The sequence below is a fragment of the Ornithodoros turicata genome, chromosome 5, assembly GCF_037126465.1.
Source record: "Ornithodoros turicata isolate Travis chromosome 5, ASM3712646v1, whole genome shotgun sequence".
Lineage (NCBI taxonomy): Eukaryota > Metazoa > Arthropoda > Arachnida > Ixodida > Argasidae > Ornithodoros > Ornithodoros turicata.
In genome coordinates this window covers 48,664,857-48,809,035 of record NC_088205.1, presented here as the reverse complement: position 1 = coordinate 48,809,035, position 144,179 = coordinate 48,664,857, and the positions used below count along the sequence as shown (strand labels likewise).

Sequence of the window (144,179 nt, the reverse complement as noted above, 5' to 3'; positions counted from 1 at the left end):
TCTGCCTCCCTCACTGATCAGTGGTACGGTACCTATCGAGTAAGCGCGCAGCTAACTCCGGTCACTTACAGGCTCGAGCGTTGCAGTGACAACGAGGAAACGGAACCCGTCCACGTACACGACCTCAGGCTTTTCGTCAGCGCATCCCGGCCAACGGCAGGTGGAAGGAAGATCCCGATCCAGCATCGCGAGGCCGCCCTTCTTTGAGTCCACTCAGGTCTGGTCATCAATCCCCTGAAGAGACTACTGCCCAGGGCGGGGTTCCCGGGATTACTCATTCTAACCTTCGCCCACGTAAGCAACCGAGGTGACGTTTTTCGTTTTCTGTGTGTGCAGGCCACGTCCGAGGCCACGGCCGCTACTGGTCCGACAATCCAGGCTCCACGTCATCACGTAGCAACCTTGACCGCCCCGGTAGGCAACATTAACGTTGGATATGTTTCGCGTCGGCGCTGGCGGGACCAGGCGCGCCAGCTTCGCTCCGACTCCGCCACCCGAACCCTTTCCGGAGCCACACCATGGAAGACATCTACCCGGACGAACCACCAGCACTTCTCACACCTGACGAAGTTGCCCAGCTCTGCCTCCCTTTATGGCGTACCTCAGATCTCTCCAGACACCCACCGCGCAAGGGCCCTCCACGCAAGTGGGGTCCAGCAGCAGGCTTCCTCACAAGCTTCACTCGATTTACGAGCAGCGGTGGCTCTTATTCCACGGCTCCACCACCATCCTCATCACCATCTTCTCATTTTCCCCCAATAGCAATGGGGTAGCATTCTGCTCATTGAGCGGAAGTCATCCCCATATCATCGTCATCATGTATTTCTCTTTCTCTCTCTCTCTCTCTCCACGGCTCCAACCTCGATTTCTGGCTCAGCCCTCCTCCCAGGGCAGTTCCCCTCTGGTCAGGCCCTCTCCCCCTCGAGGTCGGTCTCCCATGAAGGTGGGGAAGATATGGGAGCGCGCTTATCCGAAAAGGCGCCGAGGGGGAAGGTACCCTCTCCCACAGTAGAGATAAAAGCCGGGAGTGCCGGCAACAAGGCGAGATGCGAAGAAGCCAGGGACGTGACAGCACAACAACGAGACAGGATCAACCGATATAAAAAAATAAAGCTTCACATTGCTATTTCTTGGTTGTGTCCGTGTTCTTTGTAAGGTGTAAGACGGGACGGCAGGAAACCCTGGTGGTGTTAGTGGAGGGGAATCCCACAACTGTAATTTCTATTTGCGCCACTGTAGTGCTCCATGCAGTGCATAAGTGCGGGAAGTTGAACTATGGTGGAGTACAGTCATAGACCTGTAAAAATTAATTTTCCAAAGTAATTGAATTACGATTACAATTACATGTTCACAAAAGTAATTAAATTACAGTTACAATTGCTCATTTTCTATTGTAATTCAATTACGATTACAATTACTGAAAAAGTAATTGAATTATAGTGAATTACATTCACAAAGTTGACTGCAATTGGCAAACGACGTGCAAACTTCAAGATTTTATATACACATTTATTCTTCTGAAAGATGGTGGTAGTTGTGCTTGTGGTAGAAAAACAAGTTAGAGAAGTCTTACATAAGGACAAGTCTCTTGCCATGTTAAAGTAACACCGAACATCACAATCAAAAGGCTTTCTTTCTTCAGGTATGTGAACAAAGTGCAGATCATGAGTGCAACTTGTAACGTCCATTGGCTTTCAAGAGTAAGGTATTCTCAAAGTTCTTGTCTGAAAGGCTGCCACGTCTCCTTGCCATAACAAGACCACCGACTGAAAACAGATGCTCCACTGGTGCACTGCTGGGCTGCCCAACATTGTACTTCATGAACACCTCGAGCACACAAGGAAGATCTTTCAAGCACTCTAACGACTCTGAAGTGCGGGTCGATATCCACAATTCGTACTCCTTTTCCCATGGCGCAAGAGTTTTTCTCCTTCCACATTCAAACGTAAAAAATCTGTACCGAAAAATGTACCGATCTGAATCGAGTCTTTGGGTAATCACTGCGAAAAAAAGAAAAAACGGTGTGGAACTGACATAAACTTTAAACCAGGGTGTCGAACCGAACCCGAACCGAAAACCGTACCCGAACCGTTATTTTTGCCGGAACCGAACCCGAACCCGAACCGAAATTTTCATGACACTGTTGAACCCGAACCGGATCAGAACCGTAAAAAATAATAGCGGTAACCGGTTCGCAACAGAACGGTTCGGACATAAAAGAAGTCAGCATAAGAGTTCCTCTCTATCCCCGAACGAAGACACATTGGTATCATCATCACGCGCCTATATCATAAATTTCAGAAATGTTCACCTAGCAGTCAGACGACGACGTATAGTAAGTATACTTTCAGCGTCTTTTTAACATGTTGAAGCGCAGTTGTCCTTGTGAGTGACGCGGCTAGCGCGCCACGCACGCGGTGCGGCGTCTACTCTTCAGAGACCAGGTGCCATGCGGACGAATGAAACACGAATGGAGTAGGCCAGTTATATAGCTCTACAGGACGAATATGTGATCAAATAAGCGCCCAAGATTTCCCTTTACACGTGAGCAGTTAAGTCAGAAACATGAGAAGTGGAGAAGGAGCGTACGCAGAACGGTGCCTGTTTGATTGGTCGTGCTTTGAAAAGTAAATGTGGTTCTGCTTATTGGTAGCGCAGTTGTGTCGTCGTGACACATTGCCGTTGTGTTGTGGATTAACAAGTACACTGCTGTGAGCTCGGACAGAGTAAGGCTTGCAGGCTTATTTTCGACATGCTTCAGTACGGTTTCAGATCGATTCACGCTGCGAAGGCAGTTTGTCGGCAAGTACTGTCGTCTATGTTACGCTGTCCATCTTATTAGGCTTCCTTTAAGTGTATCTTGCTGGCACTGTGCGTGTGAAAAAATATATTTTGGGAACAGAAAGTAGCAGGACTACACCGCTTCAACAGCGTGAACTCTAGTTGCAATAAGCGTTCATCCATTTCTCATTTCTCTCACTAAAGGGCTACCTCACCGCTAGAGACGTCAATGCAGACAACAGCAGTAAGCTATTAGCCACGCATTTCCTGATAAAAGCAGTTTTATGGAACATATATAACGGAAGCGTTGAACCGGTTCGCGAACCGGTTCGATTTCTGGCCTGGCCGAACCGGAACTGAACCGGAACGAAATCAAAACAACGCGAACCCGAACCCGAACCGAACCCGTATTTTTTGCGGTTCGACACCCTGCTTTAAACATTGGGCCTCCCAGATAGTGTTCAAAGCATAGATTGAGAAGTTACCCGTCAAAAAGAACTCGTTACAAGTTAAGTTACCGTGTGCAAAATGTAACTAAGTTAATAACGAAGTTCTTCGGCCTGAAATGTAACTCGCAGTTACTGAGTTACTTAAAAAAAGAACGAGTTACTTCCAAGTTACTTCGGACACAAAATAGCATTACGCAGGTGCAGCGCGCGCGAGCAGTTGAGTTAGACCTTGAGTTGGCTGCGGAGGAGTGCAACACGCTTAGATCGTTTTCGTTTATGTCCAACAACCCAACCTCTCCTTGTTTGTAAACAAATGACGTCATAGTGTTCGACAGCGCCACAAATTTGGTAGAATTGAGCTACGCTCGAAGCTAGAGGTGAAGGTCGCGCCCGAAAGTCACGGTCTTGACGGGATTACGATATGGTCCCTTAAAAGGACGCGACCATCGGCCCAGCTTTTCTTTCAATGGGAGGCAGCGAACAAGTGCCCGTTCGTGGAACCCCCCAGCCCTCTCCTTTCTTTTTTTCTTAATAAACATATCCCCCCCCCTTCCGATTTGTTTCAGTTTCAGTCTGTCTACCAATGTCATGATGACGTTTCTCTGGTAGAGGTCTATTCGAACGCTTTGCATCTTACTCCCTGTGGGCGCACAATGGTTCAGCTTCATTTCAATCGTAGCGGTTCATACTTCCTGAATAAAATACTGTCATTGATTGAATATCACGTTTTATGGCAAAAAAATGCCATGAAGGAACCGGAGAGAAAGCAAGAAAATATGTGGACGTGAGTGAAAAGCGAGTTAAAAGTAACTTGGAACTTAACTTAAGTTACCTTGGCAAAGTTACCTGAAAAAGGAACGAGTTCCTCTGAAAGTTACGACGGTGCAAAAGTACCGAGTTAAGTTACAAGATACCAAAAAAAAAAGGAACATAGTTACAGTAACGAGTTACCTCGAACTCTGGTTCAAAGTAATTCCGAAAGTAATTCAAAATGCGTTACGCGTTACTTGTAAAAGTCCGTTTTTAGCGACACAAATATAAGGACACACGGTTAGACACTGAATAGGAAAGAACAGGACCTGTTCTTTGCGACCTGTTCTTTCCTATTCAGTGTCTAACCGTGTGTCCTTATATTTGTGTCGCTAAAAATGGACTTTTACAAGTAACGCGTAACGCATTTTGAATTACTTTCGAAATTACTTTGAACCAGAGTTCGAGGTAACTCGTTACTGTAACTAAGTTCCTTTTTTTGGTAACTTGTAACTTAACTCGGTACTTTTGCACCGTGGTAACTTTCAGAGGAACAGGTCGCAAAGAAGAGGTCCTGTTCTTTCCTATTCAGTGTCTAACCATGTGTCCTTATATTTGTGTCGCTAAAAATGGGGTTGTACCAACCGGCCCTACTCTTTCTGTTACTTGTAAAAGTAATTCAATTACAGTTACAATTACATAAAACCTAATGTAATTCCATGAGTAATTAATTACTAAGAAAATAATTAATTACAGTAATTCAATTACTTGTAATTAATTACTTTACAGGTCTGAGTACAGACGGAAATTCTTATATCCGTGTTTGTATTTGCAGATCACTGCAATGGAGATCCCCGAAACTTCAAAGCGAGGTGAATGCTTGGTTTACGAAGGACATCGGTACACTAAGCAGAAGCCCTTAAAAGCAGGTCTTCGATGGCACTGCGTCGAAAGAACCCGCCATAGCCTCAGCTGATGGCATAAGAATTTCCGTGCATCATATCCGTCAAACTGTAGCAAGATCAACGTCTGGAAGGCACGTGATAAAATGAAGGAACTGTCTTTAACTTCGGTTCAGGCCCCAGCAGCAGTTACTGCACAGTGCACAGATGGACTCACCAGAGAGGAAAAAGGTATGCTGAAAAGCGAAAACAGCTTGAAGCGATGTACGTCTGCAACGCTCGTCGCGGATCCCCCTGTGCCAGCAAATATTACTGATCTTGTTGTAGAGGCGCCGGGGACTATGGCAGCAGAACCTTCACAGAAACGGTTCCTCTTCTATGACAATCGGACTGCAAGCACCCTGAGATTGCTCATTTTGGCTCATCTGAAGGTATGAGGCTTTTGGCCAGGAGCACTCTGTGGTTTATGGACAGTAACTTCGAGCTTGCGCCTACTGGGCTTCAGCAGGTGTATTTTATACTTGCTTCTTTGGGTACCGGTTGTTTTTGCTCTCATGGACACCAAGACTAGGCAGAGCTACGGAGAGCTGCTGAGTGCAGTCATCAACGAGTGTGATCTTTGGTCCTTACTCCAGCGTGTGCGGCCTGGAACGCCTGTGGAGTCCCTGCTCCGATTACACTGGTGGTACCAGAACAATGGATGATTTCTTAACCGCCGTCGCGCATATCATACGTTTTTAGGCACAGCGCCTTTGCCATATGCATGACGGCTTCCATAACGATTTTCATTAGACAGTTATCTTTCGATTCTTATTCATTTTTCTTTAGGCGGATCTCTTTTGCGATCTCTCTAAACAGTATACACAATACCCCCTCCCCCACGTACCGGCTGTTCAGTAGCATCGCATCTCACTCCTAAATCGCGTGTCCTTGCACCGCACTCCTCACGGGACATTTCCTCCGGGGACATTTCTTCCGGAAACATTATTCCTGGGGATATTTCCACCCGGGAATATTTTTTCCGGATCCCGGCGTGTTAACCGCATAGTAAGCGATCGCCAGCCCAAGTTCGCGTTATGCGGTAACGCAAATCGTTGACTTGGCTATTTTACGTGGAGCTGCTGTAGCTGTTTGATATCTGAGGCGGCAGCGGATATTCCGCTTGCCTAAGGGTGCCATTGCGTGTATGAGCAGAATTCTCTGACGTATTTCGACTTCCTAAGGACGACGTATTTGCGTTGTGCGACGAATATTTTGGTACTCTAAGCAAGACAACTGCAGGACGAACAGCGTTGTCAGTGAAAGCGAATGTACGTTGATTAGACTTTCTATTATACCATATATCAACCTGCTCAGGATACATTAAACACTAAACACATAGCATAACCGTCACCTACATCGAGCTTCGTTGAAAATAACAATGCAATAATAGCGATGCCCAAAAAGACCTTTGGAACGTTACAAAATAAATAACAGCAGTGACAACTATGAGTGAGCGAAGAAAAAAAAATTTTTAGATCCTATCCTGTTGCGTACTGAATAAAAGGCAGCACTGTCATGGCTTTTTAAGTCCTCATGGTGCTCAGAATCTATGCAACAGTCAGCTACCAAAGAAGCTGTTTGGACAAGAGCTCACTATAGCCATCGTGCAGTCCTCTGTTAATGACTGCATAAGAAGTATCAGCGCCATACGTAACGTGCTCCTGTGATGCTACTGCAGTTTTCCACAATCCACTGAAATGGCTACCAGGGTGTATTGGTACTATGGACTGCTCATCTTGACTGTTTCATTTTGACTAATATCTCAAAATGACATGAAAAGCCTATTTTTCTAACAAAAATGCACCATCAGATTGATTGCAAGTGATGTCAGCCTGCAGACATATCTACGAGCCTTTGTATTGTTGAGGCACAAAACTACCTATAACTATCTTCTGAAGTCGTATCTCCCTGTGGTGTCACAAAACAGCATTCTAAACTTACCGTTACTTCATCTACATCATACTGAGAACAGACAAGCACTCCACTGGAAAGTTCACGTTATCCATGTACGAATTACATTAATCTACCTCTAGCTTACAAGATTTCAGTGTTTGTTAATGAATACATAAAAAACGGGAATCCTTTCAGTTAACATTTCACGTTTTTCTGTGAGAGCCATGTTTGTCAGTTAAAGTTTGACTACATATTCCTGCGTATTGTCTTCTTGTGTCCTGAAACAATAGTATTCGTGTTATTACTTTGCTTTGTTCGCATTTATCCTATGTACTATCATAAAGTAATTTTCTTTGTCTCTATGCACATATTTATTTATATATCATTGTCAGGGGCATTTGAACTGAGTACTCATGAGGACGTGCCCTTGCGGGATCCAGTATTACGTACCACCATATTGCAAATAAGGATGAACTGAATTGAATTATTGCTCCCTCTGATCCAGCCTACACGGAGTTGTGTACATGAAGAGGAAACGGTACCGCTCCTTGGATATGCAAGTGATAAGTGTCTGTATCCTCCTCTCATGGCATGTTGCTAAGGGAATGCATCCATGTTTTCACACATCATAATTACAGTCATACATGTCTATTAGGGCTGTCATGGGAATGTGGGGCCTGTTCAATTCGTAACTTAAAAGGGCAGTATGTAATCATTCTCTTTGTGTTCCAGATTATGTCTGCCTTGATTACCCGTTGGTGCATAAAAGGGCCGTTTCTTACGTGTAGTTTCGGTTTCGTATTCCTTGATTGCTCTGTTTTAGCTGGCAACTTTGACAGCCTGTTTCTAACCACTTCTGGTTGAGATGCGCTTTTTGTGTGTGTCTTTGCCAAGCACATCTTTGCCAGTGTTACGGGACTGACAACTTCCCGTAAACCTGACTGAGATAACGCGAGACGATTCTTCAGTGTACACTGGTGTACATGTTGCTTGAATAATGCCGAAGAAGACGGTGAAAAGCGTGCTGGTTCGGCAGTGGACGAGAGACTCGAACTGCTATTCGGTGCTCGGCGAAACCGTATTTTGTCTACCATGTGGAAAGCAGGTGAGAAAACAATATTTCACTGCATTAAAAGTCAGTGAAAGTTGTAAACGGTAGAGTATTCGGCTTGTGTAGCGACGGTACCTTTGCATGCTGTCTTGTGGCAGCTACATATTTCCTGCTTTCCTGTACTTAGCAATTTCACGGCTGGTTCGTGAAATTGAAGTTATAGTTTAGCTTAGGTTCCTGTGCAACCTAGGTTCGTTCACACTTGTAAGGAGCAAATTTGGTCAGGTTAGGTTCGGCTCTAGGGCACTGCGGGCGTTGCCAAGTTCATCCACCTGTGATTTAGAAGATATCGAGGTTTAAAAACTGTCATAGAGTCAAATTTCAGGTCGAAATTGCAGGGGGGGGGGGGGGGGGGGCTTTCGCTTTTCCGTTGCTTTTTGTTTGTTCTTAAGCCTGGTGCCCCCCAGGTGTACAATGCCTTTCTTCCCCTTGATATTTATGGGTATGCATTCTGTAATACTCGATCCAAGTACTATCCTAGGAATTACACACAGTCAAGTAATTTGACATCGGGCGAAATTTCACCGACTATTGCCTTTCACTTGAAACTACTTGTCACTTGTTGTGCTGACACGTACCCGTAAACGGTACATAAAAATATTGCATGTAAAAACAAAGCAGTGTGTACCTTTTGCACAGGTTCAGTGCGAAAAGAAGTACCATCATGCACAGCGCGAGAAAACAGCATCTCACCAGTCAAATGCTCAACGCAATGAGCCGCCAACTTCACGCCAATCGTTTTTACCAGAAAGCATCGGCAAAAAGAGCACATTCTATGCAGACTTGTGCACGGCATTGGTGGCCGCAAACATTCCTTGGGGCTAAGGTCAAGTCTCCAATGAATTCCTGGAAAAGTACTGTAAAGAGAAAGTGCCATCTGAGTCTACCCTCCACAAGAACTACCTACAACCCTTGTACGAGGAAACGTTAACCAAAATCAGGGAAGACCTTGGTGACACGTGCATTTGGATATCTGTAGATGAAACTACAGATGTGACCGGGAGGCTAATTGCTCATTTCGTTGTTGGAAAGCTAAGTCCACGTGAGGGGGGGGGGGTATATGTTTATTCACACAAAGGAGATGTCAGCCAGGCAAGTGCTGGCTTGCTACTCCTTAAAAAAAGAAAGAGAGAAAAGAGGAAAAAACAGGTGCGGGAGAAGCCGCGATGGGAACGATGTGCTGCGGGCGATGAGGCTTGCCCCCTGTGCTTCAGAGGGTGGTCATCATTTCTGTGGCCTTGAGGTACTCGAAGAGTGCCTTGGTAACATCCCATTGCCCAGGGCGCGGGACAGGCCCGAGGAGTGTAGCGAGCGAGAGGGGGTGCTGGCCCAAGGCTTGGAGGCGTCGGGCGAGGGCGGCACGGGGCGCCGAGAACGTCGGGCACGTTAGCAGGAGGTGGGCTACGTCAGCGATGGCGCCGCAGGCATCGCAGTTTGCGTTGCCGCGTCTGCCCATCTTGTGCAGGAGTGACGGAGTGTAGGCGACGTTAAGGCGGAGGCGATGAAGGAGGGTTTCCTCGGCCCTGGTAAGGTGTTGGGAGGGGAAAAGTTGCATCGCGGGGTCGATGGCTCGAAGAAATGTGTTGCATCAAATAGCGTCTGCAATGAAGTGGCGGGTTTCAGAGGCAGACCATCGACGAATTTTAAGGTGGCAAGCTGATGCCGTCAGTGGTAGGTTTGCGATGGGGCTGTCCACGTGAGGAAACAAAACCTTTCTTGGTGTGTTCAAAGCCCTTGGACAGAACGAACGCTGAGGCCGTGGTATACTTTGTGAACTGTTCGTGGAAGTTACTATATCCATCTGGTGTGGAAGACAACATGGTCTTGCTTCTCTATACAGATGCTGCAGCATATATACACAAAGCGGCGTCACTTCTTCAAGGGACTATCGCATCCGTCTCGGTTGATTCCGAAAATATAGCGCCGTTTTACTCGTCGTTAATCGCCAACAATTACACAAAAAGTCCGACACGAAGAAGTGGAGTAGTTTCTGTGCAGTTTGATGGAAAATATAGCCTTAGCAGACGACGGACGTCGAGGGTTTTCTGGAATTCCCTCTCCGCAAACGTCACGCAGCCGAGGAGCGCTGTCGGGGAGCGGCTGTCGAGAGGTCGTCTGCCTGGGAAACCGCGTAGAGCCTAGCTGTGATCATGTCGGACGTCGAAAGCGAAAGTGGTCCCTCATCGCTGCTGGATGAATTCAGTGAAGACAGCTGGGACGACGTGGTGTCAGACGATGATCCGTATTCAACGGACCCACTTCCGCATCATCCTGCGATCAACAGAGATGTAGTTGTTCGCGATGACGACGACTTTCGGTAAGTCAGATTATCACATTGTACGCATCGCACCCACTGCAATTACGCTTTCAACCGATTGTTGGACTGGTACTTCAAAAACGACAGGTGCTTGTGCGGCCTCTGCAGTCTGGAGCAACCTGACAAATACTTGTGCTGCACCTCAGTCAGCCAGGTTGCATCTCTGTGTGACAGTGCTGGAGTGCAGAGCATCACCGAGCAGTCTCTTCCCTGAGTTCTGTCTGCTGAGGGAAGTGCTGGTGGTGAATGCACCCCAGTACTGCCGCTACGACTATCTGCTGCGGCTGTTGGATCCGACAGACAACAGGTATATCGTTTCCTAAGGCGCGGCGGGTACGGTAATAGTCCCTTACAACAATGACCGCTGTATTTTTACCGATATAAGTGGGAGTCTCATCTTTTAATGCAATCTTCTATAGATATGTTGGAATACACTAGGATATTTGCAATTTTCTTTTGGTTACTGTACGTGTGATACATTTTATGTATGTGGGTTGGTCATCCTTCTTTGCTGCATTATCACTGGAATTAATTGGCCTTGTCTTCACATAGGTGTCTAAGATTTCCAGCTTATTGTATATTTGCCAGTTGGGTCTAGGGCTACCTCGGCCCTAGAAATAGGCAACAAATCCCAGGCTGCGCTGTGCGGGCAATTCGAAGAGACCACCCATCGCCTTCATACCAAGGGTTTCTTTCTTAAGAATGGTATGTTTTCAGTATACATATATGCATCCGCGCCAGACACTGTGAACATAAAAGGAGTAGGCGAGCTAGCTGCTGTTGACCTGATATTGTTGCCGTGAGTGTGCATTGCTGTACATTTATCACACTGTAAGGTTTCAAATCCACATACCTCTCTTCCTTTTTTTTAAACATCTAATTCATTAAGCTCATGCTTATAAAAAGACCATGTACCTTTTGTCGAGTGTGATCAAAATCGAGAGCCACAAGCTGACAGAGTCGAAAGCAGTACATGCACCACACATACAAAAATGTCCAGGAAAGCATGAATATCAATTCTTTACGTGTTTTTGTTTTAATATTTCTTTTGCGTAACAAAATGTTACAGTGGTATTTAATATCTATGCGCAGATGGTGATGATACTGTTGTTCATATATTTCAGTAGACTCCACACTGCTTGTCTTCTCGGAACTGCCCATGCGCTGGAAAGAAAAAAAAAATGTTAACTTGGTTATAATAAAATATAGTTTTGCAATTCAACATATCCATAAGACTTCTTTTCGTACAATAGGTACTGCTTAAAGGGGCTGCCGCATACGACACTGCAGTGAAATTTTTTCTACATTGTTCGCTGACAGTCACGTCTAACCTAATACGCGTAGTTGTGGCAGTTTTTGGTAAAGCGTGTGCAAGAGTGGACGACGGATATTAGAGTATTTCAAAATTCCCTCTCTGAAAAATTGAGCAAACGTCACACACACAAGGCTCATAGCTGCTGAGAGAGTGACAAATTTGTCTAATTCAGCTGTTTATGGAAGTGAATTTTGTCCAAGTTGACTGTTAAGCGATGACTAACATACACACATGGATGCGATAGTCCCTTTAATGATTTTAGTTATGCAGTTATCAAAATGAGTTTAAGAATTAATATTGTCACGAAGCGAAATGGGTCGGCGAGTCGGCGAATAGACAGCGAACGGTTTATTAGACTACTTGGTAGCAAAACACAAGAGTGATAGCTCTCTGAACACAACTGAGTCCAAAGAATGAATGCTCCAGCGTGAAGCGCACAAAGTCACGCCGAAAAGTCTAGAAACAGCACGTGCGTTTGCCAGAGAGCAGGCGATGTGTCTGGAAGCTTCTTCGTTTTCTTCAGCATGCGCCGGGATGAGATGTACCGTTTCGTGCCTGCCCTGGAAGTTTCTCGATGGTGATTCGTGGCATTGCCCCCTCCGTAGACGTGGCATCGTCTCGATGCCAGTCGGCACAGTTCCCTTAGAAGTCGGCCCAGGACGCACATTTCCCCAGGGCGTGAGTCGTGACGTTGCCCACATACGTGAGGCCGACAACGGCAAGCCCTATCACCACCACCACCACCATCGTCTCGATCACTGATCTCTATGTATAAAGGCTGGATCGCGCATGGGAGAGGGGCTCGTGGGGGAGAGGCGTGCCTTCGCGCCGCCATGTTGGTGGGCCCTAAAGTGCTGTGTGTGCCCATAGAAAACAATGGGAGGCAACAGAGATTGTGAGTATTTATTGCGCTACAGGCGTTGATCATTGTTTGTCGTCACGCGATTTTGTAAGGTGCCAGTATACTGATGTATCCTAACAGTGTTTCACAGGTGTCCTGCCATTCGATTCTTAATTACGTTATGTTTTGCATTCCGAAACTAGACCGTCACTGCAGTGCAGCGCTGGGGATTGTACTACAGCACGTTTCACAGCCCATATTTCAGTAAGGTGCGATGTCAGTTCCACAACAACCATGCATAATCTCTCATACTGGGATCTGGGCAAAAATTGTTTCCGAAATAGCGGTAACGAAAACATTTTTCTACTGTCATGGGACAAAGGAAATGGTCCCATAGAATCGCAGGCTATATAGTACCTTTGTTTTAGAGACGTGTTTACGTTTGGAATGAGTTATCAACCATTGCAACAGAGAGTCGTTTTTGCAGCAGCGCAACCCAAATAATTAGTTAGGATACGTCAGTTGGGTTAGGTTGGGCTACTTAGAAAGAGGTAACATTTTCTTGAATGTGACGAACACATAAGTCGATAACGACAACACAAGACCGTTTGAAGCTCAAGCAAATGTTACCTCTTTCTCTGCAGACAACAGCTTGCTTACACCATGCGAGCTTGTTCATGATACGGATGTTACTTTGGTTACGTCAGGAGGTTTGGCTGTTTATGTCAGTTTAGTTGGGTTAGGTCAGGTTAGGCGACACCAATTAGCAGTGTACCAGGGCATAGGCTGCACTGGGAGACCCCAGCATCAGACCATGCAAGAAACTAATAGCCTGGAATATATATCGATGTGTCACTTCTTACACACGTCTGATTTCCTGCAACGAGATGTCCTACTCCTGAAAAATTCAGTTGTCCGTAAAACGTAGCGCATGACTTTTGGAACTCATAAAAGCCCCAGTACATGGACACCGGCAAGTGCAACCAACTTGTCATTGTGTCTGCCTTCTCATTGTCCTCTCACCGTTTTCTTTTCTTTTTTTATTTTATTTTAGCATGAGTCACCACACGCTTAATCCTAAACCACTTAAGGCACCAGAAATTGTCCCCTAAGGCATGGGACAATTTTTTCTACCCGTGCAAGCTGGAACAATTATTTCTGGCCCTGTTTTTCGCTACATCCCCACAGAATAAGTTGCTCACACGTTGCTCACGACAATGCACTTGATTGCAGTGGGCACCAGCCCAGTGGCACAACGATGTGGGCAGCCACACTTGGTAGGCACGTGACAAATAACAATCCTTTGATATGACACAGCAAGACAGTCCCGCAATGTGATCTTGGCTTTCCTTGTGCCACAAAATTTCAAATGCAGTGCTAGAAACCACGCACATGAAACATGAGGTAAACATTATTCTTAGAGCCCAAGGTTTTCGGGAAATATTTGGGGGGGGGGGTAAAAATTTGGGAAATGAATGTGTGCTCGAAATTAATATGAATTCAGATGAAAAAAACTTCCAAACAGCTAAATTGGGGATGGGGGGAATTGGGCTCTATTACTGTAACGAACTGCGCACTGTTTGGTACAAACTGTGATGTAATTGCGTTTACTGCCGAACAAGCTGGTGTGCATTGCTATAGACATTTCAGTAAGGGCAATTTGCTGGGTAAAAGTCAGACTTCACCCTTAAGAGGCAACTTTCAATTAAGGGGAACATTAGAATGAATCCCTAAACTTTGGGCTCTGATTTATTTTGCAGAAAGAGGTAGTATAGTGGTGAAGAGGGTTAACACTAGTTTATTAACAGTTGTCCCTCTTGAAAGTATTTACTACAGGAAAGTAACATGGTACAATTAACGAAGATTGACACAAATGTGCCATATGTATACGAGGTGCTTCATAAAGGTCCTCCGGCTGAATAATTCATAAACAAGGTGGTGCTATCAAAAAGCTTTCATTTCACTGATCATTCCTGAGGTGTTGGCCAAGAACTCAGCAGTGGGAGAGTCATTTGCATGCTCTCATTGATTGAATAAAGCTCGTTTTAAACTTTTAGGCTTGTTAACTTTCTACTGTGGATGCCTTCAGCAATTCTGTTTTATTGATTTGAACCTTCAGCAAAAACTGTTCCAGACAAAGAAACACAGCATTTATATTTTAATGATTTCTAGTTAATTGGTTTCGGCGTACATATTTCTTGGACGGAGCAGTGTATCGATGCGCTCTTACACTTAGCTATGAGGCCGCCAAAGAAAGCTTTCTGATAGCATCACCTGTTTATGAATTATTCTGCTGGGGGACCGTAGTGAAACAGCAGCTACACCTGGGCTCTGACTTTCTGTGCCAGTACAAAATTTCAGAAAATCACCTTAAGAAAATGCAGAACAAGGCATATGCCAGCTAAAATTGTGTATAAGTAAAACTAAAAAGTAAGATAATCTCTTGTACTTATTGAATATGAAAATTGGAATCACTTAGGAAGTGAACGTGAGTAGTCACTGATTGTTAAAAACTATAATTCTTGACAACCTCTTACGCAGACGTGGCCTTGCAGTCACCTTCTCCGTGTACTGTTTGGCAATGTGATAAAGTCTTATCTTCCCATAACAGTCTGCAACGTGTTTTGCAAGGCGAATGACATGGTTTTCGTCTGGACTGCACTCAAACATGTGCTGGCTCAAAGTAGAAAAAATGTCCAGTCTTGCAGACGTCTTGCAGTCTTGTGAGAAGCTGCCCAAGCTGAGCATTGGATGCCAAGGTTCCTTCAGCATTTGACGAACACGTTTTTCTGTTGTTTTACAAATGGCGATGACACTCTGAGACGCACTAATCAGACCACCTCGAGACTTTCGACGAAGAAGAGCACTGTGTAGAGTTCTGTCTGTGAGAGCGTCGATGCAGTCAGCACAGGAGATCTTCCTTGTCACCATCTTGACAACGTACCCCGCGATGTACCCCACAACATCTTCAACAAAGGCTGACAGTTGCTCTGTATCAGGTACATCTGCGTAGTCGTGGTCTTCAACGCATTCACTCTGTGCAGTACCAAAATAGCGGGATGCATGAATGTCAAGTTCGTCAAGGGAAGTAGCTCCTGCTGCTGCTGTCACAGTCAGTATGCGTGTGGAGTCTTGGGCGATACAATTACCTCGTGCTGTAGGCTCGATTTCATGGTGAACAAGGAGCCTCTTGTATGCAGCCATGAAGTGTCCTGCCGTCGGGTTGTTGCACCACCCACCTTTACCCCTCAACGCACAAAAGAAAAGTTCGAGGTGGTCTTGAGAGAGTTTGTATGTGAGCAGGTACCTTAAGAGTGCATTATCTCCTGAAAGAAGATGGCTGCATAGGCTTTGAATGCTTGCCATGTTGATGAGGAATCCAAGGAAGCCTGTTTTTCGTGGGGATTCTAATATTGGCTTTCCAGATGCATCTTTCAGGTTGCCAATATACGCAGTCATCTCGTTGAAGAATGGAATCCAAAGGTGGCGGGTTGGATAACGGATGGGTGCTTTGAAGTTCTTTGCCAGGGAATTGCGGGAGTTCATGATGTCGAACAGACGATCGAACTTCCTGAGGAATTCCACTGTTGCCTCACATCCATGAAACATTGGATTGTTTATGTCCCTGTCACAGAACTCCAGAGCATCCACCACACTTGAGCTGAGTGTCTGAGCTGCCAAATTCACCTTCATCTTCTGACTTCCCCAGTCAATGTGGGCAGCCTTGAGCTTGTTTCCAGCATGAAGCCCTTCCGATTGCTGCAGATTTTGGAGGGATACGAGGTAGGCCCACTTTATTGTGCCTCCATTGCTGTCTTTCAGGGTCCCCATTGTTGCCAGGGCATTACGAATCAGCTTCAGCATGTGGCAAGCATCGAGGATTACATGAACTCTCCAGGAAGAATCAGAAGGGTGCTGAAACCATGGCCTGATGTCGGGGCTTCTCATGTTTGCACCAAGGTCTTGAAACATGGTGAGGTTAGAGCCCAGGCCGTCACTCACAATTGCAGCTATCAGAATTCCAATGTCATGTAGCTTTTGAAGGCAGAGGCTACAAGGTTTGCCTTTTCCTCCCCACTTAGGCTGTTGATCAGAAAGTATGCACATGGCACTTTCCAGTTACTGTCCAAAGCAACCACAAGGAATACAAGAGCTTGTGTAGCTGGTTCCTGGCTGTCGCCATCAATGCCAGTACCTAGGTTTATGAAGCCATTAAAGGACTGTCCTGTGAACTGAATCTGCTTCTTTATGCTCATTTCATCGAGCATGAGTGAACATACGACACGTTTAGATAACTTCCGCTGCTCTTCTACTCTTACTTTCAAGGCATCAAAGGCTTCGTGTGTAAATCCTGGCTCACCATAGATTGCACTGTACCATGACCTGATTGTTGCATGGTGCGGAAGTGCCAAATTGAATGTCTTTCTCACATACTCGTACGCCTTCGTGGAGTAGAACTGCAGTGTGAGAGCAAAACTACGTAGGGATGGGGGTACTGCTCCCTGCTGTTCTTCCCATGTTTGTTGTGTATAGTACGTAGCACCAAACCCAACTGCACGCCTGAAAGGGAGCCACGGAGAATGTCGCTGCACTGCTTTGAAACCAGTGACTTTTTCTGGAGGTCTTCAATCACACTTTCTGCAGTTACCACCTTTTTCTTTAGTCTCAAATTCTTCTGGTGGGTATGCTTCACTTTTTTGCTTGCACCTTCTAGTGCCTCAACTGCGACGTTCACCTTCAGTTTTAATGTACAAGGACTTTCCTGCACTACGTATGTATGGTCAGCTGCAAGACTACATGAGGCTTGTGACACTTCTGATAACGGACCTGGTGTGCCCCAAGATGGTCCTGGCTGTGACGTGCTACCGATGGTATCCTGCTCTACTTTATGTCTAGTGGCAGGGGGCTTTCTTGGTTGTGCATTTTGTGTAACAAAGATGTAACGAAATATGCATTCGTCAATAAGTTCCAAGATGTTATGTTTGAAGAACACAGACAATAAACGGTTTTAAGTTCAGCAGTTATTTATTGTCATTATGCATTTTGAAGGTACAGGGAATGTGCAAGGAGACAATACTTTTATTTCAAAAATGATGACGTATGGGGGCGCTATGCAAAACTACTGAATCCAATTTGACATTGGAATGAGTAATGACGCGCAAACACCACCCTTTTATTTATCTATGTATGCTGATCTCTGTATAGTGGGCTCTCATTAATGTAAGCTCTGATAATTCACACTTGTGGGCAGTTTATTTTGTCTGATTACTTAAGTGTCCTGCAAAAGGGGATCAAACTACTGTAGCTCAAACAAGTTCAAAATTTTGGGTTGGCAGGCTATGTGTCCAGTGTATTAAAAATTCGAACGGCACTTGTGCTAATTTCACGCTTTTCATTCCTTTATAAGATATGACTACTTTGAAGGAATGGCTACCACAAATCTGCTTCCGTAAAACAAACCTTTCAGTAGGTCGCACTCTGACAGCCTCTGCTGTTGCAAATTTCCAGAATGTGAAATCTTCAAAACTGTGTCATTTTTTAAGATGTTTACAGTTTTGCAAGCAGTTGAGATGCTGAGAGGACACTCCCATTGCAGCTAAAATGATTACAGAGCGTTTCAGGGGTCCAAAAGGAAACTTGTGGCAGCATAAAGGTAACCAACAGCAGATGTAAGCAACGTGGGTCACTAATTTGTACCAGACAAATGTGCTCCCATGACCTAATTCTTCCTTGCGGCCCATGTTTAGATGTGTATGTGTAGTAATCAACACAATAATCACCAGTCCCCTGCTGGTTTGAATTACTGAGAGTCTTCTGTACATATGTGGTTCACATCTATGACAGTTAATGCAGAGCAATCACACACTATCCAGAATAGCTTAAAAAATTTTGATGTGATGCATAAGCTTTTACTTTTTGGAGGTGCTGTGGAAAATCAAACTTTGTTGGTACTGCGTCGGTCTTAAGGCGCACTGTCTGCCCAGTCCGGTCAAAGCAGTCTTCCTCAAAATGCCTGCTGCAGATCACCGAGGTCTTTGATGGTGTCCAGTCTTTTCTGCGCAGGTTCTGCACCCATTTTTTGAGTATGACAGGGCGGCTATGAGGAAACCTGTATCAAGAGATCACGTCTTATATACTGTCACAAATAACATTGCATGCAACCAATTATTAATGGAGTTATTGCAAGAAGCTGACAACAAAGGTCAGACACAAAAGAGCTAGATGACGCACCCCAGTGACATTATCGCAACGGAGACATTCTTTGTCAGTTCATAATCACAGATGTAATAGCGATAGAGGGACAAAGGACGAGACAAAGGCAAATAAAAGTCTTTGGTTGGCAATACACTGCTGTGTTCGTCTCGTCCTTTGTCCCTTTCGTCGTCTCCTCGCATTGGGGTTTTCTATCGATTTAAAATGAATCACCAACCCGTCCGGGTTTCAACTTTGTTTCAGGATCACAGTTGTCTCACGACGTAAAGCCCCACATCCCTTGCTACGACTTAACACTAAAACAGTAAACAACGCAAACACATAAAGGATGAGACTTTCCTCGCGAAGCTGATTCAAAAAGATGACTGCCTACTTCCTTGGGTAGAGAACACCGTGTACCGGGCTAGCAATGCACGCAGTTTAGCGCTCGAGTGCCGCACATACACGGATGACACCACTGTACAGTAACATGTTCCTTGTAACATATTATGACCTCAAACTATCATTGACGCCGGGTAAAATACCAGGGCGTTCGCTTGAGCCTCGAAAGAGCCATCTAACAACTTGCACCAAGTGCTGGTTTCGTGCAAAAAAACTGTTCGAAATCGTCAAAGAAATGTACAGAATGAACGTCAATTTATTCCTTAATAACGAATGACTCACGTGTGAAAAGTTGTGCCCTCTCCGTTGCCCGTACGGCTGGTGCAGCCGTAACTACAACAAGCCGGCATGATCGCCCGCGGGAACTGTTGTGGGTACAGTAAGATGGCGGCCGGTTTCTTCACGCTCGCGCTCCCTATCCGCGATCCAGCCTTTTACAATCGAGATCAGTGGTCTCGATGCCGTTTCTTCCCCTTCTTTTTTTTTTTTTTTTTGTCATGGTGTCTCCTTCCAGCTAGTCTTCAGCGCTACCTGCTGTAGTACGGCTTGAGTCGAACGACGTGAACTATTTCAGTCCTCGGGGGTCGTCGAGAGGGAACGCTGCCCTCAGGTACCACTTCGTAATCCAGGTCTCCAATGCGTCGAAGTATTTTGTAGGGGCCGAAGTACCGCTTGAGTAACTTCTCGCTCAGGCCTCGTCGTCGAATCGGCGTCCAAGCCCATACCAAGTCGCCTGGACTGAAGCGTACGTCTCGTCGGCGCAAATTGTATCTTCTTTCATCGACGCGTTGTTGCTGACCAATGCGTAGTCTGGCCAGCTGGCGGGCTTCTTCTGCTCGCTGTGTGAAGTCCAGAGCGTCGTTTTCCACATCACTGGGTTCGTGGGGCAGCATGGCGTCCAGCTTAGTCGATGCGTCATGGCCGTGTGCAAGGCGGAACGGTGTGAATCCCGTTGTTTCCTGGACAGCCCTGTTATAGGCGAACGTGACGTAAGGCAGTATTTCGTCCCATGTCTTGTGCTCGACGTCGACGCACATCGAAATCATGTCGGCAAGGGTTTTGTTTTGGCGTTCGGTGAGCCCGTTCGTCTGCGGATGGTACGCCGTGTCCTCCAGTGAGCGGTGTGGCTGAGTCGAAGGATTTCTTGTGTTAGCCTGCTTGTAAATGCCGTTCCCCTATCTGTGATTAAGGCGGTCAGAGCTCCGTGCCGTAGTACGGTGTTCTCGATGAAGAACTTCGCCACTTCTGTTGCTGTGCCCTGTGGAAGTGCCTTAGTCTCAGCATAGCGTGTCAGGTAGTCGGTGGCGACGATTATCCAACGATTTTCGGAAGACGAACGTGGGAAGGGCCCGAGTAGATCCATCCCAATCTGCTCGAACCGCGCCGACGGCGGTGCGATTGGCTGAAGGTACCCAGAAGGTCGTACCGGAGGCGTTTTTCGTCGTTGGCATTCCCGGTACGTCCTTACGTAGTGGTGTACGGTCTTGGCCAGTTTTGGCCAGTAGTACTTTTCCCTTATACGGGCCAGTGTCTGGCTGTATCCCAAATGACCTGATGACGGTTCGTCGTGGCAGGATTCAAGAATCTCGATGCGCATGTCCCCAGGCACAACGAGAAGCCACGTAGCGCCTTGTGGTGCGTGGTTTTCTTTGTAGAGGACACCATTACGTAGGGAAAAACTTGGGAGTGATCTTCTGAAGATGGGAGGAACATTGTCGGCGCGGCCCTGCAGATAGTCGACGAGTGTCTTCAATTCGGGGTCGTTGTACTGCTTGGTAGACATGGTAGTCGCACTCATTCAGGTGTTGTGGCTCCGGGCGAAAATTTGTGACCAGGAGTTCGAATATTCCGTTTCTTATGGGCACAATTCCTCTTGCTATCCCAATTCCTCGTTCGATGAGAACTTGCGTGTTGCCTTCAGCCAACAAACAGCCAGTCAGTGCTCTGTCGCGCGTAGCGGTCACAAGGACTGACGACAAGGGAGGAAGGTTGAGGTGGTGAGTCGTCACGGCGGTTACGTCCGTGTTTGCGCGCTTCTCCGGGGTTATTCGTGCCCACCACTTGTCTCCTGCTGTTTCCGGCGTTTTAAAAGAGAGAACTCCGCATTTGTGAAGTCGATGATTGCTTCGTTTTCAACTAGAAAGTCCATTCCGAGTATTACATCCCGTGGGCAGTTCGGCAAGACGGCAAAGCTGACGACGTACTGGATGTCACGCACTTGTATGACTGCCGTGCATCGGCCAGTCGGTGTTACGACGTGTCCACCAGCGGTGCCGATGTCAGGCTCATCCCACTTCGTTTGCACCTTGCGAAGCTTCCTAGCCAACCTACCACTTATAACAGAGTCCTCGGCTCCGGTATCGATTAACGCAATCATCTCATGGCCGTCGATGAGTATTTTCATGTTATTGGTAATTTTTCGAGCGTCGTGTTGGCGCTGCGTTGCTGTTCGTCGAGTTGGAGGAATTGTAACTTGTCGGTCCGCAGCTTCACCTCCCGGAGCTGCAGTCTTCAGTTTTCCCGGTTAGGGCTGCGCCACACAGGTCGTCTTGCCGGTGACGGTGAACGTGCTCTTCCTGGCGACCTGCTGCGGTGGGGGACGCTCGGGGACAGGTCGCGTCGCGAGCCAGCAGAAGCATTCTGCTGCCGTAGATAGTCTTCAATTGCGGCGGGGCGACTACCGCGCTGGGGACGGGGGGCGTCGGGTGAAAAACCGGGAAGGCCAAGGCGTCGGTAGGGACATCGGCGATAGACGTGGTTGGCCTCTCCGAAGTGGTAGCAGAGCGGTCTGAAGTCGGGAGTCCGCCAAACGTCCGTTTTGCGAAACGGCTGAGAGTGTAGCGGGACGCTCGGAGTAGGTTGGACAGGCCGAGGAGGCGCCCAACGGTTTCCGTAGTACGACGGACGAGTAGGTGGCACCTGTCTCAGAGCGGCGGCGTAGGTTTGTCTCGGTACTTGGGCGTCGGGGTTGGCGGTTGACGATGTCTGGATTGCCTGCTGAACCTCATCCTTGATGATCGCACCGATCGAAGACAAAGGGTCTTGAGCCCTCTCAGGACAGAGGAGAGCTCGTACTTCTTCGTGTACCACCTCTCGAATCAGCTGTCTGAGCGATCCGACGTCGAGGCCAGCGGTCGTGGAGAAAGCCTCGTAGCCCTGGTGTCGTTGGTCGACGGTAGCGCGAGAGAGCAGGGTCTTCTCAATGCGGACGGCTTCGTCCAGAAAAGCGTCGGTCGTGGCGGGTGGATCCCGGGACAGGGCGCGAAAAATTTCTTCTTTTACGCCCCTCATGAGTCGCTGAACCTTCTTCTCCTCGGATGCTTTGGGGTCAGCTCGCCGGAAGAGCCGCAACACATCTTCGACGAAGCCTGTAACGCTTTCGTTTGGCAGCTGAATCCGTCTCTGGAGCAGATGTTCAGCGCGTTCAGATCGTTGTTGAAAAGCGAACGCCTCGCGGAGTTCGCTTTTGAAGACGTCCAAGGACGTGAGCGAAGTCTCCCGGTTCTCGAACCATGTCTTCGCGGTGCCTTCCAGGGAGAAATAGATGATGACGAGCTTCTGCTCGTCACTCCAGTTGCTGAATTTGGCGATCCGCTCGTAGTGGTCGACCCAATCGTCCACGTCGTCGTAATACTCCCCACTGAATGTCTTCTGCGACCGTGCAGGGGCTATGGGCGTGGCAACAGGTTGCGCCACTTGGGTACTGGTCTCCGCAGTCATCTTCTTCTTGCGTTTAGGGGGTTATAATGGACCGAATTCTGCAGGCAGACCAAGCTGTCTTCTGCTTTGTCGCAGTTGGTCTTCCAGGCCGTTGGACAAAGGCCAACACCTCCACCAGAAATATGTCACGAAGCGAAATGGGTCGGCGAGTCGTCGAATAAACAGCGAACGGTTTATTAGACTACTTGGTAGCAAAACACAAGAGTGATAGCTCTCTGAACACAACTGAGTCCAAAGAATGAATGCTCCAGCTTGGAGCGCACAAGCATTTAAGCGTTGCGCCGAAAAGTCTAGAAACAGCACGTGCGTTTGCCAGAGAGCAGGCGATGTGTCTGGAAGCTTCTTGCTTTTTCTTCAGCATGCGCCGGGATGAGATGTACCGTTTCGTGCCTGCCCTGGAAGTTCCTCGATGGTGATTCGTGGCAATATGCAATGTCATATGTGGTGGGTTAATCTACAAGCAACACTTGTCTTTGCGTAAAGCATTGGATGGCCCTGAAAAGGGTCGTTTCTTGTGATGTCATATGGCAAGGTGGCTAGTTGTCCGTGGTCCTCAGCCGTTGTGGACATGATCTACTTTCCCTTCTGGAACCTACATGTAAAATCCAGAATAGAGTTAAGTCATGAGGAGAAAGCAGGTTGGGTGCAACTTGGAAGAACCAATATTTTGCGTACCGTGTTTGGTGTTGTTCCACAGCTGGCCTAAAGGGCGGATCCCATAACAAGCGACACAAACGATGGCTGCGCCCCCTGTCCAGCGACAGGAAAGCTCTGTCGCGGCTTCAAAATTGCGTATCCGCTCGAAGTAGATATTTGTAGCGTGTCGCTGCACAGTGTTGCCTGCCGCTCGGCTGTTTCCGCTGGATTTGACGGCGTGGAGAAGGATGGAGAAAGTGAGAAAGGGCAATGAGCGAGGAGGGTGGTGGAGGAAAGATGGAACTTTCTGAACTTTCTCCCGCGCATCATGGGCGCTGTGGACGGTGTTTCCTCCCAAGCTTCGCAACCAGAGAGGGATTCCGTGGATGACAGGAAGTTTTTTATAAACCTTGTCTTCCGACGGGAACCCCTCTGGGACAAGGGGCATCGGGAACATAAAAACCGCAATGTTATCAAAGCACTTTGGGAAGAGGTGAAGAGATTTCTGCAACTGCCTGCATAGAGCACTGCATGATACAGTGTACAGCAACCAGCATCCAGTGTAATATCCCTCCCTTGCGAGTCTGGAGCTATATCATTTGAAATGCTGTGTTGTCCGATAACGATCATCGAGTGTAAGCTGCTACTGAATAAAAATCTGCTCTCTACTGATCGCCTATGTATAGAAAAACGCACTATGAGAGTGCAAAAATAACCTAAATTTCTCGTCCCACTTTGTAGTTGTAATACAGGGATCCACTCAGCGGTGGTGCCTGCAAGGTGATATGCTTGCCGTCAACTGCACCCACACAGTTGGGAAATTGCCATCTGCTGGCAAACCCTTCTGCAGCAGATTCCCAAGTGGACCGTGTGGGCTCCTAAACGAATGAAAAAGTGCCGTGTACGGTTGACTATTCAAAAATGTGTAGGACAACCAAATAATTAAAGTTAATCATGTGACACATTTTTGTGGGCTGTCATGTATGATGCTCTACAGTGTGACTTGTGACTTACACGCATGTAAATGGGCTGCAGAACATCCCATAGGGCATCGCGTGTCTCCAGAGTGATTCGTCTTGCAGTCGTAAACCCCACGCGAAAGAGGAAGGCAATGCTCTTGATGCTGTCCCCAGTCGCGAGGTACCTGTGGATTTGAATAATTTGTGACTTTCTCCCTTACAAGCATATAATGCGAAGCTTCCACACTAGAATAAGTTAAGACCTGGACCATACCTAACTCTGACTGCAAGCCTCCCTTCTGGAGAAATGGCTCGTCGACCCCAGGGATTCTTTGTGAGCTTCTCTCTGACGAGACCCAGAAGGTACTCGAAACGACAAGGTGACATGCCGAGGAAAGCGTAGTGCAGGTCCGAATCCCTGGACTGCATACGCCTCACCTATCAATCAGGAAAACGTTTGTCACTTCACTTGACAGTATCTTCTAACGACACTGCCGATAAATGCGAACCATTGTGTAGTAAGCACCCTGCGTCCCTCGTCGAGTCCAATCGTCGCGTACCCACCATCGACGTGGGAACGGCTCACATGCCATCCTCCACAAGAGAAGGTACATCATTAGCCTAATAAGAAGCTGTCTTCTCCGTAGCAACATTATTTGCATGCGACGAAGCAAGGTTCTTGTGTAGTTCGGCATTCCAAAAGTGCGGTTCGAATCGAGCGCAAATAAAGCGGGAAAGAAAAAAATATGGAGGAAGAGAGAGAGGGCGCGGCGAACGATCACCGTGCCACTATGTACGAAAACGGCATAACAAAATACAATATTGTAGCATTGTACATTTGTATCGATGTTCCGGAGCATAATTATGTTTCGAATCACATTTTGTGACATACAGTAAAGTCACATTAAGTCAAACGCCGGTTAAGAACAAAATTAGGCTTAAGTCGAACTCCCACGATGTCCCGTGCACGGCCTGTATTCCCGTAAAGTAAATAATATCTGCTTTAGTCGAAATCGTTTTAACCGAACAAATGTTTCGTCCCAGGCGACATTTTTCATCTGTTTAAGTCGAATTTCACTTCGGAACGGTGAACACCACCTTACTCGACTATGGATCGCCATGATCGGCCAAGTTCTTCAAGCCAGCCAACACAATCCAAGTCCGCCTGATCGAGAGTCGACGGGATCGAGGCTTGCGTGATTCCAAAACTAGCGCGAGACGCTGTGCGCGGGCTAGGCTGTTCGGCGCCGTAGACGCTAGATGAGGACGCAATCAAGAACAGTGTGGACTGTGCGCGCACTGTTAAGTTTTGTGCGACATATCATTGTCGACGCTGAGGCAACGTAAGTTGAAGACTCTCACGCTTGCAAAAAAGCGCGAGCTGAGAGCAGTGGTTGAAGCCGGCACAAAATCGAAGGGAGAGATTGCAGCGGACTTCCGGATTCCAAAAAGCGCGTTATCCACAATTTTGGCGAAGAAGTCGAAGATTTCGTTAAGTGCCAACAGTTTAGGGGCCAATTTTTATCAGAATTTGGCAGTTCTTTGATACGTCAAAATGCTGCTGAAGTCAAACTAACTGGTCTGGTTGGTGGGTGTTTGAGTTAATGAGATTTTACTGTATTCGGTCACTTTGATGTAAAATAAGCGAGAAGAAGTTGTTTGTCACTTGTCGCTGTCGCCGGCCAAATGATCGACCACCGGGAGGATTGGGAGCCGCGACAGCGACAGATTCTGTAGCGTGTCGCTTGTCGCGTTTTATGGGATCCGCCCTTAAAAGTTGGCTTCTCGCCATATGTTGCTGAACGAACTGGCCGAGTTTCTGCAGCTGCTGACAGCGTTTGGTGTTCTCGAATGCGAGTCAGAACCTCTGCAATCAGCGTTGACGCATAATCTGTTGATGGATAAGCATAAGTTGACCACAAATGTGTTAGGTGTTGTGTGAACTTGATAGATGGGAAAAGTAGTGGTTTAATAGTGGGTGTTTATATTTATGTTATAAAGAAATTTTTATTAAAAATCCATGGGAGCAGCACAGATATCACTTTTCCAATTGAGTTATACAGCCAGGCGGACATCCTTTGGAAGGGGGTATATGTGACCTTTTGGCAAAAGAAAGCAGAACGGGAGAAAATCCACGTTGAAAGCCATTCTATCTTCTAAAAATCCTGAAAAGTATGACATGAAATATATATTGCTGAATTTTGGTATGCAGATGATCAGATACTGAAAAAGCACGCCTCAAGAACCATCTACTGCAAGAGAAGTGGTTTATTTAGCCAGTAGATCAGCACCTACTCTAATGATTTCCATAACTTCAAATTACGTGGCGCTCTGACATGAAGTGAGCGGTGTGCTTCCTGCATTCCCCGTCGGCGTGGTTTCAGCTCATTTTCATATCAATATTCAAGGATGGATATTTTAAGGCACATGTGTATTTTAGGATTTCTTAGACTTGGAATAGCTCTGAACAAGGATAGCCTCATCCTGCTTGCTTGCTTTTGTCTGAAATCACCTAATTAAGAAATTTTAAGTGATCAGGCAAAAATGAGTTCTATATGTGCTGTTCTCATAGCTTTTCAATAAAAAAAATCTGTAAAGGATAAAGCACCCTACAACTAGCACTATCTTCAAACTAGCCACAAAAACTACATGCATGTATTGACACAGAACATGATGCACGCAGTAGTGAAAATATACCATAGGTAGCATTTTCTTTGAGGGGTACGGCCACCCACGTCTTTTTCAGCTTGGATGGCTTCAATCGGAACAGCTTGGAGCCCTCTCTTTCCACTTGCGCACGGCCAGCATTCTCATTGTAATAGAGTATTGCCAACTGTGTCCTAAAAGCCAGTTATGTAATGTAGATGGTACAAGTTCTGTATGTGTAACATTGTTGAAGAAGGTTTAATACCTGGCCACCATCCCTTCGTCAGAAAATAGAGAGGATTTCGTAACAAAGTGGTTCAGGACACTGTGGTATGCCTCCAGGCTTTATGTCTGTTGTTTTGAAGAAAGCATAGGGACATCCCTGAGCAGTGCGGGTGCTGTCAGGATATCCCTGACCTCTCTGTAGGTCTCACTATCTGTAATTGTAAATGATAAGCTTGATTCTAGCTCTGTCAACAAAGTTAACATACCTACTACTCCATCTTGAGAAAGCGTGAGCAACCGAGAACAGAAAAAAACAGACACAACAAGACAGTTGTGTAGTGCTTGCTTTCCCTTGTCACTCGCTGCTCATGCTTCCTGACGGTGGAATTCATCCACCAGCTCGACCGCTTATTATATAAACTTACCTATAAGCCCGATGCTTGGAGATGCAAACACGACATGGCATACAACTAGGGCTGTGCGAATACTCGGATTTTCGAATACGAGTCGAATAGCTCGTGCTATTCGGTTGCTATTATCATCCGAAATTTACTACTAGTAACTTTCGAATAATTTTCGAATAGTTTTCGAATACTTATCAAGTATTTCATGGCGTGGAGTACAGAGTGAACGCAGTGGAGGCTTACTTTTAGGGACGCTAATACCCTTCACTATCGGGGCGGGCACTACACGCGTGCCATAGCCAGAAACAAAACGCAGCACACGCGCAACACAGAAGCACAAACACGCTGACCACTGACAGACGCACGACGATTTGAAAGACAGTCCACTTTGTGCGCACTTGCGTTTGGCCTGGCTTTGGGCTTTGCTTGTTTCGGTCGTCTCAGCCTTGGCTAGATGCTAGACTTGACTAGGCTTGGCTGCGCTCCAGTTGTTGGCGAGGGAGACACAAGCAAGGAACGCAACCCACAACCACGTGCTCTACGTGCACGCGCCCCTTTCTCTGCAACTTTTCTTCTCTCCAAAGTTCAAAGCACGTGACGCATGTGATGCGATGTGATGACAAGATCGAAAGTGCGTTCGGCGAGTCGATCGTAGCACGACAATGGACGCAAGCGTGCAGAACCCAAGTGAGGACGCAGATGAAGACGAAGGAGATCGCAAGAGAGAAAACCGAAGCGCTGTGTGAGAATACTTTCAACGGCCGTTTCCGCTACATGTAAGAGGTGTTCTCCACCCATCCATGAAACACCCACGTGGACTACGAGCAGTCTTGTGAACCATCTCAAGCGTGTTGCTCTACGAAGAGCTCCAGAAGCGGACTGGGCTCGCTTGCACGAAACAATCCTCGGTACGGTCCTCAATGCTCACCTTCCTCAAGCATTTCGTTCCTCAACTGAGGAATTTATGGGTTGCAGCAGAAAGTGGCTTGCACGAACGCTTTGAGAGATGTCCTAATTTGAGTGGACCGTTGCTAGGAACTTCCGGCAGGCTGTTATTGGCGAAACGGCCTCCATAAGCTCCTCCTCGAAAAACACTGCGTCATTTCGCGTTTAGACCAACCAGCGATCGCTCTGAGCGGCACTGTCGTCTGCTTCTGGCATCGCCCCATAGGATTTTGCAAATCCACAAGAGCGAGCGATTGTTCCACTCCGATGATTTTCACTCTAATACACGTAATTGTACTTTTTGTAAATAAATGAACCTCACATTACCCACTGTCTCTTCCGTGTGTCCCAGAGTTCAGGAGAAAGTCATTCCAAACGGGTAAGTAGCAAGACGACGATAAATCCAGAGACACGGAACAGAAAAAAGACAACACGACACGTTCTCAACGCAATCTTGCTTTATTATATACATTGGTTTTATATTGGGTTCCGTTTCATTTGCAATAGAAGTGACATAAAGACATTCATACAGTCCTACATCGCAATCAACCTGTACGAGGAGCATGACCTCCACCACTGGAGTTATCAAATGTAGCAAGAACAACTTCATGCAGTAGATGAGACAATTAAATGTAGAACGACGAACACAGCACCACACGACAGGCCGTTGCTTCGTGAACGTTGATGATGTCACCCGCTGTGATGAAAAGTTTCCAGTAGCCAGGAACTGCAGTGTCAGCAGCATTTGTAGCGACGACGGGAGGGACTGGCTCCGGCGGGTCGCAGGCTCGATGTCGGGAGCAACCGAGGGATGTTATGAAAAGTATTCCATCCCTCGTAAACTGGAACCGCCGTTGCAGCTCACCTTCATCTAGATATATAGTCAAAATGATTTTGACGGTCTCTGTAGACTCGCGGCCGCGACAATGAGAGCGCAAGCCGATGACGACGTCGCAGCCTCAACGCGATCCATGTTAGTGCTAGCGTAAAAGACGGTAGAAACAGCGGTGAGAGAGCTAGTAGCTTCCTCAGCCCTTTCGGCGCCACCGTCCTACCTTCCTCGTGGCTACGATCCTCAACTTGTTTCGTGCAAGCCACTTTTCCGTTTGAGGACATCACAGAGGAAGGAAAGTGCCGAGGAGCGTCCCGGAGTGTCCTCAAAGTGTTTCGTGCAAGCGGGCCCTGAAGCCAAGAAAACTGAACAGCGAAGAGTTGACTCTTTTCTGAGAAAAGAACAGCTACCACGGTGTCGGAAAGACACACTGGACATGAAAATCGCACGCATGATCGCCTTGGACTTCCAACCATACAGCATCGTCCAAGATCGCGGGTTCGAAGAGTTGTTAGCTGACGCAGTGCCTCATTATGAGCCTCCTTCGCGAACAACGCTTTCGCGGACACTGATTCCAAGGCTGTACCATGAGACAAGGAGTAAGATTCAAGCAGAACTGGATGCTGCTCCTGGAGATGGAGTTGAGTCGATGTCGTTTACTTCCGACATGTAGACGTCGCAGGCCAACGACAGTTACATAAGCCTCACATGTCATTTCACCGACACGAACTTCACTGTCGAGAGGCACAACAGTGAGCGCCTAGTGGACTGCTTTACTGGAGCTGAGTGGGGACTAGCTGCGGACTACGTCCAGGTTCTAAAACCTCTTGCTGAGGCCACAACTGAGGCAGAAGGTGAGAAGTACCCAATACTGTCTTGTGAGGTCCCTACCCTCTACTGCATCATACAATCTCTAGAACAACCTGCAGTACTAAAATGACTGCCGACGGCTGCACTTTTGCTGCCAATGTTGAGAAGAGCCTAAGAACTCGCTTTCCAGACAACGACATGAACAGGGATGCGTGTGAGGCCATGCTTTGTGACCCAAGATATAAATCGGTGGTGTTCCATGAGGACTCTGCTCGAGAGGAGTGGCTCAAGTCAGTTGTCTTGGAGGAAATGAGCCAACATGTTGCCACAAATATGGAACATGAGGGTGGGGGGCACGGAAACTGCAGCAGCATGCTCTTTGTGGTCAGCCTTGGACAGGGTGGTTGAAACACGACACAACAAGTTTGATCCATCCAACGAATTTCATTTATACAGTACTGAAGGTGCGGTAACTAGAGGCAGCGACCCGTTCAAGTGGTGGAATGAGGTAGGCCAGCACAAATTTCCCATTCTAGGGAAACTAGCACGCAAGTATGTTGGTATACCAGCCACCTCGGCCTTAAGTGAAAGAGCATTATTTGTGGCAGGAAACGTCGCAATGCCACGAAGAGCATCTTTGCTCCATAGTCACGTTCAACAGCTCGCATTCCTTCACAATAACTTGTGATTGTGAACAGTCTCTATTGCAACCTGCTGCGAGCTGGGCAGAATTCCAGCCTGTTTTGTGAACTATGTTTGTGCTGATATTTCCTAATTACGAACATTAAATATTAAATAAACAAGAGGTGCATGTAAATCACTTCTGTACATTCCTATTCGAAAGTATTCGGAATTTATTCGAAAATATTCGAATTCCTAATCTCACTACTCGTATTCGATTCGCAATAGATTTCAACTATTAGAAAGCTATTCGCAATCCAAATTTTGATACTCGCACATACAACTGAAGCCCTACATACAACTGAACCCGTGGGTGTAAGAAGGGGATAAATCAACTTGTCCCCTTTTTAGTATTTTTGTTGCTATGTCGACGTACTAGTACATGCATGCCAAAGAAAATTTAGGACCATAGTGCTATTTATTGAACCTCTACAGGATTGCAAGCAATGAAAAATGCATGTGTGTCAGTGGGATGAACAGTGAAATAAGGCTCCTTTCCTACACACGCATAAAAATGGTGTAGCTTAAATTTTGATACAATGCGGAAATTAACTTCAGCTTCCACCAAAAAATCGCACACGTCCTCCATGTTTGTTTGGGGGCGAGCGTCCCTCAGGGAGCGTACGGGACTACGTACAGGGAGCTCGCAAGCTCACTTGGCTGGCACGCTAAAATAGGGGCTTTATGGCACTCTCCTTTAGGGCGCCCCTTGCGGATACGAGCGCTTTGGGAAACGAAATTCTCCTCCGTCAGATCTAGCGCTAACATGGGAGCCCTAAGGATTGGTTGGGAATATGGCCCTCAGAATTTTCACGCATATTTTGCACGTTCACGCTTGTATAAGGAGTTGTTGCTACATTTATTATCATATTTGATACTCTCAAGCATGGTATCGAACCGAACCGTTATTTTTGCCGGAACCGAACCCTAACTGAAATTTTCATGAGTGTTGAACACGAACCGGAGCAGTACCGGAAAAAATAATAGTGATCACCCGTTGGCAACAAAACGGTTCGGAAAGAAGTCAGCAGAAGGGTTCAAGCGCTTCTCACTCCCCGAACCAGGACACACTGGTCTCCACTCTCTATATCATGAGTTTCGTAAATTTTCATCTAGCAGTCAAACGAGGACATATAATAAGTACGCTTTCACCGGGATTTTTAACACGTTGAAGCACAGTTGTCCCTGTGAGCTGCATCTCGCGCACGGGCTGCGGCGCCACGCGGACGCTTGTCAAACGCTTGGTTTTCAAGCAAACGACGCGGCCGTCATTTGATATCAACTGCTGTATTTTCTGAAAGGTGATTGGCCTGCCATAGTCCACTGAATGAAGCAGAAATGGAGTAGGCCAGTTGTGTAGGTCAATAAGACGAATGTGTGATTAAGCAAGCGCCCAACCATTTCCCTCTACACGTGAGCAGTAAAAAATAAACAAGTCAGAAACATGAGAAGTGGAGAAGGAGCATACGCAGAAAAGTGTCTGAGCGTTTCGTGGCGGTTTGAAAAATAAATGTAGCCGTGCTGACTGGTAGTGCAGTTGTGTTGTGACACATCGCCTTTGTGTTGTGCATTAACTGGTGCACTGCTGTGAGGTCGGACAGAGCAAGGCTGGCAGACTTATTTTCGACATGCTTCATTACGGTTTCAGATCGGTGCCGGCTCAGCACCGTCGTGTATGTAAAATGCTGTCCAGCTTATTTGGCTTCCTTTAAGTGTATCTTGCTGGCACTGTGCGTGTGAAAAAAGCGATTTTGGGAACAGACAAGAGGAGGACTACACCACTTCATCAGCGTGGACGCTGTACGCAAGTGTTAATCTACTTCTTTCTCACGCTAAAGGGAGTGCCTTGCCACTAAAAACGGCAATGCAGACAGCAGCAGTAAGCTATTAGCCACGCATTTCTTAATAAAAGCAGTTTTATGGGAGATCTAAAACAGAAGCGTGGAACCGGTTCGGGGCTGCGAACCGGTTCGGTTTTTGGCGCGGCATAACCGGAACTGAACCGGAACGAAATTCAAGCAACGCGAACCCGAAACGAACTCGTATTGCCAATATTGGGCCAGTATTGGACCAGTATTGCCAATATTGGGCCAAGATATTGTGCTGCTTGGGTTTGTGGTTCGACACCCTGCTCTTAAGTAGATGTATGAATTGTGTTAGTACAAAGATATGAAGCAGACGACTATTCACAGCTGTTGGAAAGTTCACGTGCGTGGCGTCTAATATACGCCGTTGTATACACACCACAAGGTACAACAAACATGACGGATATCCTGACATCGTTCGTTCACAACCTTCGTGACACCATATGATCGCGCAACCGCCACCTACCTTGGCAGATCACCCCCGAGTAAACCAATATCCAGGAGACGTACCAAATTGGTCTCAAACGTCGTTGATGTCACACAAGTCCTGCAGACGTTTACTGGATGTCCAAAAATTTACATCCCATTCGTCCCTCATACAACAGGGAACACCTCAACATATTGTTAGGCAGAAAGCCGAGACAGGTGTAGGAGGGAGCCGGAGAGGATGGAAGCCGAGACAAGAATGAATTGGGCGCGGTCTCGCGCGATGGTCAGAGCGATGAGGATGATTCCGATCGGTGATCTTCCTCACAGCTTCTTCCCGGCGGAGTAGGAGCCAGCCTGGCGACGGGAGGTGTGGGTGGAATATAGCGCTTCAAGAGGGCGACGTGAACTGTTTCCGCAGAGCGGCAGCGACGGTCGGTGGGTCGATCAACAGGGTCGACAACGTAGGATACGTCGGAGAGGCGTCGGGGAATAGTGTAGGGCCCGAGGTATCGGGATATCAGCTTCTCACAGAGGCCACGTGACCGCACGGGCGTCCACAGCCAAACCAGGTCTCCAGGCACATAGCTGACATGCCGGTGGACCTGGTCGTAGCGTATCTTGGAGGTTGCTTGGGTGTCAAAAGTTCGGTAGCGAGCCATCTGTCGACATTCTTTCGAGCGGGACGCGGCTTCTGCAAGGATGGGGTCATCTGCAGTCACAGGAATAAACGGGGAGATCGCGTCAAGCGTGGAGGAGGGGTCACGGCCATAGACAAGTCGAAATGGGCTGAAGCGTGTAGTTGATTGGACAGCAGTGTTGTAGGCGAATGTTACAAATGGCAGAAGGGAGTCCCAGTTTTTGTGATCGGCTGATATATAGTAGGACAGCATGTCGGCCAAGGTATGGTTAAACCGTTCGGTGAGCCCGTTGGTTCGTGGTGGTAACTGGATGTCGGGGTGTGGGTAACAGAGCAGGCTGCGAGGACATCTCGGAGAAGCTTCGCGGGGAAGGGACGCCCACGGTCTCTGACCAATGATCGACGCGCCCCATGACGGAGCAGGATGTTGGCAACGAAGAATTTTGCTATTTCTTCGGACGATCCAGTGGGGAGTGAAGCCGTCTCGACATAGCGTGTGAGAGGATCAATTGCCACAATTACCCATCGATTGTTGCGTGGAGTAAGGGGCAGAGGGCCGAAAAGGTCGATGCCGACGCGTTCGAACGGCGCAGCGGGCGGTGGTATGGGGTGGAGCTCGCCGGATCGGGGTGGAGGAGACGGCTTCCGCCGCTGGCACGATTGGCGTGAGTTGACGTAATTCAGAACAGATGTGTATAGACCGGGCCAGAAATACCGGTGACGCACTCGTTCGTGGGTTTTGAAGAAGCCTAGGTGACCAGCGGTGGGGTCATCGTGCGAAGCACGAAAAATGTCGCGCGGGTGTGCGGCGGGGACCGCAAGAAGGAGCGGGTGGCCGGTGGGCGAGTAGTTGTGCTCGTAAAGAAGGCCATTCTGCACTGTAAACTGCTGAGCCTTCCGAGCGACCTTCCGGTTGGTGGTCAGGTGGGTACCCTCGATGTGATGAATTAGTTCGGCGTAGCCTGGTTCCTGAAGTTGAGCTTCGCGAAAGGCAAGGGAGTCTATGGCTGAGAGAGCGCTAGGACGTCTCCTGTGTAGCCAGGCCGGTGGTGGGAAGGATCATCTGGAAGGGGACAGCGGGACAGTCCATCAGCGTCGGAATGTTTTCTTCCTGATGTGTATTTTACAACGAACTCGTATTCTTGGAGTCGAAGTGCCCAACGTCCAAGTCGTCCACACGGGTCCTTTAACGTCGAGAGCCAGCACAAGGCGTGGTGATCTGTGACAATGGTGAAAGGTTTCCCGTACAGATACGGGCGGAATTTGGTGACTGCCCTGACAACCGCCAAGCATTCTTTGTGCGTGGTGGAATAATTCTGCTCAGCTGATGTTAACGAACGGCTGGCGAAAGCGACAGCTGACTCCATCGGAACATGAGGATATCGCTGAGCCAAGACTGCGCCAATACCATGTCCACTTGCGTCAGTATGGATCTCAATAGGCAGGTTGAGGTCGAAGTGACTGAGGACGAGCGCCGTAGTCAAGGCGGTTTTGAGGTTTAGGAAAGCCGCATTGCATTCAGGACTCCAAGCAAAAGCGGTATTATTCAGGAGCAGAGAGGTAAGGGGAGCGGCGATGTCACAAAAGTGGCGAATAAAACGGCGAAAATATGAGCACAGCAAAAGGAAGCTGCGTAGTTCATTGATGTTGGAGGGCGTGGGAAAATCGGAGACAGCACGAATTTTGTCCGGATCAGGGGAGATGCCGTCCTGGGAAACGAGATGGCCAAGTATCTCGATTTGCCGATATCCGAAATGACACTTCTTACGGTTTAGCTGGAGTCCGGCGGACGCGATTCAGTCGAAGACCGCGGAAAGACGGGTGATGTGTTCACCCATGTTTGAGGAGTAGATTATAATGTCGTCAAGGTAACATAGGCAAATGTTCCATCGAAACACGCGCAAGACTGAATCCATCATTCGCTCGAATGTGGCCGGGGCATTACATAATCCAAAAGGCATAACAAGGAATTCGTAGAGCCCATCAGGTGTTGTAAAGGCAGTTTTCTCGATGTCGTCTTCGGCCATGGGAAGCCAATACCCGGATCGAAGGTCGAGGGACGAGAAGTAGTGGGCACCTTGGAGGCAGTCCAGCGCGTCGTCGATACGGGGCATCGGATATACGTCACGGCGGGTTATTTTGTTTAGCCGCAGGTAGTCGAAGCAGAATCGAGTGCTGCCGTCCTTTTTAGTCACCAAAACAACAGGCGAGGCCCAAGGGCTGCTGGATGGGCGGATGATCTTCTTCGAGAGCATTTCTTGAACTTCTTTTTCTATGACGCGACGCTCCGGATGTGAAACGCGGTAAGGACGCTGGTGTAGGGGACGGGAAGTGCCTGTGTCGCTGTTGTGCTGAACACTCTTTGCCACCCCCAGAGGAGATTTGTTCAGATCGAAAAGCGAGGCGTTGGCAACTAGCCAAGAGATGTCGCCGTCCGAAACAGGCAGGGTGGCAGTGTCTCCTGAGTCATCAGTCAGAACGGCGATGATATTGCCTTGGGGCAAAGGGTCATACGTAGCCAAGACGAAGCCAGAGGGAAGAATGGCTTAGTGACGGGGTAGTCGACGAAGCCCTCGTGGGCACGGGAAAGTGAATGGGGCGACATCCTTTCCTCGCCAAGGAAGTGTAGCTGGGTGGTCTTGGCAGGGATGATGACATTTTCGAGGATTGATAATGCGAGAGCTGGCACACCAGATTCTTCTGAGTGGTAGTTAGGCAAGGCGGACAAAAGCAGGTCGAGACGGATGCAGGTAATGACAGCAGAGTTCGCACTCGAAAAGTTCCAACCGATGACGACATCATAGCAACACGACACAAGCACCAGGAAGTCGATCGGATAACATGTATCTGCGAATGTGAGACGACAGGTACAACGTGCGACGGGCACAACTGTGTGCCCGCAGCACCCACGAGAAGTTTTCCTCGGTAAGGCGTAGTGACTTTGCGCAACCTTTTGCATAAATCCAGAGTTATGACAGATGACGTGGCGCCGGTATCAATTAAAGCAAGAACAGGATGTCCGTCTAACATGATTGTAATGGCGTTGTGGGATGAACATGTAGGAACTTCGGGCTCGGAAAGCGTTGCAGTCTGGCCTCCTCCTCCTGCTGCTACGGGTCGAAGAGCCCCAGTTGGGGGACCGTCCCCGGATGGGAGAGACGGAGCTCGTCTAGGAGCGGGTGGAGACGAGCCGCGACTGTAGCGGCTATCTGTGGGAGGATATCCCGCGCAATCGTTGACGCGACGTTGCGCCCCTATCTGTGCGGGAGGGAGTCCGAAATAAGGGCCAAAAGAGTAAGGGAATCGAGACGCACCCCCACCAAGATGTTAGGCAGAAAGCCGACACAGGAGGGGTTTTTGATAGCAGCCGGAGAGGATGGAAGCCGAGACCAGAATGACTTGGGCGCGGTCTCGCGCGATGGTCAGAGCGATGGGGATGATTGCGATCGGTGATCTTCCTCACAATATATACAACCCTATATGGACAATCCCAGTCGAAAAAAAAAGACAGAAAAAGATGACGAACAACAAGGCTGTCGTATATTGGGACCTTGTCTCTGTTGTAGATGCTTGTCGTGTGTCGTTCTGACGTCTGTTGTACACGTCTGTCGCATGTCGTTCTGTCTGGCGTGCTTTGTTGTGTCGTACGTTTCATGTCGTATTGTTGTGTTGTGCACAAGTAGATTTTGCTGTTTGCAAAATGCTGCTCTCTCAGTCAGTAACAGTTGTTAAGAAGCTGTTGTTTTGCACCGCACAAGCTGCTGTAAGCAGCTTGTGCGGTATTGTGTACAAACCTGACACTTTTATAAATTGGGGCCTGATCGCACGACGTTTCATCACCTGTTGCCACTGGCATTCAAGACGAATGCTGATCTCTGAGAAAAGGTTCATGACCAGAGAGAGTCAGTCTCTTCGGTATGAAAATAGGAAGACATATACTTCATACATAGGTTATCCCTCACCTTGTATTTTTGCATGCAATTATGTATACATAGTTCACAACTGTTAAAGAATGTAGAGAGGTGGGTCAAGGTCCACTTGGAAGAAGTAACAGCAAAAATATAAAACACTGAAGCTTTCCTTTAATGGTTACAAGCTCTCATGCAGTGGACTGCATTTCGTCAGGTACAAAAACAACAGCATTGGAGTTACAAATATATATACACTCGGATGGCACACGTGGACACACGAAAAGGGAGAGGGCAAGGACATAAATTACCAGAGGGATGACAAATACGAGTAAGTACGTAAAAGGGAGTAAGGAGCCATAGTCAGAGCGGTCCGATGGGTTGTGGGTGGAGGTGATGAGGTCAGTAGGGAGGCGAAGCGGGGTCCCAAAGACGAGTTCAGCGGGAGAGCAGCCCAGATCTGGCTTCAGACACGCCCGTAAGTGGAGCAAGATGAGGGGGAGGGCGTGAAACCTCTTGTCAGGATTGCGGAGGGCGCGAAAACTGTTCTTCAGGCGCCAGTGAAAGCACTCGACAAGGCCATTAGCGCAAGGGCGGTATGCAGTGGTTCGGGTGCGTCTGGATACGAGAAGACGGCAGAGCTCGTGGAATAGGCAGGATTCAAACTGTGCTCACGGTCCGTGACTACTTGGTCTGGGGCTCCATATCTTGAAATCCACGTACTCATGAGGGCAGAGGCAACGGTTTCAGCACGGATGTCTGCAACAGGAACAGCCTCGGGTCACCTCGTGAAACGATCGATGATGGTTCGGGTGTATCGAAACCCGGATGAGTGGGGTAGGGGACCTACCATGTCAATGTGGAGAACTTGAAACCTTCGGTCGGGTGGTAGAAACTTCCCTCGTGGGGAGCGCGTGTGGCGGACCACCTTGGTGCGTTGGCAGGTAGCGCATTGCAATGTCCACATACGAATGTCGCTAGCCATGCACGGCCAAACATAGCGGTCCGAGATCAGACGCCTGGTGGCGCGGATTCCGGGATGGGAGACGTCGTGTAAAGCGCGAAAGGCGAGGTGGTGAAGGCTGGGTGGAAGGTAAGGCCCTGGGGAATCGGTTGAGACGTCGCAAACAATCATGGAAGTGGCGCCGGGGAGAGCTGCTTCTGTCAATTGCAGCGACGTTTGATGAGGCGTGCAGAGGGACTTGAGGTCGCCGTCGTGGCGCTGCTCGTGCGCAAGGTGCTCCAAGGTAAATATGAGTTGTGGAAATGCGGAGATACGGCTGAATGTGTCCGCAGGGAGGTTGTTTTTGCCGCTTATGTGCTCGATGGTTGCCTGGATCTCCGCGAGGAAAGACAGCTGGCGTATCTCGCGTAGCGAGTGGTGCTGGCCAGCAGCCCGGAATGCGTGGACCGAGGGCTTGTGGTCCGTGAACAGTATGAATGGGCGACCCTCCAGGAAATAGCGAAAGTGCCTGGCGGGGGCGAACGCTGGAAAGCGCTAGCGACCAAAGGCACTGTATCGTTGTTGAGTGGGCGTGAGCTTCACCGAAAAGAAGGCGAGGGGCTGCCATTGACTGTCGAAGAACTATTGAAGAACGGCCCCGGTAGCCGATCCTGACGCGTCGACAACCAGGGACGTGGGAGCATCATGGCGCGGGTATAGACCAGCATAACAGCGTCTGCAAGAGCTTCCTTGGCTCCGAGAAAGGCTTCCTCCGCGTCTTCTGACCAAACGACACTAGTAGATCCGGGGCCTTCTGGGGTGTACGAAGGAGGGCTTTAAGGGGGGCGAGCAGAGACGCACAGTTCGGAATAAAACGCCGGTAGAAGTTTAGCAGGCCGAGGTAGCGGCTGAGCTGGTGAAGAGTGGTTGGTCTCGGGAAGTCTCGCACTACCTTGACTTTTGATGGTAATGAGTTGATATCGTGGCGGTCAAGGAGGTGTCCCAGAAATTCCAAGGGATCTACCCCGAACGGGCATTTTTGGACGTTGATGGTGATGCCGTATTCTTCCAATCGAGCGAACAACTGTCGCAGGTGGAGGCGATGTTGGTCGGGGCTCGTGCTGGCAACCAGGAGGTCGTTCATGTAGCAAACACGAACGGAAGGCCCCTGACGACAGAATCAATAAATTCGTTGAAATGTTTGAGCTGCGTTCTTGAGGCCGAAGGGCATTCGAACGAACTCAAATAGCCCAAATGGAGTTGTCACAACTGTCTTGTGAACATCTTCGGGAGCCATAGGAATTTGGTGGTAGGCCTTTGTTAAGTCTATTTTGGAGAAGAGGGTAGCACCTTGGAGATTTACGGCGAAGTCTTGAATGTTGGGCAGAGGGTAGCGATTGGGTAGCGTGGAAAGGTGAGCGCGCGATAGACACCATATGGTCGCCAGTCCCCGGTCTTCTTGGGGACCATATGCAGTGGTGACGACCAGTTGCTCGAGGATGGTCTCACCACCCCAATGTCCATCATGTGCTGGAATTCTGCCTTGGCAATTACTAGTTTCTCACGGGCTAAACGGCGGAAACGAGACGAGACTTGTTGGCCGGAGGTGATGATGCGATGGACTACATCGTGCTTTACGGGCTTGGACCAGTCGGTGGGCTGTGTGAGGGGACCGGAAATCCTTCAGGAGGTCGGCATAAGGGGACTCGAGTGCGGAGAGAGACTCGGATTGAAAGAAGGGGGCCGAGTGAGCAGTAATGCCGTGCACCGCGAGGGAGGTAGTCGAGTCGACGAGACGGCGCCGGGCGAGGTCCACTAAGAGGCCAAAGTGCTCCAAAAAGTCCGTGCCGAGGATGGGCTGGCTGACGGAGGCGATGGTGAAGAGCCATTTGAACTGCCGCCGGAGGCCGAGATCGATGGTAAGAGATTTTTGTCCGAACACCGGGATGCCCGTGTTGTTCACCGCAGTCAGGAACCAGATGGGGTTCGGATGACGCTGGGCAGCCGTTGCGGGAAGAACGCTGACTGCGGCACCGGTGTCGACAAGCATCTTCAGTTTCGAGTTCCGGTCCGTCATGTAAAACAGGCGACTGGGTGAGGGCTTGGGGGTGTCGCCTGTCGCCGCCAACGACGCCCCGCGCCGTTTTCCGGCCACTGGCACGGTGGAGTGCACTTGCGTGCAGAGGCACCGAAGTTGTAGTGGTACCAGCAATACGGGCAGTCAGCGGGCAGGTCAGACGGGCGCCTCGAGTTAGGGGATGGCGAGCGGGAGCGGCGAGGGCTCCTAAATCGAAGGCCGAAAGTTCGCTGAGCAGACGAGGTGCGAGGGCGAGGATCTTGTGAAACTCCGCATGTGAGACGTTCTTCGATGAGGTGACGCAGCTCTTGAACTTCCTCGCGAAGCTTCGTAACAGAATCCTTTCCCGAGGGTGGAGCTTCCTGCACCACAGGGACGTCAACTTGTCGACCTCTGGTAATTTATGTCCTTTACCCTCTCCCTTTTCGTATCTTCACGTGTGCCATCCGAGTGTATATGTATTTGTAACTCCAATGCTGTTGTTTTTGTACCTGACGAAATGTAGTCCACTGCACGAGAGCTTGCAACCATTAAAGGAAAGCTTCAGTGTTTTATATTTTTGCGGTTACTTCTTCCAAGTGGACCTTGACCCAACCCTCTACATTCTTTAACAGTTGTGAACTATGTACTATACATAATTGCATACAAAAATACAAGATGAGGGAGAACCTATGTATGAAGTATATGTCTTCCTATTTTTATACCGAAGGGGCTGACTCTCTCTAGTCATGAACTCTTTCTCAGAGATCAGCATTCGTCTTGGATGCCAGTGGCAACAGGTGACGAAACGTCGTGCGATCAGGCCCCAATTTATAAAAGTGTCAGGTTTTTACACAATACCGCACAAGCTGCTGTAAGCAGTGTTCGGCAGTGGGTTACTTGTAATCGGTTATCAAGAAATTATTTCTTAAATCAATGCTTTCAGTTTGAATAGTTTGCATGTGGTACCTGCCTCTGAAATTGTATGGGGGAACAGGAAGTTCTAAGGTAAAAAGGTTGCTGCACTTTACGTTTAGTTACTTCAATTTTCATATTTCTCTTAAAGTAAGTGCATGTATACTGCAACAGCTTAGTCCCTTTAGAATGTCCTGTTTCTTCTCTATATATAATCAGAGTGAACTCTCATCGCCTTTCACTACACTACGCCAACTTGTATTCAAATGGACCTTTTTCACATCGGCCTAGGCGCATGCGCATGACCTTGAGACGCGGAGAGGGTTATTGCTGTCTTCGCTAGATGGCGCGGTATGGGGACGACAGACATGGGGACCAGTGGGGAGACCGCACGAACGGCGCGAGCTCGTTGGTCCCACTCCGGACCGCTTTTGGTGCTTTGTACTACCCACGTGGATTTGCTTTGGCGAGCGCCGAGCGTGTTTCGCTGGAGAGCCGCTTGGATACGACGCGTTTCTGAAAAAGGTCCATTGATGCTGCTTACAAGTAACTTCATTCCCCAGGACTGCTCACAACATCATATAGACTGTGTACAAAACGTAAATGACTCTAGCATAACTTTTAAAAGGCAAAGTTGAACCTGCTTGCACGATGTCCCACATACGTCCATATATCCTAAAAAAGACGTTCCGGAGATATTCAGTGTGAAGCCCGACTAATGGCTTACATTTTGGAATTCAATGATGATATTCGCCATATTCCGGGTGAAGACAACTCCGCAGTGGATCATCGCAGTGGATCGCAGTCATGTATGGACATTGCGGATTTTTCACCTCACCCACCACATATTTCTAGCTGACATCGTCGCCATTGCAGTGGCACACGAGAGGGACGAGGCACTGTGGGCCCCCCCAAACGGTAGCCTCTCATTCCGCCAGTGTTCCATTCCTTGATCCTTCCGGCGTACCATTTTCGACGCCCTGCACAACATGGTCCACCCTGCCATACGAGCGACTCAGAAGTCAATTCAAACTGGCTATATTTGGACCGCCATGAACCGGGCTGTTCGGAACTGGCCATGGTCCTGCTTGGCATGTCAGCGCGCAAAAGTGCACTGCCACACCTTTCACGCCCCTGTTGGCCAGTTCCTTCCAAGCTTGACGCACGCTTCGACAAAATCCACACAGACCTCGTTGGCCCTGCTCAGGGCAAGCGCCTACACTGATCGGTTTACAAGATGGCCGTCATCACAGCAGAGACAGTTGCGTCCAACCCTGCGACAGGATGGATATCTCGCTTTGCGGGTACCCTCGACCATTACCACCAATCAAGGACGACAATTCACCTACAATACACCTCTTCAGATAATCTTCTTCACATCTTCTATGCAAGCAGCACATTCGGACCTCTTATCTAGACTGGCCTCGCTCTATATTTCCGAACGTCTCTTTCCCCAATTCGGACCTCTCACCAGACACTGTTCCACAGCCCAGACATGCCCTCCACCACTCGTGTCTTCGTTTCACCTGACGCATCCCGACGTACGCTCCATCCCCGTTAAGACGGCCCCCTTTCTTGTCTTTCACCACGCTGCCAAGCTGCCATACCCACATCCCTCACGGACCCAACAATGTGCCTCTGGACCGACCTAAGGCGGACTCGTGTGATTTAGTTACGTTCGCTTTCGGCGAGGGATGGCGGCACCATCGCAAAACTGTTTTCTTTGTTTTGCTTCCCTCCTGCGAGGGAAGTGATGTAATCAACACCAGCGTGCCGAACATGCTAGCAAACGACAAAACCATTATTTTCATATGCAGGGATCTGGAAAACTGCAGTAAGTTTGTCAAATTTGTTGCTTGCAATCAGTTCCTAAACTGTTACTCTAAGGAATAACATCATTTTGGCCCAGATATCGTGGCCGTGTATGCCGAGAGAAGCGATTTTGTTGCATCTCCTATAGACTCCCATGTATTGAAAATTTGACAAAACTTTAATATGCCGAAAATCAGTGGATCGCTTCAGACCTTCAAAAATGTCATTCCCTAGATAAACTTAAGAGGAACATGCCAGTATCTGTTCTGTGTAGAAACTTAGCGAGGTTTACGAGAACCCTGTGAACAAAATTCTCTATATACTTTCTTAAGAAGTGCGTATACCGTTACGACTGGATGCCATATTTCAACAACTCGCTATCGGTTGTCACGACTCGACGCCATGTTGGAACGATATTTCATCGGACGAGGCAGCATCCATGGATCCATCCAGCTGTGGGATAATAGCCCTAATCCCCATTGAGGAAAAGACATAGGCCGTCCAAGAACAATACCCAAGAAGAAGAAAGCCAGGGAAGAAAGGCGCCGGACTCTGCGTCCCGTGGGAACTGCTCCCCTTTAGGTGGAGCAAGGCCAGTTATGGAGTACGTGTCAAGGATGACCCCGTTGTCAAACCTTTATAAGCGATGGGCGCCATTGCCCATGGCTCTCATTCCCACTCTGACCATGTCACTGTAAATAAAGTTGTACAGTATGTGCTTCCCTCGCTGTGTCCCACCTTCGGCCCGCTACCACGCCGACATCAACACACCTGAGTCGCAACAGTACGCCTTAAAGGGACGGTCTCGTACCCCGTGCCCCTCTCATAAAGTGTACCATTTGATTGCCCTTTGTTGAAAATGGAGTACTGCGAATTTACCCGACAAAGCACGTCACGGTTATTAAATAACCGAATTAAATAGATAAATATTGCAGAGCATGCCGCGATCTGTGCTGGCAACAATAAGAACGGCCACGCCGCACTGCGGGAAAGTCCGTGATAGGATACAGAAATCGTCTGCTTTTGCACGCGCTAGTGCAGCGGCGTGAGCAGACGACCTTCAGACGTTACTGGGGACCGCAGCAACTCTCATACATTTTCTTTCAGTTCTCAGGCAAAAAACGCACATTCTAAGAAGTGGCCCACATGGTGGTTTAGAACAACTATATTAATCTTCAGAGAAAAGTTTAAAGTAGCAGGACAACCCCACACACAATCAGAAATTTGAAGTCGCCGGCCATGGGCGCGCGCGGTCACATCACAGCTCCGACCAAAAATATATTACGCGCGCTTCCATTACACTCGCCGTTGCACACCGATCATGTTTCGAAATATGACTACACGAAGAACGACGCCCTGACAGCGCTTATGATGGACGCCTCCGGTATTTCCGTGGGCGCGGTCCTTCTGCAGAAGGTCAGCGACTCCTGGTGTCCCATTGGTTTCTTCTCCAAGGCCTTAAAGCCGGCCGAGAAGAAATATAGCACATTAGGCCGAGAGCTCCTGTCGTCATACCTTGCTGTACGTCACTTTCGCCATTTCCTCGAGGGTCGAGCTTTCGCTATCCTGACTGACCACAAGACCCTCGTCCATGCTTTTCGGTCTGCCAGCAGCCCCTACTCCCCTTGGGAAATCCGCCACTTGTCCTTCTTCGCCGAGATGTGCACCGACATCCAGCACTTCAAATGCACACAAAACGGTCCTGCCGACACTCTCAGTCGCGTCGCGTCCTTATCAGCCGTCACCAACTCTGTGTCCCACTCTGCAATTGCTTCTGCTCAGTTGGCTGATGACGAGCTCGCAAAACTGCGCCACAGCCCCACTACCTCACTCAAGCTCGAAGATGTCGCAGTGCCGGATTCTTCCGTCACCCTCTGTTGCGACATCTCGACCTTCCAGCCAAGGCCATTCGTGCCTGTGTTGCTCCGGCAGGCTGTTTTCGACTCCTTGCACAGTTTGGCGCATCGTGGCGTACATCCCACCCAGAAGATCATTGCCGACCGAACGTCTGGCCTCGCACGAACACTGACATTCGTGCCAGGGTTGCTGCCTGCCTTCCGTGTCAGCGGCAAGATTCAGCGCCATACTGTCGCTCCCCTCGAGCCTTTCAACCTCCCACGCGCCCGGTTCGACACCGTTCAACTTGACATCGTCGGCCCCCTTCCACCATCCTCTGGCCACCGATACATCCTCACGGCCGTCGACCACTATACACGTTGGCCCGAAGCGACCCCCATGCCTGACTCGTCCGCCGAAACCGTTGCAAGGACCTTCCTGTCCTCTTGGATCCCACGGTTCGGTGTCCCATCCCAAGTCACCACCGACCGAGGCGCCCAGTTTCAGAGCCGTCTTTTCCACGCCCTGGCTACAACACTTAGCACATCCCGGGTCCGCACTACATCCTACCACCCCGCTTCCAGTGGCCTTGTCGAGCGCCTCCACTGCCACCTCAAGACCGCTCTCATGACATATGAAGACAGGGTGCACTGGGTTGACCACCTCCCTTTAGTCCTCCTTGGCCTCCGCACCGCCCTCAAACCCGACTTGAGCTGCAGCGCTGTTCGCTGCAGTGCCCAGCGGCTCCCTGCGGACTTCCTCGTGCTTTGCCGCCATGATGTGCCCCCAACTGATTATCTCCGGGGCCTTCCCGACTTCTTTGCCCGCCTGCGCCCTGTTCCTACGTGCGCCAACCCCTCCCGCGCGCCCTATGTTCCGCAGCAGCTAGAGTCCATTTCCCATGTTTTCCTCCAGACGGACGCCGTGAAGAAGTCTCTCGCATTGCCCTACACCGGCCCTCATCCCGTCATCAGCTGCGCTGGCAAGAATTTCTGCATCTCCATCAACAGCAAAGAAGACATTGTCAGCGTGGACCGGTTGAAGCCCGCTGCCATCGAGAACCTTACCTCCTTTGACTACGGACCCTCCGGTTTCCACCTCCTCACTCACACCGAAATCCAAGCACGTCACTTGGTTGGACAGCCCTCTGCTGTCTCTAGTGTGTGTGTGTGTGGGGGGGGGGGGGGCTATGTGGCGCCAGGCCTCGTGTCATCGTCATCGAGGCGCGCTACGCGAGCTGGTATGTTCCGTGCAAATCAGTTCGGCTACCATCAGCAGTTGGATCATCGGTTCTGGCCGAATAAGCACGTTTCTTTTGAGTTCCCGTCTATTTTCTGAGTCATGAATTCAACCCAGGGTGCTTCTCCAGGTTACAATTACCATGACAACGGCGACGTACCCGCAGTGCGACGTCATGCGTGACGTTGCATGAGAGTGAAGCGTCGTCTGCTATTACGGCACGTTTCGACAAATTCCTAAAAACGACTTGGTTATTCCGAATGAAACTTTGACGGTTGTATGTGTACAGTACTTGTGAAGTTTTGGCTGTTTCGGAATCGCCCCTGCTGTTACGAGACCGCCCCTTTAAGCTGGCCTATCTTACACCCTACGACGACCCTGCCACTCCCACAACACTCTATCTGTTTCGAATCCTCCACGGCTCCCTGTGCCTGTACAGTACGTGTGATTCAAGAAGTAACTCGTTCAACCTTCCACTACGCCTCACCACCGATGCGCATCCTCCACTGTCGCCTACAGCAGAGAGGGGGAGCCGTTGTAGCAGCAGGACCATCATCGACAGCACCTGCTCAGCGCATACCCACGAGTGTGGGTACAATCACCGGGAGAGACACCAAGCACCTGAACCAAGAACCGATCCAAGAATAGGGACCAAAAGGGAGGACCAAGCGTCACGAACTCGCCGGAGATGCTGATATTCCATAAATGCTCGAAAAATGTGGTTTCATTATTATTTTTAGTAGTTCTTCAAATAGGCGGAGAGTTTTCAATCTGCCGGAGGGGGCCCGGGCACAACGCCCCTCCCCCTTTTTCATACACAGAGCTCAGGCAGGGCATCGGGAATTCAGTGTTGTTACGTTGTGAGGCAAATTTTCACAGGATTTTCATCGTCACTCGCATGAAACACGCGATTCTTAGGATACGACCCGAAACGTTCAGCTTGAGTGTCAGCTGGGTAGACTTTCCGGAGAGGGCATGCCCCCCCCCCCCCGGGAAAGTTCCGGGGGGGCTCAGGCCCCCAAGCCCCCCCCCCCCCCCCTACGCAGTCGGCGCCTATGGTTCTTCATTACTACTTCTGAAGGAGCGGCTTCTGTCTGTTCGGTGGTCAAAGGCGCTCAAGCCTATCTAATTGCAGACCATGTCGAGCGCTTCCAAGAGAGGATTATGAGCAATTTCTGGTCAGGAAATTGCCTGGAGGGTTGTAGCCTGAAGCAGACTCGTCAAGCTGTCCATCAGGCGTTGCCATGCAAATTATTTTTGCTATGTCGTGTACTGAAACTGCGCAGCGAAAGCTACAAAAGCAGTCCGTGAAAGCAGCCGCGGATATGATCCTTGTGCTTGAGCTAGGTAGGAGTCGCATGGCAGGGGAATAGCCTACGTCACAACGATCCTTCATTCTCCAATACGCTCTTTCCAAGAGTGGAGGATTTTCTGAAGGTGTGCGGAACAGAGGCCAAGTGCACACGCTGCAGATCACCTGCCCAGTTGTTCTCTCGCAGGGGCTTGTTTTTATTTGTTTGTTCATTTATCAAATGCAACAAGAAAGAAAAAAGCTTTGGGCGAGGGGTCACCTCAGTGCTCTTTCAAGGTCTATGAATCATATCAGATGCAGCAGGTACTGACGAGATGGCAACAGAGTGGAGTCATGTTAACCAAAAGGGCATTGTAACACAGTCACGCTTTTATAATGCTGTCACAGATAATGTTTCGATAATTCTGCGATTATAATTTTTCTTTCATAGCAGTGCTGTGAACTGTTTATTACAATCACATGCCAAACTGGTACTTTAATATCTACAAAACTCACTGTAGGGATTATCACTCCAGGAACTTAGGTGAAACTTCCAGACACTGATCCCAGAATGTTTGACAATCTGTGTCAGATAACTTCCTTCGGTATTTTTTCTCGGTAACCATTACACAGTAGACCCTCGCTATAACGCAGTCATCGGGACCAGAAAAAAAAATCGATATAAGCGGTATTTTCATAAAAGCGGGAGCACCATAAATACAGTGTAATCTGACCAAAATTTCGTCGAAATTGCGTTGAAGCACATAAGAACAAGTAATTTCAAGAAAACAGTGAGAAGAGCAGTCTTACAAACCTTTATTGTGGAGAGAAAAAGTCCGTAATCTCATATTGCCTGGCGATCTTGCTGGGTCGCAGCAGCGAGTCTTCCAGTTTCTTACGGCACTGCATAAGTCATCACTACCGCATTCGACTTTGTTGCGCAAAAAACGGAGTATATTACGGGTTTCCGCCATCGACATGGGGGTGGTCCATGCTCCAACTCTTCGTTTTGACTTTTCGCACCCAACACAATGTCGTGTGGCAGCAACAATAGACACGTCCGCATCTTTTTTTTTTAAATTCCGTGTTAGTCCGCGAAGCAACTGTGGCTATGAGCGGCGTACAGACGTGGACATATGGAGAGAGGACAGCAGGAAGGAGTGGGGGACAGGGGGGTTAGTGTGCGTCCTGGGCCGACTTCAAGGGGAACTGTGCCGACATTCGACTGGAGAGTCAGGATTCGAACCCGTGTCACCTCCCAGGCCACTGTAGCTGGTCGTCCGCATCCACAAGCGCGAAAGAATCGAAGACCCTGGTCCATGGGTTGTATATGGATCGTCCATGCAATCCTTCGGCATAGTAGCGTTTCGAAAGCAGCGCGGCTTTTCTACCTTGCCTACTATCAGCAAGGGGAGCTTATCTTCCCCGGTGACATTTGCCTTTGCGATAGCAGATTTGGACCGTTCACACCCTTTTCCACCGTGCGGATGAGGGCGACTTTCTTCTCCAAAGTCAAACACTTCCATACAGACTTAGGTGGCGGTATCGGCGTCATGTCGAAAAGCAAAGGAAGTTTCCCTCCCAACCGCTACGGGTGCATCACATGCTTGGAGAGGTGGGCACGTGCACGTACGCGACCACTCTCGCACTCCCCGTTGCTGCCGTTCTTGAGCTGTTTTCTGAAGGAAAACAGCAAGAAGCACATGTTGTCGTCTAGCGTGACCAAGTCGTGGGGTGTTGCTGATGGTGGGACTATGCATCAAGGCGCTCCCGAATCTTGCGTTTTCGTACTATGCGGAGTTGGCTCGCGGTTAACTTGGAATAAAGCGGTTCAAAACACATGCATTTCGATCGGGACGTGGTGAAACTTCGAAATAAGCGATAATTCGTAAAAAGCGATTTCCTTCTAACGAGGGACTACTGTATAATGACAATGGGCTCAATTTGGATGTTCCCAGAGTAATCTGCTATAGTACATGCATCATGATTTCAAGCTGTAATATCACTCTGGGCTATGTACAGCCTAGTTGGTTATTACAGTTTTCGCAGGTGGCGTGACAGTACTTGATATACCTTAGAGGTGTAGGGTCCACTTGCTACCCTTCCCGCTTATCCACCATTATACATGCTTTCGTGGACAAGATAAACACCTAAATTTTACAATCTGGAGCCAGAAACTTGGGAAACTGACATCAAAGGCATGTACACCCTCCAGCTGGATACAAAGCATGATTCATTCACCCTCTCTAGGCCCTGTTGTGTGCATTTTTCCAGAGGAGACTGGTGAGAGAATTCTGTCAGTGGCCTGCTGTCACTATTTTTCTAAATACAACACACAAAGTTATATATAACAACATTTTTCTATTCTGCAAATCCAGCAAAGAAGTCATTGATGTCTTTGGACCTGGCTCCTTCCTTTGCCTTTACTGTTGGATCAACCCGGACATCATGTAGACCCGAGACATCCCAAAACTTCACGGTGCTGTCATGTGAGCAACTGGCTAATAAGTGTTGGTCATGAGAGAGGGACAAGCTCTCAATGGGAAACTTTTCATGCGATCCTATAACCCCCAAATAACGATTCGGATAGAGAGATACAGCCCTGCAAGAAAAAGAAACAGCTATGGTTAGATAATAGTATGTGCCCTACATAAAGGCATATCAAGGCATATTAAGTTGAAGGCATGCCACTTGAAAGCAGCAAACGTGAAGCATGTACAGTTATGTATGTACATAACACTTATCCCCAGATCTCCTTTACTGAAAAGCTCATAATCTGTACGAAAACATTGGTATGTTCTAAACTGCATTAGAAACTCATTCAGTTACCTGAAAATCAGCATCCAAACCCAGAACATAGAATCAACATAGTCAACAACTTTCTGAATGTCTTCTGATGTTGATTAATTGCATAAAAAACAAATCTGTATTAATTGAATACTGGACATAATTTTGCCTAGGAAACAAATGCAACTGCCTGTCAAAACCCTCCAAGTGCAGCAGTTGTGTAGAACATCCAGAAATTCACTATCTGGACTGTTGAACTGGGAAACACAGGAGTCCAGATAAGTAGGGCATGACTATACAGATAACTTAGACATTTATAAAGCCAAACATGCACTGCTATTTCTTTTCTTACATCTAACGTACATCTTTCTGATCGTTATGTGGCTGACACTTAATGGAGCACAGAAGGCACCTCAAACATACAAGGTATTTTTTTTATCAATTACAGATTTTTTAATCAAAATGTTGTGGGAGCAGCATAGATGTTGTCTTTGCAGTTAGCTATACAGCCAGGCGGACATCCTCTCGAAGAGAGTATGTAGCTACAAGATGAAGATGACTAACTATCTAAAATTCATTAACTAATCGGGCAAAATACAGATAATAGCAGAATGGGAGACAATCTTCGTTGAAAGTAATTCTACCTTTTAAAAATTCTGAAATGTGCATGTATCGTGAAATATCCATCACCGAACGTTGCTACACAAATTTCATTTGGGAAGGCCACACTTCTCGAGAAAATTATAGTTTACAAGAATGTGCACCGCAGCCATGATCCCTCCCAGCTGCTTCTGGCGTGCTGTGAAGTCTTCTATTGGTTGGCAAGGGAGAAAGGTTACCAGTCAACTACTCCATGTCAGATGTGGGGTGCCAAATACAACCACAAGGAGAAAGAAAAAAGGCACGCTCCTTGCTATTGGTTGGCTTACGTGATGTTGCAGGTTGGCAGCTGAGCAGCTTTTCTGACCTGCACTATTAAAGGTTCTCTTGTGCACCAGGATCATGCTTTTTGTGCAAACATGTATCCCTGTACATGTAACTCTAATTTCTACTTCAAGTGACATATATGCTTTTTGAGCCCTTCTGTGGTGGCACTGGGATGGCGATGAAAAATGACGACAATAACAGCTGATGTACAAGGAAGGAGCTGGAACACAGGCTACAAGGAGCCAGTTACTTCCACACGAGACTTTGTGAAGACTGGTACAGCTGTCATCATCAGCCTCGCCCTCAGTAGAGTGGGCCCACTTAGACATCACCGACTGTAGCTATGTATTGCCACCTTGCTTCAGGCAAGTAGCTGTCTAAAGGTGCTTTCATAACCCTTGCTCCTTGCTCCACCTCGTGGTTTTCTACTGCATCCTCCACGCTATCGTACAGGTCTCAGAACCAGCCCATCCCATAGCTCCCAGATCACAGCTCCTATGACTTCTGAAATTTCATGCAATGTTTTGGTGTAATTCTACATCAACTAGATCATGTTTCATTATTTAAAATAATTCAGTAATATGATGAAATTACATACATAACTATAAACAGGTTAAATTAAAAGTCACCAACATAGGTTATACCCTCAAAACCTCACACTTCTCTCCAACAAATATATTTTTCATACTGCAGCCCAATGAGGAAAGAAACTACCATATTTACTAGCATAACTGATGAATCCCCAACTTGGGTAGACAAGTGCTGGTACAATTTTTCCTGCATGTTTTATGCGTGATTTAGCAGCACAACAGCCAGGTTCCACACAGCACTAGTAACATCATAAGTGGGCATTACCATCATGTAATTAAGACACCCTCTGTAGAATGCCTTTTTTTTTTCGTAAATAATTTGCAAATTATGGCATCCCTGAAAACTTGGCTACTCATGAAAACTGCCCCTACTCATAACAATTCATAGCAGAACTATAATTACTTTACTTTGAATAGATTTGAGTTCTATGTCTCTTCTGACGTGAGGGTGCCTATACTACAGTTCAGTACAAGGTACAGCATGTTCCCGAATTGAGCAAGTCTTGTTTGAACTGTCGTCCATGTCACTGTAATGAATCTGGCCTCCTAAGAGCCATGGATGATTTTAGGGCAGAAGAAATAGCATCATAGGATAGAGAAAAAAAAGTGACGGTTTCTACCTGATCTTGCCATCTGCAGCTCCTGTGCATAGAACATGGTCTGTTATAGCAGCCATGCAGTCCACAGCTTGATCATGCTTGCAGGGAAAGCGATCACTCAGGTTACCCCACTGGCCCCAGTTGAAAATACTTAAACTTCCATCGCCACCACCTACAACAGCTTTGCGGCCCCTCTAAAGGAAGAACAATTGTCAGGTCTACGTTCCACACTTGAAATATCGAGAGAATCAAAACGTGGGTTTTTACCATCATTATTGCCACAGAAAGGAACTCTTGCTCAAACAGCTCCGACTGAAGTTCGACTGTTTTCTTCTTCACGTTGAATGCTGAGAGCGTACCTTCACCACTGCAACATTATTCACATAAAGCTTAGTAAAACCCTTCAACATGGCGATCAGTACAGAGTAGGGCTGTGCGAATATTCGAAATATTCTATAATTGTACCAAATAACGGTACCGCGCTATTCGTATTCGAACCGAATAACATTTTATCGAATACTTGAATATATTCGAAAGTCCGCAAGCTGGCTTCAACTCATGCCTCTGAGCGTTGTTCGAGGCCTACTTAGATATCTGCGACTCAAATATATCCTGCAAGTTGGCTTCGTCTCATGTCTCCGGGCAGTCAGATGAAGCCTAGTTTACACTTCTGCCAGTGCTGACGGGTTGCAGGCATGGTTTAAAAGTGCGCTTTGAGGGATCACTTCAACTTGCCACTTTCGAGAAATATTTTACCAAATGTTGGCAGGGAAGTTTGTTAGTTTAATTATTTTGAGCTTTAGCAGGACCAGCTATGACACCATACAAAAAGGGGATTTCATCACACGGTCGACTATGTTATGTCTGGGTACTAGTACCATCCAGAATTACAATTTTCAGGACAATTCTAGCACAAATGTATTCATCAATGAAATATGTGAAACACAAATTAAGGGTAACATTTAGAGGGGGTGTGCAAGCTTTTGCCCTTACAAGTGTTGGCAAGTTTGAGTTTCCTGGTGTAGCGAAGCTAGCCAGGACATAGTTTGCAGCCAGTGTCTCACAAACTACAACTAAGCACCTGGTTTCAATGCAGACTTTTACTTACTATTCAGCAACAAGCACACACTTGTGCGTGATATTCAACATTATTCAATTTGCTACTATTCGAAGATTTCATTATTCGATTCGTATTTGATTCGAACCCAAAAATCACTATTCGCACAGCCCTAGTACTCAGCAAAGTCTATGAACTTGCAAGAAAGAACGTAAAACCTCTCTAACGAGAAAAGTGTCGCAGGCCACAACGTCCTTATGCACATTCAATCAATTACTTCCTTTCTGATAGACATCAACAATACTCAGAGTAGACAGAACCACGTGTGACAATGCAGGGCTGCCAATACTGCGTAGTTGTTGTTGGATGTGCACCAAAATGACTGTGCATTCCCTTTAGTTTTGCTTGCGAGTGTCGATGCACCAAAGTAATAGGGGAGACGAAGATGAGTTGTCACATGTTGCACTTCCAATTTTTCTGTGACTAAACTATGCAGGTTAGGCTCATGAAACAGTGCTAAAGTTAAGCGGGATCATTTGGCTTGACAACATGCATATTAAACTATGGGTACCTTCGAAAATAGTACACAAAAAAGACATGCTGTGTGGAGGTTGTCATAGAGGCGGTGGCAAGTCATGTTACATGGTCTCCACTTTTATCTTCATTGTGGTCATGTAACTAATATTATGCATACTTGCAGTGCATATCAAAGACAAATTATACGAGAAGAAAATAACCTATCATCCTAGGGCTTGCACCTTGTGCAATAGTTTAGGGCAGTTCTGGGTGCACAATTTTCATGAACCCGCAGCAAGCACCCCATGCACTGAACCAGTAGCTCATATAGGTTGTTCCTGCTAAATTGCATACAATATTGAAGACAAAACCAATCTTTTGCAATGCTTGCCAAACACATCCGTGGTGGTTTGGAAGCCTTTCATGAAGAGATTAGCCTTCCGCTTTTGTTCGGGAAGTCTAAAGGCAGATAATATTTTCCAAATAGGTCATAAGTTGATATTACCTGTCCAGGATGTATTCTGACCCAGCTTTCACTAAACAGAACACAAATATTTCTTTGAACTATTTCGAGACTATTTGTTTCTTTAGGGGCCCTATAAGCATTATGACCTAGAGATACAGCTTGTGAGAGCAATGAAGGGGGAATGACAGGATAAGTGCCTTTTTCTCACATGCCAGGTGTATTGCCGTACCAAGCCTGTAAATGGTGGGGACAACAGTTCAGAGACCATGGCAACTTACCGCAACAAAAATGGGACAACATATCCTGACTAGAGCTGGTTAAGTTACTCAAAAGATGCCACAGTTACATTCACATGACTCTCAAGGTAATTAGGTTACAGGAGAAGTTAATCAAACTAAAATGCACCTCAGTTACAGTTACTCATCAATATTAGTTACTCATCAATACAGTTACTCAATGTAATTGACTTGCTCTTGAATTGCTTCATGTGATATGCCTTTAAAGGGGCACTAAAATGCAAAAACAACTTGCTCTCAAATGAAAGTCCGTGTTTCAATTGGTACAATTCAAACAAAATTAGTTCACACAACGCTACCATTTAAAAGAAAAACACAATGAAAACAAATCCGTCTTTGGCAGCAACAAATGGGATCCCCAGGAGGAAAAGATTGGCGACATCCAACGAGACAGCAGGAGAAGCGTGCATGTACCTATAGTGGGCATGTGGATTTGGAAAGGGTACGATCGTAGTGTTCCGTATAGGATAGAATGACTCCAATTGAGAACAAGTGTTTAATCCAACGCGACCGAGCAATGATTTCCAGATACATGTCACACCCTTGCGCCTCAGAATCAATATCTTGGTTGTCGTGTGGTAGAGTGTTCCGGTACAAGATGGGTATCCCATGAGGACTTTTCCTCCCATAGGCGTTTAAAAAGAATCTTGGCAGACATAGCGTATGGCACCAAGAATGCAAATGGGTCAAATATGCGACAGATGGTGCAAAAGACTTGTTGCTTTGTGCGCGTTTGGACTTGAGGAATTCAGATGCGGAAGACAGAGCACAGCATACGTCATCGGCCGTGCCACGACACTCTCTGCTAACGTCATAGGAGTTACTTGACGCACCACTACCGATGATCTATGCAAAGTTTCTGGTCTGCATCCTGAAGGTCATGACTCTCTCAAGACCTTAGAGATTTTCCTAGATTCCGATGGTCTGCTTCAACTCAAGACCCGACTGGTCTCCAGTGACCTGGACAAGTCCTTGATCTATCCCACTGTTCTACCTGGCAGGCATAGTTTTACTTGGCTCCTGGTGACACATATCCACATTCAACAGCTCCACACTGGGGTGCAAGGCACTCTGGCTCAGCTACGAGAGCGGCTCTGGGTACTAAGGGGACGTCAAACAGTGAAAAGAGTCATCTATGCATGTGTCACGTGTCGACGATTTGGCAGCTCTGTCTCGCACCAATGAACGGCGACTCTTCCATTCGACTGTTCCTCCCAGACTGCGACTTTGCTGGTCTTATTTATTACTGCACGGATCAGCCAAGTTCGAGTCTAAAATCGTATGTAGCCCTGTTCCCCTGTGCTACCACATGCACCATACACTTGGAACTGACTTCATCCATGGAAGTTGCCGACTTCCTCCAGGCATTTAGACTTTCATCACCCAAAGATATATCACGTGCAAAGTGTACTCGGACAACTTCCGAACGTTCAAACAGGTGTCACAAGACATTGCAGAGCTTCACCGCCTTGTTCACGCTGAGCCCCTCCAACAGTACTGTGTCGGCCATCACATTCAATGGATCTTTATTGCTAAACGCGCACGCTGGTGGGGCGGGTTCTGGGAGCGTCTTGTAAGGTCTGTGAAAGACGCTTTGCGCAAGTCTCTCAGTCAGACCTGCCTGTCCTTCGAGCGGATTACCACCGTCCGCACAGAAATCGAAGTCATGATGAACTCTAAGTGTTTGACGCATCCCACGACCCCAGGGATTTTTCTCCTCTGTGTCCCCCCTACTTTCTTGTCGGAAAATGTTTCACTGTTCTACTCGACTTTTCACAGACAGGCAGCATGGCCGATGATACGTGCTCCTCACTCCTTGACAAGATGCAGCTTCAACAAACCTTGCTCGATGAATTTTGGTGCAGATAGGCTCGCAAGTACATCTCCGAGCTACCACCTGCCCATGGGTTCCAGTAGATTCCATGTATGAGCTGCATGATGCGTGCTGCTGCATTTTTCAATACAGATTCACTGAACTGCAGCCCACCACAGTTCTCGTGAATGTTCACTGACAACATTTATCTTCAACTTGCAGTGTGATGAATTTTTGGTCCCCATTTGCTCACGGATGAATAGAACCCTCGCCTTGGCAATGGGTGGACTAGTCATGACGAAAAAAAAAGGCCTGACTACCTCATCGCAGGCAGCACAACTGAACACGGTTAAACACGGTACAACACGGTTGAGTAACTTGTCTAGCTGTAACCTCGTACGTGCAGCAATTAGGTCACTTGATTGTTTGGTCGCTTGAGTGTTCCTTGGGATAGCAATGCCTCCGTTTCGCAACGCGCACTACGTTTTTCAGCAGGACTGCTCCACAGCGTGGCACGCTCAGCATGGACTCAGATGCACAAGCTGAAGCATCGTCAGTGCTTAGCGCCGAAGCAAGAAAGAGTCGGGTATAATTTTGACTGTAGCTTTGTAACGGAACCAAAGGTCTGAATTATGATAATAAGCCTGAAATCAACACAGCGTCCAATGTAATTTGAAGCCAACTTGTTTTTGCATTTGAGTGCCCTTTGAAGTGATGAAATATCAGCTTGTTACTAACAAACCACTAAAAATAAGTTTTATTAAATATACCTGATGGGGCAAATGCTGATCTGTGGAATAAAACAGCTCTGTAGGAAACAAAAGGCATCAAGGGAGTTTGACAGTACATCGACTTACTAGGCTGAAAGCACAACTTGCATGATTGAACATTCAAGTTTTGCATATAGACCATCAACAACTGGGTGAAACAAAATGAAAGTTGAAAATCCACATTGCTGACCTTCAAAAACTGATCTGATGTATACTCTATAACTAGTTAATTTTGCAGTGTTATTAATTCGCAAATTCTGACGGAGGTATGTTTGGGGAATATTTTGTGGTGCTTTAATTTTGTGGAAAAATAACATTAGTGCAAATAAAGTTAAAACTCGGGTAGGCTGGTATGTCATACTAAAATCAGTTAAAACTCCAGTGCAGTGGGTGATGGTGTATACAAGGTACGGTACAAAGAGACGAGGACGATGATGCACTGTTGCAACAGTGTATCGCCGTCCTGATCTCCTTGTACCGTCCCTTGTCTTCACCATCACCAGCTGCACTGGGGTAACACTTGTGGCAATCACTATACACAAAGTCCTCGCTAAAATTATTATTTAGGTACACATAGGGTTCTTTGTTTTCGGGTTAAACCAGATTCTTCACGATAGTTTTTCCCCGAACAAGTTTTCAAGAATTCAGGTAAAACCTATATCTACCCTAAATCCTTGCGGTCCTTCAACTTGTCATTCTAGGTAAACCGTCAGAGAAGTGAATCAGAATATCAGCAATGAAAGCTATTTGTGACAACCTATTTGTCCTCCTTTTATAATCCTGTCCTGCAGAAGACAAAGACGAGCTTTCGTGGAGCTAAGGCAAGTGTTTGAATATCGCTGTCATTCACTGCCCCAGTTCTGAGCGGAAAAATGAGGATTGTTGTTTCTCTTCCCAATGTCATAGCATGGCTTGTTTCATATGGTTTCATTTCACCCAAAAATTCCCTGATGACATGACAAACAGAGATCGTAGCGCCTGATTGCTCTCAAAATTCTTGTGTGTAAATAGCACGCGATCCCCCCCTCCCCCCCGCCCCAGGAATTTGAAAAATCATAAAACCTGAAAACTAGACACCCTACTTATACAGTATTTGTAATGTCAGTAAGCACATAATAAAGAAGGAAAATCTTTGGGGGCTTTGAAGATATGTAATATTATAGACAGGTGTTTAAACCACTGCACCATTTGCTTCCAACAACAGCACAGTGTTGTCAAGAGATGCTTACAGATTAGAAGTATATGCACTCACTGCCAAAAGCTATGTTTCCAGGCAACCCATTTTTCAACTATACATCACAAAATGCATTACAATTCCACTGCTGCCCTCTGATGACTTATCTACCGTAGAGCTTGCCACTGTCCTGCTCTTTGGCTACTCACATCTGACTGATGTAGGTCACTGACATAATTCATGCGATAGTAAAAGTCATTAGGTAATTATATTACCATAGTTACTTATAACTAGTAAGTACTCAGCTGAAATCCACTGAAAACATTCTCAACAGAGGGATAAATATTGCACTCATGTGAACCCTTCATGTGTTTCGTATGTGTCCTGCATAATCTCAAATTTTGAAAAACAGAAAATTTTATTGACTTGCCAATGAAATATATTTTGCACTGTGTACTTGCAGCCACACTTTTTCACGCAGCTTTCTTCAAATAGTGTTTGCCCATGTCACCAACAACCGGTGTAAAAATGGCCTAGCTGTTCCAAGTGATTCTCTATTAGTAAGCAGTGTGACCACTTGCCCTTTGGTCTCCCTTATTCTCCTTGCCACTATGAGAGTACAGTATGAGCTTCCCACCTTGAGCCCCGCCACAAGCTAACCATGATTCATGTCCTAAGTGGTGACTTTCAACATGAATGTAATTTCCAGGCCACACCAATAAACTGAAAGCGCGCAATTATTCTCATGAATTTATATACCGAAACATGGAGCATGTTGCAAACACACAAAATTTAGTTTAAAGGAACAGGTTTAAAGGTAGTGTTTGCATGAAACCATGAATCGAAGTCCATGCAAAACTAACGTGCTATACTGTAACACTAAAACAGAGACAAATATCCAGCGAAATCTTCACATTCAAGAATGAAATGTGGGTGAAACAACACTGCCAGCACCATCTAATTCTACCTAGAATAGCTTACCATGTAACAAGGAGAGTTTTCTTGGCAGAGTCGATTACCATGTCACTGATGTAATCCTCACAATCCTTGTTTTCCATGACGGCCTGTTGCCTCCTGTAGTCCCAAAGCTGACAACAAGCATGCATAGTGAACAATAGCCATGTAGCGCATCACTTCTGCCACATTTATTACAACTATGGTATACGCTGGATATAGAACTACATCCGTTATCTGCCGAGAAGCGACCTTCGGGTCAGAGCTCACCTGAAAGTCTCTTCTCGGCAAATAAGGTCTTCTGTAGAGCTCTGAAATCAAGGTGCACGTGTTGTTGCACTCGCCTCATATCACGTTGTACACTTTCGGGTTTCGTGAGGCCAGAAAAAAAATTCCATGCAGCTTGTACACTGTAGAAAACAATTGAGATGGGTACTCCTCGACAGAATGGCGTAAATGCAGGCTAGCTGGTGGATAAATTCCATGATAGGCAAGCCTGAACGATGGCCAAGACACGTAAACAAACACAAACACGAAGGCTCAAGGTTTTTGAGCCTTCGTGTTTGTGTTTGTTTACGTGTCTTGCCCATCGCTCAGGCTTGCCTATCATGGTACTCCTCGACACACTCTACAACTTTCGGCCCTAAGACGAAAAATTAAAAAGTTAGCTAATTAATGAATCTGCCACCATGAAAAAATACAGGCGGTTGGGACATGTGACTTTGCACAATATTTTGCAGTTTTCATTCGACTATGACACACCTTGAAGGAGTGAGACGATACAATAAGCAGTGCTCCTTTATCTAGGTTGTGTTCAAAATGGTTCCCAGAGCCACAAACATCATTGCTGCACTGAACAACTCAAACGAAACTTGAGGGTAGAACAAACAATGTTATAGTGTGGGGGTCATCTTGTTGTCGGCAGCGTACTGTAATCGTGCAAATACGCTATGTGGGTGCAATAGGTGTGTCACTGCTTGTACCATATGTCTGTGTCAAATACTGTATTTGCTTGCATATTTTGTACCATCGCATAATTTGCGCACCCCTAGTGTGGAACGTAAAACGCCAAGAAAATTTAAAAATCACGTAATTGACGCGTGGGTATCTGGCCTGCACTGTGCGTCATCCACCTCCCTCTGTGTCATCCGTCACAGTCGTCCTGGATTCTAACGTGCACCTCTTATTTTGGAAAACAAACAACAACAACAAAAAATCGGAAAAAGTGTGCACACGAGTAAATACAGTATATGACTGGCATACTAAAATTTTGGAATTTTGCGCCATTCGAATATCTTTACAAACGTCCCCACGCAATTTGCACCCCCCCAACTTTTCTGAATGTTTAAGCAAAAAAAGTGCGCAAATTATGCGTGTAAATACAGTATTGTCACCGAACCTAACGCAGTTTAGTCTGAGAACAAAGTTCCTTAGTGTGAACTGCTTGGTCTTTGTTCGTGTTTGAGTTGTACACTGTACTTCGGAGTGGTACTTTGGGTACTATGTGGCATGTTTGTGTGTAGTGATGCTACATGCTATGCTGCAAGCATGGTGTCTGTTAAATGGATGTGCTGTATCCAAATGCCTGATTACTCTGAGCAGGTGTGGGTATCTTGTATATGCCATGGATGGTAACAGTTGTTGGAATGTGCTTTAGGTGGCCATTGTGGAATTTTGAGCCTTTCTGTCAGTGTGTTATATAGTTAGAAAGAATAGGCCTGCAGAGATTTTCTGCAGTGTAGATTTCATTTGGATGTACTTTGTGAATTTTAGAGAGTAGTTAGAAGCAGGGAAGGGTAACGGTAATGATAACAGAAACAGAAACAGTATATTACAGAAATTGGAGATGGTAACGATAACGGAAATGGAAACGCATACCACGGTCCTCCATTACCGGAAACAGAAACAGAAACAAATTTATCGTCCGGTATTGAATTCGGGTAATGGGTATTCCTGTTGTGCGATGACATTTGAGTGACTTTCTATTCTTCGTTTTTGTTTTCGTGACTCCATTCCCTGTAAGGCTCTATATACTACACGAAAGCATGGCATGGAAAGAAACTGCATTATTGGATCTCGAGGGTGCATCCGTCGCTTACCTCGTCCCAGTCCTCATAGCTCCATGACATCAACACATGACTATACTCCACCTTAGCACGAACTTGACAGCCTACAATTTTTAGCTACTTATTTTGTGCTTTTCTTTTTTTTTTTTCATTTCACTGTGGCCATGCAGTATTATTTACTACTGAGAGCGTCCACTTATGAATGCGACATTGGATGCAGATTACACCCATCTTGAGTTGCTGAACTTCGAGTGACTGAAGACTGAAGACATGTTCCAACATTTTCTTTTTCTTTTTTTTTTAACCTTGCAAGATTTGAGTAAAATTACGCCGTAAAATTACTTGTGTAGTGTGTACACATGGCACAGAAGCAGCACTTGGGCAAAAGAGGGTGCTGATAGAGCCGGACAGGTGTCCTCCCGTTGAACAACCGTTCCATTACCGGAAACAGTAACGGAAACGTAACGGAAACAAAATTGAAAGGCCAGTATCAGAAACGGGTAACAGAAATGGAAAATATATCAGTAACGAAAATGGAAACGGTAACCAAAATACGTCCGTTATCCTTCCCTGGTTAGAATGCCTTGCCTCTGTGTTGGCTAGGGTGAGGTATTTAAGGTAATTGCGAGTGATGAGTTTTCGGTCTTATTGATCCCGCAGGGTGAGCACGATATGTGTGGTGTTCTCCTTTGTTGGGCCATGGTCCAGTATGGTAGTGTGATGTGTTTCCGAGTTGGCTGCGGGATTAAAAAATGTACCTGTCTGTCGACCAGATGATGATGCTACGCCCTTTTCTGCTAATTTTGATCTGTCGTCCTCTCTGCTGGCTACTGTTTTAATGAGACTGTGTTGTGTTTTTGTGAGGTTACAACAATGTGTGCTTGGGGACATATTGCAAAGTTATTCATTTGATGCACCTTGGTTACCAATTTAATGTGCATATCTATTGTAGTGTTCAGCTTAAGAGGGAGAAGAAATGTAGTCCAAACTACATACGCCATTGGAGATAAGGAGACACAATAGCGCGCAAGGAGAAATACTGCAGCACTACCATGCTCCATCAGTAGGGGAGCACACTTTCTGCTGCAGCGTGGTGTCATAAGTCCAGTCTTAACAGCCAATACAGAAGCAGTGTGAGTATGATGAATTATATTATCTGGCACAGGGAAACAGCATGACCTCTCTGTGTCCAGCAATCCTATCTGTGGTGCAGTAATATTTTGAGGGCTGACTGACTAGATTTCTTTCCCTTTTTAAGTTGAACACGACTACAGTGCAGGTTCTTGGCCTTCATTCGGAGTCCAGGCAGATCATGGACAAAGGCCGTGGTCATTTTCTTCTGCGGTGTCCACGTAGTATTCTCTGAAGTATACATAGTCACTTTGCGAAATCTGGTACTGTATTACCGCGCATTTCTTGGCATCCAGATTTTGCAAGGTCGGAGGTGTTTTACTGGCATGTTGGTTATCTTTTTGTTTATTCCGGGATGCCGAAAAATGTGTGGTAGTATGGTATGTCCTTGTGAATTAAATATTCACTGTCAGAATTGAGTGCTGGGCTGAATGTTAGCCCTTTGGAAGAATGAAGGTGCATATTGTTGCTCACCTTGAATTGCCCGTCATCGTCACCTGTGGCACACAGGTACTCGTCAATTACGCAGAGACTATAAATAGGGCTTCTGCAAAATAAAATAAGAATTATGTAACAAATGCAATGCCTGTAAAGTTGCTAGCAATGTGTAGTTTTTTGTTATTCCTGGGCATAGGAGCACCCAGCAACCATAGGTGTTCTGGATGCTTTTATTTTTAACAAGCCTTGTTTTCCACTTCAACTTAACAGAGAAAGAGATGTGGGTGATAATGTTGGTTTATGTACATTTCTTATGTATATGTGCATATATATTATAACAATGTCCAAACACACATGAAAGAGCACAAACACGGAACATGTTTTTTCCCTCTTTGAACAAATGTTTATAATTCTGCAAACAAAACTTAACTTGTTGTGTTTGAAACGGATTTCAAGACAAGAAAGACAAGGAAACACTGCTGACTTTTTAAATGTCAGAAACCCAAGTCGCAAAGCTCCAGGACGTAGGACATTCTTTGATCCATTTGATTATTATTTTTCATGTTTGCTAGCACTGTCTGCTATCACATGAGAGTAATTATGGGTTTTCCTTTCTATGTATACTGCCATCTCTTCCTGGATGCCATTTTCTTAGCATAATAACAGCTTGGGTGCTTTGTATGACAAAAGAGTGCAGCAACTTGATATTTGTTGCATGATTTTTGCATAATTTATTTATGCTCATTTGGAAACACAGTGACATGATAGCCCAGGTACAAGACTGCAGAGTATGGCCGACACTTGAATTTTCGTTACATTGAAGTGATGTGAGATGTGTATGCACATACTAGATTTGAAGTGTTTATTGCACGACAAAGAAGTCCAGACTTTCACCCCAGAGAAGTTATACAGCAGGAAGATTTTTTTTTTTTCAAAAAAATTTATAACTATATATATATATATATAACTATATATATATATATATATATATATATAAAGAGGGAGGAAAAGCCATTAAAAAAATAAGTAAATGATGCTAGACGTGTTTGAAATTCAAACTTACAGATTAAAATGGCTTCTATGGCTGCACGTAGAGAAACAGATACTCATTGAACGATGCGACAGCACCAGAGGACACGTGTTTCGCCGTGTTTGCGGCTCGTCGGCCCTGGGTAGCTGCGCATCGTTCGGGATTGGCAAACCAGGGGTCACTCAGCGAGCGAGTGACCCCTGGTTTGCCAATCCCGAACGATGCGCCGCTACCCAGGGCCGACGAGCCGCAAACACGGCGAAACACGTGTCCTCTGGTGCTGTCGCATCGTTCAATGAGTATCTATATATATATATATATATATATATACATACATACAAAGGACGAAGAGCCGAAGCTCTGTGGCTGCACACTCAACATATGTTTACAATTTGATCGTGCACTCCCAGCCGAGGACAGGTGTTTCGCTCTACTTGGAGCTCTTCAGCCCGGCGCAGGGAAGTGACACGATCTTGGGTCGGTGCTAACAGTGCGTCTAGGCGAGACGTCAATGTTCCACGGTGACGATGCCACCTGTAAAGGCCGCAGTGCAAGCAGCGAGTACGTATACAAAGGACGAATAGCTGAAGGTTTGTGGCTACACGCTCAACATATGTTTACAATTTGATTGTGCACTCCCAGCCGAGGACAGGTGTTTCGCTCTACTTGGAGCTCTTCAGCCCGGCGCAGGGAAGTGACACGATCTTGGGTCGGTGCTAACAGTACGTCTAGGTGAGACGTCAATGTTCCACGGTGACGATGCCACCTGTGGAGGCCGCAGTGCAAGCAGCGAGTACGTATACAAAGGACGAATAGCTGAAGGTCTGTGGCTGCACGCTCAACATATGTTTACAATTTGATCGTGCACTCCCAGCCGAGGACAGGTGTTTCGCTCTACTTGGAGCTCTTCAGCCTGGCGCAGGGAAGTGACATGATCTTGGGTCGGCGCTAACAGTGCGTCTAGGCGAGACGTCAATGTTCCACGGTGACGATGCCACCTGTGGAGGCCCCAGTGCAAGTATATATGCAGTATATGTACTCGCTTGCACAATCTACTTGCTCAGTTTCAAGCTCGCCCGAAACGCTTAATGGAAGAAAATGAGAAAAACAAGAAAATTGCAGTAGTTCCGTACTACCACAAGATTTCACATAATTTGAAGGCTATGTCGAATGAGATGGGGGGTCCGTCTCCTCTTTAGGAACAACTTCAGGTTAGATCGTTTAACGCCTTTTTCAAAACCAGAGTCTGCCTGTAATGTTGAACACAGAACCATCAAGTTTGTTCCTTGTGCAAAAAATGTTGTATATAGAATCCCGTTAGCTTGTGGCTTTGTATACGTAGGTCAAACATCTCAATGCGTTAACCAAAGGTTGGGAAAGCATAAAAACAGCCCAGATTCAAATTTGTTGGATCATCTAAGAATGTGTAATAATTGTCAACCCCTATGGTCCCAGACGGCGGTGCTGGTGTGGGAACCAGACAGGCGAAAACGTCTTTTGAGAGAAGCGTTGGCCATACAGAGTGTGGGCAATTGTATTAGTGTGCCGTCTGTATGTATCCACCCGGCCTTCAAGCACCTCCTTTGACCTCCTTCAATTCATTTTGTCCTCAATTCCCTATTCCTCTCTCTCTGTCTTCCCTCGCACTGTCTACATGTTCATGAAGTCTGTTGTTATCAATTAAACGTCTTGCTGATTTTGAGCCTTCGTGTTTGTGTTTGTTTACGTGTCTTGCCCATCGCTCAGGCTTGCCTATCATGGAATTCATCCACCAGCTAGCCTGCATTTACGCCATTCTGTCAATTTCTGTTATCCGTTTCTGATACCAGCTTTTCAATTTCGTTTCCGTGACGTTTCGGTTACTGTCTCCGGTAATGAAACTGCTGTTTCAGACCTGCAGGAGGACAGCCCGTCTGGCTCCGTCAGCAGCCTGTTTTGCCCATGTGCTGCTTCGATGTCACTCGTACACAATACGCAAGTAGTTTTACGTCGTTGGGATGCGGACATCTTGCAAGATCTTTTTAAAAAATGTAGGAACATGTCTTCAGCCACTCCAAGTCCAACTCAAAATTGGCCTAACCTTCATTCAATATCGCATTCCGCCACAGGCTGACACTCACAGTTGTAAACAATACTGCCAGAGCCACAGTCAAATGGAAAATCGTAAAAAACAAACAAATAAATGCAAATCGTCGACTCTCATCCTCGTGCTATGGTGGAGCAGAGTGCGTTTCTCACGTGTGGATGCCATGAAGTTATGAGGACTGCAACGAGTAGGTAAGCGAGAGATGAACTCTCGAGATCCAATATTGCGCTTTGTTTCCATGCTCACGTGTAGTATTTAGAGCGTTGCTGGGAATGCAGTCATCAAAATACAAAAATAAAATTAAAAGTCACTCAAGTGTCATCGCATAACAGGGATAGCCATTACCCGAAATCAAGACCGGACGATAATTTTCATTTCCGTTTCTGTTTCCGGTAATGGAGGACCGTGGTATGCATTTCCGTTATCGTCAGCGTCTCCAATTTCGGTAATATACCGTTTCTGTTTCCGTTACCATTACCGTTACCCTTCCCTGTATGTGATGCTGTTGATATTACTGCTAGAGCACGCATAGTTAAAATTTAAATCTGTAAAGCAATCATTGTTTTGTTCATAGCCAAACTAATCAGCAAGCCTTCCTGTCAGAGAAATTTCAACGTCTGCAAGTGCTTATATGTGACGGGAACATTCTGGTACGCTAGAGCGGTGGTACTTAATTGGAAATGAGAACAGTGAACATGAGAAGCAGTGAACTTCACAGGTGAAGAAATATGAGAAGACAAAACCAGAAACTACCCAGTGGGTATTAGCCGCAATGTTTGCAATGAAAACTTTGCAACTTTAAGTTGAGACCATGCACCATGTACATATAGAAAAATAATAACTATGTTCGCTGTATGGTTCAACAACTGGGAACAGCATAGGGCACCTGCAGCATCGCAGAAATTTATCAGATACCACGTCCTTTACTGACTTAGGTTTTTTTACTCTGTTTTATTCCTACGTCTTATGAAAGGCAATCATATAGAAAAACTTGCATTATTATGCATGCATCATTGCATCATTACCTGCTTCATTATGCAAAAAACTTATGCATCCTGCAAAAAACGTGCATTATCATGCATCTCTGAAGGACGACCAAACAATGAGCTATATCCTGAGTGCCAGACCTTGTCAATGGATTGAGCCCAAGCTCTAGTAGTCCCCCCCCAGAAATGCCCACATTGTGGCCCCACAGTCACTACAAACTGGCTGCACACTGGATATGGCGAAAATTATTGCCTATACTGGAGACCTGGGCATACAGCAATCGCCAATGGAAGAGTTGGGTCAAGAGTTGAGCATCATTGGGGAGAGAGAACGACATGTGCTCTCTCATCACAACTACACTGTGGTTCGTCTGCTACATGGCCTGCTGCTTCCTATGTACAAGCTACCCTCTACTTGCTCGTAAACATGCCTGTGGTTCACTGTAGAGCACTGCACGGGCCGACTTTTCCGGGCCCGACCCGGCCCAGGCGCATCGACAAATGGCCCGGCCCGGGCCCGGACCTTCATATTTTTATGCGGCCCGGCCCGGTGACCCGGCGAGTAGATCCCGGCCTAGTATTTCCAGCCGCGACGTACGCGTTTCTGGCGATTATCAAACAAATTTATAAGTAAATTTATAAGGAGAGAAGACAAACATACAAGTGATGGCGGTTTAACACCGTAACCGCACGAGACCAAATTAAATCCAGAACGCACGGGGCGTTATCGTTACACTGTCAAGATTTTGCGGAGATAGAGCATGCTGTCGACAAACTGCTTCTCCCAGTCCCTATCCCTCTCACCAAGCTTTGCCAAAGTGATTGTGAAATATGTGAGGAGTGAGGAGCAATGTAAAGTGGCTTGGAGAATGTTCTAGAGGGTCGAATCATATGCATAATGCAGTACCCTTTGCTTGTCTTTGCAAAATATGCACAGGAATGACGCAAGCGCATGATGATATGAACTAATGCGTCTCCAATGTGTGGAATTAGCTGCGTGGCCCAGCCGGGCCTGACTCTCGGGAACATATTTGTCGGCCCGGGCCCGGCCCGGCACGCGGTGCTGCCGTCTTTTGTCGGCCTGGGCTCGGCCCGGCCCGGAGCACACAGCCAATAACAAGCCCAGCCCGGCCCGCGGGCCGGGTCGGGTCGGGGGCCCGGGCCCGTGCAGTGCTCTAGTTCACTGTACAGTGCTGCTGTTCCTGTAAGTCCAAAAACAGTGCCAACTGGCACCAAATCTCAAAACTAGTGAAACGGCGACCACAACAACTACTACCCAGAGGCTGGAAACCTTGCGCATGTCCAGGTCTCTAGTATAGTAGTATGTAGGTCGTGGCAGGAATAACTCCAGGTACCTAGGTGAGTTGCTCCAAGTCTGTTACCAAAAAATTAGAGCATAATTTTTTTTATGTATTACCTGATTGGATTTCAGTTCGAAACCCACAGTTTTACAGAAAAAAAGTTACACTTACTCATGTGCTTCTTGGATATGGTGCACTACTGCGCCAGTGTTCATGTCCGATATGGCCAGCGAGGAGTCCTTAGAAATGCTGAACATCAGCGTACCATCCGGATTGAAACGTACTCTTCGGCACGGATGTTTGTGGTGTGAGAACGAAACCAGTTCATGACTGGGGCTTTCCAGGGAGTACGAGTGAACAGAGATATCACCGTCTAAGGTGGCAAGTGCCACAGCGTCCCGTGAAGGGTGGCAGCATACATCGGTAACGAAACTCTCCGATTTGATGTCGCTTGGAGATGGTCCAATCCTCAATTGCTCCTCCTCCTCACTGTTTGACACCTCATCACAACTGCTTTCAGCTTCATTGCTCCCATCTGAGTCTTCGCTGCTGGACATTGTGAGGCCAAACTAGCGGTGCTGAGAATGAAACAAAATAGCTGTGTCAGAGTCTAAATTTTGATGTGACTACACTGAGCCCCTGCCAAAGGATTACTCTGCATGTGATACACGAACATAATGATAACTACTTCGTTTGTCAACATTTGATGGAACAACAGACAATGAACAACAGTTGAGCAACAGGCTAACAGAACAAAGTTAGAATGGAGATCAAACTGGTCTTCCAAGCTTAAGGCGGACTCATGCGATCTAGTTAACGTTCGCTTCCAGCGAGGGTTGGCAGCAACGTCGCAAAATTCTTTCCTTCATTTTGCTTTCCTCCTGCACCCTAAGGAAGTAATGTAATCGGGACCAGCATGCAGAACATGCTAGCAAACGACAAAGCCATTATTTTCATACGCAGGGATCTGGAAAACTGTTACATGCAAAGAAAAAAGTTAAACTAAAAAACTGTAAAAAACTACAAAGTAAAACTGTAAGTTACATGTTCTTCAAACCAATATTGGCATCAGTGTTTCTAATTTCACGAAGGTCTTTATACTTGAGATCCTTGGTTTCCTTGGTTGTCTTGGTTGATGGAACGCTCTTTATGCAGAAAAATGGTGTATGTATTGGGTCTGCAGTTGCATCTGAATTGTCCTAAATTTATCTGCACGGCTTGGATTTAAGTGTTGCTTCCTATGTCAATATTACCTCAAGGTACCTTATCTTATGTGAAACATTTCGTAGATGACCTAATTATCGTTACCACCGAACAAAGTACATTGTCCTCCCTAATTTATAGCACAAAAAGTGCAGCTCCTGAATTGCATTTCACCATGGAAGCCCCTTCTGAGAATTCTCTCGAGTTTTTGGATGTAAGAAGTTGTACCTCACCCACCCTTTGTTGACAATGTGGAAAAGAGTCCGCAAGCCCCTTGTTAGCTGTTGACAGTTGTCATTCGAAGAACGTGAAATCAGGACTTGTCGGGTCTCTTTTTTCCAATGCCCTAAAAAAATCTTGTTGCCATCATGTGTGTGCCTCTTCAAGGAACCAGATACAACGGCTCTGTGAGGCAGGTTATAGTGACACTTATGTTTCTGACAGCCTTCTCCGAAGCCTATTCAGCCTTAGTAAGCCATCAGGTGACCTCCGTAGTGCCGAGCCTAGATCCACCCGCATGGTCATCCCCTTTTTCCATGCTTTTTTCTCATAATTTGAAAGCAGTTGCTAATAAGTTCAACGACAAGGTTGCCTTTGCAAGCTTTTCGTCTGGATCGGTTGACCCCTTTTCAGTTCTCAGCAGACACCATGTAGGAAACAAAGGTTCCCTTTTCTTCCCTGTCAAAAGGCAGTTGTGTATGAGGTCCCCATGGCTTGTGGGTTTCGTTATGTAGGTCAGGCTTCTAGGTGCGTGAATGACCACATAACACAGGACACGGGCCAACGTAAAGAAAGCTGATCCTCATTCAGAGTTTGTCAAACATGCTCAGGAATGCAATAATTACAAGTATGTTTGGAAGGAGGCCAGGGCTGTGGTCAAAGAGGCTGACACAATGAAAAGAGTTCTACGGGAAACCTCAGAGATACGTACGTCTGGGAATGTTATCAGCAATCCTTCTGTTTCTTACACGGAACAGTTGAAGCTGTTTCTTTCCCCTTTCCCCCTTGACGTATATATACAGGGTGTATGCTATAAAAGGTCAGTCACATTTTCGTGCAAGAAGTGATACCTCCTTGATGCTATACCTCTATCACGAAAAGACTTCCTCTGCCTCAAAGTGAATAATTTATGCTAGAGGAACCTACGGAACGATTGTGGTTACCTAGCACTGTGTAACAAAATAAATATGACCATGCAAACTTTCACCTCCATCCCTCGGTATTGCGCATAGGATACACATGAAGACGAAAGTTTCCGTGGCCGTGTTTATTTTATTACGCAGTGAATGGTAACCACAATTTTTTCGTAGGTTTCTCTGGCATAAGTGATTCACTGTATGGCAGCACAAGTGCGTCTCTCAAATAGATATAGTGTCACGCGCGAAAATGTCACTGACCTTTTATAGCATACACCCTGTACATATATATACCAAATATATATATATATTTGAGTGGGTTGAAAAATAAATTTTCAACTGTGTTTGGGACACGTGTTTGTGTGTTTCTACCCTAGCCTCTGGGCTGGTTATGAAGATCAGATATCACCAGCTCGCCTGCTTTCTAGCCGCTCTTTAGAAGAGTGCAGCACTTATTTGAATCTGGTTTGAGGAAGGGTGTAACGGTGGATCACTTGTTCTGGACAGAAAAAGCAACTTGATTCCTCGTGAAGATGCTGGCTGTCTCGAGGCAGGGTAATCAAATGAAACATGGTAGGATGGCATGATGGTTATTGCTCAGTGCTGGACATACTACTTTGTTTAAAATGAGAACGCCATTCAAATATATTGTTTCCAGCTGAGGATCAGCTTTGTTGAGACCTGAGACTTGTCAGGAAACAGCGGAAGCAACTTCATGCTGACATGACTTTGCAACAGCCGAGGACAAGATGCACTTGACGATGCCATATTTAACAGACCTTGGAAGACTGCTCAGTTTTGACGGGAGCAGTCGGGGTCAGACAATTATATTCCCAACAGAAAGCACAGATAGTATAATTGTACAGATGATGCCACCCAAGCACGCAAAAAAAATACCGTCAGCGCAGAAGCACGAACACCAAGCGTCGAGTAAACATGCACTTTCGAAAGAAAACTTCTACCAAATAGAAAGAGCAGTAATCACCACTCGTCTACGTGGAGGTAGCTGGCCCCTGAAATGTTTTCTTTTCTGGTAAACGTGAGGAGTGTGCTTCGAAACAATCAATAAGCTGAAACGTGCAGTACCAGTTTCGTCTGCACAAACTTCGTTAAAACATAGCTCGATCTTCATTATACGCGTCAATACACGTGACGTTCCGGTTGGCGCTAATGTGTCTGCAAACCGCACCACATCGCAAATCGCACTCGATAGTGTAAATAATGCTTTTAATCACGCTGAGGTGGCACAGCTCGTAAAAACATATGTTCAATTATGCATAATTCCAGATTACACATAAAGCACGCGAGCGCAAACGCGCAAGGATATGTGAGGGCAGCTATCATAGGTACTAACTTTAAAGAGCAGCATGGTGGCGCGATAAGTTATCATAATTTTCACAGTGTTCATCAATATTGTTAGTACTATTCAGGTACGCGTGAATAATTACATATTGCAGCCGAAAAATATAATAGGACCATTTTTGTACAGTAATATTATGTACAAGCAGCGTCACGTAAATGCTGCTCACGTGCGAGGCTTTGCCTTTGCTTTGCGCTTTGCCGAAACGCCGAGACGCGTCCTCCACGGTCGTTCCAGATCCGTGTGCATTGGATACGGCTTGTAGAGAAATTACGACGCTTTAATTTCGAACACGTCCACATCTCTATCATCAGTGACTTTATAGCTAAGATTATAAAGGACAAAATTATTTTCTGATGGCTGTGGAAGTTCATTGCGCGATGTAGTCACCCTCCAGCCTTTCCGGCAAGAGATGCTACGGTGCCGGCGCCCGGAGAGTACAATGATGAAGAAGAAGACGTGCGTGTAATATATCCGTACTTCTCTTACAAAGCAATGGATTCCCATTCGTCGGTGGATTCGCCCGTACCAATGAACCGTGTGCTTCTACGGATAAAAGTTCTGAACTTGGCGTACCTGACAGTATCCATACCGCTGGCTACGCTACTCTTCTGTTTTGCGACCTCCATGCTATTTCAGTACACAGTAGTAAATACAACAGTGTGCAAGGTAAGGGATTGAAATACAATATTTCGTCCATTACATATGATAATACAGGCTTTATTTTGTTCCCGCTTTTGCTTTCCTTGCAACGCCAGCGATGCGCTTGTGTGTTGCGGACTGAGATGTTTAGTAGATGGTATGCAAGTCTATCTTGCATACAACTAAGAAATCACCAATAACCACTTGGTAGCGGTATGGAGAGAAGTCGCGTCGAGAACGTAATAAGCTTACCTGCATTACCGCACTCAGCATGCAACGCACGTTGGCACTCCAGTGCTATTGTGCGACGCTTTCTTTTCTTTTTTTGCCTTTGTGCGTTCGCGTATCCGCAACGATTGGAGCAAAGAGTGATGAGCGGCATGTAAAGCAGGCTTTCCCGCACAGATCACCTGCCACGGGAGAAGCACTTTATTTCGTGACCATCTGTGAGGCTCGTTAATGATGGAATTCGCAAGGCACACTAAAATTACCTCTCCCCTTTTTGCTGCTGCTGTTGACTTGTTTTCAACAGGTGCATGGTGGGTGTGCGCGGTTTGTGTACTCTAGAGATGAGACACTTAATTAGCACCACATTTTGAAGATCGCATGTGAGTCATGGAAAGATAACGACAGTAGCAAAGAAAGCATGCAACCGGTCAGGTTGCAGCAGTCGCCTTTTGTGGTCGTGGTTTTTAGTTAATGTGTTTGTTATTTTATCCAATGTTTGGTTCATATTTCATGGGGTGAATGTATTACGTATGTTTACAGAAGTTTTGAGGACCTCTTGATGGTCCCTTTAATCACATCTCACATGACGATTTCTGGACTTGTTTGTCGAAGGTGCAACTTGCCCAGGAGCCACCAAAACGGCGTCGAAAAAAGCCGGACATAGCGGGACACACACAGGTCTCCTTCTTTGTCCCGTTCTATTATTCTTTTTTCTTTTTTGCACTGTTTTGCACAGATGACTGCGTTAACCCAGAAGAACATAAAGTGACACGGAGCAGTATGTCTCAGAGAGTGGACAAGGCTGACACACTGCATTGGAAAGAGCCAGCAGCGTAGACAGAAAAATATATTGGTAAGCAGTGGAGTAGCCAGAGGGGAGGACCCCCCTCCAAGTAGCTGAGCTACTCTTGAGAAGAGTTCTACGGGCACTTTACATGGGAGAGTGGATTTGACCCTATTTTCCCTCTCCCGAATGCACTACCTGAGATACACTTTTGGGGAAGTTTGAACCTGCGAAACCCCTCTCTGGCTACACTGCTGCAAACAGCATGTAATTTTTCAACAAATTTTTGAATAATGAAACAGATCCAGGATTTTCTGGATGTCATCATAGTGGATGCTTGAACAATCACTTCTTGTTTTTGCTTTGATGCACTGCATGCAACATATCTTTAAAGCGGAGTCCAACCGAACCTGAACCAAAAACCGTTATTAACCATTATTTTTGGCCGAACCGGAACTGAACCAAACCGAAACAGTCGACACCATCCTGGAGCAGAACCGGAACAGAACCGTTAAAAAAATACCGGTAAACGGTTCAAATAACGCTTCATACGGAACTGAGGGCGGAACTTTGCATGTTCTGCTGAACATAAAGATAACTTTTTTTTCCCATCTCTTTTCCCCCTTCTTTTATTAGCTTCCTATAGCCTTCCGTTGTTTGCCGAAAAAGTCGTGTCCTACAGGAATGCTCTGGATTTTCTACGTTGTCGGATTTTCTAGAGTCTCGAAATAACAATAACAAAGATGGTAACTTAAAACTGTTATGACTACTAATGTCTATGACATACACATGAATATATACAGGGTGTTTCAGTTAAATCCCTTTGCTAAATTCCGCGAACTGGTACTGGTAATTGGCGAACTGGTGCACCAATCGAAGAACTTTCTTTTTTACAAGTGTCTGTCAGATACCGCCTACAAGCTGCGCACCACGTGAATGAGTGGGAGGCTCTCATTATCTAAATAAAAATTCAAATGAGTTTCGTGGAAAAACATAACTTCTAAAGCAGGGTGCTGTGGGCATTAAAATGGGTACCCTTTAGTGGACATTTCTTCGAGAAAAATCTGCCATAGAAGCGGGTCATTTGTTGGAGTAGTTAATGGCTTTCAGTTTACATATTTCTGTCACGGCCGGTAGCGGCGAAGCGCAAAAGGTCGTAACTCAGTGATGGATAAGAGAGTATGTACAGTAAAACCTCGATAATGCGATTCAACCTCCTTTAGTTCGGAAATTCGGACTATTCTTGTGGCCCCACACAGATGCCTATATAAGTCTATGGTAAGAAACGCTCGTTAATACGGATGCAGTTATGCAGTAGTTGGTATTTTATTGTGCTGTTATAGTTAGTTAGACTTCTGTTGTTCAGTGCTTAACTAGTTAGCTATTTATATTGAGCAATGAAAGTGCCAATAAATTTGTTACAGTCGTGCCTCGTTAATGTGAACACCTTTGTCCCCGACCAAAATCATCCATCAAGTGAATCATCCATGCTATCAAACACCAAGGAAATAACAAAATCCCCAAGAAATTCCCGAAATTCCCCCAAAAGAAAGAAATTCCCGAATTAGTGCCTGCTTGCAGGTACACTTGGATTTAATTTGGGGGGGGGGGGGGGGGGGGCTGTGTTAGTGCCACGAAGCAACTGTGGCTATGAGCGGCGTACAGACATGAACAGATGGAGAGAGGACAGCAGGAAGGTGTGGGGGACAGAGGGGTTAGTATACATCCTGGGCCGAATTCAGGGGGAACTGTGCCGACATTTGTCTGCAAAGTCTTTGGAAAACCCAGGGAAAACCTGAGACAGCACAGCCGGTGGTAGAATTCCAACACAAAACCTACCAGTCTTCAGCACAACCTTGGTTACCACCAACTAGCGGGACGCCGGTCATGCCACTGGTCCACATCGATTTAAGCTCAGCAAAACGTTGGCAACACGTAGAGTTTGCTGCTCACTACCATTGTCCTACCATGTCCTGCATTGTCCTCAAAGAACTAAAGAGCCATTTGTAGTCCCACTTGAGTCATGGCAGATGTGACAGCTGGCTCGGCGTCACTCAAGTCGTCGACCCCAGAGCGTGACAACTTGCCTTGACAACTGTACCGCCTCTGTTCTCGTAAGCTGCTGAGCGACTGGACTATGTTTAACTAAAGGCGCATCTTCTTGCACAAAGGTCAAGCGCCCAAGGGTGTGTTCAGAACAGTCGCAACATGATACAGTATTTTTCAGGCTGTTGATGTCCACAAATAACCCTATTTCCTCTTATAGTTCTTGTGGACAGCTGTGAAGGACAGGGCATAACTCCCTTTGTACAACTGAACTTCCTACCTTCAAAAGTCCTCCTGTAGAATGTGGTGAGAGGCTTGCCCTCCATACTGATACCGTACACAATAACGAAATGAAAATACATGGACTACATGTTGTTTGCACCTTGCTGAACCGTCCATTGTCCGAAACACAAGTTTCCGTATTAGCGAGTCGAAAATGCATTGGAAAAGTTTGGTCCTCGCAAAAGTCGTCCAGGATTCGAGTTTTCCATATTAATGGAGTCCATATTAATGAGGCATGACTGTATTCCTATGACGAATGCACAATGTAAGTGTAAATTTTGGGAGAACCTTTGTCAACCCTTACTGGCATTTTGCTCTTCCTTTCACCACAAAGGAAAATAAAATTGAAATTGAGTGCTTGCAAAATGCTATTGGGCACGGAAGGAATATGCTTGAATGAAACCCACCATCACTAGCCATCATTTGTTGTCTGATGTTTATAGTCAAATTAGAAGCGACACTTTGCTTTATCATTCAACAGCAGCAGAAAGTTGAATTGGGTGATTTTGTTTTTCACTGCAGGTGTACAACTTCTGCCCATCTGTGAGTGCTATCACGGGCATCTCTCCACAGTGCTACGTGTGGCGCATGGGAGTGGCTCTGCACACAGGGCCACGGTTGCTCTTGGCTTCCCTGTACCCGCGTTACCACAAAACAAAGGCTGCACATGTCTCTGCACTCCGCAGGCCCCTATTTCTTCAGCTCACCCGTGCCTGCTATGGCCTTCATCTTGTGGAGGCACTCTCTCTCGTTGGCGTCACATACATTTCCAACAGAGAAAATTACGGTGAGCAACATATAGTGGGTCTTCAATGGAATGGTCCTTTGGATATTTGAGACAACATTTTAGGTGGCATGAAACTGTAGACAGTTGGCCCAAAACTTTCGTGAGCTTGATGGCAATTGATGTTCTGAGGCTGGAACACGTAGAAAGGACAAACACATACAAAGCCTCAAGTGATTGATTATTTGCTATTTTCTGGTTTCGGTTTTAAGCCTGGTTCACGGTATTGCCTCCCAATGCGTGTGTTAACATTCTTCTTCTACCTGGAGCGCGACCTATGATGATGATGGCCGGGGTGACACACAGACTGGTTACCATGGCAACCTGCACGAACACGCATTGGAATGCACTAGTGTGAATGGGGCTTTAAGGTTGCCTGCATGGCATATTTTTAGAATACCAGATAGCTGTGATTGTAGGGTGTCCCAAAGTGGTGTGTGCAAAGCTAAGCTCCTGCATTTGTTTGCTATGAGGGCATCAGCAAGTTAAAGGGGTTGTGAAGCTTTGATAGTTGTGGTTCATTGCATCATGCACATATTGTGCTACACTCTGGACCACTGAGAAACAAGAATTATTTTTCTGTGTGTCGTACTTGGCGAAGTTCAAACCCTCAAACACTCTCCCAAGTAAAGCACAGATGTCAGAGACCTCAGAGCTCCAGTCACTCCCATTAGTAGCTGTAAGCATATGACCTCGCAGTGCCCCACTGGCAGCGATGCATGCTGTGCTGTCAGAGCTGGGTGAGTTTCGGTATTCGCAGCGCAAATTTTCTACGCTTCAATTACCTTATTCGCTGTAAAACTTGGGATGTAGGTTCACATTGGTGCAAAGGATTGTCTTTTAAGTTTCTCTGGGATAACTTGGGATGACGTGTCACAAGCCTTTTAATGCCACAGTTCCATGTTGTTCACAAATTTTAACTTTCACAGGGGCCCTCTGCCCCTGACCTTCACAAAGTCAAGGTTCAAGTCAATTCACCTCACATTTTGCGGCATTCTGCAGTATACAGGGTTTTGCGGCATGCTGGTCTTCTGATTGTATGTGACTTGCCGGCTGATGTGCGGGAATACAGTACTAAGCCCATCTATATGCATTCAGCGTCTGCGCTAAGATGTTACTGGTCATGTCTTTTAGGCTGAGTTCTCAAGCTGCATGTGACACAGCTGTTCATGCAAGTTTTGTGACATGAAAGTGTTCTTTTTTTTTTTGGAGGCCTCAGTAAATGATACACACAGCCATTTTTTTACACATATCTGAAAGATGGCAGTTGTTTGTTTAGCCTCTGCAATTTCCGTAGATACATGTATATTGCTTTCAGGCGAGTGCAGCGCATTGCTCATTGGGATTTCAAAGACAAGGGAACATAGTCTGAAGTGCAGTTTTGTGTGTCATTGCAATCAAAATGTGGACCTAGAGTCCTGTCAACTGCATTGTCTGTGACATGGTTCCTCATTTGCACAGCTTCTGTTTTGTGCAGCAAATCACGGGCAGCCCCTTACACCTGTCGTGCATACGATATTTTTCTGCGAATCCAAGATGATCTTGCGACTCTATCCCAACTTTTATTGGGAAGAAAAGCTTTGTACACCAAGTTTCCTTACAATTTGCGACATTTGTTTCACAACAGCATAGTACACATCCACGCTTCTCTAATGTCACACTTTTACATTTGAAGTGCAAGATATACCTCCACTAATCCTCAACCATTTGAGCAGTTCACATCCATTTTGAATTCCCCCATACCGTGGGGTAAAAGTTGTCTCGCAGCCAGGATTTGTTTGAATAAAACGGAGTTCAAACTAAAGGGGGCCATTCTGAATGAGCGCTTGATGCATTGGCTGTGCATGCTAGCTACCGCGGAGACGCGTCACGGCTCGCTAAGCCTTGCCGCATGTTTGTGGTCACACAATCGTTTCTTCAGTTGCGACCCTATGCAGGTCGTTTGCGATGTTAAGTCCCACCCAATTGCGAATATTGCCAACCCAATTCGAGAAAATATCAAATTGCTGCCTTTTTCTTGGCTATGTAGTCAAGAGGAAGGGTCTTGTTCCCCACAAAACAGCAAACTTGCTTGCTTTTCCGACTACTAGTACGTGGCATCACAGAGATTCGTGAAACTTGGAGCAAGCACACACGGACAGGAGGATGAGCTCCTCCTGTCCTCCTGTCCGTGTGTGTTTTCTCCAAGTTTCACGAACCTCTGTCATGTTCCAACTGGCCCAATCTGCCATTTTAAATGGCATCGTTCCGTGCCGGTCACATTTGCGCACACCGTTATGGTGGTTCTTTCCTGCTCCTCCTTTGGCAGAGGTATTGCTTTCTGACAAATGGACTTGTAAGTAATAAGTAAGCTTAGCATTTAATAAGTAAAAGCCTTTACTTATTAAATGCAAAGCTTACTTACGGTGTCCCTGACATGCCAGCAGCGCGCTCGTCCGTGCACATCCAGCTCTTCTGAGCCAATGCAGTCGAATAAACTGATCCGCACATTCATATGTTCGAATTACCTGGTGTTTTCCCCCATTGAGGTACACATGGCTTTGCCGGAACTCGAGCATCAGTTTGAATTATCCGGAAGTTCGAATTAAGAGATTTCAAATTAATGGGATTGCATTGTATATGCGTTTCTTCATAAAACACTCCCCGGGGCAGAAGACACCACTGTTGCACGCAGCAACTTAGAATATACTTGAGGGTGAAGGAACAATGTGTAGAGGGAGTTCCTCTATTACTTCTCGTGAGTGCCTTTGAAGTCGCATGCTCTGCAATGTGTTTATTCCCGTCAGTTATGTGCAGTTAAACATACCACGCTCTCACTTCAATGATATTTGAAGCCATGGCTCTCGAAAGTGCCTTCTTCATTCCTTTTCAATAAAACAAATTGAACTTTGCTTCTCGAATCTTGCGAGTTTTAGTGGCTGCTGGAAGAATTATGATCACTAAACTTGAGCAAGCATTTTCATGATGATCGTTATATCAAATTGTCATTTACATGTGCTTCAAGAAGTGAACTGACAGGAACCAGCAATTTGATCATAATATCACAGGTATTGTTGTATTGAAGATAATAGTAAATGGGCTCGACTGTATGCAATTTCTCTAGTTCTAGCGATAGTATTTGTAGAGTAGCAACGCTATTCAAAACGTAAAATCTGCACAGGTCTCACCTTTCTTACATGCATCACTTGGCTATGCCACGAATATCACACCTATGAGTTCCAGGCACTCGAACTCATTTGCACTCTTCGACGATGAGGGGGCCCCTTGTGACAAGCTGTGGTGCACATGGTGTACTGGTACTTGGTAACTTGGCGGCGACCTCACCAGAACGCATGTGGTAACATGGAAATAGCACTGCCAGATATTTATCTCATTCACAGAGTTATATGTGGAGCACACACAAATATAGTATGTGCATAGAATGAAACATTACAGACTTTTGGAACGATTTTAACTTGCAGATTCCAAGTGCAAGGATGTGTCAAATTTACCTCAATTCCTGATAGTGAAAGAAATTAATGCATAAGCATCCTGTTTTGTGACTGGTAGTGATATGTAGCTATCAAGTCGGCATCACAGGGTGGAGCAGGAGTATGAAAGAGTGCAGTGAATTTTTTTGTTGTCAATTTGCAGCCATTCGGCACTTTTTAGCATCAACATGCAGGTGATTTGACTTCAGTATTGTATACAATACCGATGAATACACGGGCAACATTGGGCTTTGCAAAATTGACTATATATCCCTACTACCAAACATAAATGATCTTCAAACTGGGCAGCTAATTATAGGAATACTATGTCTATTGTGAATGGCTCCACAACTAGCAATTGTTCCGAGTTTCCTTTTTTTTTTTGCTCTGTGCTTAGAGTAAATAACGACAATTCTCAGCGTACCTGTCAGAGGCATGCAAAGTGTTGGGTTGACAGGTATGCAACCAACACATCATATGCAAGCCAGCTGCATATTATTGGCAGTTGTTTCGCACAGTCCAGGGTATTTACTGTATCACCCCTGCAAACGATGAGGAAAGCGGACGACATGAAAGGGACTGTGGAAAGCAATATTTATTCAAACTAACTTGTTGACTCAGATTGCTTGTGGTAGTTGCTGAGCTTCAGAGCTCACTCTCCAGCACATTCAGCAGTGCAGTGTACTACGTGAGGCCGCGTTCCATAGTAAAATCCTAGAAAACATTGATTGTGCAAGATGAGGTAGCAAATGTAATAGATCTCATCATCTTCGTTCGATGTGTCCATTTCAGCAGTTTCGCACATTTGAACCTCGCAAACAGTGGCGTCATCGTTCACTGCTTCGGTAACTGTCTGTGGCCTGTTAAGCAGGCATTGAGTTTCATATAAATTCTGTATCATCTTCCTCTAGTATTGCATTGAGATCAGGCACATCATCATCCTTGTGCACAGGCAGAATGAAGCCTGCTTTCAGGAACTCGTTTGTGGTGGTCGTCAGCACACCTTGTACCATGCAGTGTGGTTGTACAGCAATCAGCTGTGTTATACTTTAAAATCAAAGACTTTGTCTTTCTCTTGCTGCTGTCAATGTCGAACATAATTCAATCAATGACATGCTGCTCATATGCGCCATCAACGGCAGCTTTGCAGCTCCTCTTCAGACTTCAGAATTCTTCAAAACTGTCAACTGAGAAAGGCCGAGAAAGGCACTTCTGGTCGGTGGACATCACCTTCATTCAACGGCGTTCGTCAATTATTGCGAGCTTGACGCACAACGATATTGCACCTTATGTTTCTTTGGTTGAGATGACATCGTTGATTAAAAGCTGGCATGCCAACCTGGAAAGATGTGAACAACCTATTGCCAGTGCACAAAGTGACCACCTCCAAAGAATGCAAAGCGTCCAAACCATTGTGGAATGCGTGTCAAGGGTACAATGACTGTTGCACGGCATTCACGTCGCATCCTAGCATTTGCAGAAGAGGATGACACACCGAAGCCAGGTTGCACCAAAGGCACTATGCGAGCAGCAGTGCATCCGGTATCGCTGTACGTGTACTCAGAATGGCAAGCTCGATTGTTATATGTGGGTTCTTTCTCCGTAGAAACAGTGCATACAGTCGAAACACGACTGATTGTTGTACAAGGTAGAGCAGCAGTGCATCCGGTATCGCTGTACGTGTACTCAGAATGGCAAGTTCCATTGTTATATGTGGGTTCTTTCTCCGTAGAAACAGTGCATACAGTCGAAACACGACTGATTGTTGTACAAGGTACAGTCAATGCACAATTTATGAACAATTATCATTCCCTGAAAATTTGTTTACAAATAAATTAGGGGATTTATAACTCGAGGTTTGGAATGAGCAGAACAGTGTGTGAGCGCTAGTACCGTAGGAAGTGCATCGTGACATGGGATTAAGTTTTATGTTTTTAAATACTTTCAAATTGCACTCTACGCCATTATTTCTTCCGTGTCACTCCTGTTCTGTGTCATTCCTGTTCTGAAAGTGCTATAGTGCACCCTCAATAAGCCTCCATTTCAAAACTCAGGTCAAAAGTGACAGCTACCAGCCCGTCCATGCCCCAGAAGGACGAATCATACCTTGCGATAAATAGGTGAATCATTTTTATTTTGCCCTGCGACAGTAGGGTTGCCACCTTTCAGAGTGAAAAATACCGGCTGAGGAAGAGGAGGTGGAATAGAGGAGAAGGAGGAAAGGCTCGTGGGAAAGGGAAAGTGGGTGAGGAACGTCCTAGCTGGCTCGACACAACCACCAACAGCCTTGCACAACCACTGCTCTTGTCCCCACCGAACACAGGGCTTAATGAATAACAATGATAATAACAACAATGAATAATAATAATAATGAATAACTAAGAAAACGACTAGTGACTGCGGAGTTGGGTCTGTGCTCCAGATTTATTCAAGCTGTAGTGAAATGTTGAAGGGAAAACCCCGTAAAAGCCCTTATGAAAGGTCTTGAGCCACAAATACCGGCAAAAGGCTGCCGGTATCACCTTCCTACCGGCAACCGGCAGAGCGCGCAAATAACCGGCCGTGCCGGTATAATACCGGCCTGGTGGCAACCCTATGCGACAGTGGTACGCGGGATGCTCTATACGTTTATGCTTTGTTTACTTCTGTTGACCTGTGATTTACCTGGAGGGCTGTATTTACCCCATTCATAAATTGCCGTAAAAATGGGTGGTGTCTACAAGGTTCGTACCTGAAACATACATTCTCATTTTGGAAATCAAGGGTTCATAAACAGAGTGGGAAAAGCCCGGGGGCTGTACTGTTCATAAAGCGAGGGAGTGTTCATAAACCGAGATGTGTTTTGAAGCTTTTATGCAATGGAAAATACTGTTCGGAGACTGAAACACAAACAGATGAACGCAACACAAGCCTTATGGTGCCTGAAAACATGAATAATTGAAATATGGCAGTCGTCAAAAAAGCCAGACAATGGCAAGAATCGAACCAGGCATCTCTCAATTGCTGGTCGAGTGCGCACTCGACTGGCATTCGAGAGATGCCTGGTTCGATTCTCGCCACTGTCTCGCTTTTTTGATGACTGCCATCTTTCAATTGGTGAAGTTTTAATACTCGGCAGGTAAATGTGTATCTTACATAAAATGTGTTACATGGGTAACATTATTGTGTCACAGTAGAGTGTGTACTTTTTAGCTTGATGGGTATTAAGTGGCAGAGCCTTGTTGTAACAATTTTGTACTACACTAGAAAAATGCAAAACTTTTGATATGTTGGAAGTGGTTTATAGACAAGTTCACGACAGCAGCAGAATGGTTCACGATTTCCTGTAATCTCTCAATCTCTGTTCTCAATATCTACTAATCAATAGGAAAATGCCTATAGCTTTCGGCTGTCTGGTTGCATGTTTATCGGCTGTACACAATGGTATGTGCCAGTGTGCCAGTGCCAATGTGCTAGTTAGCGGTAAACAGGGATCAGAACTGTATTACTTAGCTCTAACTATTTAGTAACTAGTGGTAGCACAGTATTTTGTTTGAGTTAATTTTATTATCTTTGATGCACTTTTCCATGATTCACACAAGAACTGACTACACAATACATGGTTTACTGGGCGTACACTAGCACACTTGTCCTTAACTACACTTACTTACTGACTTATTTACTTAACTATACTTAACTACACTGTACAGAGCACAATTTGTATGCTAGAAATTGAAATGAAACATGGGCATAGAAGCATGTACATTATGCACATGCACAAAAATGCTAATGCTCGGTCAGAAGGACAGAAGTGAGTTTTGTAGGTTTTTGTTGTCCTAAGAGAGCCTCTTACCATAACCTGTAACTAGATGAACCCACATTTGGGTGCCATATGTGTGCATGGCACTCATGCATGGTGCATGAGTAAGGTAGCTGAAATTCTCCCTGGACCATTATACCATAAAATGCATGAGCAAGCAGAAAAACATACATATATATATATATATATAGCAGCTATGTTATATATATATGTATATATATACTATGTTTATATGTTATATATATACATATGTTATATATACAGGGTGTCCACGCTAAGCGTGAACAGATTTTTAAAAAATATATCAATCACTTTTTCCGAGATGAAATCAATTGCAATATAGCATATGCTAAGGGGCACTCCCTAGGGGGGCATTAACAGACTCCTAAGGCAATGTCTTAATTAACTTTCAATAATTAACTTTTTAATTATAAAAGCTACGAAGTTGCTCCAATGAGAACATCTGATCTCTTCGGTCACCAGATACCAAAGCCGTTTTCAGAACAAAAATCCGTCCGATAGATCGTCCGCAAAAAATTCGTGAAGGAACGCCATTTTTTTTTCTTTATTTTATTCATTGTGCGTCTCTAGAGACGCGTCTTTCCTTCGCCCCCAATACGAGAGGATGAAAGAGCACACTATCGCCTCTTGCATCCTGGAAAAAGATTAAAAGAAAACAGAAAATGCAGCCCAAGATAAGGGCAGTTGCGATAGAGTCACCCGATAGATTTGTCTTTTTGTTTTGTTTCCGCAACTTAAAGCTAATCTTCGACGCATGAGGCGGCACTGTGCTCTTTCACTCTCTGACACTGGGGGTAAAGGAAACCGCTTCTTTGAAGATGTGCAATAAACCAAATAAAGAAAAAATGGCGTTCCTTCACGAATTTTTTGCGGACGATCTACCGAACCGATTTTTGTTCTGAGAACGGTTTTGGTATCTGGTGACCGAAGAGATCAGATGTTCTCATTGAAGCAACTTCGTAGCTTTCATAATTAAAAAGTTAATTATTGAAAGTTAATTAAGGCATTGCCTTAGGAGCCTGTTAATGCCCCCCTAGGGAGTGCCCTTCAGCATATGCTATATTGCAATTGATTTCATCTCGGAAAAAGTGATTGATATATTTTTAAAAAATCTGTTCACACTTAGCGTGGACACCCTGTATATACAGGGTGTCCCAGAAAACGTGTCATTGAATTATAAAAAGAAAACTACACAAACCTAGAGTCATGCGGTCAATGGCATTTGTTTTTACTGGGTTTTTGCCACCTCCTCATGTGAATGTCGTGTAACGTAAGTTTAATTATGTAAATTTTTGCGAACTGAACTCAGAAATTTGCCTAGTAAAGGTCACTTTTTTGCCCCACCAATGTGAAGAGCGTGTCTAATTTAGTCAAATTAATGATAATTGACAGGGATATTCAGGAGCTATCCCATCGGAAAAAATAGCCGAACATCATGCTCTGCGGAGGTCGCACAGAATAGCGCACAATGAGTTTTTCAGCGCAATCTTTGTCAGTCCGACGAAAGGAGGTTGGAAACCCAGCCTTCCCCGACATCACAGAAAGAGATAAAACAGGCACGGCTTATCACGTCCGACTTTCCCTGGGATAATGCTTTCCCTCTCCCAATTTTAGGAACTGTTACTTTTTCCACTATCACTCTGTGGGCTGGCTTCGGAACCTCCTTTCGTCGCACTGAGAGCGATTGCGCTCAAAAAGTCACAGCGCGCTATGGTCCGGTGCTCCGAAAAGCATAATATTCGGCTATTTTTTCCGATGGGATAGCTCGTGGATATCACTGTGAATTATCATGAATTTGAGTGAATTCGGTACGCTCTTCATATTGGTGGGGTAAAAAAGTGACCTTTACTTGGCAAATTTCCAAGTTCAGTTCGCAAATATTTACATAATTAAACTTGGAGTACATGACATTCACATTAGGAGGTGGCAAAAACCTAATAAGAACAAATGCTGTTGACCGCATGACTCTAGGTGACGTAGTTTTTTTATTATAATTCAATGACACGTTTTCTGGGACACCCTGTATATATGCTGTGTTATATATATATATATATATATATATATATATATATATATATGTGTGTTATACATATACATATATAACATGGCGGAAAAACAAACGCCAAGAAAATGGGTATTGCATATTCAGGAATTTGATATATTTAACATTACCATAAAATAGATAAAAAATCACACGCACTTGCAGAACGTGCTTAGAAATGTGATAGTATTCAGACATATGAAGCAGGCTAGTTACAGAAACTACTGTGACACTGTTTTATCCCTTTGTTTTCCTAGCTCACGCCAAAACTAAGGAGATCTTGTGTAGAGACATTGTTCTTGTTGTTAAAGGTCAGATTTACATTACAGAATTTTTTCCTCTGCTGCTTTTTCACAATTTGCATAAGCAACTTTTCTTGCATCCTGAAATCATAACCATGCTGTCAACTACATGCTGTATTGAAATCTTTTTTGCAGAAGTTCATGAGAAGATTTTCATTATATTCATGGTGTCTTCCCTGTTGTACATGCTTGGCACATGTATAACTGTCAACATGTATGAGAACAAGACTGAGACCACAATGGTAAGTTGCACTGCATGTACCATAAAAACTAAAAAATACTTCAGAAGACAACCATATGGCTGGGGTATGACTATAATATAATGTGACCAGACATCCTGGTTTAGGCAGGACAGGTCCTGCTTTTGCGGTAGTTGTCCCACTGTCCCATGAGCCTGCTTGGGGTCACTGTTTTGTCCCGCTTTTGGTTGAAACAATCCCCAAATGGGGAAAAAATGCGGCTAAACAAGGGTTTTCTACTCCCATGTGGCTCTCTTCCGCCTCACATCTTTCCAGGATCTAGCTAGTGGAACATTATGACGTGTTTGCAGACAAATCATCTCTTTGACACTACTTCGTAGAAAGCAATGATCGCCTGCACATGCTTTTCTCAACAAGTTGCCTCGGTGGGAAGGGAATGGTCTTGATACAAAAATCAGTCACCCTAGGGTGCTTGAATATAGCTTCCTCTGTGTAGGGTGGAGTCACGCTTTGTAAGCCGCCATATTGACTCCCACGCTTACCATGCATGAATGCTGTGCACCGATTTTGCCAACTTTTTCAAACCTCCTCTGCTACGAAGCCTCCAAAATGCAGTGTGTCGACAATCGTATCACTACACTTTTGTGAATGTATCGCGTGCTGCGCATGGGAGTCAATATGGCAGAAATTCGTAGCAGGCGACGTGGTTGTCTTCACCCTATGCAGAGGGAGCTAGTACTGAGGCACCCGAAATCACCCCTACGCTTACAATAATGACAAAATGGAAGTGCAAGTTGAGCGAGTTTGGAGCGAGATTTTCTGTTCATATCTAAAATTACAGAGACATAGCAAACAGACTATATTTTACTGCAAGCATTTGAAGTGTGCGCTCAGCAGTATTGCAAACGATAAGCAAATCAAAAAAGAGTATAAATGAAAAATCAGTGAAACATAACAGCATTGGGTATTGGCAAAGTGAAATGCATTTTATATTTGATCTACTGACTGAAACTCGTCCCACTCGTCCTCCTTCCCTTCCGGCCCCCCAGTGTCCCGTCTTGAGGTCGGAGGAGTATGGTCACATTAGGTATGCTATAAGTGGTCAAACATGCATTTACTGATGTTACTTTGGTGACCACATGAGTGCACTTTGTAGCCCCCACAGCTGATTCCGAATAGCGTCATACTACTATAACGTATATAATACTATGATAATACTACCGTATGGCTTTATAGAAAGCAAAGGAAATACTCCGTGCACAATTTCCTGCACATAGCCAATAGCTCCATGAACCCAGCGAAGCTTTTGCAACATCTCACTACAAAATGTCCTTTGTTCCTTGGGACCTTTTGAAAGTCGTTGGGTGGTTCACTGAGGTGAAAAAGTTTGAGAACCTATGCACTAGACAAACACACACTACAAGAACAGAGCTCCGAGTTCTTTGAGTGTGGTTGTCTTGTGCTTTCCTCACACCCAAAGAAATGAATCTTCGATCTATGTCACACCAGCTCGCTTCCATTATTTGTTCTTTTCCTTCACATATCACGTCCCCTTAATAGTCATTCATTGGAAAGCTCTGCACTTTGATCATTTTCTTCTGCAACAGCTCAGCCCACTGTTTCTTAAAGGGGCACTAAAATGCAAAAACAACTTGCTCTGAAATGAAAGTCCGTGTTTCAGTTAGTACATATGGTGCAAGCAAAATTGGTTCACACAGCGCTACCGTTTAGAAGAAAAACGCAATGAAAACAGAGCCGTCTTTGGCGTCAACGAATGGGATCCCCAGGAGGTAAAGATTGGCGGCATCCAATGAGACAGCAGCAGAAACGTGCGCATACCTATCGTAGCCTTGTGGATTTGGAACAGGTCCGATCGTAGTGTTCCGTGTATGCGCGGCATGATGTGCATTGCTGCATTTTTCAATACCAATTTCATACCGATTGTCTTGGCACATTATGGCCTTCATTGCTTATGCGCCAAGAAAACCTGAATCATCATCATCATCATCGATTTCATACCGATTCACGAAATTGTAGCTTGGAACAGTTCTCGCGAATGTTGTACTCACAATATTTATCTTCACGTCCTTGAGTCAGCGACGCCAGTCCGCCTCGCAACGCCGTTTCACCGGGACTATGTTTTTCACCGGGATTGCTCCATGGCGTGGCACGTGCAGCATGAACTAAGGACACCGATGCACGAGCTGAAACGACGTTCACTGCTTAGCACCGAAGCAAGAAAAAGTCCGGTATAATTTCGATTGTAGCTCCGTAACGGAATCAAAGTTTTCAATTATACAGTGGAATCTCACTAAACGGAAACCTCTTACACAGAATTACTGCTTTAACGGAACAACAGCTGCAAGGTTGCTTGGATTCATATTTATGCTGTGCAAAAGGTTCTCGTTAAACGGAAAAAAAATTTTTACACCACTGGGTAAACGGAACAGAAAACAGAACTGACTTAACATTTCAAAGCAACATCATTGCACACATTGCAGCTTGAGCTCTCCGCTTCTGGTATGGTCATGACTAGGATTAGCATGTTAACAGTAGTAAATGCCATTTCCAACTGCATTGCAGAAGCGTGCACATCATGCGCTTGATCTTCAAATCAAGATCGAAGTTATCAACAATTTTGAGAGTGGTTGCTACACAAAAACAGAGCTTGTGATGAAGTAAGGGATGCCAAAAAGTATGTTAACAAGAACTCAATAGCGAAAAGGACAAGCTCTGTGGTGCCCTTAGTGCTTCGTGACTTGGTGACTACGAAGTGCTTGAAAAATGCTTGCTACTGTGGATAAACCATGCACAAATTCAGAATATCCCAATGAATGGGCCTATTGTTCGTGTGAAGGTCGAACATCTCAATGAGGACTAGAATGAAGTTGAACCGTAGTTTGAAGTGAACTTGATTTTGCATTTTAGTGCCCCTTTAACACTGAACATGCTGCAGAAAATGTTTGTGCATATGTCCTCTTCTTGTCCAAGAGGGAGAATTACACAGTATAGCCATGAACACCATCTGCCACTAGTCGCATTAGTTTTCTTAACCTTCTTGGTTTCCTTCAGTAGGGCACTGAGCATGAAATTATATTTGTGATAGTCACAAAGAGACTAGAACTGCTCATGAAGTTCCTATAGATATTCCATTGACACTGCAGCAAAATATATCAGTCTTTTACAGCAGCTATTTAGCAACACAAAAAGTTATGCATGTTCAAGCTGCCCACTTGAGCTGTAGTAGGGTAGCCCCTGAAATGTGATGAGTCGCTCATTAGTCGGACGTAGGCGCGCGAACAACGGAGCTCATTGTGATCCTTGATGTGTTTGCTGAGCTGGTTCTTTCTGCAGTTTTCTTCGCTTTTTTCACTTTCTGTTATGATCTTTATGCCGCTTGTAGTTTCCTCTTCTTTAACGGGGATAACTCAGAACAGAAGTCATTGTTCTCTCCGTCTTCGGACATCACTATTGCTTTAAGCATCCCTCAGGGCAAAGTAAACAACATGTCCCCTCCACTGTCTCTGCTTATTTGCACAAGTTGCTGGCGCCATGAGGTCCATATGAGGTCCATACTGAGGAAACCTGAGCTTTGAGGAATATAAAAAGGACGAGGCACACCATATGCACACGAGCATATGTGCCGCTTGTGTTTGTCAGTATGAACTTCGCACACCACCTCTCCTGTGCAAACCCTGTTTTGTCAACCATGAGGTGGTAGGGGAACCATTCCAAGATTTTGTTTCTTGATGGTGCGATCACAGATACCCATACTGTCCAATACTATGATTCTGTGCACACACATTGGGATGTGTGAGGTAACCCTTGTAGTAGTAACACCTAGGCTGGGGTAACTCCGGTTATCCCCTTATTGTACATCTGGATTCCATTGTAGTCAGACACCCAACTGCTAAATATCTATATAACTTAAATGTGCCATACCAGTGCTGGGCAGCTGTTTCTGCCTTATTGGGCCATCGTTAGCAGTGCACAGGTACGTAACATTTGTGTGCAGTGTCAGAAGGTCACATCGAACTTGATGTCCACCCATCAGGGTGGGAGCCTCACCGACTGAAAGCCTTGCAAAGCCAGTGAAATATTAAGTATTGAGCATTTGTTATTGGAAATATTGAGCATTAAAGTGTGTTGCACTGCAAGTGATGCCCCTGGGATCCTTCATGCAGCACAATTTCTATTCTATGGCTTGGGTTTTAGCATAGGCAGTACGACGATGCATTAAGAGCGAGGTGTCCTCCTTGGTGAGTCCTCCAATAATGATGCAAAGGGGCAGTGCTGTGCTGCCTGTACTGTAGTGCACAAAATACTATGAGGCAGTGAAAAGCATTTATTTACTCGTGATGTACTATTACGAAGGCCCCTGGTTTTCTGCTGCAGGAAATTCAAAATTCTGCGGCACTGACTCGTAAATTCCGCAATATTCCGCAGCAAGGAGTCAACGGCTGCTTGGAACAGGAAACACTTCATTTTCTTGGACAATGTGGGAACAAAAAATATTTAATAAAATTACAGATTCAAAGCACTGTTGTGGCTCAGCATTACATACATGGTACCTTGTGTTCTCCTCTGACAAAGAATGCCGTCTGTCACCTGCAATCATTTTATACCTGCTGGAAGATCTTTCAGCATCTACAGAGTTTATAGGAAGGGCATACAATAGATGCTTTTTGCATTAAAAGTTTGGAATTTCGAGCCCATAGCTTTAGTGTAATTTTTCTCGCATTAACTGTCACAAGAGATACATGTAATTCTTCTGTGGGCCCCTACTCTTTAATATTACATGATAGTGTTTCCTGCTTTTCAGGTGAGTACATACTGGGGTAATTATCTTGATTTCAAAATTTGATATCAGGCAGTGGCATGTTACACCGATAGGCTGCAATTCTTTCTGAACATCCATAGGTCACTTGTGAAAAAAACAAATTGGCACCCTGCCTCAGCTTTGCCGTTAACATCTTTTAGCTTCTTTGCTGGAGTGTGTATGTCTCCCTGGGGTGTATGTCTCCCTGGGGAAGTTACATCTTTAGGACACCCTTTTTGTTCCTGGGCTGTATGCATTATTTAAGTCTTAACTTTTTAAAGGCAAACTCCCAGACATCAAATCAAAATCCTCCAGTGCCACCGCTGAACTGCACATGGAAGAGACACCGCCCCTTCCTCATGCGAAGTATGCACAACAAACTCGGGCTAACGCTATCTTAAGCTAAACTACAATCTGTTGGTGTTGGTTCCACAGCACGGGCAATTTCGTAAAGCAGGCTTCACCTCATGCAGGGAAGCGTCAGGTGAAGACCGCTTTTGGAAGGTGTCATTTATATTCGGCGAATTGAATTGTGAATTTTATTGTCACGTAGTTGATTATTCGGAGACCCGAACATTGTGTATTCGATTTGTGAATCGAATGCTTCGAGAGATTGATATTCGATTGGAATTCGAGAACTCGAATATTCGTACACCCCTAAAAATATGGGATTTCTTGAAATTCCGTGCTAAACGAAGGATTCCGCGATATTTCGCGGAGTCGCGGAATATCCAGGGCTTTATGTATGACTATACAGGGTGTTCTATTTAAGATTGACCCCACCTTTAAAAAATAATGACTCATCGCAGAACAATGAAACCGAGTGCATAGTGTTACCAGTGACCTGGAGCATTTAATAGTGTTTTTTGCCTCACAATTAACTGATTAATTAATTAATTTTATTTGCTAACTTTTTAATTAGGAGGATTACACCAGAGATGTCAATTGTGAAGTTGTGGGCGTTGACATGAGAAAGCTAATGCAGTTTGTTGCAACTCTCTAGCTCATACGAGTCTTTTTCTTCCCAGGCCAGCAGAAAGGGCCCGGAGTTCCGAAACTACGACGGAATCAGTTTCCGTCGCGCGAAAAGAGCGCTTGATTGCAGCGCTTTCTCACGGGCGCTTGACGAGCAAGCATTGATGAAGTCCGTTCCGCCTATGCTGTTATCTGTCACGGGTGCGGGAACACCAGCAAGGTCACTGCGGCGCTTTATCTCTTGATTCTTTGTTTTTTAGACATGAAGCGACACAAAACACGGGAAGCGGAAGATATCTGCTCACGGCTTACCTTGAACCACGAGCTCGAGATTATTAAATCAATAAGAAAGAAAGAAAAGCTGTGGGCTGTCACTGTGCCGACATTCTTTGTTGAACGCTCTGAGGGACAAACAATGCTTTACTCCAACGAACAGAAAGCGGACATGGTCCTTGCCCTAGGTGCTGCAGGGGACAAAAAGAAAAAGGCAGTCAAGATATTTCAGAGGTGGCATCCTGGCATAAGACCACACCCATCGACTATTGTCCGTCAATACGAGGCGCTGAAGTAATATGGCAGGTTCACCAAGGAGCGTTGTAGGCCAGCGGAGCTGTCAGATGATGTTCGCATCAACATCTTGGCATTTTTTTAGGCATACCCTGAAGCTAGCCTCCGCGAGGCGAGCAGGCAGAAAGACGTCCCGTTGTCCACGGTGTTTAGAGTGGTTAAATGAGCAAGCCTCCATCCACACCACATACAACTTCACCAACAGTTGGAACAAAAGGACTTTGAAAGCCTGTTGCACTACGCCAACTGCCTTTTGCAGATCGTCGATGCGAACCCCCAATTTCAAAGAAATGTTCTATGGACTGACGAGGCAAATTTCTCTCGTGACGCACAGGTGAACTTGCATAACGCTCATTACTGGAGCGCTACTAATCCGCATTGGCTTGGAAGGACGCGCCACCAGTATAAGTGGTCACTCACCGTGTGGTGCGGTATCTGCGACGGAGCTCTCATTGGCCCCCTCTTCCTTGATGGGACACTGACCACAGTGAGGTACCTCAATGAGATTCTATTGGGCCCCGTGGAAGAGTTCTGGCCCAACGTTCCACTGGCACGGCTTGGCAAGCTGTGGTTTCAGCACGATGGCGCACCCGCCCACAGCTCTAGCCAAGCTCGTGCCTATCTTGACAGGGTATTTCCTAGCCGATGGATAGGAAGGTACGGACCTGTGTCGTGGCCTGCGAGGTCCCCAGACCTGACGCCGTTCGATTTCTTTCTGTGGGGATATCTGAAGGATCGCGTGTACGACCAGGAGACAACAACACCTGACGCCCTTAAGGCGAGGATCACGGAAGTGTGCCGTGAAATTCCCGTGGCCACGTTGCGGAGGGCAACAAAGGACACAATTAAGAGATGCATGCTTTGTGTGACTGAGGAAGGTGATCTCTTCGAACACCTGCTCTTAATGTACATAGTATTGTTTCGGTCATGTTAAAATACCTGTGCAATGTTCTGTAAAATAAGTTGGATGAAAAAGAAGGCATATTATTTTTATCTACTCATTTAATTCTTTGTTTGCTTGAACAAACTTCGGTTGCCAGTTTGAAAAAAAAAAGACGATGGCTTGGTTAATAGCATTTCCTCCTTCCATTCCCAAGGTTGCTTGCTCTGAACGCGGGCGGAGACGCAAGCAATTTGTTTGAAGGCACAGATTGCTTAGGCATGCCGTCTCCTGGTGTGACTTACATACGATCTTCCGTGTGTAAGATTCCACCCACGTTAGAGAACTCCAAGTGGGCAAAATTAATTCACAGGCCTACTACCGTGGCATCGGTCATGATCACCGTTGTCTCCCCTATAGTCATAAACCCCCCAATTATTTTTGTTATTATTCACATGCTCGCTTGCTTCCTTCCTTTCTTGCTTGCCCTGTGCGGCATCTAGGACATGCATCGTACCTACCGTCTCTTCGTTGGAAAAGACATAACTTGTGCTACAACGCAGAGAGTGGGTGCAAATGAAAAGGTGTAAAAGAGCGGCTTCAAAAATTTCATAGCCCACAGGTTTTCTTTCTTTCTTATTGATTTAATAATCTATCACACGTGGTTCAAGGTAAGCCGTGAGCAGATACCTTCCGCTTCCTGTGTTTTGTGTCGCTTCACGCCTAAAAAACAAAGAATCAAGAGATAAAGCGCCGCAGTGACCTTGCTGGTGTCCCCGCACCCGTGACAGATAACAGCATAGGCGGAACGGACGTTCGTCAAGTGCCCGTGATAAAGCGCTGCAATCAAGCGCCCTTTTCGCGGGACGGAAACTGATTCCGGCGTACTTTCGGAACTCCGGGCCCTTTCTGCTGGCCCGTGAAAAAAAAAAGACTCGTATGAGCTAGAGAGTTGCAACAAACTCTATTCGCTTTCTCATGTCAACGCCCATAACTTAACAACTGACATCTCCGGTGTAATCCTCCTAATTAAAAAGTTAGAAAATTAAATTAATTAATTAATCAGTTAATTGTGCAACAAAAAAAAAAACGCTATTAAATGCTCCAGGTCACTGGTAACACTATGCACTTGGTTTCATTCTTCTGCGATGAGTCGTTATTTTTTAAAGGTGGGGTCAATCTTAAATGGAACACCCTGTATACATATCGATGCTATGATATGCTATTGATGATGAGTATTAGTAGCATGGTTTTCATAGGTAAGGATATGATTGACTACCCTTGATCTTTAAAAAAGTATTTGAAGGGCTCTTTGAAGCTCCTTGAAGGCAATCTGATTCCTCATATTCCTTGAAAATACGAGCAGAATTGGCTACTGCAATGGGAATTGGTAGCGTGCGAGACGCGAGAAACTCAGAAGCCTCAGCTTGGTATCTTCGATGGGCGCAGAAAGCGTGTGCACCATCACTTGGTTTGTACTGTGTGATGACATGTGTTGTGTGAGCAGGAAGCAGAGCAGGCATCTCTTGAGCTAGTAAATACGAAAGCGTGTGCATTTCCGCGTCTTGCTTCGACTACTTCCAATGTGTCATGCTTTGAACTCTGTCAACAAGGAAATGCCGGGTGGGAATTGCAAGTTCCAAGCTGCCTGGCTCAACCGTAAAGAGCATCACCTGTGGGTGAGACCAGACAGAAGTAGTTCCCACCGAGCAAAGTGCACGATACGTCAGAAAAGCGATTGACGTTGCTATGATAGCACACCAGCCTTGAAAAGTCATCTGAAAAGCTCAAAGCACATATCCTGAGCAGTGGCAGGTGAAGGCAGCTCTTTTGTTGCTAGTTATACAGCAGTGGGAGACCAAACTTCATGTACAGATGCGCCGAGTCTCTCTCTGTGTCCAACACTTGACGTGGAAGGTGTAAGCCGAGGTTACTGAAGCAAAGACACTGTGGGCAATGAAGGTAGATGTCCTCTCACTACTCCTACAGGTCTTGTGCAAATATTGCTCATGTTTTCCAGATAGTGAAATAGCCAGGACCTTCACTTGTGTCAGGAAAAAATGTGCATACTATATTGCTTGTCAATGTCCGCGGCCATTTTTTGCTTCCCTACTTCAGGACATGGTGGAGACGTTGGAGCACTTTGTTGTGCTATTTCATGAGACAATAAATGAGTATCTGCAGAGAAAGCAGTTGGACGTCCATGTAAGGCTGTGGATTAACTGCAAGGTGGCCACCAGGCATCACACAGAAGCGTTTTATCTTCACAGCACTGGTGAAGACCTCCTATTAAAACTGACTGAAAGTGTCACATCCCTCCCCCGGAGGAAGATAGTACAACTGTCGGCCGTAATGTCAACGGGAAGCTTTTCCACACTTTCCAGCAGCACATGAGAAGAAACTTCCAAATGCAGTGTTTGGACAACGGTACGTGCAGACTTTGCACGGTGCACAACACGTACAAAGCAGGACTGCAGGCAACAATATGGCACGTCGACAGTTTCCTGTCAAGTCTGTTCTCGCTGTTTTACGATAACCCAGCCCCCAGGGAAGATTTCATGACAGGGACTAAACACAGTGTGTTTCCTCTTCTTTTCGTATTTCACCATTGGGTAGAAAATGTGCCTGTGCTGGAGAGGGCCCTGTCAGTCTGGGAGCACACAGGAAAGTACATTGAAAGAGCAAGAGCCCGCAAGCAGCCTTGTGGTCAAGAGCAGATCATACGAAAATGTGAGTGCATTTATCAAGGACCAGCTTGCACTCTCGAAGCTCAATGTCTCCCTGAATGTTGCAACGATTGTAAAACCTTTCCAGACTCTCTTCCAGAGTGAAGCACCAATGACATTTCTTTTGGCAAAAGATCTTGAGAGTGTTTTCAGGAGCCTTCTGACAAGGTTCACCACAGCGACACCAGTCCGCTTCGTAACTCGCACTATGTTTTCCTCTGTAACTGCTCCATTGCGTGGCACGCGCAGCATGAACTAAAAGCACCCAACGTATACCCGATGCACGAGCTGAAGCAACGTACACTGCTTAGTGTCGAAGCAAGAAAGAGTCCTGTGTAATTCTGATTGTAGCTTCGTAACGGAATCAAAGTTCTGAATTATGACAAAATTCAATGCAAAATTAACATAGCATGTAACATAATTTGAAGTGGACTTGTTTTTGCATTTTAGTGCCCGTTTAAAAATATCCTCGAATTTATTTATTTATTTATTTATTTCATTGCATGAGTGATGGGACACCGATACAAAAAGTCACATGATGTGACTTGACGGGGCATCTGCTGCCTACATATGCAGCACCAGCTAACAGTCACAAAAGAAAAAACGAAAAAGTAAGTCATAACAAAATCATCATCAGTATAGGGCAACGATATTCACATCACATAAAACCAAATATCATATACATTTCAACTACTCAATGAAATAACAATAACAATTTTTAACAGGGGAGGAATGAAACAGAAAAGTATTCTTTAATGGATTTTCTCGAAGGTTTCAGTACCGATGCTATTCAACAAACAGCTGTTTTGCTGTTGTGTGTTTGTCCTGTATGTAAGTTTGCCCATCGCTCAGGTTTATCATCATGGAGTTTGTCCACCAGCTTGCCTGCGTTTATGCCATTCTCTCTATTCGACAAGGTTAAAAATGTATACTGAAGTCTTTGTTCTCCATACGTTGTCCAACATTTTGGGACAAACCATCTTTGCCGGTGACGACAAGGGTAGTTTTAGGCAGATCGTGATAGATTGAGCATTTCAAGGAAGGCTGCGGAGCTTTTCTATAGTTGTTGTCCTATATGCCAGTGAGAGCCTACATATTTTTATTTGAGATACTGTTGATCCACACAGTGGGCCGTTACAGGTGGCAGGAATGTAATACCAATTCTAAGACATTCAGAAAATGATGCATGTCACCTTGATTAAGTGGTCGGAAGGGTGTCCCATTCACGTATTGTTCTCTGGTAGAATGAGTACTGAAAGGGAGACTTCAGAACGATCTTGGTAAAAAATTGTTGCATGGCGCTTTTGGTCCCAAATACCCCAAATACCGACTATGGGCATGGTTTCCCTCTTACGTGATGTATCAGTTAATCTAAACTGAAACCACAGTTGGGGGAGGAGGAGGCCAAAACTTTCCTTTCCCAGAGCAGGTCGACGCATGACGTCACTAAAGTGTACTAGAATATAGGGGTAGTTTGCTCACAGGTGCCGGCTCCTGAAGTTGCTCATGTCGCGTGCACAGGAGAAAAGCTAGTGGCGCTGCGTACGCATTCACGGGAAACGGAGCCGCCGCTGTATGCTGCCCGTTCTGTCAAAACAAAGTATAAATATGGTTGCGGAGCGGCATTATGCAGCTCAGTGGACCGTTTTGTTGTGTTTGGTCTCTACAATTACTTCTACTAGGGATGCACCAACGAAAATTCTACAGTGAATGGGAAGAATACCGGAAAGTGAAACGGAGCGGTGAGTGCGGGTTCCGCTCGCGACATACAGCTAGTATTCGCGAGCATGATCACGAGCGTATCCAGGGGCTGTGATCCCTCCCTTCATTGTTGTTCAATTCATAATTTAATTGACCTAGGGAGCATTGGCCTTTTGTCTGCCACATCTCGGAAACATCGTGAATCCCAGCAGAAGTGCATATCCAAGATTTTGCCTGAGGGGGGCCACACAAGTGCCATGCGCATCATCCTAGTTTACATATATCACATGCAATAATGTCCCTGCGAAATAGTGCACTGTGCAAAACAGATGCTCACACCTGGCAGCAACGTACTGAATCTTTTATTGGACTTCACATACGACTTAGTTTCAAGTGCTTTGCCCGCTCTCGTTTGCTCAACTTGACAGATTTTATACCTTTCACAAAGAAATGTAGCCTCACAACAACATAAAAATTGATTATGTCTTCAGATAGTCTCTCCACATGGTCGTGACACCCTACATGCTTGTGTAATCTGGTCCTTACTACTTGCAGCACGTCAATAACACTTTCCGAATGTAGTTCGTTGCAACTAAAGCACTCAGTGAAGAGATCTTCAAGCCTGTGCACGGAGTCGTAGAGCTGAGAAGATGGGTACAGAAGGCCTCCTTTGTCACAGTACCTTGTGTGTCTTGCCAGCTCAAGGCTGTCACCAGGGTTCTGCATTGTGAGGGCAAACGTACAAACTTCACAATTCGCCTTCAGTACACACTTTCGTGCGACGTACCCAGCAATGTAATATATGAGGCGACGATCACTCTTGACGATGTGTTGGTCGTGGTCATGATGTGGAGCACGCAGCTCTTCTGGAGGCTCTGCAAGTTCATCGCTTCCACCTTTCATCAGAAGTATCTTCGAGCTTGGTTTAGCCGTATCCATCTCATCTATGTCTAACAGAGATGAAAGTGTGCTTGACTCACAGTTTCCCTGTGAGATGCACTTAACCAGCCCATAGAAAGAAAGGCAGTTCACAAGTATCAGAAACTGGGTTGGTGTGGGATGGTGACTGCTTCCTGAGGACTGTCTTATGATTCCAAATAAGTTTTCGAGGGGGTCTTGGCTGAGCTTTGAGGTCATTAGGTACTTAAACTTCACTTTTTCTGTCAGGTATGTCAACAACTCTAAAGTACTGAGAATCGTAACACGAAGACCAGTTGCTGTGGAGTCACTTAAGAACCCTCCTGTGCACTGGCTGTGATTTTCCCACTCATTCAAAAAGTCAAGGAATTCTTTAAGCACTCTGTGCTTTGGCGAGTTGGGCTTGAGAGCGTCCTTCGGAAATCGTGATGTCATAGCTGCGATGAGCTCTTGAATTCTCCTGAAAGATGAAAAATAAAAACGGGTGAATAGGACATCACAGCTAGAAAGGTGAAAACCACGCAATCCGTATGAGTGACCCTCTCTTTAGGATTTAAGTCTTACTTGAAAAAGACTTGCGTTCCCAGAATGCTTCCCCATGTCGTCTCTAGTTCTGGCTTGTAGAGGTTGAGTGCCTGGAGAACTTTTGGACCGAACAGCTGGAAAGCATAGCTGACCCTCATTTTCTCAAAATTATTGGGCTGCAAATGGCTGCTTGTAATACCAGGCATAGCCTTAAGAGTCACATTGCAAGAGTCGATCTTGAAAGCTTCCTTGACATGTGTGATAGTAACCTGTAAAGTGGATATTGTATTTTGTAACATAGCACAATCCACCTACCTCTGCTTCATCTTTTGTGCAGATGTGAACCTATTGGTAAAACAGGACTTACATGACCATCTGGTGTGTTGAATCCGGTCTTGAGTAGGCAGTTCCGGAGACACCTTATGAGATGAGGAAAGTCTGACAGAAAGAACAGGCTACGAGATGGGTCAACAGGATGCTGCACATTGCACTTGATGAGGGATGCACTTCCCTGTACTCCCGTTATTTTCCACATCTTTCGATTCCAACTTGCTCCATCGCAGGTGACAAAATCAACAAAAAGTCCGCTATTTTCAGCTAGGATAGTGGCTTCAGTGATCACTTCTGCAAGGGTCTCACCATTCATGTTTCCACTTGTAGCAAGAGAGCCAAGTATTTGACTCCAACTGCCCACAAACGGCACAAATAGGATCACCATTCCATGATCTGACGTAATGCGGCGGTGTTCAGGGGCAGTAAATGACCCAAGGTCTACAAACCCCTCTATGATCCCAGTCTGCTTCACAGACAAGTGCTCTGAAAGCTTAAGTTCATCGATGAGCAGTTCACCATGTCTTTTATATGGATCTATTTCAGCTGTCTTCAACTTCAGTTGGTGCAGCACTTTCATATTGAATCCAAGTGACGAACGATATGAGGCTAGATAACGCTTCAGAGTTGATTTGCTTGGTAAGCAGAGGATGTTGTTCTTCCGGATGTGCTCATACAACTGCGGACTTTTCATTTTCATTAAAATGCACTACAGCACCCACCTCTTGGTGTAACGGTTTCCATTTGGCTTCACCTTTGCAGCCTGAAAGCACTGCTTCACAGCCTCTTGTTGTCGAGCTGGTAAGCTTGCAATTTTTTCCTGCAGGGCTTCTTCCTTTTGTCGACCAGAGTACTCCTGCAGCCTTGCCATATCTTCATGAACACGATTCAGGCGTGTTGTAAGACGCCTGTTCTTCTGTGTCAGAGTCTTGTATTTCTGCACCACTGAACGTGTCGATTTGATGTCCTTTCGTTCAACCCTGGCTCGCCGTGTAAGCAGTGTACGTTGAAAATATTTACAGGAGACGCATTGGCCACCTGAGAAACGAAAAAAAAAAAAATATTGAGAATGGCTCAGGTAATGAAAGCACTCATAAACAAATGCATCTGCATGGTAGGCAGAAATGCACATACCTGTTGTAGACACAGTTGTGAGACAATTGCTGCTGTGGTAGACTCCATTGCGGGTGACAGCATGGTTCTTCAGGGACGCAGTGAAATATTGGTCAGCATAATCCTGAGTCCGCAGAGCGCCGCAACAGAGGTGAAGGGTGTTGACTTGCTCCAAGATGTTCTCTGCTTCTGTCCGAGAGGATACAGACTTCTCTTCAAGCAAGACGCCCCTCACGTACACTTTACAGCACAGAACTCCAGCACCATGAACAAATATCACAACCTTCTCTGACGTGACCTCCATTTGTGAACTCAGTACTGACGTACAGTAAAACACTGAGTTATCTTGGCCTGGAAAGACGTGCTTGGACCAAAATTTTGATGGCATCTGTAGGCTTCCACTGTAGTCTTGATCATATGTGGCGCATGTGGGTGGCCGAGATGCAGTCTCCCCAGTTGTGATGCATGCACTGAATCGTGTAGAGAATTCTGACAGCTCCGGTACTGCGAGTGGTTCCGAGATGATGCTAGTTTCGTTTCCAGTAGACACAATACTGTCATCGGACCCATGGGAGTCATCACGCACTTTCTTCTTCGGTGGCGCTCCAACCTCGCAAGGTGTCTTCCTCTTCCTCGGCGCTCTTGCACGCGGCGTTTTTTTCGACAGGTAGGCCGGCAGGTCTGGCAAGAGCGTTGGGATAGCGTTGGGCGCCAGTGCAGGTTTCCCGCGGGGAATTCGAACTTCTTCCCCGGATACAACGTGGACATAGTGCCGGAGCACGAAATGCGGTTCGAAGTGCCTCTCACACACAACGCATCTGTCGTCGAGTCTTTTGTCCGACCGGCGGAGGTTCCTTTCCCACTGCTCTCTCAATATGCTATCTTTTGGAACACTGAAAAGAGCTACCTTCGGGCCGTTCTTGTTATGCACATACCCCGTTCTGCAGCCAGGGGCGTAGCAGTGATTCTGCCGACCCGGCATCTTGTTGGTTCAACACGATCGCAATACACACTGGACGGACCCACCAGGGAACGCGGAATGAAGACAGCACTAACGAAGACTTGAAACTACGTTGTTGACGTCGTCCTGTACATCCACGCGTTCATCCCATTGCGCCTTCACGAAAACTCTACCGTTAACACTACGCGCGCGACACCCTGCGGGGCAGTTTCGAACTAGACGCTGTCGACCTCCGCGGCGTCACTGCTCCCCGTAGGTGCCTTCGTTAAGTGAGCACACTACTCCTATTCTAGTACACTTTAACGTCACCGCGTATGTAGAAGCAGAAGTAGTACGCATCTGTCGCGGCCGGTCATAGCAATTTAGGAGCAGTGTTCCATTATGGGTTCATGCCATTACGACCCTGTATGCTTTTCGTTTGACTTGGACGAGTGAGACGTAGTTTCTTCGGACCCACAGCCGGCCATGGACAGCAGCCTCCATGTTACACCGGTGTTCGCCGCGTATGACGATTCTTCCTTCAGAGCCTCATCTACAATCTATATGTCTTAGTTCCATAAGACTTGTGTTGATTATCAAAGGAGGTAATCTCGGCATACCTTGTATATTCGTACTCTTTGTGTCTTCTTTATGCATACGTGGCCCGTTGAATTGGCATATAGTATACCTGGGAAGAGTGTAGGAACAGCGTGGCTCACTTTTCGTTCTTGGAAGACGCCTAGCTCGTGCATCGAACATGCTCTGATGTGAAACATCTCAGATTCGAAATAGTTGGCACATATTCTACTCTGTGTCGAATCATTCCACTCATCCCAGTCTTTCGGAGCGCTGCCTCCCGCTCACGGCAACACGCTTCTAGTTTCTAGGGAAGCGAAAATAAGCAACACCCGACGTAGAAGTCAACTTGTTGCTGCAAGTTTTGATGCAATACCTCGCACCACCTTCTTATCGCTCATTGTTGCACAATAAACGAGAAAACTACAAGGTGTTGAACGCACAGAAGCACATATCAAGCTGACGCATACCCAGTGATGCAGGGCGGCCGCCCAGTGTTGCTTGCAACACGTCCTTCCACACATTTCTCACATTTCAAAAATCATTTTTGTGACGTCTGCGCTGTTTTTAGCTGAGATATTCCAGAGCTCCATTCGAAACACGTCAATAATCGTAACAGTAGCAGAAGCCTGCAACCGATCTTCCTGAGTCTCCCTTTAAGGTAATCGGAATGGACTGAAAATTCTTTCAATGCGCTTGTATCTAGGGGTATGCAGGTCTGGAATCAATTGGGGGGAATGAGAGCTTCTTCACACTAACTGAAATAAATATTTAAGCTGTTGTAACCTAAAATGTTGCTCTGTTGGTAGCAAGTTAGCCTTACGACACAGTGCAGAAGCAATTGCTGTTGCACGATAATCAGCAAAAATGAATCTAGCGGCTTTCTTTTGAGCCCCTTCCAGTTTCTTCTTGTGCATGGCAGGATGTGCATGCATATTGCATTAGTGGAAGGACTAGTGATTGTATGCAGTTAACCTTACATCATACAATGAATATCGTAATAAACGTTTAAGTTGGAACAGCCTCCTTAATGCCTTTTGCACCATGGTCTCTACATGTTTACTCCATGACATCCATGACAGATTCGATTGAAAATACACACCGATATACTTGTAAGAACTTACTTTGCTTAAGGAAACATTGTCTCTGCAATAATTGTACAGAAGAGTACTATGTTTTCTTGTTGCACGCATAAGCACAGTTTTCTCCATGTTTACTTTTAGTTGGGATACATGACATCACTGAACAAGACTTTCCAGTGCTCTCGAAAGTGTTACCTGGTCATCTGTAGAAGAAATGCGTTTGTAAACCACTATGTTATCTGTGGATGCATTGTAACTCCAAAACTTTTACATTGCGAATATCATTAATATGGAGATTGAACAATGGGACCCAGGACAGAACCCTGGAGTACCCCAGATGTTACATCCAAAGTATGTGAGCTTGCAGGTCCTATTTGAATATACCGCTTTCGGTAGAGAACATAAGATTTAGTTTACTTACCAGCTTATTGTATGGGTATTTAGTCGAAAGCTTTTGCAAAATCAATAAAAATAACAGCAACCTGATATCCCCCATCCAGTGCCTCAGTGAGGTCAAAATGAAAGTTCATAAGCTGTGTTACAGTATGTTGTTATCTTCACGTACATCATTATATTCTTGAACAATATGTGTTCCATGATCTTACAAACAGTATAAGTTCTTGAGATTGGAGGATAATTATGGAGCAGCTGGGGATCGCCTCTTTTGTGCATTGGCACCACTTTGCTTAATTTCCAATCGTTTGGCACAAAACCAGTTAGAAAAGGCTTCTAAAAAATTACTTGTAAATACCGGGCACACCAACTTGCATAGGGACATAAAAATTCATTTGGAACATTATCAGTCCACAGCTTTCCTTCATGTTTGTTTCTAATAACAAATTTAAAATGCCTTCTATTGAAAAAGAAGGTTCCCGAATTGGAGGAACCGACATCTTGTGTAACGGGTAGTACTCCCGGTTTTCTTTAGTAAAAACACTCTGAAAATACCAATTGAAATGGCAAGCGATTACATAAGGATCGTCAATAATATTGTCATCATCACAAATTATAATTTTTTTTCTTATGTTTTGATGTTAGATGCCTCCAGAGCTTAACAGTTCCATGCTAAGTTGCCTTCGCAGTGCTTTTAGCTGTGTGATTACCTCCGTGGAATTAACTTTTCCTTTTAACTTTTTCCTGCAATGTAAGATTCTTCTTTTAAGGTGGCCGGATTATTTGCCTGTTTATCCATGGACTATGTCCAGCTATTTGCCTACAGTATGTAGGGATGAACTGGAGTGCATGAAATATGATCTGCTTAAACTGAATCCACAATTTATCAGCAGTCATATCTTCAGACATAGAGCACGACAGGAATGTTTCGAAGTGACCTTCAAGTACGCATGTAAAATCTGGTTGTCTGGTGCTTGGTTAAACATGTATGCTTCAATGTTTTTTTTTTTTCTGTTTTTTTTTTCCACATTTTATTATGCTGTTCTACTTGCATGTGGAGTACGGCTTCTATTTCATGATCAGATAGTCCCTGGTCAACAGAACAACCTCACCCCAGCAGATTACTGGATAAAAAACAAGATCTAAAATCGAAGATCGTTTGTTGGATCATCGACAAGATGGGTGAAACCATGGAGCACGCATAAGACCAACAGTTTTTTTTTACAGCTTTTGCATTCAACCGTTACAACAGAAAAATCAGATCATCCAGTTCCAGGAAGATTGATATTGCCAGTAATAATAGCACTCTGGGAGAGTTTTAACTTTGTGAATGTATAATCATTAATATGGTTCATATCAGAGACATGAGAAGCTGGTGGACAATATACAGTAAGACCTCCCTATGTTGGACACTTGTGGTGCAACCAAATCCTGTCCTACTTAGAGGGGCGTCCGAGTTAGAGAATCGAACATTAGGAGTGTGAGAAAAACAATGCACAAAGGACGCTATGGTGGCATTTGAGGGTTTATTCTAGAGATGCTCAGAATATAAAGCAGTATCTATCGAAAATATTCTGTTAGCTTACTCTGAACTGTGTTCTTTACTGCGTTATCCACTAAGGCACCCTCAAATCTCAGTTTCAAGTTCAGAACTTCACTTACCAGATGTGGAAGTGACTTATGCACGTACGTATTCCTCTAGTATTCAGATTGATAGTGACTTTGGACACTGCTGACAAGGAAATCTTAAATTCATCCATAACTTGCCTGCATGGTGCTCCTCCGTACAGCCTGTCGAAAACTTCTTTCTTCCTCTCAAGCATCAATTCCACAAGCTCTCGCTTTGGCATTGCTGGGCAGTCCGCTGACCTCTTCCTGCAAGGTCTGCAGCCAGAATGGAAGCACACATCTGACAGGCAACTGTTATTGCGTTTGTAAGCATGCGAGGACGCAAGTGGTTCCATGGTGACGCAAAATGTCAAACGAGTTCAGAAACCCCGTCTCCTTTGTAATCAAGGTAGAATTGTTCACAGGATAACGGGTTGGTTGGCTACGAGCTTTCTGAGTGGAAACTCAGACTAAGTTTGAGAAGCTGATGCTTGGCCTTTTGTCAGACTTAACAAGAAAACGTTGTGGGGTGTGTCTGGGAATAGGGAGGTGTCTGACATCGAGAATGACACAAAAAACAGCGCAGAGACAGGACGTTTCTTTTTTTTTTTTTTTACTTTTGTGTTAGCGCCATGAAGCAATTGTGGCTATGAGCGGCATACAGATGAGGACAGATGGAGGAAGGACAGCAGGAAGGAGTGGGCGACAGGGGGGTTAATATGCGTCCTTTGCCGACTTCAGGGGGAACTGTGCCGACATTCATCTGGAAAGTCTTTGGAAAACCCAGGGAAAACCTCAGACAGCACAGCCGGTGGTAGGATTCTAACCCACCACCTCCCCGTCAGCATGACACCAACGAGCGTGATGCCTTAAAGGGACGGTCTCGTACCCCCTGCCCCTTTCATAAAGTGTACCATTCGATTGCCCTTTGTTGAAAATGGAATACTGCTAATTTACCCAACAAAACGCCATAGTTATTAAATAACCGAATTAAATTGATAAAGATTGCAGAGCACGCCACGATCTGTGTTGGCAACAATAAGAACGGCCACGTCGCCCTGCGGGTAAGTTCGTGATAGGATACAGAAATCGTCTGCTTTTGCGCATGCTAATGCATCGGCGTGAGCACACGACTTTCAGAAGTTACTGGGCACCGCGGAAACTCTCGTACATTTCCTTTCAGTTCTCAGGTGAAAAATGCGCATTCTAAGTAGTGGCAAGCATGGTGGTTCAGAACAACTATGTTAACAAGCCAGAAACAAGTTAAAAGTCGCAGAACAACCCCATCCACAATCACAAATCTGAAGTCGCTGGCCATCGGCGCGCATGGTTGCATTACAGCTCCGACCAAAAATATATTACGCGCGCTTCCATTACACTCCCCGTTGTACACTGATCATGCTTCGAAATGAAGTGTCGCTGACGATGTACATGGAGAAGGAGAACGTGTTTATTTAAAAACCGCATTCAATACTCGTGGAAAGAAAACACGTGACTTAGCTTCCACGTACCCGATTGTGCGCCACATTATGGGAGACCCCACAGTCAATGCTCGGACTACATTCTCTGATCGCGGAGGTATATGCCTGAGTGTCCTCAATTTGAGAGCAAAGGGGATTACTCAAACCAAGGTGCTTCTGCAAGTTACAATTACCATGACAACGACGACGCACCCGCAGGCCGACGTCATACGTGACGTATGCATGAGAGAGGCGCAGCTTTCGTCCTCTGCTCTTACGGCACGTTTCGACAAATTCCTCGAAAACGACTTGGTTATTCCGGATGAAACTTTGACGGTTGTATGTGTACAGTACTCGTGAAACTAGTTTTGGCTAAGTTTCGGAATCGCCCCGGCTGTACGAGACAGTCCCTTTAACACACTCGGCCATGCCGCTGGTAAGACAGGACGTGAGTAGACAAATGAACTGCTGAAAGGTAGCGCTGAAAAGCGCTGAAACGTAGACATCAAAGAACTGCGAAGAGCTGTTAAGGCTAGGCCCAAAGTTCTGCGCCCCCATTGCCCCGGACAGGACTGAACTTCTGGCTCTTGTGCGCAGCACGGCTGCGAAGGCGGAGGCCCAGGACGCAGATCACTGCATAGCTATGGCAGTAGATTCCCTGCCGGCCGCTGGTGTGAAGAGAACGGGGGTTAACATTGGCAGCGTCGTGACCACTCTCCTGGAACAGGGCCTCAAGCTGTTGCAGACAGACAAAGAAGGAGGGTTTGCTGTTCTTCCTTCACAAACGTACAGGTGCAAAGCCAGATAGGCACTAGAGGAAAACTTCATCAAGATGAATACTGTCCCTCAGACTGAGAAGAGGGAGGACCTCAGACTTTGCGAACAAGCGAACCTCATGGTACTTGTGGCAGCCATCAAGAAGGCGGACGCTCTGAGCCTGAACGTGCTTTTTACGATCAAGACACACAAGGAGGGCTCCCCCTTCCACGCTATTGTCTCAGAACGCCATACGTGGCAGCGGCAGATGGGACTTTTCCTGCAGAAGTCTCTGTCCATCCTTAGGGTAGATGACCCGTTCCTAGTGAGGCAATCCCAGGATGTGTCTGACTTCTTCCGTAGCCTTGGCTCAGAGGTCTTCGGAGTCTTCTCTCTCGATGTGAAGGACATGTACTATTCCCTGCCTCAAGGCCAGCTCCTCGAGGTAGTCGGTGAGGGCATCGAAGCCTACGGGACGGTCCGCTTCCAGAATGATAGAGGTGTTGATGTCCAAATGTTCCTTAAGATTCTGGAGGTCTGTTTACGTTCCAACTTCTTGGAATTTGACAATGACAGATACTCGCAGAAGACTGGCGTTGGGTCATCTCTTGCACCTATACTCAGTGACCTCCTGCTGGCACGCTTTGACAGGACTCTTGACTCTGGCCTTCGCGACCTTGGGATCACGAGGGTCTTTCATTATGTTGACAACTACTTCATCATCTTCGAGCGCCCTGCCTATGGTGTCAGTGAGAAAGTCGACACCATCACTAGTGCCTTCAGTGACATTCTCTCCGTCTTCTCCTTAACAAGATAATTGACGGTCAACATTGCTTCAAAAGCCGACATGTGCCGTCTGATTCTTGGGCTTTCTTGACCATTTCTAGCTGGACACTAGACGAGATGCTACCCAGTGCAGCGTGAGTGAAGGCTTCTACTTCTGGTGTACCAATGCCACATTTTTCGTCCTTGGGATTACTGGCTGGCTCTCTGGTTAATGTGTCTGGGGTAACCATTTTTTTGCCGGGCACGTACACCACGTCATAGGTGAAGCGCATGAGTCTCATCCTAAGGCGCTGAATGCGAGGCGGTAGAATGTCCAGAGCAGACTTCCCCAAAAGCATTACCAAGGGTTGGTGATCCGTCTCAAATGTCACCTTAACTCCACACAGGTACTCCTGAAATCTTTCTGAGGCCCATGTAAGAGCGAGCGCCTCTTTTTCTACCTGTGCATAATGTTGCTCTGTCGGGGTTAGTGACCTTGAGGCAAACGCTACGGTCCGTATTTCGCCATCGGGTTGAATTTGCATGAGAACAGTGCCAATTTCGTATGAAGAGCAGTCCGCTGACAATATTGTTGGGTAGGCGGGATTATACCTAGCGGTGCACTCTGCCGATGCGATGGCGTCGTTAATGTCCTTAAAGGCAGCTTGTTGTGATGGACACCAGGTCCATTCTGTGTTCTTTCGCAGCAACTCTCGCAGCGGTGCAGTTTTGTCGGCTAGATGAGGTAGAAACCTTGCCATGCAAGTTGCTATCCGTAAAAACCGTCTGACGCCCGAAACATCCGTTGGTGGCGGAAGGTTTTTGATTGCAAAGACTTTGTCCGGGTCTGGACTTATTCCATTTTCATTGAGAAGATAGCCCAGGAACTTTACTTCTTTTGTTTTGAACACGCACTTCGCGGCATTTAGCGTCATGCCCGACGCTTGCAGTCTCCTCAGAACTTTCTGGAGGTTAGAATCATGTTCCGCTTCCCGTCTCCCCATAAACAAGAATGTCATCCATCATGTTCGCTACCCCTGGAACGCCGTTAGGTATCTCGGATATCTTCTTTTGAAAGTACTCGGGCGCTGAGGTTATACCAAAAGGCATTCTCGTAAAGCAATATCTGCCAAAAGGCGTGATGAAGGTCGTTAATTCCTGGCTTGCTGGCGACAACTTGATCTGGTAAAAGCCAGAATTTGTGTCAAGTTTAGAAAATACAAGACCGTTTTGAAGCTGCCCCAGCGTTTCTTCTACCGTGGGTAATACATAACGTTCTCGCAGGACTGCTTGGTTCAACCTCGTAAGGTCCACGCATATCCTCACGTCTCCCGAAGGTTTAACAACCGGTACGATGCCTGCACACCAAGAGGTTGGGCCTTCTACCGCTCTGATAACCCCGTTCTTTTTCATATTTTGGAGCTCTTTCTTCACTTTTTTCCGAAGAGGAATTGGAATTCTTCTCGCAGTATAAATTGCGAACGGCGTTGAGCCTTCTTGAAGTATGATGTGGTATTCACCTTCCAGCGTACCTAATCCGTGAAAGAGGTGTGGGAATTGGTCTTCCACCTTCTTTGAGGAAGGGGTCATCGGCTCCACGAATTTTACGATGCCTAGCGATTCCAGAGCGGGCAATCCTAGCAGTGCTGTCTGGAGCGATTCTACAACATATATGACTTCGCGGGACACTTTGCCCTTCCATATTATGTCCGCAGTGAATTTGCCTAGTACTTGTAGAGTTTGTCCTGACGGTCCTTTCAATATCTCTTTGGTAGGTTCTAGCACACTGGGGTTACCTGAAAACAACGCGGGAACAGCAGTTACTTATGCCCCCGAATCAACTTTCATGCTCACTGCCACACCATTAATAACGACACTGGTATACTTTGCTGACATTCTATTGGTCAATGTTCCCAAAAAGTATGTTTCGCCCTCGTGGCGTACAGTAGAAAGACAAAACTTACGGGTACTCTGAGATTTCTTCCTACAGACTATGGCAAAATGTCCAACTTACTTGCAAAAATGGCACTTTACCGTCCTTGCTGGGCAGGTAGTACGAGGGTGTTGCCGTCTTCCGCACCAAGCACACGGAGTTCCATCGTGCTTGGAATCACTTTGGCTTCGCTCGCCACTTTTCTGATTTAGCGTCCTAGACTGGTCTAGACGGGATCTAGACAGGATCTTCTTTCCACGCCCCACACTGTCGATGTTAGGGTCGCCTTGCTGCAAACTTCCGTCTCCACCTTGGAGTTCCTTCTGTTGCCTCTGTATGCCTTCCCTGAGGCGAGCCTTGGCAAGTGCGGACGATGCTGTTAGCGCAGGATCCATTAGTAGGCTTTCAGATAGGGTGCAGTCCTTGAGTCCCAAAACAAACCTGTCGCGAATCATTCGGGGTTTCATTTCGCCAAGCTTGCATCTTTCCGACAGTGTATGCAGCGCAGTCATGAATTGGTCGACGGTTTCTCCGGGCTCTTGGCAGCGACGGTGGAAGCAGGCAGTTTCGTAGACAATGTTGTCTATTTGTGAAAAATGCTTGTCAAACTTTTTTTTGACTGTATCGTAGGTTTTCACTTCTTCTTCGGAAAGGTCGAAGGTGCTGAAGACCTTTCTTGATTGCCTCCCCATCGTATACAAGAGCGTCCTGACTTGGGCTTCACTGTTGCGGTCGGAGAGGCCTGATGCAAACCTGTAATCATCAAACTCCTGTATCCAGGCTTCCCACTCAGTCGTGGACTCGAAGTTGAAGGGTTCTGGCTGACGTACTGTGAAGGGCGTCGAGAAGACGACTGGCTTGCTGGCTTCGGCGTTGGTATTCATTTGGGAACCGAAGGAACATAACGTATGCGCGGGCTACACCGTTCCTGACACCATGTCGTGTCTCGCAGGTGTCTGGCTGAGTAACTGCCAGCTTTGAGCAGGGGAAGGAATCCTTTATTTCCGTGATACGCCGCTTAAGTATGGCATGCCCAAGTAAACAAGTTCAAGGCTAACCGCGTGCGACGGCAACAGAGAGCACACGTTGATAGTGATTAAACACATGATAAGCCATAACACAACAATTTCTACAATTGTTGGCTGTGCTTTCCAAAGCTTTTGCCTTATCTGTCAGCCCTTGAGTGATAGGTCCTCTGAGATAGAGATGACAGAGCCTTTAAGTTCAAATTTTTCAGTATAATACTCTTTTCTCTGGAATTATAAAGCCGAAATATGACAGGTCGTGTGTGGTCTGTTTCTTGATTCTTATTCTATGGGCTCTTTCAACGGAGGAGACAGACACGTCAGTTATTTTGAACACATGATCATGAAGCAACCGTAAAGCATCTTCTTGATCTCTTGCAGGGTGTCGAACCGAAACATTTTTCGTTCCGGTTTTCGTTCCGGTTACATCATAAACGATCCGGTACCGGTTCTGCTCCGGAGCAAAAAAATAACGGTTCAAAAAATCCGGTTTTTGAAGTAGTTAGTGGCCATCACTGGCTTTCTCCTTTCTTGAAGTGCATGCTACAAACGGACTTGTTTGTCGTGATGTCATACATAAAGTACTTTCTTGCTGGGTTGGAGCGATCGCGTCCCATCCGAATATCTGTTGCTACTGTCTAGCCAGCAAGCACCACCGCACGAGTTCGACGCAAATCGAGGAACACCTTCACTCACCAATGCGCTCGACGGCTCCGTTTTATTTTCTTCGTGTCCTGTCCACAAAAGAGTTGCCACTTTGCACGGGCTTGCCCTCGCGTATACGTAAATGTATTCAACTTAGCTGCTCTCACACAAGGGACGCGTTGCGCGACATTACCGATAAAGAAGCCGTTATGCAGCCTCTAAGACTGTGTGCGTACGCGATCGATAAACCATTACAAAGGGAGCCTAAGGGTCCATACTGACATACATTCTACCGTAACCGTAACCCTCGTATAGCATCCATGACATGACTTCAGAGCACACGACGTCTGTTTCATTCGCCTATCTGTAGTCCAAACCGGCGAAGTTTTTTCTTGGACCGAAAACCGTTAAATATATTTTTCGGTTTCCCTCCTGAGCGAAAAAAACGTATACGGTTTCGATTCCGTTCCAGTTCGCACCAAAATACTGTTTTTTTTTTCGGTTTTCGGTTCCGGTTTTCGGTTCGCTCCGACACCCTGATCTCTTGTCATAGATTCGGGAAGACCTCTAACAATCAAATTATTCCGCCTAGAATAGTTCTCTTGCTCTTCTAGTTTTCTGGACATGGTATCAATTTGTGGTCTCATCTCATAGAGTATCTTTTCATGAGAGGAAACTGTGACTTTGTGGTTCTATTTTTGTAAGCCTGTGTTCGATGTCTGTTTGATTTTGCTTTATAGTTACTTGGAGAACATCTTACTGTAACTGACCCTCACCATAGACAGGACATAAACATGTACTCAACCTTCAGGCTGGGGTTCAGCACAACATTGCCAGCCAAACATAACAATGTAGCAAGAGAATGTAAGCAACTGCACTTCTATTACAGTGTGGGGGCACGGCAGAACTACAAAGCAACGACAATCACTCTCTTTAGACTTTCATTCATTCATTCTTTACCTGTAAGCAAGCAAACAGAAATGAATTAGAGATGGTTCTGCTAGTGCCTGCCATGCCCGCCACTGAAGCGTAGCTCCAAGGATGCTTAAAGGGGCCGTAAACAGGCCACCAAACATTTCTGAAATAATGATACCACATGAAAGAACGCATCTCATAATACCCTAATATACATTTCGTTCAGCTCGTGCCAGCTCATTAACCCGTATAACTGCTTTCAAAGATGAGTAACCAGCGAGCCTCTCTCCACAACGCATACGTCACATGGCTACGTAGCGTTTTACCGTCCAATCGGGCGGCCCAGCTGCGCACATGACGTTTCAAATTACCAGCCAATAAACATACTTCGTTATCAGCTGTGAGTCGGAGCGCTCAGTTTGTTTGTGTGAAACGACGTTTTGCGCTCCGTGGTTCCGAAATTCAACGACATGACATCTTCAGCATCTCCGGCTGGCGCAAACGTCAACAGCTGGGCTGCTATCACATGACGCGACTCGAACCCGGGTTCCTCCCAGTCACGACGTGACATGGCCAGCACGCTATCCACTGTACCACGCGAGCTGGTGACGCGATGCCGCGTGGATCAAATCAAAGTACGGTAGCCCAGTTGTCGGAACCATTCGAAGATGACGAAGATGTTCCATCGCGCACCTGCCTAAGATTCCGGAACTGTAGTCCGGGATATTCATTCGCACAGGTGGTGTGCTGCGTGCTACTGCCCAGAAAACGTAGTGCGCGTATGATACCTAAATTAAACGCATTTCTTTCTCAGTTTGAGGCTGTAACTGTTTAGATTTTGAATAAAAGAGGATTCACGCTCATCTAGTCCAATTCCGCATTTGAAATTAAATCATACGTGGAACACTCAATCGTAATTGGTGGGGAAAGCGCTACGTCAAAATGACGTAAAGTTAGAGCGCGGGGCGGAGCTAAAATGAGAAAGAGTGCAGTGAATATTTCATCCGTATGCAAGCGCCTTTTGTTTTTGAGCGTTAGTAATTGCAAGGAGTTTTCACTGACTAAGTTCCAATAATATAACACAAAGAAATGTGCACCTTTTGTACCTGTTTACGGCCCCTTTAAGTGGGTGATGTGAAGCACATGACAACAGGTGATTGACACACATGGTGGATGGGGACGAGAATATACAGTCCTGCAGTTGTGTGATTATGCAATAAGCACTCCAAAAGGCAGAAAAAATTCTTCTGAAGCACAAGAGTTTCTCAAAAAGCACTCCTTGCAGTAGTACCCCATGCAATAAAACAGTAGTTTAAGTGCGATAATATCAGTGCATAATAAGGTGAGAACATAACCTTAATTGGGAAGTTAGTAAGTAATATGAAATTAATTCATAGATGAAGAAAAATAAACACCTAACGATTTAACGGTGCTGACAATATCCACCTTTCGTGTGCAAATATCAGAACATGAATTTATATTTTTGTTTTTTGGTCGGGATACAATGCTAACAATATAATTAATATAAATGATGAATAACACATGGTCCCAATGTGCTCCCCTGAGGCTCACCACATTTGCACACTGAGCAGCTGAGGCACACCACATTCATGCACGAATGTCGCAGTTCCTAGTGCACATGACCCTGAAACTGCCTGAAAGAAGTCTGCTCAAATACCGCCTCCTCCATGCATTGTCATGTTTTGATTCCAGTGAAATGTCAGGAACGAACATGTTCCTCACGAAGCTTAAAGTGGTTCTGAACTGCCTCATCGATGGTAACCTTGTGTCTGAGCACAAGAGAGATATATGCTGTGGGCACAGTATGTCAGGTTCTGTCACGAGTAATGACATGAACTGCAACGCTGTGAAAGATGTCGGGAATGTCTCGATGTATTCTTCATGCGTTTGGTGAACCACAACCTTTCTTTTTTGATGTCATTGGAAGTGCTAAGGTTGCTTCTCATCCTTGGCCATGGCCAAGCTTCAGTAAAAAGAGGCTTCCGTGTCAGTGAACAGATTGCTGTTGAAAATTGCAAGAACTTCTTACATTTCACAGCGTGTTGTCTGTGCTACTGTCAGCACCCACGGCAGCCTGCTTAATGTCCCTATCTCAAAGGAGTTAAAGGCATCTAGCAAGACAACGGTATGGTGTATGTCTAGAAAAACACAAGAAGGAAATGATAAGTAAGGAAGACAATATCAAACGAAAGGCACACAATGCGGACCTAGAGAATCGAACATGCTTGTATATTCCAACCTGACCTAGGAATACAATTTTTTTTTGTGCTTAGGGTATACAGATGGTTGGCCGGTACACTTTTCTGTGCCCGGTCTTCCAATATGATATTCTTGAATTACCTCCCTTGTCATCTGGTGGCCAGGACTCTAAATACACTCTCAAAATGTGGTACACACATTTGCTATCACGACAATATATAGCAAAGTGCCCAGAAGGGGAGAACCTCATTGCGACGGCATGCTCTCTTATTCTCATGTTAATGCACCTGGACAATGGAATACTGTAAACCACATTTTCAGCGTACTCCACATAACAGTTGGTGTGCTTCACCCTGCATTTTGGTGACTTTTTTTAGAGCACAGCTCCTAGGCTCCCATTCCTGGGTTGAGCGGTGTCGGTGTTGTAACCGGCAGAGCGAACGAGGAGCGAAGCGAAGGATGAAAGCACGGTCCTTTGATGTGATGGAATGTGACGGACCGTGATGAAAGTATGGGAGAGCGTGAGGAGGAAAGCAGTGGGAGAGCATATGGTGAGAGTGAAGAGGGTGCGAGGAGGAAAGCGAAGAAGGAAGGCACGGCGAAAGCGAAGAAGGAGGAAAGTGAAGGAGGAAGGTGCTATGAGAGCAGTCGAATGAGCCACGCTCGGTCTGCGGCTTCTGCCTGTGCCTCAGGAGCTGCCTGCCTGCCTGCCATGCTCAGGCAGCTCTTTCGGCCAATACCCTGCTTAGGGCACGTTGGTAATAATTCACTGTCATGACTGCGCTGAATGAAATACAAGGATGAAAACAAAGATGAGACATACAGGCACCACTTTCAGCAATGAACTTTAATGACAACTCACACCCGGCTTTTATACTGAAAGAAATATGATTTCCTTGTTTGTCAAGGTCAGTGATGGCATGCTGACACACGAGTTACACCCCTGATGTATTAAACAGGCTTCATGGATTTCTCTTTCTTGTCTTCTTCCTGAACGCGGTACCTTTGAACTCAGCGATATAATCACAACCTTTCACGAGCGGTCTAAGGTCGCATGTGAAGCCCTTTAAATTTTGTTTGCGTTAAATTTTGTGTCAGCATGCCATCGTTGACCTTGACAAGCAAGGAAATGATGTTTCTGACAGTATAAAAGCCGGGTGTGAGTCGTCATTAAAGTTCATTGTTCTTTCGGCACAGTGAGCGATGCAGCCAGTACAAGCGCTTCGTCTGCCCCTGCTGCTAGATGTGCCTCCTGAGCAGAGGCTCAGCACCGCCGGCACCAGAATCCAGTGGTGTGCACTGCCGGAGCAGAAGCTATGTGCCAGATTGTGGACAACAGCTTGCTAGTGGTGGCTGTGTACCTCTCGCCTACCACACTCACCAAAGACGTCATGCATTTCCTGTGCGTCGCAATAACCATACATGAATCCACACCAATGCTACTAGTGGGGGACCTTAATGTAGACATCAAGACAAAAAACAACTTCATAGCACTTATGCGCGAAACTGTCTCGTTCCTCTCTCTCGTAACTCCTCCCACTGCTGTGATGACCTCATGAAACACATGCATAGACCTCGTTATTGGGAACCATGCAATGGTATAGTACCTTGAACACATCTGCTGCCACTTCTCTGATCGCAGAGGTTCCTTCATAACCATCAAGAACTGGGATACCTGAAGAAAATACTAAGTGTCCAGCAAACCAGAGATAAACAACGAGATTTGGCCGAGGCAGACTACACTTAGGGACGACACAAACATGTAAGCCTCCAGAGACCAGAGATGTCCCCCTGAACATCCTTGTGATATCCTGACTCGGAGGTTTGAACGTCGCAGGGATCATGCCACAAATCCCATAGACATCATCTGTATGTCCAGGGGACAAAAAAATCTTCCCCTGTTGCACATTCCACAAACATCCCACAAACGTACAGTAAACGTCCGTGGGATATTGACAGCTTTGAGATCGAGACGCCACATGGATGTTTGTTGGGAGCTTGAAGTTGCTTTTATCATCTGCAAAGCATATTTAAAACATTTTGCGAGAGTTGGGAGGGGGGGGGGGTGCTGGTGTCGGCACCATTAACGGACCCGTAGCTATAGAGAGTGGCCACCACATAACTATTTTGTTTCCTGTTTCCCCTCTGTGCCAGTTTCTGTTATTTCCCAAAACGGACACCGAGCGCGACGGTTTATATAACGCAAACAGAGAAATGGAAAAGCTCACAGTCCAAATAGCTTCGATAGGTACTAGCATTCCCTTTCCAAGAGTAAACAAATACTATATTGCTTCTCGCGCGAACTTCCGCAGATTCGAGGGTGCTGCTCGCCTCCGAAACAAAACGGAGGGTGAGCTGTCTAAATATAATTCGATTATGCACAAGAACAACAGTCAAGTGAGGAGTTGCGTGGTGTATTAACCCTGCAACAAGGTAACGCCTGTGTTTCTTACAGCTCTTGGTCTGAGACACTCAGTAGGCTCATCGAAAGTCAAATTTGAGAGTGTCACAGAATTCCGCATCTTTGCCTCTTTCGCAATAAGTGCTCAATGTAACATAGACGTTCAGTTTTGGAAGGTGCCACATCTTGCAATCTTGCACAGGACTGCCCATTGTTTTCGAGAAACGCCATTCAGCCCCTGTTTGGCACGTACTTTTTTGTTCCTGATGCGACCACCTCAGAATATCCAAATCTTAATGTACCCAGGATATTGTCTTTGGGACGTACAGATGATATACAGAATTGGATATCCCCAACAACTAAAATATTTTGAGAGACAGACTGGACGTCCATGTGACGTCCATGGAACATAGCTACAGTTGTGACATCTGCGACATAGTTTGGATTACGTCATGAATATCCATGGGACGTACGGAGGATATCTCGACGTTTTGGACGTCTGCGACACATTTTGGACGTCTCCAGGATATTCGTGGTTTACTGTGTAAAGAAACTCAACCTCAACAGCTGCGCTCAAATTTTGCATTGCTGACTATCGTAATCGTCCAGTGATTTTTTTTTCCTAACCTATCGCGAAGCCTACCTAATTTCCCCGGGGCAGAAAAATTAACAGGGACACCATACCTGACAGCAACGTTTTTGAGGTTGTGAGATAGCAAATGGACGTACGGCATAACCACTGGTTTCGTGTCGCATCCAGTAATGCTCCTCAAGGGTTTTCTTTTAATTTTTGCCATCAGAGGCTCCGCTAATCTTGGACGTGTGGTATCTAAGGAAACCCTCATCATCTGGGGAACGATCATCACTGCCTCGTGAATGACTGGGGCATCGAGAGGCGATGCACAATTTCGGGAGCACTGAGCTGAGGCATGCTTTTGCAATTCCATGTTTTGTTAATTTGGAATGGAAGGAACCAAAAGGAAGGACATCCTCCTTGGATCTGAACCATTTTTCGTTGAGAAGGATGACAGCTGCATAGGTTCATCTATTGCACCAGTACTGTATGGCATTTTTCTGTCAAATGTGGACATTGCATTGATCGTACTTACCTGCGTAAGAGTGATTATGGTGTTCGTACATGTCGATGACCCTTTGGTTGTGCTAAGGTGAGTTCAACAGAGTCCTAATTAGCAAAGCTGTGACAATGCAGTGAAGGATATCCACAAGGGTTTCCACAGGACCAAACCATGTTTGCTAGGGGTACTCCCAAGGTCCAAGTAGGATCCCTTCCCTTTCAATTCCTCCCACTTCAAATTACAGACGTAACATGGAAAACGGTTAGGAGCAACTAAGATTTACTTGAACAAGAACGTTCGTGCAAGAGACTGCACTTCTTCAGGTTACAGAACTAAATGCGACACAAGTATATATAACCTAAGAGAACAGATGCAATAAAACAGGTTTCCAGAACCAAGTAAACAGAAAACAACCAGACAGTAATACAACGCATCACGTGAGCAACCATCACATAAAAAAATCAGGAACGAGAAAGTGTACGGGTAAATGAGACATTCGGAGAATTGGGGTTCAAAAGATTTGGTGGTGAAAAACGGGGGCACAGGTGCATGTCTAGCCGCGTACGTGGAGAACGCAGCTTTTGTTGAACTGTGTGGGGAGGTCCGAGTGACCTTATGGGCTGAAGGGAAAATGGAGCTAGGAATGCTAAGAATGGAAGGTGAATGAAGTAGCTTAGCTGGATGATGGGTTGAACAACTGCAGAGGACCGTCATGCCCTAGAAAATTAAAATGTATAGCAACGGGAGTGGGGAGATTATTGACAATGTCGGATTTATGACCGTAAAACCTCTGACGCATGGTGTTGGAGGTTTCACCAGTGTACTGAACATTGCATTTCTTTTCTGGACATTAGGGTGATAACTATTAAAATGAAGATTTCGCAGGTCAAGGAATATCCAGAATATCCTTACTTCTTCACGTTTGCACTGTACTACAACACCTGGTTTAGGTCCCTGCAGTGGCATACGCTGCCAAATTTGTAATCTTATTTCTACCTGCACCTCAGTCTCCAGTACCATAAACAACTACACCTTTCAAATTAAACAATCATTGCACTGTAACTCCTTTAACATTTGTTATCTAATAACATGTACGAAATGCAATGTTCAGTACATTGGTGAAACCTCCAACACCATGCGTCAGAGGTTTTACGGTCATAAATCCGACATTGTCAATAATCGCCCCACTCCTGTTGCTATACATTTTAATCTTCCCGGGCACGACATGAATACACACCTGTCTATTGCAATTCTGGAATCTGGCTACACCAGCGATTGCAAACGCAAAAATCGCGATTCCTTCTTCATTTCAAAGTTTTCTTCTTTAAAACCACAGGGACTAAACGTTCATGGCGGTCCTCTGCAGTTGTTCAACCCATCATCCAGCTAAGCTACTTCATTCACCTTCTGTTCTTAGCATTCTTAGCTCCATTTTCCCTTCAGCCCATAAGGTCACTCGGACCCTCCCACGCAGTTCAACAAAAGCTGTGTTATCCACGTACGCGGCTAGACATGCATCTGTGCCCCCGTTTTTCACCACCAAATCTTTTGAACCCCAATTCTCCGAATGTCTCATTTACCCGTACACTTTCTCGTTCCTGATTTTTTATGTAACGGTTGCTCACGTGATGCGTTGTATTACTGTCTAGTTGTTTTCTGGTTCAACTTGGTTCTGGAAACCTGTTTTATTGTATCTGTTCTCTTGAAGTATATATACTTGTGTCACATTTAGTTGTGTAACCTGAAGAAGTGCAGTCTCTTGCACGAAAGTTCTTGTTCAAATAAATCTTAGTTGCTCCTAACCGTTTTTCATGTTATGTGTGTGATTCCCTCATCGCAGGCTCCTTGACAGTGCTTCCCTCTCTTTTTTTTCCCCTTTCGCACTTCAAATTAGTAAGATGTGGAATTGTAGTATGGTGAGGGCATAATTGCACCAAATTTCTCACTTCTGGTGCAGCCACTGTAGCCATTACCTACGTAAATACAGTCAAACCTCGATATGACGAAGTGCTTTATAACGAAATTCTCGATACAGGGAAATAATTTGTATACCCTGCCATAGCTGGCTGCCATATTTCGTGAGGCTGGATACAACAAAAATAAATTGTGTTCCCCCTGAGTTTCGTATATCAAGGTTTGATTGTAGTTGCTATCCGGGACATTCATACTCCCAAAATTTGGTCACTTGATCCATCCAACTCTCCTGAGAACTGGTGTTTTTTTATTTTTGTCTAGTATCTTGAACCAGTTCTTCATGGAACAGCTCAATTTTTTATATCAACTACTTTCAACCACATATTCATTTCAACTCAGTATTGGTGTATCAAATGTGTTCGGTGTTTGTTGCTTGCTTCTCCTGCTCTTTGCAGAGAGCTGTGTACTTCCTATGACTTGGTAGCGTGTCATATTGTATTGATTGTGTTTGATAGTGATTGCTAACATGAACTAGTGTAGTGTCTTCAAAACGTGTCGTAATGAGAAGTATCTTTGACCTCAGGAAAAGAAATCGAAGAGATTGAAGATGTCTCTCCTAGCCCTTACCCTGGCCGCCAGCGGTGGAATGCTGTATTTTTTCTACAAACATCGTATACACTGTGTTGAACTAGGTATTGTTGTCATTGAGACACAACCAGGCTGTTTTTAAATACTAGATCTGTTTTCTTTCTCTGTTTTTCAGCTTTCAGCTGGTTTTCGATTTGCGAGTACGTCATCTGCTTCTGCAACATGGCATTCCACTACACACTTGTCTATGACATTCCCAATGAAGAACTCTTGGTGGGTCTCCCACAGGCAATCTCACTGGACAAAAGCAACTCCACAAAGGCCCAGTGAAAGACAACTTCTCTTTAAATGGCCTTGTCTAAAAAGTCAGAAGCTTGCAGTGCAACTCCACTCATAATGCGATATTGATCTTCCAGCTAAACCAGTCTGCGTTCAGGGGATGAGTTCCCATGGTACACGTGACCCCCAGATCCACATTTCTTTCCATTTTTCATGCTTGTTGGCACAATGTGTTCATGTTTTACATGATTCATCACACCTGTGTCCTTGAGACCTCATACACATTCACTATTTTTGTATGCCGCGTGAAGTCATTTACAGAAACAAAAACATTTACAGAACAAAAGTAATTTACAAAAGAAAAAAGAAATATGCACATGTGTAGTGTAATGTACGGTAATCCAAATCTGAATGTGCAAGATATTTTAGGTGCTGTTGCAATTGCATCAGGGATAAATTAGAGAACTGTGAAAGTCTAAAAAAAAAACAAGAAGAAAATACTCTATCTAGTAAATTATTTCTATGGAGTACAAGAACTTTCGAAAATGGATCACAATAAACGTCAATCATTGTACCGTGTGGCTGTTTGTTGCAAGGTGAAGTTTAATTTTGCTTTTTACTATCCAGCAAAACGAGTAAAGTGCAATATGCAGCTCTATTTTGCCCAGAATATATTTTGTGGTTGTCCCAAAACAAAGCAGTTCTTTGCTCCAATCATCGTCACCAAAAGAAAGTTGCCGTTTTAGTTCTTTGCTTGCTTCCTGGTCCTGCAATCCCAATCAATGGAACTTGTCACAGCATACCGAGCATACTGAAGTTTTTTTCAGTTGATTGGCTTAACACAATCTATATGTGCTTTTAGATCAACAAGTTTCCACCCTTTGTGGCCCTAGCCAGGCTCTTTATGTCCTTATCTCTTGCCATTTGATCTGCTACCTGTGACAAATCATAAACCACAAACTTACCCAGCGTGATTTTGCACATACTGTTGTAGCTCTTGATGACCAGCGCTCAGAGAATTGTCTTTCCCAAATTGTTTTGTACTGTAATAATCAGGGTTCAGCTTATTCCAAATGCTTTGTAACTTTGTTATTTTATGTTTGAACAGTGCTGTAACATAAATGTGAACAAGTTACACGAGCTAGAATGTAACTAATTTTTTTACTTATCTTGTTCTGATTGCGTTGGCCGGCTGATCCGTTTTTGTGCCAATATCTTAGCAATGTTTTTGTACTTCTTGTACACCATTCTTGTACTCCACTCTACAACCTACCCTTCTACCACCATACTGTTCATTGTGATGTGCAATTGCAGTTCAAGGTTCTGACTTTTTATACATAGTATACCCATAGACTCTAGTCGACAGCATTCCTACAAGCAACACTACAATAGGGCGCTCAGTCCCCCATTTTTTTTCTGTCATGTTTGTTGCTAGTCCATATATGTCCAACCTTTTACTTGGATTTATTATGAGAGGCAAACAAGTTGGTGTATTTACAAGTCTACTTTTGTTATTTTTATTTAGTTCCTACTCAATTTAGCTCTCTTTCTTGTCTGGCGCAGGAAGGAAAGCGTAGTATATTTGTTCAGCCAAAAAATGTGTTCAGAGAACAGTGAGAGAGAGTTAGTTCAAAATGCAACTGGCATCTGGCTCAAGCAGCTTTGTAAGTAATATTGTTCTGTGTGCATGTAAACGTAAAAGTGGAAGCAATAAACTAGGATAAAGAGGTTTGTGAGACAGCATGATGGCTTCTTGTATGAAACTCTTTCTGCGTACCCAGGGTGCAGAACACGTCATTTCAATACAAACTCTATTCCCATTCTGGGCAGCTCAGCTCTCTGGCTTAAGGAGCTAAGAAGAATGATTAATCCACTGGATTTAGTAGCTATGATACTTTTGCACTCTTCATTTGAAACACCACTACTGTGCTCCTGAAACAACAATTAACGCTTGTGCTGCTGACTCTCACCAGCCGTAAGTGCTTAGTGGGTTGTTCGTACTTGTTGTGGCGGTTATTGCCATAAAGAGAGTTTCTGTGGTAAAAAGATCGAAATGAAAGCTTAGCAACTGCATGAGAATTGTAATATGGAATTGTTGTCTTATGGTGGGAATAGATGTCCCCAAATATTGTAATGCCACAGTGCTCTCAAACACAACTTTGTGAAATTGTATAGCACAAAGCAAAATACAGTTGTAATCAGTTGTGTGCTTACACTCAAAATGTTGCACAATCATGCCAACAAAGTATCTTAGCTGGAGCTCAATCTGCTGAATAAACTTGGCTAGGTGACTGAGGGCAGCGGGACCAGTATTAATGACACAGTAGCATTATAATAATAGTAATATTTTTCTGAGCAAGACACCCTTGAGAATTGTCGTGTGACACCTTCCATTAATGGTGTACCTTTAGTTCCTTCTTGATTAATTAATTTGAGTGGAAAAGCAGGAAACACAAACAATGTAAGGGTTTAGTATAGGTACGACAAGTATAGGAGAAAGGGTGTGTTTGTCTGTGCTAACACTAGAATGGTGTTCGACGGGTGTGTTTACACAGCTAGGGGATGCTGAAGGATGACTTCTTCATCTTTCTCTAAGGAGAGGGAGAATAAGTAGGAAGAAGTATGTTTCTCTCATGCAGCGCATTATTTTTACCAGTTTCAGGGACAAGCTTGTCGTAAATGTTGGTTGGAGACTGCTTTCACTTACTGGATGGTGTACAATTCACTTACTGGATGGTGACTGTGAAAAGTCCTGATGCTTTGACATGTCATACTTTGTAAAATGGACGGGGAAAAGCCACGTGCACGCTGTCATTATAAGGAACTTTTCGTAAGATTGCCTGACTCTACAAATGCTAAGTTCTCACTATGTGAGCAATGTCACTTGCTTTCACTTGTCTCTGGTTGTCATCTGAACGAGACTTGTCATCTGTCAGAACTGTCATCTAAGGTTCAGTCAGAAATTGGCTTATTGACCTCCTTACACATCCTCACATCACTCTGTGAGATCAGATATTTGAGGAAGCGATTACATCCATGAACATGAGGGAGACCGTCGGGAACAAATTAAAAGTGGGGAAACTTCCTGTAAATGCAGGTCAAGAGCTTATTTCTCAGGATAGCACCTTGAAGACTTCCTGCAAACACAAATTAAGAGCTAACTTCTCGGGATAGCTCCTTGATTGTTTCTTTGGTGTTTTACCATATGTTACAGTCCTATTGGTTCGGGGGCTCTTCCTCTCTTTTTCCTGCATTGATGCTCATAACTCATTGCGGTTAGTGCAGCACATATTTTTGTTGGTCTTATGCCTTCAAACACTGAACTTCACAACTGGAGACAGTGAGACAGATTTTCTGAATTTGTCCAAAAATAACCATATAAATTTTAGCAAAAGAGTTACGTGTATTTCCAACTGCCCTGCACTTAGGCTGTGCTACAAGAGGCATCTTCTCACAGGCCTATGAGAAGCTTCGCATACATTAATAGATTTTAAAAAGTATGTATAACCCATGTTATGCTAATCTGATTTCTGACTCAATTTGCTTTTACCAATCACAGAATTCACGGGACATTTTAAATTTTGAAAGCGTTAAGCTAATTATCAATGAAATACTATACAACAGACTTCACACCTGCAAGTTTCATACTTTGGAAGCAAGTTTCCAATTCAATGTTTGACAGTGCTACGGTAGCTCTCTCCTATCACGTTCCTGTAGCAAGTTTATCAACATGCTGCTTGAGTATGGAGCATTTTTAGGTGGTAATAGTAAACGTCTTACTAATTACTCCAGGTGCTTTACCTCATTTCATAAGACTCTCAAATGTGTCTAGTTCATAAGAAGCATAGTGCATTTTGATTTGTGTTAATATGTGGTAACCCTTTAATAGCCTTTATAACTAACTGATATGAATATAATGATGTGCACATAATAAAGCAAAACATGCCCTCTGTGATTGAGTAGGTATGTAATTGGTTTTGAGGCGTTTAGTATCAATCTTATCAATCAATCTCTTTACCATTAAACATCCTGCACATTGATAATTCCTTGTACTTTGGTAGCATAATAGAAATTACCATTCTTCACGGACAACAGAAGCATGACTATGCTACATGTAATACTTCTTTACATCATTGTTGGGAAGTATGCATGAATGGCATAATCTCAACCTATGGCAATAAAAGCAAACTACTCATGTGTACCCATGTTTGAAAGCTAAGTATATCTGAGGTCATAGCATCGGAAATGACGTTTGAAAGTTTTTTTTTTCTAAAGCCTCTTATAAATTTGTTTGACTGTCTCCTAGAAAACTGTGCACCACCACAGTGGTTCCCAGTCTGGGTTCCACAATGACCATTCTGATCATTTGTACATTTCTGGGCAACATTTACATTAGGAATGCAATTTCTAGGAACATTACTGGTTGCAGTAGTGGAGGTTTTGGTTGCATCATAATGGCGCTTTATGTAGGATGACTTCTGATGGGGTTTCAATTGAAAAAAAATAAAAGTTAAAGTGATGTTTCTAAAGATATACGATGTAATGTACATAACCAAGAGGGTGAGTAGTCGTCCAGTAAGGTGCAAGGCAATTTTTTGTGAGCAGTGTCGAGATGGACCCTGTGCAGGTCTCATGCATTTTGTTGCAAAATGTCCTGTACGGCAGGATATCACTGTACAGCTGTATCTTTTCATGCTTTCCTGCTTGCTTCCATTGAGACCCAATTGTCCAAAGGGTCTACAAGCCAAAACTGTTGGGAGCCAACTTGTTCACTGACATACAGTACTTTAATAATGCTCTTACTATTTCAAAATCAATGTACTGGTTGCATTCAATTGGCTTCTTATGTCTTTTCTTGCAAGTTGAGGATTTATGTAAATGGGAGAGTTACATTAAATTAAGAAATGTGCCATGTCGTTGTAGCAGAAGATTTTGTTCCTAAAGCAATTTCCCACTAAAACTGTGCACTGTTTCAACAATGCAGTAGTGGAATTTTGTGTTACCTGTTGGTATTACATGTGCTTCACTGTTGTGTGCTTTGTAATTTTAGATGGATCTCAAAAAATGTTTTGAGGACTTTCTTTTTTTTTTTTTTTTTTTTTGTACATGTAGTTGTGTGATAAGTCAAACCCTTTTTGTGGGGAAATCCCAATGCTGTCAAGGATAATTTAATATTTACGGGAGTACAAATTCATAGAAATGCTCCTTCGTGCAAGCACCAAAGTAATGTTTCTTTTGTAGCTGTCAGAATTTGTGAATCTACAAATCTGGTCATTTTATCATTTGCGATCTTTGTTTGTTTCCATTTACCATTTAAGTATTCTGGAAATTGTAATGGTTGGTAGCTTTTGAGTACACTGAAGTCTTGCTTTGAGAACTGCCACTTTCGGTGATGTGCATGCAGAAAGAGGTCAACGACTATATAAGTTGATGAGTGGGAAAATTGTGGCAAATTTCATGTTGTATGGAATAGGCATGTCTCTTAGGGGCGAAACTGCAGTAGAGTAAGCAAAGGTCAAAGGAAGATCATGTGATTGACATGTGCCAGTACTGTGTTTGCAGCAGTTGGAATCATATCTAACATGTGTAAGATTGCCAAAATATGTTTGAATAGTGTACTAACATTGTGTTCTTTAATGTAGCTGCTTGTGTTTTAATTCTCCTTGATAGATAGAAAAACATATCATATCCCCAGGTAATTTGCTTTAAGTCACCACATGTTAGGTTTTAAGAGAAGGGGATTGAACACGTTCACAAACTCATCCACTGAATAAATTCAAACCAGAATTCTCAAGGAACTAAAATGAACTGTAGCCTCCCTTGAAAAAGGACTGTGCTTGTAAGGAATGGATACCGGGAATCTGGTAATCACACAGACATCGGAGTCGTTTTGTGTATCATGTTTATGCAGTTCACATTCAAGTTGCATGACATCTATTCATGTATGTGTTATTCTTATGAAAGCTCGTGATTTTCAATTCAGCCATTCATTTGTTGGCCTTCCATTATTTAAAAACAAAAATAGCTGAACTGACTGTATTATCAGGGGCATCAAACTCAAATCGAGTCGCGGGCCGCATTGATGGTGTCTGCCCATTTCATCGAATGCCGTTTCATCGACTGCCACTTCACTCAACACGTAACCATGTGGCGAGTACAAGGCATGCAGATATGTTTCAGGGTTCTTATAGTGAGCAGAAAATGTTCGTGTTTCTGCACAACTTTCGTGTTTGACAGTCTATTGCCGATTTAACTGAACACGGGACAACGGTGTTCCTGACCATTTCTACGACCTAGTGTAGGATAGTTGATAAAGTAAATGACTGTTTCCCTGCAAATGTCTATTCTACTCGTCAGTCAAATCGATTTCTCACCAAACAAAAAATGAGGAGCAGTCTTCATAACATGACTTAGTGTACCTAGTGTACCATATGATAATTAGTTGTTATCAAACTATATCTATTGCCAGACTAGAAAAATATACGGGTATTTTGAACATAGATTGAAGACTACGATGTAAGCTATTGAAGGATGTTGAATATTATAAATACTTGGGTGTCATTATTAGAATCAATCTAAAATAGCCATGGATAGCCATGTTAGACACGTGTTCTAAAACTACATACTCAGTCACTTTGGAGGAAATTTAATGAAACACAACTAACGAAATTAACAGCATATAAATCATTAGACATTCCTTGCAATATATGTATTAGCTGTCTGGATTCCTTAAAATAGCACGCTGTCATAAATTATAAAGAAAATACAAAAGTCTACTGCACGGTTCATATTGTCCAGGTACAGAAGGACTCCCTCGCGGTAATATCCAGACTTGTATGTAATGGGTAATTGCATTACTAGTAATCAATTCCTTTTTTTAGTAATTGGTAATGTAATCGATTACGTTTCTGGCGAAGTAATTTTTTTAGTAATTCGATTACAATTTTCAGTAATCAATTACCAAGTAATCGTGATCACTTTGAGACTACAGAATCCACATTGTTCGGGAAGACAAAACCAACATTCCAAATTCCAAGACAGCCGTCTTATATATAGGATTTCTTCCACGACAATTTCTTGCCCGAGGTCAGTCGCCACAGTGTTCCACACATGTAATGTATTTTTGAGTCCATTGTCCTCTCCCCATTCATGTGGACTACCTTTCCGTAATCCGGCCTGCATACAGTATAGGTTGGGCTGTAGGTTGTACGATGAACCTGAGGAGTCATTTGTGGGAGTCCCAGTTGGGACGCTTTTGTCTTTTCTCACTAGCGAGATGCACAGAGAACACAGAACTCTTGACCCCGGTAACCTCTCTGTGACTCTTGTGCATTGATGGGCTCCTTTCAGTCTTGTGCAGAATACTGTCAATGTCACAACGATGTCGACAATTTGCAATGACTTGTCACCGTGGCCTCAGCTATCTCGCATGTTCAGAGCGGTGGAGAAAAATGACAGAAACAACATCTTGTTGAAATGCTCGTTGTGCCTCTCTAAAAAAAGAACAGCTTTGACGCTTTAGCTTTAATGCATGTAATTTCTCGGTGCCTTGCAGCTCACAGTACGCTAGCAGTTAAGCACGACGACGTTGTGACACTTCTGTTTGTCCCTTTTCTCTCAGACATCGAGAGTAATTGGCAAAGCATCGCATTACTTTTCTAGACATAACCTCATTACTTTTTCCGGCCAGTAATTTGTAACGGTCAAAAATTACTTTTCCGTACAGAGTAACAGTAATCAATTACTTTTTTTAGTAACGTACGTATACAAGTCTGGATACGGTAATTACATTTAAAATATTAAAAATGAATGACTAATTTTTATTTCATGTGGAGGGTAACTGCCTCATGGATGCTTCAAAAATTTTAGGTTCAGTACTGCTAAAAACCGAGATCTAGAAACCTATAAACGGAGAAAACAGCTGATATCTATAGGTATCCTTCATTGAAGTCGTTACGTGTGAGGTGGGAAAAAATAAGCTTCCTGTGAACGGTATGATTATGTAATAAAGACTGCTAAAAGTGACTGGATTCGCCAGCTAAAAGCCAGGGTAACATCAAAATTTACATTCTTGTTTAATGTTGTGATATGCATATGTCCTTATACATTTTGCGCATTTTATTTTCAGCAATAAAAATTTGTAATAATATTACGCACAATGTAAAAATAATAGCACCGTACAGTAAATTTACACGTAAGAAAATTGGCCATTTTCAGAGAAATGTGTGGACATGGTGGGGCTGCTGCTAGTTGAGTGATATGTTCAGCTTCAGCGCTTCGACGTTGAGGAATTGTCCACGCCCCTCAAAAAACACTTTTGTTGAATCAGATGCATATCTTGCTTTCATTTAGTTGCACATTCTCCCTAGTGACTCTAATTATTCCTATCGGGCTGATAGCATTAGTACCTTTACATTACTGTCATAATCTTAGTGGATAGGCCCATGAACGGAGGACCTGCTTCATGATAGTAACTAATGGCGTTTTCTTTGCAAGCAGGGGGAACTTGCTCGATTCAGTTTTTAAGAGGTAACTCGAATGCATTTACAATTAAATATTTTGGCTGAAAGAAATGGCGATTCGATGAAACGACGGTCACTGATTCGATGAATCTGCATTCGATGAAACGTCCATTTTTCGACAAAATGGCGTTCCATGAAACGGCGTTAGACGAAATGTCCCGGAACCCACATTGACCGCCATGAAATGGAGGGCCACATAGCAAAGAATAAGAAATTGTGGTAATTACCATAAAATACCCTGATATACCATCAAACAAAAAAATATACACAAAATCAGGAGCGGTGTAGTTATTGTGGAGACTGGATGGTGTGTGTAGAATTCATTACTGAAAAACTCCACACACCAAACCGCCTTTCAAATTGAAAACGATTCGAGAAAGATCCGTAGTCCTTCACAAACGATTGTGAGAACACAAACGATATGACAATGTTCAGGAGCACTGAAATTATCCTTTATTGGCACACACTATTGATGCCTTTGCATACATTTTCAAGTTGGAAAAATAAGCGAAAAATCCTATCGAAACAGCTCGCTCCCATGTTGCTGTGGGTTCATGAGCCACAGGTGCTCACATGCGTATTCTGCCTAAATGGACAGGGGCTGCAGCACGCCGGGCAAAACAATGCCTAAAAATGTGGTTGCATTCCTAATTCCTCAAGAGGGTAGCTTCATTCTCATTGGTGGTGAAGAGCTCGCGGGCCACAAAACAGGTCGTTGCGAGCCACATGTGGCCTCGCCCTCGCTCACTGTCTCCAGAGTCACCTGTGGTGGCAAGGATAAGTTATTTCCAGTATTTACCTGATTTATTTCGCAGTTTCCTGTACTTAATTCGCCAGAAATTGCATACAAACAGAAGATAAGTCGAGCACAAGACATAACTCACACGGGCACGCGCGAAATCGCCAATATCGTCTTCTACAGTTTTAGTGTATGCTAGAAAACATTCCTCGGCCCGCCACCGGGGGAGAAAGCCGGCGCTACCGTCGCCGTGCCAAACTGTAGCCGAACGTCCAAATCTTGAGACAACTTTTCAATTCCACTAGCGTACCATAATTCCTGCTCGCTTATAGCGCATTATTAGCTTTTTCTTCGCCTTCTCGGTGCACCACGACTGGTATGATTAATGATTTGCAGAAAGCGCCAAACTCTGTTATTTCGGTTTAATGCCCATATTCCGAGATAGAAACATCATAATACCCGTTCTTCTTGTGTCTGTATGTTTGACGCTTTTTTTTTATCTGAAGTTTTAATGTGTATTTCCAAAAACATTCTGTGTGTGTAATATGCAAGTCAGCGTACAGTTGAGGCATATGTTGTAGAGAAGAGTTAAACTAAGTGGAGAAAGATTGTTTTCTTTTGTCTATTTCACGTGACTGTCAAGTGTTATCTGGTGAAAGGACACAATTGGTTTTGTTCACAAGCATACACGACTGCCTTAATAAAACTGATTTCTGTTTTTAGTAAATGTCCTGACTTCTATAACGTGTCTTTTTTTTGTGAGTCAAGCAATGGTGTTCCGCATTAGGTGCTTGTTAGGGGTGGGTGATTTCATGTGAGACCAGGCGGCAAGGTGGGCCGGTCCGATATTATATTTTCTTTCAAGCATATGTCGAAGCCTGTTATATAGGAAGCGTATTGGCACTGGAGTAATTCAGAATTCTGGTGGTGTCTGCGAGGAATCCGGAACTATAAAGTTAAAGGGACCATGAAATGATTTTCGCGAATTCTGAGCAGGGCTGGCGTCTACGGGGGGCAGGGTGGGGCGATTCCCCCTAGACGTCCGCTGAGGGGGGGGGGATGATCAGATGGCTGGGAGTTCACAGAGTTTGGCGTCCCACTGTCATTGGATCATCAGCTTTTCATTCATTCCATTGTGCAGTGTTTCGTTTCAGGGCATCGTGCTTGGGGACCACCCTCGGAATGCACGGCCAAAGATGTTGTGTGGTACGGGCGGGAGGTGGGGGGGAGTGCAGATCTCTGAGTGTGCTCCCCCAGGACCAAAAGTAGACGCCGGTCGTGATTCTGAGTACTCTGACGGAAACGGTTCTCATGATCCTTCACAATCATACGTACATAGACTTTTAACCGTATTCAGTGCAGAGGGGGCGCAGTTACCACGCAAAAGTTGCGAGGCGGGACCGCCGGATACAACCCTTAGAAGTGGGCTTATGTCATCAACGTCTAGTCCTCTCAGCCAATTGTGGACCAACAGGAGCACGCACCCCGCAGGGCCATGTGGGTGCATGGTTTCGGTTTGGACAACAACGAAATCAGAAGTATGGCGAGACGCAAATTGTCAGCGATTGAGGAAGAGATTATGCGATGCACACAGCGTCTATGAATCATTCCATACGCAGCGGCTCCCAAAAGGCCATCGACAGAGACATTTTCTGGGGAAGGAGAACCTCAGGGAGGAAGACGTGCTCCGGTAACCATGCTAACAATCAGTGGCTGCGTTACACCTATGGTACAGGTCAAATTACAACATATTTATTTATTTATTTGTCTGTCTGTTGTTTATTTATGTATTTCCTCAATGCTGGGCACGACAGATGGGAGTGGTTATTTACAATGGCAGAACGAAAATTGACAGGATTGATGCAAAACAAAGAGAACGGTAGGATATTCCAACCCACACTTGTTTTTGGCAGGAAAGAATTAAAAAATGCATTTGACCGACAGTGTGAGATGGCGACCTTGAATTGATGATCAACACGGATGAGATGTATGATGGTACTGTTAGCAGATGTTGCTTTAAAATTGGATTAAGAAAGTAAATAGAATGGAAAAGACAAAACCTGCTGATTTTACGACGTAATGATAATGGCTCGAAGGGCAAGGTGGCCTTCAGGGATGAGACACTTGATGTCCGACTGTAGCTATAGATAGAATAAAACAGGCTGCACAATTTTGAATGTTTTCTAGGTTATAATTTATGTATTGTGTTGAGGGTTTCCAGATGGATGCTCCATATTCTAACTTTGGTCGTACTAATGTTTTGAACAGTGTCAGTTTTAGTTCCATAGGTGCCATGCGAAAGTTTCTTCTGATGCAACCAAGATAGAGTTAGCATTATTAGTGGCATATTCAATGTGAGTTTTCCAACGTGAGTTTTTCAGAGGTTAGTAGCACACCGAGATACTTGTACGTGGTTAGAGTTTTGAGTTGGGTGTCATCTAGAGAATAGAGAGAGTCAGTGCAATGTTGTCGTGAGACTCGCTTTATGCTTACATTTGTTGAGGTTAAGTTCCATGCCCCATCGTTTACACCGGGAAAGTATATTAGATAGATCACACTGAAGATTAGTTATGTCAGAAGTGTCATTAATTTCTCGATATATAACGCAATCATCGGCAAAAATACATATCTGTGAGGAAACAGAATTAAGAAGATCGTTAATATAGATTAAAAAAGGAGAGACCCAAGGATGGAACCCTGTGGTGCACCTGATGTTACAGGTAAGTGGTTAGAGTCATGACCATTAACGCTTACACATTGAAATCGGTTGGTAAGAAAACATTTTAACCAGGCTAGAACCTTCTCATCAATGTTCAGAGTACGTAATTTCAAGAGGAGGAGAGAGTGAGGGAATTTATCGAAGGCCTTAGAGAAATCTAGCAAAATGCAGTCTGCCTGCGATTCATGATCAAGAAAGGAAATGAGGTCGGACGTGAGCGAAACAAGTTGAGTTGTGCATGAAAATGATTTTCGAAAACCATGTTGGAAAGGGGAGAAGGCGCATGGTCTTCAAGATGTTCTACAAACTGGTTTGAATATTATGTGCTCCAATACTGTACATGATTCGCTTGTTAGAGATATTGGCCTATAGTTCATTGGTATGCGTTTATCCCCGGATTTTTGGGCAGGAACAACCCAACCCACCTTCCAGTCTTGAGGCAATATACCATATGACTTCATACATTTTTGCATTCTTCAGAAATTTGGAGTTTATGCCGTCTATACCACACAATGATGATACTTTAAGAGAGTCGATAATGTTATAAATTCCATTCACACTGATGGATAATGGGTGCATAGGTATAAAATCATAAGGGTGGATGACAGGAGGATCATAGGAAGCAGGAGTGGAAAACATTGTTGTAAACACTTTGTAGCAGCAGCGTCATCCTCATCACCCGCACCGCCACCGGTTACGCGCAGCACTGCGTGCGACCCGAGCTTTCGTTTTCGGTTCATCGCCATTAACCGTCATTAAAACCCATCAACCTCAGTAGAGCCTGGTCGCCTCCTTTCTCGCTCTACAACTTCATTGAAATAATGTGCACATAGATTTAGAGGTACAGCTTCTCCGCTGAGTTGAAGAGCTATTTCATAATCTTTGTTTTTGAACCTGTTAAAATTTTTTTCGGGTTCGTTTTAAGTACATTTGGTAAGGTCTGATGAAACAAGGACTTGGCATTATTGAATGCATTTTTGTATTCGTTTTCGGTGTTACGATAGACTATACCCAGCGCGTTGGGGAATTTGACAGTTGGACTGGTCGATATAGACGTTTCTTCTTATTATGCATTCTACAAAGCTTTGTTGTACCATGGTGTTCATGATGAAGTTCTCACACTTCGAAGGGGTATCTACGCATCAGGTAGATATTGAACGCGTTGCTTGAACATGCCCCAATTTTCATGAACAGAATGGTTATCAGAACCATGGAAAAATACATCTATGAAGCTTTGTAAAGAGCTATTGCTAGCATCATAATTGGCTAATGAATAATCAAGAATATATTTTGTCAGTTTGGCTTTTGCTGGTCTACCCTTATCCACTATGTCTGTCTATGATACATCGAGCATTTCTCGTGGAAAAGACAGAAACGTAGGTCCCACTCGAATGTCTCAAACCAAAAGCAATAAGAAACATAGACTTTGCATTGATCGATTCAGAGTTAATACTTCAAGCAATTCCCCATGGGGTAACTTCGCCAATAATCTGTGGTAACCGTAGTATAGGGAGCATCCCAATGAAGACAAGGGATGCTCGCATGGTTTCTGTGGTGGGTAGTCCTCTTGGATTACCCAGGCCCCAGAGCAACAGGGTTAGTACACCCCTCCCTCTCTTGTTGCCAGCATCATCTCTCCCCTTCCTCTTTCACCCTCCCCTGTTCTCCTTGTTAACCACAGACGTCCTATGGATACACATGCAATATCCCAAAATGGCGATTCAGATATATCCCTGGGATAAACGTGAAAAACTCGTGGATGTCCATGGCCCATCCAGGAGACCAAATTTTACACACAATTTGATGTCTCCTGAATGTCCACAGGGGATTCCACTCCCCTCATACCACTCATAACCACTCATAAGTTTATTAATGTAGTGTTCTTAACTGACTATTATAGTCACTTAAGAACACTACATTAATAAGCTTATGAGTGGTTTGGATATGTGTCTTCTCTAATGTCCCCTATACATCCATGCACTGACTTCTGGATCCCCTGTGATGGCCCATGGGCATCCACGGGTTTTTCACGTTTATCCCAGGGATAGAGCTCATAGATTTGCAGTTTCCCAGGTAGCACAAAAAGTTGCAGCAACGTTGCCAGAATGTGTCCGTTGTGAGAGCAATGTTTCCAACAAAAAAGTGACATGATTGCAACGTTCTCCCGGAAATGTTACAGTTTCAACAAAAAGAGACATTGCTGGTACGTTGCTTTAGAAACGTTACGTTTTCAACATAACAAAACAACACCGCTACGTTGCTTCAGAAACGTTGTCTAAATATTTCCTCAGAACATTCCTGTTACGTTTCACAGAGTTCACATTGCAACGTTTTAAAATTAAGGAATTGGCCTATTGCGTATCAACGAGAATGGGATCCAACATGTTGCAGAGACACCAATACAGAGAAGCCCGTTGCTGAAGCAACGAGCGTAATTGCGACCAACGCTACATCAACATTCTCAAATAATGATATGATTAAGAACGCCGTATGTCTGTGTAGGAAATTAACTACTGTGACGAACTCGTTCAATTCTAATGAATTTCCAGAATCATGGTATCGAAAAGTATGGCATGTGTAGTGTTTTTACATGTTTTTGATAGACCTCGCGGACTCCTGCCAGTTACGGGTTCACCATCTTTGTTGCTCTCCCAGTGTTGCCAACATGCGACTTTCATCTTTCATTGCCAACGTGCATTGGCTACAACATCCCTCTTTTCCTTTGAGGAAAATAGAAGTTATGCATGGTATGAGTTGCCTCAATGGCATAACACACAAATATAGTCTTTTAGATATATAGGTGTTCGTTTTTCTCTTTCCGAGTGTCTTCCTCGCGCTTCTTCTGTTTCAGGTGGTGGTTCTCTTGGAATCTCTTCCAGGAAGGGGTATTCATCGGTGTCTTCTTCTACGGCTCTTCCTCTCTATTCTTGGTTTGCCTTACGAAAGAACGATGTATTTCTCTTCACCTCTCTGCCTTCCGAGTCTTTTGCCATAACTTGGTTTCCCTTCTTCCATATCACTGTGAGTGCCTTTGGGCTGTACCTCGTTGATAACTTGTTTGCCTCTTCCTGAATCATAATTACTCTGTCTCCAGGCATGATGTTACTTGGTTTGGCTTTTCGTTGCTTGTATGCAAAAGCTTTCGTGTTCTCTTTGTTTGTCTTGTCTGTTTTTCTTGCAGAAGTCCCTTTCATGGTGTGGTGTTCGTCCACGGAGGGTATGGTGGATCTGACTTTCCTTCCAAATATTAGTTCCGAAGGGCTCTTTCCAGTCATCCTGTGTGGCGTCGTCCTGTACACCTCCCAGTGTTGGGAGTTCTTCCTTCCAGACCTTGTTGTCTGCTTGTGCTGCTCTTATCATCTTCAACAGCATGTAAAAACTGAACGAAAATCTGAAATTAAAATTTATTCAAAGTTGAGTAGGCCGTTGGCCGATGTCGCCAAAGGCTGGACGAGGACGCGAACGCGCGCAACGTCCTTACCTCACCACACAGTGGCTCGTCCACGTTGAAAATAGTTCGTGTTATTTCAAATGTTTGTGAACATATCCTCAATGGCACATGTACCCTGCTAACTTCCCTAGTAGCACAATTTGTTGCCAGAACGTTGTGGTAATGTTTTACTCAAACGTTGCAGAAATGTGGCTAATGTCCTTTTGATAATCGGTTGCAGCAACGTTGCGAGAAAACATTTCTGCAGCATTCTGATAGCACTAGAACCATGTTTCCCCAACGCAAATAGAATACTGAGGCAACGTTTCCACAATATTGTGACACTGTTACAGCAATGTCCTTCAATGCACACACAAGGCTGTTGCAACATTTGGGTAACGTTTTCGTTGCATTATGACAGTGTTACAGCCATATTTCTTTAACACAACGCAACAGTTATGCAACGTTCGAGCAACATTCTAAAGCGTTGCATCCATATCTGTTGAACACAGAACCAATGGTATGGCAACATTTCATCAATATCATACTGCAACATTGCCCAAACGTCACCAATGTCCACGACTTTAACTTCATTTGCAACATTCATTTCTAACACCCGAGCAACGTGTACACAGCACTGCAACAACATTGCTACAACGTATGTACACATTTTTCAATGCGTGACTACATAAGTGCCGTGCCCCTCCAGCCTGACTGAGGTTGGGGGAAACCCGTATTGCCATCAAGCAGGAGAGCTACCTATGGAGGTATAGTCTCTGCTGGGGAAACAGCTTGGGCGTCCCACTGGATGGAGCATATACTGAAACAGAAACTGTTGGGTACTTTTATTAGGTGTAGTGGGACGTAAAGCATTTGTAACGGTGACGATGATGCATACTTGCAATTACCCCATGTATCAATAACCAGTCAACTATACCAAACAACATTACTGACGTCCCTTCCTGTCGAATACCATGTTTTTAAGTCAGACTTGTACTACATGGGATACTAACTGAGAGAAATGGACTAGGCCCCCTCACAAAACCTGGACACATTACGAATATGATGCCTGAAACGTCGTATTTCTTTTCCAAGAACATCGCTGTAATGCTGTCTAAATGTTGCAAAAATACAATGCAAATGTTGCTTCCACATTGTATTTGTGTTGGAGAAATATAGGTGTAATGCTGTTTCTACATTGCAGAAACATAAGACAAATGTTGCCTTCGTATTGCATTTGCACTCTGAACTAATGTAGCTGTAATGCTGTCTCAGTGTTGTAGAAATAGAACGCAAATATTGCCTCCACATTGTATTTGTGTTGGAGAAAGATGGCTGTAACGCTGTCTCAATGTTGTAGCAACGTAACATAAATGTTGCCTTAATATTGTATTTTTGGTTGGAAAAATATAGCTGTAACGCTATCTCAATGTTGCAGCAACGTAACACAAATGTTGCCTCAATATTGTATTTGTGTTGGAAAAATATTACTGGGACGCTGTCTGAATGTTGTGGAAATGTTCTCCAGCATCGTTGCTGGGAACAAACTATAAAGGGGACATTATCCACGTTCGCGCTATGTTTGGGGTAACATGTTCACAGCTGTCTTGCAAAATATTGCGCGACTATATGTTACGGTCAGCTGCTTGGATGAGTAACGTTGCTCGAAGGTGACCGAGGAACGTTCAAACACTGTTCCCTAGCAACACTGGGGGAGCATTGCACTGCCACGTTGCAGGAACATCGTAAAATGGATAGTAACATTGGCCCATATTTGTTAATATTATAATAACGTTAACGAATGTTGCAAAACGTTGCTACACATTGGACAACATTTGTAATGTTGTTTCAACGTCACTGCAACAATGTGTGCTACTAGGGTTCGTATTACATCTCTTTAAGTTATTGTTTCTGCATTTCATACAACATTCCAGTGCACTTCAGTGGAGCGTTCGACAGTGGTCAACGGATTAGTCAGTCTGCTACAAAATGTCCGGTTATGCGCTGTGTCTGACAAGCAGTTTGCGTCATTCGGGCTTCATTGTGAGGATTTCATCCGTTTTTAAGGTATGTAGTTGATGTGTCAAGCATTCCCGTTGCTTCTACGTCGTTTCTCATGTTTTTACACCTGCTCGTAGGCAATACGACTGCTCATGGGAGGAGAGCGAGATGTGCTGTCAGGGTGTTACCGCTCGCGCTGTGAGCAGCGGTATGTAATGTATTTTGACGACCACTCACACTGACATGCTTCTGTTCCAGCATCTTTTGAAATTATATTTCTTGAAGGTCATGCTTGTTCGACGCGGCTGGCATAGATGCGTCGGCATTTGTCAGCAGGTGGTCAAAACAATCTCACTGAAGTTGGATGGCCTTATTTTTCACGCAAGAAACGGAAGCTGGACGGGCTATCGCGAATCACCTAAGAACATAGCTGTGCGTCCTCACTCATGAGGACCCTCATGAAGACGCCTCACCCTTACCTCACGACGATGAGGAGAAGTGAATGAGGCCAGACCACGCTGAACGTTCCTCACGAGGACAGTCGTGAGGCATTCATGAGGCCCACCGTGAGGGCCCTCATGAGGCCAGTCGTCGTGAGGGCATCAATGCGTGAGGGTACAACATATTCCGTGAGCAGCCTGACTGATGAGGCCGTGAGGCCCTTTGTGAGGAATCTCACGGATGAGGCTGTGAGGCCTTTCGTGAGGAACCTCACGGATGAGGCCGTGAGGCCTTTCATGAGGGATCTCACGGTTGAGGCCATGAGGCCTTTCGTGAGGGTGTAGAGGAGGTGGTGTTCCTCTACATGAGTCCTGACCGGCGATGATAGAATGTCCCAGCGGGCAGATGTGCGTGGCCTCACGCTAGAACGGTGCCGATAGAACTGGCTGCCAGGCGCAGTGGCGCGCGCCAGCGGAGGCACGTCGTTGTCATCGTCGTCTACGGGCCGCCACATCACTCCCCCCCTCAGACGCGGAGCGGTGCATGCGGTTGAGGTCCGCGTCGATACCATGAAGAGGAGAATGATGACGGCTCGTATATGGTGGACGACTGGGCACACGGCTTGTGCTTGTGGCTGTTGATGCAGCAGCAGCGGGATGGAGGGAACACGAGCGCTGCGATCCGGGCGGGTTCCAGTGATGAGATGTGAATGTTGAGTGCTTGGATGCTTGAGTGGTTGCTGATTGTTTTGAGTGTCTGCTGAGTGCGTTGAGCCCTTGTTGAGTGCGCTGAGTGCTTGTTGAGTAATTGCTGCCGAGCGTTGATTGTTGCTGAGTGGGCGACACCGTGACCGGTACGACAGCGTGAATGCCGGTTGGCGCCAGAGAAGTGCCGAGGAGGGCCATCGTGAAGCAAGTGGAGGCCGAAAAGTCAGCTTACTGTGGTCTCCCTGCGGGTCCCCGGTGGAACAGTGGTCCCGGTGCGCCTTGCCTGCTAGAGGCTGGTTCGCTGCTGGTTTGCCGAAAAATTTAGGATGGTGAATGGCCGAATTACGCCGAACATGGTGTTCGTTGTTCGGGTCACCAAATGTAGAGGAGGTGGTGTTCCTCTACATGAGTCCTGACCGGCAATGATGGAATGTCCCAGCGGGCAGATGTTCGTGGCCGCACGCTAGAACGGTGCCGGTAGAACTGTCTGCCAGGCGCAGTGGCGCGCGCCAGCAGAGGCACGTCGTTGTCATCGTCGTCCACGGGCCGCCACAAGGGGCCTCACGGATGAGGTGATGGGTTCGGGCTCCTCTTTGCTGATGCCAAACACTAACGTTAAACCTCACTGTGACAGTAACAACTGTTACCAAATTCCACGCAGAGCACGAAACCCTATAAACAGTTTAATGCCTCGTAGTATCATTAGTACCAGCCACCGACACAGTAGTTCAACGCCGAAGTGTCATGTGAACATGACGGAAAGTTCTTTTGAGGCTCATGTGCCTCCCAGTGACTTGAAGACACGTCAGGCCATGAGAGTATTCACGAGGCGACCGCTCGTGAGGATGAGGGGTCGTGAGGCCATGAGGGTCTTCGTGAGCAGAAGGTGCGTGTGGCCATGAGGGCTCTCATGAGGTGAGGGCACGTGAGGATGAGGACTCGTGAGGCCACGTGGGGCGAAAGTACGTGAGACGCCGTGAGGACATGAGGGCCCTCATGAGGTGAGTACACGTGAGGATGAGGACCCTCATGAGGTGAAGATACATGGTGAAGATACACATTTTTTATTTTTTTCGTCAGGACTGTTCAGACATTGGGGACACATCCCTATAAATTTACTCACCGTATTGACTTACGTTGTGTGTGTTGGTGATGGATAGTATGCTTTCAAAACATGTAAGTGCTGAATCAAGTTTCTACTCCTATTGTTTCAATGTCTTGCTAGCGGTATTCAACTGCTTAGTGAATATTCACACTTGTAAAACTTGAATTTGAAACATATTAAAACATCTGAAATAACTTTCAACTTTATATCTGCCACTTGTAATATTTTCACATCTCCTGTATTGTTATATATGTAAGAATAAATGTTCACTTAGAAACGGCATCAAGTGTAATTTCTTTTTAGAGCTAAAACATGTTTTCTGCTCCATTTCGTTCCCATTGACATTTACTGTGATTTCTAAATTCCTTTCAATATGGTATTTGTCCAAGGTCGGCGATTGGGAATGGAAAGTTTTGGTCACTTTCAGTGAGAATTGTGAATGTGATATGCAATTAAACCGAATGAGATTTTTGGGCTATTTTGAATTGGACTATTTCCAGCAGTACGGCAGCTATATGCTGTACAGTATATAAGTATTAAAGCTGCCTTACTGCTGGAGATACTCCAATTCAAAATCGCCCAGAAATCTTCTTCTGTTAAAGTGGATATTGCATTCACAATTATAATTGAAAGTGATCAAAATTTCCCATTCCCAATCGACGATCTTGGAAAAATACCATATTGACGACATGCTATAAATTCATACATTGCTGTAATGTTGTGCATGCACATTACTGAAACGTTGCAAAATTTACGTTGAGAGTACATCACAGATGCACACGTTGATGTGACGTTTACAATGGATGTTGCGGCAATGCTGCAAATAAACGTTGCAGATATCGTTGAAGTGGCGGACATTAGCAACATCTGAGCAATGTTACAAGCTGACATTTAGGCAACGTTGCTGCAACTTTTTGTGCAACCTCGGAGTTGTCAAATGCAGTTGCGCTGTCATCAGCTATATCAGATATACCGGGATGCTTTTGTCAGTATATTATGGCTAGACTTTGTGGCAGTACAACATTCATCACAGTACAGCAACACCATGTGACCTGCCAGCATAAGTGCCGAACGCCGCCCGCCGCACTTGAACCACTTGGGAAAACCTGCAGTAACCTCTATTTGCGAGTTGGATGGAACGTACGAGGGGTGTTCGAGTCAAACCGTGATTTTCTGCCTCCTGAGTGTACAAATGGCTCGCGCTACTGCTTTTTCGTCATTTTTACACACGACAGGCTTCCGCGTTCACCACGTGGTGGTCCCAGTTTGCGCAAAACAGAAGACACGCGCTGGACAAGATGGCCGACAACGAGGTGAGCGCGCACATCGAACAGCGAATTGTCATGAAGTTTCTCGTGAATGAAGGCGTAAAGTCGTCTGAAAGTCACAGATGACTTCAGGCTCAGTATGGCCACGATACACTTAGCAGCAGCAATGCGTTTTAGTGGTGCAAACGGTTCGGAGACGGCCGCACATCAGTGCAGGACGATCCCGGCCCGGCTCAGGGCCTAGTGTCAGAGTTCCTGAGAACATCCAACTTGTGGAGCGCCCGATCATCAAGGACCGACGGATAACATGTCTCGAACTGACTCGAAAGACGGACCTTTCTGTGGGAACGTTGAACACTATCATTCATGGACACCTCCAGTTTCGGAGAGTTAGTGCCCGTTAGGTTCCGAGGCAGCTCTCCGTGTTTGACCGGCAGAGGAGAATGGAAATCTCCCAAGAGCTAAGGTACCGCTTCAACACTGAAGGACAGCCGTTCCTTGATCGGATCATCACGTGCGATGAAACGTGGGTGCACCATTTCACTCCTGAGTTAAACGCGCATCAAAACAGCGGAAGCATCCGGGCACGCCAGCTCCCAAGAAGTTCCGAAGCACCCCGTCTGCGGGTAAGGTCGTGGCCACGGTTTTCTGAGACAAGGCTGGCCTTGTTCATGTTTATTTTCTGCCCAGTGGTACCACCATCAATAGTGCCTATTACTGCCAGGTTCTCAGGGATGTGCATAAGGCGCTGAAGCAAAAGCGGCCGGGCCTCATCACCAAAGGAGTCCTCCTCCTACAGGACAATGCACGCCCGCATACCGCGCATCTCACGACACGCACCTTACAAGAACTTGGCTGGGAGTTGCTGCCACATCCCTCTTACAGTCCAGACCTCGCCCCCAGCGATTTCCATCTCTTGGGGCCACTGAAGGCGTTCCTTGTGGACCGCCACTTCAGCTGCGACGACGAGGTCGAGAATGCGGTCCGATCATGGCTGCTACGCGCCGGTAAGGATTTCTACGCTGCTAGCGTTCGGGCCCTCGTGAAA

General features: G+C 45.4%; 2 protein-coding genes and 2 long non-coding RNA genes across 8 annotated transcripts; 2 read left to right on the top strand and 2 right to left on the bottom strand.

Annotated features, from left to right (window-relative positions):
• Positions 1-15,176: 15,176 nt before the first annotated feature.
• LOC135396005 (uncharacterized) lies at positions 15,177-16,633 on the top strand. Its single transcript, XR_010423241.1, has 2 exons — positions 15,177-16,374; positions 16,484-16,633. It is a non-coding gene; the product is annotated as an uncharacterized LOC135396005 (long non-coding RNA).
• Positions 16,634-50,125: 33,492 nt separating this feature from the next.
• LOC135394438 (WD repeat-containing protein 55-like) lies at positions 50,126-73,386 on the bottom strand. Of its 5 annotated transcripts, none has more exons than XM_064625179.1 (7): positions 73,365-73,386; positions 68,943-69,349; positions 63,405-63,477; positions 59,761-59,867; positions 52,955-53,054; positions 52,709-52,881; positions 50,126-50,386 (listed from the first exon to the last, which is right to left on the bottom strand). In XM_064625179.1, exons 2-7 carry the CDS (start codon positions 69,326-69,328, stop codon positions 50,146-50,148), a joined length of 1,080 nt encoding a protein of 359 aa, XP_064481249.1. In that variant the 5' UTR covers positions 69,329-69,349; positions 73,365-73,386; the 3' UTR covers positions 50,126-50,145. The 5 variants fall into 5 exon arrangements, with proteins under 5 accessions (XP_064481249.1, XP_064481247.1, XP_064481246.1 ...); XM_064625177.1 differs by lacking the exon at positions 73,365-73,386 and adding an exon at positions 72,073-72,243; XM_064625176.1 differs by lacking the exon at positions 73,365-73,386 and adding an exon at positions 72,096-72,238.
• LOC135394441 (post-GPI attachment to proteins factor 2-like) lies at positions 72,655-123,942 on the top strand. Its single transcript, XM_064625181.1, has 5 exons — positions 72,655-73,139; positions 76,975-77,239; positions 87,005-87,111; positions 121,916-122,024; positions 122,096-123,942. Exons 1-5 carry the CDS (start codon positions 72,966-72,968, stop codon positions 122,248-122,250), a joined length of 810 nt encoding a protein of 269 aa, XP_064481251.1. The 5' UTR covers positions 72,655-72,965; the 3' UTR covers positions 122,251-123,942.
• LOC135394442 (uncharacterized) lies at positions 100,055-100,593 on the bottom strand. The gene is made up of 3 exons (XR_010422902.1): positions 100,548-100,593; positions 100,220-100,449; positions 100,055-100,115 (listed from the first exon to the last, which is right to left on the bottom strand). It is a non-coding gene; the product is annotated as an uncharacterized LOC135394442 (long non-coding RNA).
• Positions 123,943-144,179: the final 20,237 nt, after the last annotated feature.

Excerpts from the sequence above, each read along its gene's own strand:
- LOC135394438 (XM_064625179.1), bottom strand. The coding sequence starts at position 69,328 with ATGTCCAGCAGCGAAGACTCAGATGGGAGCAATGAAGCTGAAAGCAGT. Across the intron at positions 53,055-59,760 it reads AAAACTCTCCTTGTTACATG|TGGTGAAGGTACGCTCTCAG; the intron begins GTAAGCTATTCT and ends ATAATGTTGCAG. Across the intron at positions 52,882-52,954 it reads TTTCTGTGGCAATAATGATG|AGGGGCCGCAAAGCTGTTGT; the intron begins GTAAAAACCCAC and ends TTCTTCCTTTAG.
- LOC135394441 (XM_064625181.1), top strand. The coding sequence starts at position 72,966 with ATGGATTCCCATTCGTCGGTGGATTCGCCCGTACCAATGAACCGTGTG. Across the intron at positions 87,112-121,915 it reads ACAAGACTGAGACCACAATG|GAAAAGAAATCGAAGAGATT; the intron begins GTAAGTTGCACT and ends CTTTGACCTCAG. Across the intron at positions 122,025-122,095 it reads TATACACTGTGTTGAACTAG|CTTTCAGCTGGTTTTCGATT; the intron begins GTATTGTTGTCA and ends TCTGTTTTTCAG.